The sequence below is a fragment of the Pimephales promelas genome, chromosome 4 (genome assembly GCF_988280905.1).
Source record: "Pimephales promelas chromosome 4, fPimPro1.hap1.1, whole genome shotgun sequence".
Classification (NCBI taxonomy): domain Eukaryota; kingdom Metazoa; phylum Chordata; class Actinopteri; order Cypriniformes; family Leuciscidae; genus Pimephales; species Pimephales promelas.
The window spans coordinates 21,888,870-22,033,048 of NC_142772.1; the positions used below are offsets into that span (position 1 = coordinate 21,888,870).

Consider the following 144,179-nt stretch of genomic DNA (forward strand, 5'->3'; position numbering starts at 1 on the left):
CAAAATGAAAAATGATAAATAAATAAAAGCTTGCAATGACTTTTATTACTCATGTCTATCAAAGAAAACTAGAAAAAAAGTGCTTCTATAATTTTTTATACTTTTTTACTAACCATATGAATATTAAACTTAGATTACTGAAAATAAAATAGTTAAAAAAAACATAAAGCTGTGAGAGAACAAATTTGACTTGTTTGATACTGTAAATACAAGGCCATAAAGACAGTGAAGTTTATTTTAGTTTATTTTAATAAAACAGATTGAGGCAAACCCCTCCTCATCCGCATTCCTTCTGCCTTTCAATGGCAGCGTGTTAGGGGTGCATGCTCTCCGTTAAGTACTTTAGTCTGATGGGAGCCGCAGGGGGCCGATAAGCAGATTAGGCCTGATTAAACTTGTATCAGTGGAATAGGAGCCGGAGACCTGCCAGGACAGAGGCACTCCTCCGCTCCTTCTATTCCTCTTCTTTCCCCTCATTCTCTCCATCAGGCATCTTCGGTTTATCTGCCATTTTGGCAATGAGCCAGATGCCATCAGCGACAAGTGAGTGTCATCAGATACTTCAGCGATATAGACGAGCTGTCCTACACATGTACGCAGACACTCACTCTGAGATACGCGCATCCAAGATTTGGCTGTCACCCCAGGGGCGCTGTAGTTTTTTGGGTCAAAAGTGAGGGGCGGAGAGCGAGAAAGAAAAGTGAGAGTGAATAAGGGAAAGGGAGAGAGACAGAGAGAGAGAGAGAGAGGGAGATTTGGGTTATCTTTTTAGGAAAAGGTGGTGCCCTGGGGTCAAGAGAGGTTTACTAAAATTAGACTGGCATGCTATAGGCTCAGTGTTTACTGCCTAATATCAACGATTTGTGAGGAGAACTGACTGAAAGGTATCATTCACAGCCCATCGAACTTAAGCTATTAAGTCAACATACACCGTATAAACTAACTCTTCCCAAAATTTCCGCAAGTGAGTCTCATCCTTGTCTAGTACCTAGACAAAGAAAGCACATTACAATTAACTTTTTAGAAATCCACAATCTATTGGTACCAGGTCGGTTACTATAGACAAGATTTTGTTTAACATATCGGTACATACATTTGCCCTATTTTTACATTTAGTTTACTGTCTAGGTCATACCATGACAAAGAGAGGGCAATATATTGATAGCATAGTAGTTACCAGACAATATTAGAGATAGTACATCATGGTTTTAGATTTTAACATGTATAGTATCTGTTTCTAGTATAGTATTGATTTGCTCTATTTTACATCTACAATAGGCTACTTGTCATCATCTAATATATATATATATATATATATATATATATATACACACACACACACACACACACAATTATCATTTTTATAATTGTATATATTTTTTAATAAATGATAATTATATCAATGTATTTTTATATGTTATTATTATATATTGCATCATATATATATATATATATATATATATATATATATATATAAATACATTGATATAATTATATATACATTTATTTAAAAATATATACAATTATAAAAATGATAAAACTAAAATTTATATTATTAATAATATTTAAATTAAAATATTTAAATAAATCTACATTGAATTTTTTTTTACTTTTAACAGAAATAATCAGCATTTTAATATCCCTGCATCCCTAAAACGTATCCATGCTACCAAAATATTACATATAACTACTCCTGAGAGAAAGTAATTAACCCAAAAATTGAACTTGATAATTAATTATCAAACCATAGTGCCTCATACTAAAACAACATAATCTTTTCCCTTCCGCCTCAGTGACCATCTCTTATCAATGTGAAAGTGTGGGGTCATCCAGAGTGGCACTGCAGGCTGAAGCTCTTAACAGAACACTGTTCCCATATCTAAGACATATGCCCTCTGGGGCCTGACATCTTGCTAAACAAACGAACTGTAAAAGGCTAAAGAGTTAGACAGAGGAGGGGGAAGAGGCAAGGAGGGGAATTCCAGAGCACTGGGGCCATCTGTGGAGGTGAGCCAAGCTCTGAGGCCGCTACAACCCTGTGACAGATCCTCTGCACTTCAAGCTAGCGTAAATAAAGCTAGCACTGTTGTTCTAACTCCCACCCTGGAGCTCTGACAGCTGTGTGATGATGTCGGTAGCCCTGTGACCCACAGATGTGGGCCTGAGGGAAGGAAGGCTACCTGTGATGGGTTAAAAGAAGAGGTGAGACAAGTGGAGAGGGCAATGGACTCATTTAAAGGTGAAGTGTGTAATTCTTCCGATGTTAGGGTATTTTCTCCTCTCTTAAACGTGAAGAGACGTAGCCCATGAGGAAGTCGGTTGTACTGTAAGCTCTTCCCCAAAGAGTGTAAAGACTTTGGCTCGTTTAATAAAATCCCAACTGCTGGCTGAACCAACTGTGTTCATTTGGGGGATAATCAGCTGTGATAAGCTGTTTAGCAAGTGATGGAATAGCTTAACCTAGCCATTTGGAGCCACTGGTGACTCAACGGTACCATGTTTAAGGTTCTATATTGTTATACGTATAACTTTAGTTTCTTTATCCAATAGCTAATATGAACTAGCAATTAACATTAACAACTAGGTGAAATAATATTGTTCAAAATGTTGGGGTTGGACTACAGGGGCTCAATCTTAAGTTTATCAAACGACGAGAACACTTTTGTGCGCAAAACAACAACAAAAATAACGACTTTATTTCAACTATTCACTTCCTTCTCCATGAGCCTGTAAGTCAGTTAACGTAGTGTGATTCCGTACAGCTACGTCACACGTAGGCTCACTATTGGCCGACGCTGTTCATGTGTGTGTGATGCGTGTGACGTACAATAACAGAAGCTTACGCTATTAAACTAGTAACCTGACTCGCGCAGAGGGAGAAATAAACGAATAGTTGAAATAAAGTCGTTATTTTTGTTGTTTTTTTGCGCACAAAAGTGTTCTCGTCGTTTGATAAACTTAAGATTGAGCCCCTGTAGTCACTTGAACTATTTTAACGATGTCTTTAATGACTTTTCGAGGACAGCAAGAGCCAGTCCCTCAAGAAGCCTATGGACTGTATGCAGGAGCGATCTTAATATCTTAAATATCTTAATTTGTGTTCCGAAGATGAACGAAGGTCTTACGGGGTTGGAACAACATGAGGGTGAGTAAATACTGACAGAATTTTCATTTTTGGGTGAACTAACCCTTTAATGCTTTTGAACAACAAGTATCAAAAAATACATTAAAAATAAAATGTAAAAATTCCAAATTTTCTATGGTAATATATTTTAAAATGTAATCTCGTCTTGTGATGGAACCACTAAATGTTCAATCTCAGTCTTCAGTCACATGATCCTTCAGAAATCATTGTTATTGTTAATGGCTGTACTGTTTATTATGTTCTGTTTTAGTTCTGTGCCTGTTTGCTTGTGTGACCCATGCTTGAGAATTTTTTTTTTTAGAATTTTTTTAATGTATTTACATAGCTTTTGATTATTTAATGCATCATTGCTGAATTAAAAAAAAAAAATTATAATAATGAAAAAAAAAAAAACATTTTACTGACCCCAAACCCCAAAATGGTGGTTTACATATTGTAATGCATTTGTAACATTTTTAAGTAAATATGTTTAAATTACTTAGTTATGAGTGAACATTAATAATAAAAACTAGTGAATAATATACACTCAAGTATATAGTTATTATATTTAAAACATAATACAGCATACTAACCTGCATGTTTCTCCTGATTGTCAGTATTCTTTTCTTTCTCTCTACTCAGGATGCAGTACAATGTCAGGAAAGGTAGAAAGTGTGAGGCATAAAAGTGATGGGTGAGTGCAGAAGGCCTGACAACTGTTTTACTCTCTCTGTAAAGCCATTACACAGATAGATGGTGGACCTGTTGGAGGAGAGCACAGTGAGAGAGATGGGAAGAAGGGAACAGAAGACAAGAATAAAGCTTGAAAAGGATGGCAGAAAGGAGACATCTCTCTTATTCTGATGTCATAACAAAACATCACTGCAGGAAGTCACGCATGTTACATTAGCAGCAGAAAGAGAGTAAGTGTCTGTGACAGTGCGGCTGTAGGTCATCCGTTCATAATGCTATTTTAGATAATATTCAGCTAGACTGTTTTGATACATCCCTATCAGTACGTCTCTCTCTCACACATACACTCATGGATTGTGACCTGCAGTTGACTGTTTGAACCCAGGAGTGTGGGTCAAAGAGGTCCTGTGCAGAAAGGTCACATTGTGGTCATGTTGTCCTGCCTGAATGCAAAGGCCACTTTATTGCAGTGATTTACACAATTAACAGAGACAGTTGGGAGAGAACGAAAGGAAGAAAAAAAAAAAACAAGCAAGCAAGATATGGTGGGCAGCCTCTTGTTCTCCACTCCCCTCAGCCTTGCCACACATTCACAATCCGTTCTCGGATATAAATTTTAGATGTCCGACAAACCCCCCTTCCTACTCCAGTTAGGGAGTCATATAAAAAAAGAGAGAGAGTGTGTTCGAGAGAAAAACGAAAAGAGAGAAACGATTCATTTCCCACACTCGACCCCAGCCGGGCCAAGGTTAGGCTTACCCCCCCTCTCCTCCGTTTATTCAAACAATACAGACAGGCCAAATGTTCCCCTGTTTTAGAATCAAAAAGAAAAGCCAGCTGATGAATTGTCAAGGCAGAACGCTTTCATGAGTAATGAATTATATTAATGACGGGCGACTCTTACAAAAACAAAGCTCTTAAATCACGCAGTGACTTGGGGCTTTTGTGGAGGTCATTTTCTTTTTTCCAATCCCTTCGGCATTCGGACCATGAACCATGATGAAAGAGAAAATTAGTCTTTCAGTTGAAAAAAAAAGGCCAACATTATTCCATAACTCTCCATTCTTCTTTCTCTGTGTGCATGTATACATGGACACGTCTTAAAGGGACAGTTCTCCCAATAATAATAAAAAAAATGATGTCATCATTTAATTACCCTCATGTTGTTCCAAACCTTTATGGCTTGTTTTCCTCTTCTGCAGAACACAAAAGAAGATATTTTGAAGAATGTTGGTGACCAAACAGTTTAGCTTACTTCTATTATATGGAAACACATATTTTGTACAAAATACAAGATCGTTTACAATATTCAAGAGACAGCAATATAGTTTTAGGCACTCAATTTTGTGTCATGCATAAGAACACTGAAAATCACAATAACCCAAGTGGCTTATTGCTTTTATAAAATCCCAAAAACTACAATTACTCCAGATAAAAAGTTTTATTCTTATAGTTTATATATTTATTGTATTTTACTATGTATTTTATTATAATATTGTTTCATTATGTTTTATCACTTAGTATAATTGTATTATTATTATTAAAATTAACAATTCTTCCACCAAGTATTATAGTTCATTATCATAGGGATGATTTTAAGCAACAAAGCAAGCAGACTTCATCCGTTTTGTCAATGATAATTGGAATGTACTGGGGAAACAACTAAAAATACAGTAGGGTTGAAGAGCTCAACCTTCTTTAAATGAGCATTGGCAGAGAAGTAACTACTTTAAGAAACCAATTATTTAAACTGACTGTTAATAAACGGGGCACTCGTGTGCTTTTGCCAGCATGTTACAATGATTTCAAACACAGCTCATCCAATTAGAATGTAGAGCCTGAACAAACATTTATATATATATATGTATATGTGAAGAGTTCAGATGCAAAAGCCTCTAAATGCCATTTGAAATTTTCTTCTTTAATGATGATTTTTGTCAAGCTTGTATATTTAAGTTCAGTGATTTCACTTAAATGGCAATGATAATTACATATTAATTGTTATTTAAGTGAAATTACTGAACTTAAATATACAAGTTCGACAAAAATCATCATTAAAGAAGAAAATTTCAAATGGCATTTAGAGGCTTTTGCATCTGAACTCTTCATATATATATATATATATATATATATATATATATATATATATATATATATATATAATTAGGGATATTTATATTATGTCTCCAGGTTGGACATAATTCTGATTGGGCCAAGGTCCCCTGACATGAAATTTTCACTTTCTGAGTTTTTTTTTTTTTTTTCATTAATATTAGTTCCCCTAGCCTGTATTTTGTCCCCTCGTGTCTAGAATTTTCAATCGGTGTAAACCGAGCTTTGGCTATTTTTCTCTTCTCTGCAGCTCAGACGCGCTGACCTTGAATCTCCCCCATATGACGTCATACGGGGGAAAGGTTACCTCCCCTTTCTCTGCTTTGCCCGCCCAGAGAATTTGGCTCGCCCATGAGAAAATGAGCTTGGAAGTACGAATGCGATTTGAGTTTTTCCTCGAGAGATATCATGGCTTGCAAACGAGCGAAGCATGGCAGTTGCTCAGTGTTCAGATGTACAAATAGAACAGAAAAGTATTTTTCAGTTCCTTCATCCGAGCCTCTGAAGAAACAATGGGTTAATTTTATTTACTCTGGAAATGTGCCGACACAAGTTTTGTATGGTCCAAACATTTCACCAATGACTGTTTCCTCAACTCGATGAACGTCTGAAAATAAATCGATCATGCTACCAAGCAGCATTTTCTGATGTGTAGCCTAATTGTTCAAGCTCATACAGGTAAGTTAATCCTTCTCTCAAAATTGTCAAAAGCCAGTAACTAAAATATCAACTTCACATGGTTTCTTTTAGTAGGATGAAAATAATCTTATTTAAATTCTGAACAAATTATACAGAAAGTGATCTGAGAACAATCGTTCCACAATTTTATTAAAAAGCGCAAGTTTATCTGGACAACTTGTTATGAAATCAATGATGCAAGTTAAACTGCACAACGAAGCTCTTACTGTATGTACATCATCGTGTTTGCATTAGCGAAAGCATTAGAGAGAGCAGAAACTGCGTTGCAATGATAAGATCTCCATTCTCATGATCAACAGACTGTCATCTGCTTGTTCAGTGCTCATCACGGCAACATTTTATGTGATGGGAATAGATCTAAATTCTTTAAAAACTTCTCACGATTCGTTAATCTCGATAGCTGTAATAGGAAAAAACCTATAATAGCTGTAGTAAAAGTATTCAAGAAAGTTTCGCTTGTAATACATGGCTATTTCATATGCAAGCATGTCAGCCAATCACAGCAGTGGCTGGCTACACTGAATCCCACAGCAGACACGCCCCTTCAAACAGAGTGTTTAAAACAGAGGATAAAATCAGGCTGGGAAAATGCCTTTTATTTCTAAATTATGACTATTTTTGATCTAAAAAAACATACTAACATTATAAGGGAAACCCAGGAGACATTATAAAATAATAAAATAGCCGCATGTCAGGGGACCTTTAACCATATGCCAAAAGCAAAACTAACTTAACCTCATTCATTCTGATAGCATCTCACCGCCTTCCTCTGTACGCATCTGAGTATTACATGTAAAATAATCCAATCAAAATCCTTCCAAGTCTCTTTGCAACCAATAACAGCAGCCATCAATCTTCTGTGGCTAACACAATCCACGTGGGTTGGCCAATGAAAATGTTCATGGAATTCCAAATATATACAATTCTGAGTGTTTACACTTAAATTACGCATTTACATTCCAATCAAGCAAGGAAGAGAAATAATAATAAAAAAAAAAATACAAATAAAAAAAAAAAACAGGAACAAACGAGGGAAATGTACCCTTGTTAAAATGTTATTAAAGAGTTATCCTCCACCCTTGATCCAACCTAAGGAGGGTAAACCCTCACCAGCAGGGTGAAATGAACCACATAATTGAAAAATCCAGTGTGCAATCCAAAACTAAGTGGGTCTCCATGAAACAATATCACCATGCAACAAATTTAATAAATAACTTCTGGGAGGGCTGTGAAAGGACTCCAATGTTTCCAGGGGCCCCAGAACAGGGTGTGTTTATGTGTGCACGTGTGTGTTGTGAGTGCATCGGGCGGAGATGACACTGACTGTGTTGTCAAGCGTAAATCCCAACGCTGAGGGGCCAGTGAGATGGGTGTCCATATATCAAAGGATCCAGTGAAGAGGACTGTCATTTGATCGGCCTGCAGGAAATTCGGGATTCCAAGCAGATGAGGGTCTGAAACTGAGAGGGCCGCAAAGCCCTGAGCCCTGGAGCTCTGTGCCCTGAAGAGCACCAGCTGTTTTCACTCACCCAGCCGGAGGACTTGAACTCAACCTGCGGCGTGACATGGGTGGCTCGGGCGGCGAGAGGGAGTAATGAGTATCAGTGATGGGTGAAGCTAACTGCAGTGTTGATTGCATGTGATGTGTACGTGTGAGTGGCACAAGTCCATATGCGCTAAAGGGATAGGTCATGTAAAAATGAAAATTCTGACATAATTTACTCACACTAATGTAATTCCAAAAAAATATTTGTCTATACAATTAAAGTCAGCGGGGTTCAAAACCACATAGGACAAATATTTGTTTTGTAGATTGGAAATCAAACCATTGACCATCGACTTTTCCAGAATATCTTCGTTTGTGGCCCACAGAAGAAAACCATACAGGTTTTGAGTGTATCGACATGAGGGAGAGGTTTTTTTTATTTTTTATTTTTTTTTTATTAATAATATTTATGGGATTTTAAGGGATAGTTCACTCAAAAATGATTATTCCTTCATCATGTTGTTCCAACTACTGTGTGATTTTCTTTCTTCCATGGAACCCCCCAAAATATATTACTGTTTTGTACAGTACATATTACAAAAGTCGATGGGGTTCAAAACCATTTTGGATGCAGATATTTTCAAGAATCAACAAAAGTGTGATGACCATTTATTTCTGTTGTATAAGCAAACATAAACACGGAGATATTTTTTTTTAAAAAAATGAAAGGGTTAGTTTCCCCCCAAATGACAGAAAATTCTGTCATCCTTTACATACACACACATTCTAAAACTGACTTGCTGTCTTCTATGGAAGATTATTTTGAGAAATGTATTTGTGGTCAATGGTTACCAAAACCATTAACATCTTCAAAATATCCGCTTTTATGCAACACAGAGGACAGAAAGTCATACTTAAAATCATTTAAATGAACTTAAAATCATCATTCATCATTTTTGTATGTACTATCCAAATGTGTAATCAAACAACTCTAATGTAAGGAAAGCAACACTTTTTGGGGGGCCCCAAATCCTGCTGTGATGCATGTTGTTAGACATGACAATGAAGAAGAGCAAAAAAGGATCGAGTGAGACAGATGAGGATGGAGGAAGAGATGTGCGACAGATGCGGGGAAAATGAAGTGAGAAGGTAAACGAGCATAAGTGAAAGAGAGGGAGAAGGAGGTTGGCATATAAACGATTAGTCCCAAACGTGAGCTGACAGCTGGACCATGACCTTCCTGCTGTTGGAGCAAAGCTCTGGCTTAATTTACATTACTGCCATGCCAAGTCATTTAAACTCCATTCTTATTCTGACCCGATATTGTGCTTAGTCCCCCCGAAGGCTTAACAGGCCTAGTTTAGAGTAATAGCTTACACGGTGGTGCTATCTGCATTACAGGCCATGGCTCTGATAGCCCTCCTCCCAGCTAGTTGACAGAATGAGCTTAAGTGTCATGTTCCACAGAGTTAAATATATTGTCTTTGGATGAGTGAAGTAAAGTTAAAACTCTCTCTGTGTGTGTGCAATAAACAATCAATGGTCTGTGTCCAGTAAAACCGAGGTGAGGCCAGTGGGGCTCAAGGGTCGACACCTGTCTTGTCAGTCAAAATTTTGGCAATATGTGTGTGTATATACAGGATATTTGTGAGCTTATAAACTCATGTGAACACAAAATGTTTCGAAACCAACGGACAAGACATTTCAGGAAAAACATTTACTTATGAGACCTTAATAAGTGACACATTCATAACACATCTGACCCGGTGCAGAACTCTGTCTTGTGGACCGTGCAGTCTCACAGAACTAGATAACTAAAGAGTGATAACTCATTAACAGGAACGATTTTTTTCTTTCAAAAATTCAGTCACTTAGGCTCACGCAGTGTGACTGACATGTGGAAAACACTGCAATGTCATGTGTTTGACATAATAAAAAAAAAAATACAATATTATTTAACTTTAACTTTATTTTTAAATGATTGATTTTTTATTCACAACACTTAAGTCTCATGACCTCCATCAGGCGTATATGCCTGATGAAGGTCATGGGACCGAAACATTGTGAATAAACCTATTTTGATACATGCTTAAGTACTGATTTTTTTTTTAACTTGTTTTTTTCCTATATTTCACCATTTTTTTACCTGCAGGCATGTGAGGGTAATTGTTAAATATTTGATTTTTAAATGCATTTGTGTAAAACTTTTTTTTTTTTTCAATATCTAAAAAAAAAAAAACAACATTTTAAAACAATATATAAACTTCTAGAGGAACTTTTGTCTATTGAATGTATTGTTCACCACAATAATGCAATGTCTTTGGATCATATTATATACATGATGAATTCAAATGAAAAATTCAAACGATTGACAGCCCTGTAATTTATATTACCCCATTACAAAATGTACTATCTGACAGTGAAGGGTGGCACCAGGTCAGTTGTTGCAATGCTGTGAGGATGATTCAGTCTCAGTGTTGTCCTCACATTTCTCTGTGAGATGGATTTATGGCGCATTTCACACTTTGCTTCCACTCTGAGAGCCATAGCTCCATTCAGAGCACCGCCATGTTAATTAGGAGTGTTTGGCTCCATTTCATTGAGTAGAAGGAAATAAATATGCCTTCCACCTCCACTGCTGCCTGGCATCAGGACTGGAGGATGACTGTAAGGCGAAGTGTGACTGTGTGTGTGTGCGTGTTTCTTTTGCAAGTAAATTAACCTGGTGAAGTGTGTGTGACAGTAGGTAATTTGTGTGAGTATGAGATCATGAATGACTGTGTGAGCATGTCATCCTTACACAGGATGCAGAAAGTGGTAATAAAATACAAAGTTCAATTAAAAGTTATATAGTTCACATCTACACACTGATGCATATAGTGACCAAAAATAGAAGAAATATATTTTCATGTTTTAGTCGTTTTTTTTTTTTTTTGATGCAACCATGATTTACATTAAAATACGACTGCATTATATATATATAGGTAGTCCACTTGTGCCTTTTCCATTTATTCAGTCGATCATTTTCATTATGATGTTCTGGACCAACAAGTGATGATCTGACAGACTGAATTTGCCATGATAGATAGTTTGTTGATCCCGGAGCAACACTTCTGTCCAAATGTTTAATCCTAACTATATCCATATCCATAACCCTAAACCTAACCCCATCCATAACTTATCCCTAAAATCAGAGGGAAATGTTAAATGAATAGCACTGATGCAGAAGTACCTAACCCAGATTGTAAGCCAGGGTTACTTGACAATAAACTGTAAACTTGTCCCTCAAATCAAATTGCTTGACTGGAATGTTTTTTCTAGGAAACAAAGATGAATAATAATTCCTAAGAATGAGTTGAAACTAACATGGCTGTGCACAAAGCGATAATTGGTAACACTTTACGGTTTCACTTTATTTGGACGGTCCCTTTAACACATTTATTTGACTATAAGTAACATTGCACCAACATTTCTACTAACTTTCACTAAAGTGTTAGTAGAGTATTTTGGCTCGTTTCCACTGAGTGGTACGGTATGGTACAGTTCAGTGCGGTACACAATTATTTGCGTTTCCACTGTCAAAAGTTGTGAATGGTACCAAAAAGCCGAACCTTACCGTACCACTTTTTGGGTACCCTTCCGTTGGGGTACCTAGCACAGTGAAAGGGTACTAAAAGGTGGAGCTAGACTCTCTGCAGAACGGTGATTGGTGGACAGAGTATCTTCACTCGCGCGTGCTACAAGGGCATTAGAAGCATACAGTTGAAATATAATACTACTGTTATTGTGTCACGAAATGTAGTTTTAACAGTTTTTCAGGCGAGAAAGTAGTTTTTAAAGCTCAAATCTGTGGCTTATTGATAGATTAATGATAACTTGACTGAGATCCATTCCAAGCGATCACCGGACGCTCGCGCTCTTGTCCCCGCCTGGAACAGCCTTTCCTCGGCTAGTCATTCTGATGTTTGCCGCTGACTCGGATGTCTCTGTAGTGGTTAAACATGAGATATAGTTCGTCTTGTATAAACCTAACAGGTGATCTTTGGTCTCGTGAATTTAATTCGTTCCCTGGCCAATAGTTTTGGCAGAAGGCTACGTGAAGTTTCATATCTTTTAGCGCTGAATTATATTTGACTGACTGAATTGTTTCTTGATGTTATTTAAGCTTTGCTGTATATCTTTTTGTACATTTTACTTATACTTTTATAATGGCTATTATTGATAAAACTGAAATTCAACAAAAAGAGATAGTTTTGTCATTTTTTTAAATTTTATTACAAGATCATCTGTAATGTTGTTTATTGCAACATTTGTAGGCTACCAATGCGATGTGCAATACATTACATTACATATTGCCTGGAATATATTCAATATAATCAATAGGCTATGCATTGCCTGAACCATATTTGTGTGCGAATGTTTACAAAGTATTGAAATGAAATCGAAAAGAAGCAGAGTGGTGTTTTATAACATATTTCGTTTTATTGTTGCCTAAAATGAACATTCAGAGATAACCGGAGTCGCATAGCCAGAGCGAGCTGAGTGCCGCGTTCAAGAACGCGCTGTTCCATTAAAAGAATTACTGGACTCGCGTCCTCGGGATCATTCTCCTGAGTCGGACTTTGCGTTGGCTTCTTGGAAACGCCTAATGCCAGCGATTGTTTCTAGTGACAAACATGCCAAGAAGCAAGAACAAGATCTGCTGTCTGTCATCCATTATTGTATAATGTTTACTATCTCGCTTTCTTCGCACGAAAATGACGTTGATCGCTTCTTTCCAGCATACCACGCCTATCAAGTAAAAGGGTACTGTTGGCGGTGGAAACGCAAGCCTGATCATGGTGTACCCGACCCGACCCGTACTGTACTGTACCGTACCTTACCGTACCCCTCAGTGGAAACGAGCCATTAGTAGACTGGTAGGGTTAGGGATAAAAGTTGCAAGTTGTTGCAAAGTTACTTATAGTCTGATTGTCTGTTGAAAGAGCATCACAATATAGAGTTGGTAGATATTAAGCAGACAATCTACTCTAATACTCTAATGAGAGTTAGATGACATGTAGTTGCAAAATTACTTATAGTCAACAGAATGTTCAAAATAAGTTAACTACATTAGTTTACATTAACAAAGATTAACAAATGCTGAAGAAGTATTGTTCATTTTTAGTTAATGTTAATTTCAACATCTACTAATAATTCATTAAAATCTTGTTAACATTAGTTAATGTACGGTGAACTAAGATGAACTAACAATGAACAGCTGTAATTGTATTAACTAACGTTAACAAAGATGAACAAAAACAGTATGTATCATGGTTAGTTCATGTTAGTTAATACATTAACTAATGTTTAATTAATGAACCTTATTGTAAATTGCGACACGTTAATTACTTACCCGTCTTATCTATGATAATATAATTGTGATGCAATATATTTATAAAATGTATAAATTTCCATGGTGACACACCTAGATTTAGTTGAATGCTGCCTCCAGTGTCATGTGACAAGCTCTTTGCAGCACAATGGAATTCGTAAGGTGAAACATTCTATGATGCCGCATTAAAAACGCATGGCGGGGGGAATCAGTCCGAACATTTTGAACTTACGTGTGAAAAGGTTCACATACTTATGACTATGCTTTGCTGCCAGTAAAGCCTATCTTCCTGCAGAATATGCAGACATGGGTTATTCTGCATTACGTTACCGCATTTTGGTCAGTGAGCAATCAGAGGTTTGATGATACACAAATCAATGTAAGCCCACTGGCAGTTGTACAAGCATAATGCATCAAGATCTGTTTCTCATCAAAATATGCGGTTAACTATCCCTTTTAACAGACATGTAAATAATGTCATGCAGCACATATGTTGTCCATAGCCCAAATCTACATCTGGTCTAAGGTCAATTTTTTTTCAAATGTCATGCCATTGATTTGGAAGATCCCGATATTATTGACTGCTTGCCTTTGTGGCTGCTGTAGCCACCTCTTGACCTGCTGGGCCAAGATCACTATTACACTGTCAGACCACATAATGGAAGCACAGAACAAGGGCTCAATCGTCTAAGAGTGATTCATTATAGAAAACAATGTCATAAGCAGAGGTGATCGTTATTTTACTACAGAAAATAAAAAAGACTTCCCGGAATATCTGAATATCTGTCATGGTGGCTTTGTTCCTTTCAAACCCAAAGCTAACTGACTTTCATAACAGTAGGCTGGGAAAGGGGTGTTTATGTTCCCTCACCTCTTGAAGTGGTTTATTTTGAAATTCTCTCATAGCTAGTCGATGATGCTACAGAGAGCGTTTTCCTAAGAAGAGCCCTCCTCTGGGTGTCTGAGGCAACAGTCCTTTGGCCTCCTCCGGTTTGGCCCAATTATTTGTAATGTGCCGTAGAGTAAACTATTATTCTTAGCCAACCTCAGTAGTAATGTTTCATTACGCTCTATACACAGTACATTCTAGTAAATTAGTTGATGACCACACTGAAGTGCCTCATTCATGTGGGGCAGCTCATCAGAGACATCATTTGGATATAACGTAGTATGGGTAATAAATCAGTACTCTCTACTCTCACAGAAAAGCTCAGAGTTCTGTTTTCATTTAAAATCTGAGAATGTCAGACAACACATTCTTCTGCCTTTAAAAAATATATGAAAAAGATGAACACTTTTATTAGTAAGTTATGATGTCACAATGCATCACAACAGCTTGGATGCAAAAATCTGTTGTGTATATAAAAGTTATCATCACATTTCTGGCAAAATATGTTCTTGCGCAATTTTACTGGGTAATTTTGACATCTGTGGGTTGAAAATTAAACATATATGTATATATATATATATGGCTGTATGTAAGCACAGTATGATAAAAAATGAATTTATTGGCTTTTCTTACTATATTACTTATTGTTAAGTACGACTTACGAAGTTGTTTGCAGTTCTTAAAATAAAGTGTTACCGACGTTTCACTTTGAACATGTTACAAAATGTTAAAGAAACAAAATAAAGTAATTTAGCAGAAATTTCGACACAGGCATGTTTTTTCCGATGAGCCAACTGACTTATAAATCAACTTCAACGAGAAAAAAAAAATAAAAATCTATCCAACGACTGACTCGTCCAGCAAAACAGCAGTGCATTTTAGGGTGTGCTATGGCAGCTACATTGAAGTCCTAGTTTCTCTTTAAAAGTGATGCCCCCCTCCCCTACCCTACACACCCCACCCCACGCCCTCTCCCTCCCCCCAACAAGCTAAACGCTATAATAGGAAGCATTATTTTTCCATCACGGCCACCAAGAGCTTCTCAATGCTCACTGTATTAAGTATTTTCCCTAAACAGGCATTAAGGTCTAATTCTGCCCGCCCATGGAAGAGCAGGAGCAGGCGTTAAAGCCCATGTCAATTGGCAGACTCCCTGTGGGATGAGAGAGAGAGAGAGAGAGAGAGAGAGAGAGAGAGAGAGAGAGAGAGAGAGAGAGAGAGAGAGAGAGAGAGGCTTCCCTACCAGGCAGCGTACCCCACCCTCTGCACTGGGCCTGTAATCACAGATTAGAGGGCGGATCAAAGGCTGGATTAAATTTGGGCCACTGGGCAAAGGCGGAGATTATGGCATGGTGGCACATATATATATATATATATATATATATATATATTTTTAGAGCTTGCATGTGTCTGAGACACATTTGGGTATGCGAGTTATCCGGTTAGCCATCCAGAAGTCCAACTAAACTTGTTCAGTTTTCTCAACACTTGTTTCCTCAAGCCTCTAGGGTGAGATTATGGAGAAAAAAGGAGCATAACCTCTGATTTCCACCCCCAGAGCTTCACAGTACAGCACAGCCCTGCCATCCCAGCTGAAGGTAGGAGGCGAGGTGCACTGAATAGCGATAGCCAACCAATTTTTCCACTATTGTTGCAGAGCTGTGACTTTTAGCTGCGTTTAATCTTAGCCCCCTCACCCCCTTTCCTCTTAAAGGGGCTCATCACAAACAAATAAATCAACCATGAATTTCATATCGTTCACTAGCCTTTCAACATTCTCCCTTTTCCTCCTCCTTTTCTCTTTTAATTCAAACTTGTTAATCAGCCTTTAGAAGCCAATTAAGTAGATTGTAACGGTCTCAATTGGATAATTTGCCTTTGTTGGGCTCTGGGTGATCCTTCTGATACAGTCTGCAAGCAGTAATTGGCCTAGCATCACAAACAAACACCAATGAAGAGAGGCACTAAACATGTCTGTTTGATAAATTTAGTACTAATGCACATGTTCCTATTAAATATCTGTATTTCTTAACACTTTACTTTGCAAGGACAGTGGCCAGATAACAGAAAAAAATGAGAAGACAAGGGGATAAGATAGGGAAAGGACTTAAACCGGATTCGAGCTAAAAGTAAGTGTGATCTCGCATGTGGCATGTAAAGTGTGCATTTATGATTAAATTAAGATTATGTAAAGGAATCATAAAGAAAATAGTGACTTTTTATTGACTTTGCAATCGTTCTAATATTTATTTATTTTTTTTCAAAGTTGCCATGATAAACCCTGCCGTTTAAATGAATACAGTTGTTTGATTCGCTGCCCGGGACTGTGCATTAGTGGGTGGATAAGGAATAAAAATCGAATTCACCCCGTCTACGACATCTTGCCCTCGGCTCCTGTTCTCAAAGCTCGTAGAGCCGCTAAGAGAATATATATCGCAAGGTGCCTGTCGTTCTTCGTCTGTCTGTCTTTCTTTCTCTCTCAAAGACCCTCTTGTCACCCAGGGCTCCAACCGAACAGTGGGAGTGCACAGCCCAGCAAAAGGGCAACCATTTATCACAGTCACCCCAAATGAAAGGACCCAAACGTCTCTCTTTCGGCTTTCCCCCCTTCCCTCTTTCTTCTGCTCTCTCTTTTCCTCTTTCAACATCCCGTCTTTCCCCCTTTTGTCTGATCGTAACAGTCTGGCTGGCGAAGAGGATGGAAAAAAAAAAAAAAAAAAGGCCGTTAGCTCGCTCAGCCCGGCTGCAGTTGGGCCAGCTCTCTCACGCTGTGGATCAAGCAGCCCTTTGTGTGTGTGGGGGTGATTTGTCAGGCGACGGTGGCAGAAGTCAAGACCTAGAGGTTGAAAGGCCCTGACCCCAGGAGTGCCTGGCCCCCAGTCTTCTGCTATAATAGAAAGGGGCCGGGAGAATGGCCGCCTGTCCAGTGCCCGAACGCCACAAAGCGGCTCATCTGCATACTTCAGGTAGGGCACTTTTATTGGAACTGACAGGGGTGTGACAGCCTCAATGGTGGACCGAATGTGTGTGTGGGAGGGTGCTGGCTAAAAGCAGCTTTTCCTCCACCAGTCTTGGAGGAAACCAATAACAGCTAATCTCTCCCAGCATAATAAACAAAACAGTAAACAATGCCATTGTTTACACATCCAACAGGCAGTGCAGTTACTAGCCTTTTGTGAGTGCTCAACGGCAGAATGGAGTGTCAGGGCAGAGGCCATCAGAGAGAGAGAGAGAGGCAGTGTGAGACAAATAGAGAGAACTGTGACAACTGACATGCTGGTCCGCCTGTTAGTTCTCACCCCGTTTAGTTCCCTTTTCATCCGCTCGTAAAAGACGACAGAAACGCATTCCTCCAGCGAATTGTTTGTTTGCTTGTTCCCACCTTTCTCGGGGCAGAGGGAGACAGTAACGTAAGCCTCTCTCTCTCTGGGATGGTTAGTCGAAGGGGGCAATTCTGCACCGCTCATTTGCACGTAGTATCTGCATAGTTTTAGTGCCTGATTCACTGAAAGAATTATGCAAATCAGATGACGGCAAAACACTCACAAAATTCTAATGTTACAACATTTTATGAGGTGGTTCTGAGTGCTCATTTTGGAGGACGCAGCAAACTAGCACAATGTGATCTCAACTGCACCATGCTGGATACTTGCCCAGTTATAAGGCTCTTCTCCATAATTTGCATTCTCCCACCTGCATTCAATGGACAATAATAGTGCAACGCCAATTGTGCATAACAAACAAATTCTTACATGGGCAAATTCTCATAGTAAGGAGGAGTGGTTGTGCTGTGGGAAAAAAAAATATTGCAGTGAAACTTTACTTAAACACATTCAGTGACTGATTAAACTGGATTGGATGCAGTTTTTTTTTTTTAGATCCACTGCACAATTTTGTTTAAAGTCTAACATAATTCACTTGCCCTCTGGCCCAGGATTATTCAAACCCACACTGTAGATTTTGTAATAATAATAGCATTGTAAAAATGTTCAACACACATTAATGTGTGACATAAATAAAAATACTTACTTTTTTTGAAACCTGACTTTTCAATGATCTCTCTTAAGTTCTTTATTACCATTGGCACTCTGTTCTATGGGAATTATTATCTTGTTTATTAATATTTTTTGTATGTTTGTATTTTACATGAAATACTGCACTTTATCCTGATAGGTTTCGGAGAAACATTCAAGAATTGAATTGTACTTGTAAATATAACAATAAAAGTTGACTTCATTTTTGAAAATGTATTTAGTTTTTCCATTAATTACAGTAATTAGCCTGACGTCGTCAAACTCAGATTAGTCAGAATGTAAAGCCGCGTTTTCACCACTATTACCAGGAACTATTTGTCCCAGGAACTTTTTTCATAGGAACCTTTTTTGGCCCAGACCGCTTGCTTACTGCGTTTACACCGCGGACTAAAGTACCATAGTATTATCTAGTGACGTTGAACTGAGTTTGACTGCTCCTCCAAGTCTGCGCATTTGTTTTGAGTTTTGAGTGCGTTTTGAGTTTTGTATGGAGGAGATTCAAGCTGTTCTGCTTTTGTGTGTGATTGGTTTGCTAATGAGGTAAAACGGCAGAAAATAGACGAGCACCAAAGCGAATTCAGAAAGCTTGTAATGCTAGATATAAAAGTAGACGCTTGTTATCAGCGGACATTGACCATGAGGTGGATGGGACGGTCGCGTGCCATCGGGCAGAGATAAAAAGTGGTAAGAACCAATCAGCATGTTCAGCGCACAAGTCCCACCCTGAAAATTCCCGAACTCTGAAAAAGCACTACCTTGCGAGCAGGGACTTTTACCCAGAACTTCATTTAGACCCTAGTTCCTGTGGTGTAAACACACAAGTACTACCCCAAAGTTCCTAGTTCCTGGGGAAAGTTCCTGCGGTGGAAACGTGGCTTAAGTCTGATACTGCTTCATTGGGCTATGATTATGGGGCGTGTTTCAACCAAATCAGGAAAAAAAAATGCCTCTGCGCTCAATTTGATAGACTGAATCCCTTAGGATAGACGGCAAAAACATCTTTCCGATTGACACGTCTAGATCGCGGTTCTCTGTTCCTCTTTTAAAAATGAATGCGCTGTATAGACCTTCTATAACAGACCCAATGGTTGAATCTACACATCTAAATTCTCCACCGGCAGCCATTCTTTGTTTTATTATTGTATATGAATTCAACCTAAGCACTCTTTGACGGTGTGGATTATTATGTTACTGTTCAAGCATGCTTGCTTTACTATGGATTAAGTCCAGACCGAACTTCCCATCCTCAAATGTTGTGGGCCGGGCTAAGTTTAGCAGTCATTCAGGCTAAATAAAAACAATAATAACCAAAAACCATGATAGAGCATACAGAAGTAGTCGATTTGGGATAACTCCCAAAACCACACCAATACTTATTTGAGGAAAATTTCACCTGTTCAAGAAAACTGAAGCAAATGCTTATGAGAGGATTTACAGAAGGGTAAAATACATCTGAGAGAAACTATTGTGCAAAGGATCTGGACTCTTTCAAGTCACATAGAGTGAAACTAGAATACACCAAGTTTTTAGACAAATGTGTCTAGGGGTTTATTTCAAGGGGTTTTCTTACATTCTGTCTGGACAAAGAGAAAAAAAGAGACCAGTTGTAGTTTAATTTAGACAGCATGATATTGTTAATAACCTTGATGTGTAACAAATCAGTTCCTGCCATCCTTGAGCCATCACCTTGCCTAATCGGCACAATCAAAAGCAATCAAATAATCACATAATCAGTGAACAGGCCTGTTGGCGCAGATTCAGCAGCTTTAGATTCATTCTGGGCCTGAGTGACATGATTATAAAGACTATGGGAGTAAAGCAGTTGTCATTGGAAGCAGATGGAGCATTTTAAAAAAGACAGAGAGAAGATCTTTCAGCATAGCGTCCTTGTGCGATGTCTGGAAGCATTTATGATCCACAGAGGCTTCTTATTGTCAAAAGAAAAAAAAAAGGAAGGAAGGAAGGAAAGAGAGAAACAAGGAGGGGGAAATCTCTGAATCATCTCCAGGCTGAAGACACTATCATATTTAAAGGGCATTATAGACCTTAATAATTCTCAATAATGATCTAAATCCATAATGTCAATGATTAAAACTGTTTCTTTAGAACTCATTGTGACTTTATTTATTCAATGGAACATAAAAGGAGAACTTCGAAGAATTGTGCTGGTTGCTCTTTTCCACACAATGGCATGGAACTAATGCTTTAAAAAATGCAACAACACCACAGTAGTGTCATAAATCTAGTTAATATGACTCATGCACTATATTGCGAGTCTTCAAAACAATCATGATAGTTTTATTTGTTACAGATATTTAATTATAATGCATCATTCACTGAAATTATTCTAAATGTCTAATTGAATCATTCTTTTGACTTCATTTGAATGAATCGGTTGATCCAGATCCTCAAAGTGATTCATTTACTTATCAGACTGATGGTTCTCAGTTTTTGGATGGTAGTCACTGACTCACAATGAGATACATATTATCAGTGAATACTTAAAATTGACATAGGCACACCAGGGTAAATGGCGCATTTGACTATGTTCTCTTTTAAACCACTAGATGGCACAAAAATTTAGCTCAGCACTTGTCTTCACAACAACTTTTGATTATGTAAATGGACTGATTATGTACAAATTTGGCTGATCATTGAAACAAGTCGCAGAAAGCAACAAAATCTGTTGCTCCATCAATGTTCAATAATTATTTCGCACACCACTATTGTATAGAGTCATGCAGTGATGCCATAGTTTTGTAGGCCAATCCAGAAGCTAGCACCAATATGGTTCCCTCAAGAAAAAAACACAATTACTATTACTATTATACACAATAACACTATTACAATAACTATATAATACAGAAAATAAGCTCTGTGACAGAACAAAAGTTTATTATTCTTACACGTTTTGTTCACCATGATAATCTTCACAAATGAATACAACTTTTTATGCATTTTTGAAGCCTAAATACAATCGCCAGAAGTAAACTGTTGGTTATAAGCAACACCATGATCACATGACTTCAGTGTCACCACCATTAAGCTTCTAAGCTTAAAACTATTTTAGTCTTTATTATAATATTTTTTCCAGGAAAGTTTGAGTTATAATTATTGGCAAAAGTTTTTGAGTAATCATGAAATTAATGAGGCTGTAAAAGCAACCTAGTAAGTTGTGATGTTTTCCTGTTTGACAATTTCTGTAGACCCAGTTAGCCACTTTTAGCAGCACTCTATAGCTTCAGATAACTCATGTGGACTACTTTCATGATGCTTTAATAGTGCTTTGTGCATCATTTTGAGGCTTCAATCCATGTACTTAAATACACTCTAAAAAAATGTTGGGTTGTTTTAACCCAAATTTGGGTCAAATATGGACAAACCCAAATGTTGGGTTAAAAAAATTGGAAATTAAGTAATTTCAAATTTTAACCCAACTTTCACATTCAACTGTACATTAACCCAACATTTGAGTTTGTCCATATTTGACCCAGATTTGGGTTAAAACAACAATAATTGTTTAGAGTGTACTTTTTATTACCTTTTTACTAGCCACTGATTGAATTTTCCATCTTTTCATGTTTTCATTGTAATTCCATAGGGGACACTATTACTGTGTGCATCTTCTGAAAGAGTACCGAATCTCATGATCAAAACACTGGCAGAAAAGAAAATATATAATAAAAAAGAAGAAAAAAAAGTGAGCAGAACAATCAATAAAAGCATTGCTTATACAGTACACATTGTAGTACTGTATTTTTTTTTTTTTTAGGTCCTACCTTTTTAAAAATGTTGGACCTAAAGGTTTGAATTGCTATTAGACTGAGTAAATAATTACAGACACAAGTTTGACACAAATTATAGAAACCAGACACCAGAGAGAACAGCCATAGTGTCGTATACAGAAAGTGTCAGACACTTGACTGTGTGTCTTCTGCTCTCATTTGGGGTATGGAGAGGATGCATCCAGGCAAAGAAAGAGGCAGGGCGGCGCTTTTATCCTCTACTTTTGGAGGCAAGAGTCCCTGTGTGCATGCATGTGTATGAACAGGAAGATGAATGGTCTCGAAGATAAATGCATGTGGGTTACTCTGCATTGGCCTCCCGCTCCATGTAGCCCACTACCATGACATCAGAACAGAAGGGGCAAACATCCCCTCTTTGTGGAGGGGCTAATTTAATTTGTACCTTCCAATGAGGGGTAAATATGTTTGAACTGTCTGAGTGAGCAGTGTGTACCCGACTCCCGTTCTCACGGGAAACTGGCGCGCGGCAGGATATTGTGCGGCGTTGCATTGCTAGTTCAGTTCAAAAAAGCTAATTTGATTATTTCCTTTTGCCTTTTTTTTTCATTCTATCTCCCTCACCATCCCACACTCACTCTCTCTCTTTCTCTCTCTCTCCCCATCTGTTCCTCTCTTAGGAACTGTGTGCCTCTTTCCTGGCGTACACACAAACACTAACATACACACACCAACTCTTGACATTCCCCTGGGATGACCCCGGTGACCTTTTTCATGTCTGTTCGGAATCTGACGTCAAAAAGGTCTCGTTGCTAGGAATGGGGGCTTGTTTAGTAACAAATATGACCTCTCTCGCCTTTCCTGGTCTCTGTGGCTATCGAATATATAATTTCTTCCTGTTTTTGCTGCTGCATACATAAATGAACTCAATGAGTCAATGAAAGGTTATGAGGATGCATGGTCCACTATCAATATCCATAAGTCCAGAGGGTTTGATAAGCACTCTTCCAGTGATCCCGGGTGTCAGGGTCACACCTAGCCTTTCACACCATAGAGGCACCCTGGAGCTGCCTGGTGACCCCTGGGCTTGGCCTGACCTCTATGGACTCAGCTGATTCTGATTACTCCACTGGGATCCCAGACTAGCAGCACCAAGCTTTAAGTTTGACATACGGTGAAGAGGGATACTATAAATATACAGAGCAACAACGACAATACAGCATTCTCCTAACAAATATACTGGACAAAATGAAGGGTTCAGCACTTTGTCCATCTACCATCTGTTCTGGACAGTGACCTTTTTAATGCACATCTGATCCATATTTAATTAAAACTCCAGATTTCAGCATCTCCTTATAGTGCACCTAATAAATATTTGGGCAATTAAAAATGCATGAATTTAACAAATCATCAAACCAATGTTTTTTTTTTCTTAAGGAAAGTATGCACAAACACACTGTTCATGCAAAACATTTCATAATTTGGTAACACTTTATTTTAAGGTGCTCGTAATAAGCAGTAATTAACAGTTAATAAGACACACATAAGCATTACCTACTTCATAAGGGTTAATGAAAAGCACAAGACGAACCCAGAGAGGCAACTGAGCGGCCCTGGAGTGGTCATGACACAGCTGGACCCCAGGGGATGGAGTCTACACTCACCCTTGCTGTAACTGTCGTGAGGCTCGTTGGCGGCACAATTGAGTAGAGCGGGAAAAGTGAAACAAAGCGTCCTCAGAAGTTATATGAAGTAGTTAATGCTGATATGCATCTTAGCAATTGATATATTGTATATATATTGATTAACCCTCTGATAGTCTTCCTTTATGAGTCACATCCTGGGCCTTCCCGGTCAGAAGTGACCGGAGGCCTAAAAATGAAACTGCTTCCATCAGTAAAACCGATGCAATTTATTTTTGTTCTATAATATATATTTTTTTTAATTTAGTATTTTGAGACAATTTGATTGAATTATTAATATTTATGCAATATTTATGGTCTATTTTTTCAATGGAAACTGAATAATAATATATATATATATATATATATATATATATATATATATATATATATATATTATTTATTTAATTTTTTTTTAAAGTCTAGGCCTTCACAAAAAAATATTTTTTGAAGAAAATTAGCAATCATGGTGTAACCAATAGATGGCATCTACAGCTCTCTATGGAGAAGCATGTGAATTCCCCAGCTGTTTATGAACACATTTTTTTTTTTTTTTTTTTTGGTGGATTTGAATATATAATTGAAACAATCTCAAAAACTACTTCTGATTAATAAATAAATAAATAAATAAATAAATAAATTGTAAATTTTTGTGTTTTTGTCAATTTCCCATTCATTTCCTTTGGGGGTCATTTTTGAACAAAGACCAAAATCGTGACTAATTTTTTTACGACCACTTACCATGCTCGGATCATAAACTAATTTTTTTTGTGTGTGTTCACATCCCTAATGCCAGAAATGTCACCAAGTTTCGTAACATTCCGATGAAGCTGTGATTTACAAAAATTCAAAACAGATTTTTTCGTAGTCTGAATTTATTGGTGTGTGTGTGTATAAAAGTGTGTTTGTGTAAATTTTTTGCACTCTTGATGTTGTAGAGTGTCACCCGTTTACTGCAGTATAATTCTTTTAAGAATCGTGGCTGATTTGTAAATTGCAAATTTTTTTGTAAATTTCTCATTCATTTCCTATGGGTCGGTCATTTCTGACCGAAGACCACGAGTGTGACTATTTTTTTACTACCACTTAGCATGCTCGGATCATGACCTCATTTTTTTTTTTTTTTTTTTTTTTGTATTCACATACCAAATGCCAAAAAAAAGCCACCAAGTATCATAACCTTCCGATGAAGCTGTGATTTTTAATAATTCGAAACAGAAAATTATTCGGTCAGAAGTGACCGAGGACCATCAGAGGGTTAAATGTCAAATGCTAGTGTTTTCATAGTTAATATGATGAACCACATATTTGGTTACTCTGTGTGAACATGAGGTAATTGACTTCCAGGAAAAATCATCTTGAGACCAAATGAAAAGAATTCATAGGATAAAGTGTTAGTTTTGAGCATAATTAAATTGCAGAAGCCAATTTGGTTGATGTATTGTTTTACATGGTTTGACTGTCAAATATAAGTTTTCAAAATTGCCCATGTATTTTTCTTTTCAAACATTTAAATAAGATAATGTACTGACCAACCAGCCCGTTCTCATCCTTTAACGTCAAATAGAACGCTATATGCAAAAACGGCGCTATACTACGCACATGGCACCCTTTATCGTATATATAACACGCAAACCCAAGACGTTATAAATCCTTTAGCGTGAATATGACACGCACACCCTACCCCACACCTAAACTTAGCCCTCACAGCGTGTGTTATATTAACGATAACGTGTGCCATGCGCGTAGTATAGCGCCGTTTTGTCATATAGCGTTCTATATGACGTTAAAGGATGAGAACGCGTTGGACCAACACAAACTGTGATGTTTTAGTGTAGCTCAAACTGAAGATAGTTAGCATGCGAGTTTAGTTCTGAGTTTAAACTGAGGCTACAATATCTCTCTCTCTCTCTCTCTCTCTCTCTCTCTCTCTCTCTCTCTCTCTCTCCACACGGACCCAGTGTCTGACCAGTGTGGTACTCTGACCTGCAGCTGTGTTTATAGTCAACACAGCACCATGTTAGGACAGCTGGGAGAACAAGAGAGGCAGCCACCATGCAGCCCAGCACTCACAAGATTAGACACACAAATGACAACAAAGTAAGGAACGTACAAACAGGATGTATGCGAGAATAACTTCAGAGATGAACAGTTCAGTACTGACGCATGATTCCCAACACATTTGCACTTAATAATTTTTAAATCAACTTTACAATTCTCAACAAGTTTCCTGCGACACCTCGTTTGATTGAGTAAATGAAGAAGCATTTCCAGATCCGCTGGCATGTTTTTTTGTAACATTGCATCATTCATTACAGTCCCCTCTGTGCGTGAGACTGTGTGACTTTGTGTGTGCAAGGCCAAAACAACATCCGTTTTTTAGCATTATCAATGACACCAAGGATAATAGCAGCCCAAGAGACCTCTCTTTCCCCTCGATGCATCAAGTTTCACACACAACCACAAATAGTCTCTCTCTGTCAGTCTTGTTCTCTCGGTCACCCCGGGGGTATCCGTCATGGGAGCCGGCAAACCCCGGCATATTTGTGGGCAGCCTCCTAGTGTGAAGCCTTTATTAAGGTGCAAGTAAACTTTACTTTACTCATCCCACACTAAAACTAGCTTAATTTCCCGTTGCCTGACATCTTAATAATCAATTAACTTGACTAAAAAATATGTACTTGTCTGTTTGTTCAATTGTTCACATTAAACTTATACTGAAGTATATCATAATGCTCAGAATAACCAATCAAAGGAAGTTCAGAACTCTTTTTGGAAAGAACGTTGGAATCAATCAGTGCAAAGCCAGCAATACTGATAGAGGCATTGACAGTTCCTCATTGTTATTGACACGGCCAGCATACGTCAAGGGCGTTAACGTAAAGTGGCTATTGACATCCCACTTTGGCCATTGATGTCCCAGTCTCACTCGCTAAGTGCTTTACTATCATGTCCATTTCTGTGCTAATGTGAAGTTTCTCTCAATATCTTGACATAGAGAGCCAAATCAATGTCGTCCAGTGGAGAGAGTGGAGGGTCATGTAAGAACAACACTTAACTACAACTAAATATGGAGTTGTGGTGGAAATTCACGGAAAACAATGATTGACTCGAAATTAGGAGCCAAGAGAGAACATAGAAGTAACAATCCATTTACCTCAAAATCCCTCAAGACTAAGATGATTGAAGCAGAGAAAGAGAAGGGCAGAAATAGTAATATTTGTGGGTTTTTGAGATATTCTATGTGACTGAGCTAATTTGTGGATATGGCAAATGCATTTATGTTGTATATTCAAAAAGTTATGGGTCAATATGGGACATTTATGTTTGCCTTTAGGCTGCAGATAATATATATATATATATATATATATATATATACCCCTTACTTTATTGTACTTTATTGGTATTTTCAATTTTTTGGTGTATATATATACCCCTTACTTTATTGTACTTTATTGGTATTTTCGATTTTTTGGATTGCATCATACAGTATGACATTTCAATTCAAATACTACATTTATAAAATTGAAACATTTGTTGTAAATGGTATATATTTACAACCATATGAAACCAAATTGAAAACTTTTTTTTTTCAAAAGATTGTTTCATAATAGTGGACAATCTTATCTATATACTATATGATGGAATTAATAATTACAAACAAAGGAATTAGATCTGGGAAAGAGATAAATAACAAAAACAGCGAGGAAGCAAATTTATCACAGTCAATAATGTCATAATGTGTCATCTCAAAGCTTGGAAAAGCACACTAACAGTCCTACAACAGAGATTCATCAGCCGGGGCATTCCGTGCATTTCTTCCAACAAGCGCCATGAATGAGAGCACTTATAATGGAAAATCAGCAGGCAAGTTCACGGAACTTAACGATCAGCAGTGTTTGATGATAAATAACCCAGTCAAGTAGAAAAAAAAAAATCTAAATGCTAAAATGGACCCTGTTGTGCCTAGCCTTGTTTGGAGATCAGAGAGAGCTTGACATGTAGTCAAATCAGAAGTGTCAAAGGTAAAAGGGAGCTAAACCATATGTTAGATTGGTAACACGTTACAATAAGGTTCCTTTAGTTAACATTAATGCATTAGTTGACAAGCAGTTGTCCTACCCACCATGGTTAGTTGAACTTACCATGAACAACATCTCTGTTCAACATTAGTTAATATTTGTTAACATTAACTCACACATATACTAATGCATCAATTCACGTTAACAGCACAATTTGTTAACATTAGTTAATGCATTAGTTAACATGAACTAACCATGAACAACACCTCTTTTCAGCATTAGTTATTAATATTTGTGAACGTTAACACCCCTGCACTGGTCAGGGTTGTTCACTGATATGCTCACACAAAAATCGCTGCAAAATATGGAGTTTGGAGGGGAAGGGTGATATTGGGTCATGATGGCAGCTGAAGACCGAGCAGATGCTCTGGTGACATTGAGGAAGCACCGTCGACATACGTGATGTTCTGTTGGTGGAGACAGGAAAACTGATGAGGGATCATGAAAAAGCAGTGGGAGCCAATACACATCCAGGCCACAGAGGAAGGGAGAAACAAATATGTTGGCGATTTCATACCCCCAACTGGCATTACATAGTTTACAAAAGCCAAAACCCAATGATGGACGCTTTAGTTCTTACAGGCACTGGAGGGAAAATCAGTTTTTGTTCCTTTCAGCATCATTTTAATAGGAGCTTGACATGTTTAACATGATCCATTCCAGGTAGAAGCACTGCGCTGACAATGAGTTCACACCACCTGCTCTTGACCTTTACTGAAGCCTTGTTCCATACAGGCAAATCCAACTCTGGGTGACAGCTCCAGCATAGAATCCACTCTACTCAAGAACAGTATCCATAATCACCAGAGACTGAGGGAGAGGGAGAGAGAGAGAGAGAGAAGGGGGGGGGGGGGGGATTGAAAGAAAGATGGAAAAATAGGAGCCCAAGAGAGCACTCTAGGAATGATGGAATATCAATATGGCAGAATGAGACTTTCACACACTAACTTGAACACAGGGCTCCTTCCTTTCACTAAATCGGATGCATTGCACACAAAGAAGCACTCTAGTGAGCTGCATCACTGCCTACTCCCTGCATATAGGTATCCTTAAATGCAGTTTCCACCTGGAGCTACCCATTAGACTAATCATATTGAAATCAGAAAGGCAAAGTTTTGTATTATTTCAGATGATCCATAATAGCACCTCCTACCATATAAAAGTGAAAACATGGATTTCCTGAAAATTCTGTCAATGGTTAGGAAAGAGAAAAGTAGATTTGAGGTAAATTCCTATGCATACTACCAGTGGACTAGCCAAAAAAAAAGATACTCAGAATTAGGAAAATATCTGTTTTATCAATCAATTTTTTCAAACAATGTACGTTTATAAGACAGAATGTAAAACTATGTGGAAACGATATTTGATAAGCTTCTTAAAATCAAAAGAGCAAACACAACAAGCCAACAATTATATATATATATATATATATATATAGAATCCTTAATTATACTTTTAAGTATATGTCTCGATCAAAGATTGAGTACAAGTATAGACCAAATATACTCATACTTTTCTGTCAGTATAAGTCAAGTATGCATGCAATTTTAAGTACTGTACATTTCTGAGAAGTACATAAAAATAGACTTAAAGTATACTTTATTATTATTAGTTTAAATTAAGTAATACTAAAAATATATTTTATTCAGAAACAAGTCTCTATGAAAATGCATTAAACTAATGAATACAATAACGAATTTTACTATGAATTATACAATCTCAACAATTGCACTTCATAGGACATATTTATTTAATAATAACGGCTATGTGTACCAGATCAGGCCACTTTTTCAAGCTGACTTGGTTGCGTTTAGGAAAACAGCTGTCACACCAAACAATTGAACTAAACTGAAACGAACACGAGTCCACACCAACAGCACCCTTGCATTAACACATCACTTCCTCTCAGATTTTGTTTTTGTTGCTTCCCATCTGAGAGCTGAAGCAGGTATTAAAAGTCTCCTGTTCCTCCCGTCTCTGTGCACTGCAGAGAGAGTCCTCCTCCCCGAGAGCCAGGCAGATTATTTAAAGACTGATTGAGACGCCAACGTCAGCCGGATTGCCAGCGCGGAGGCAATCAGGAGGCAGATAAGGACCTGTTACCTGAAGTGGGATTCTCAACCTGCATCGTCAGAGAATCCATCCTGTGCAGACTGATAACAGCTGGCTTTTAATGACCACTGAAAAGCTGGCAGGAGACGGACGTGAAACGTATAAAGGGTGTTATCCGCATCACTGTTAGAGGCTAAGGGAAGTGGGAGGTTAGGCTAACCATCCCGATCCAGCATTTCTATGTAGAAGTAAGGACATACACGTTTTAGCCCACAATCCATACACACAAAAACAAATACACACAAAAACCCTACACACATGAACTCATTGTGACTTGTACAAAACCTGCAAACACCCATGAACAACACAATTAAAACATCAACACATACACACACAATTAACTGGATGAACTTCAGTGTGAAATCCACATGTACCAGATGTGGGCAGGATCTGGGCCGACACTATGTTGCGGTCTGGGCACATCACAACTTTAAAATGATGATTGAAATACATCATTCAAAATCAAAAGATCGTGCTAAATTATTCATTATAATTCAATACAGACATGTTTTCCACTCACTGATCTTAATATATGTTATAGACACTTTGTATGACATCCATCCATCCATCCATCCATCCATCCATCAGTGTTTACACAATGTTTCAAATTGACACACCCCTTTCATCATCACAACCTGGCAACTTGAGTATCATCCAGAATTCTGAGTTTCCAACTCGTTCTATGACTTTGCAACAATACACATAAATACAATTCGCAATGATATTTTCAACTACACTTGAACAGGAAAAATACTTATAGACGGAGAGTGTCAATTGTTCTGTCAATTCTTCACTGTGATTGGAATTTCTGTGTAAATTCACTTATGATGCACCTGCTCTTGACATAGCTTATATATTATGGCACGTGAACTCAGGGGACTCGGGGGAAAAAGTCAGGGAAGAAGATCTAGTCTAAAAAAAGACTGCAAGCTTTGCAGAACTCGACTCTGAATGAGAGTTAGACTGGCAAGCCATAACTACATACATCAAGATGTTAGGTCTGGGAATTCACAATTGGCATACCTCAATCTGAGGGGCGGGATAAATGGTTGTCTTTCAATATCCCTCTGCACGCAATAGGATAGCGCCACAGCCATGCAGAGCAACGAATGGTTGTGGATGAGTGAGTCTCATGCTTTTTCCCACCAGTTTAGCTAGTTGTAATATTAAACTTTTGTCGTATCCGGTTGTCAAAACTCCGAATACATCTTCCCGTTTTAAGAAGTGACATTCTCTTAACTGCAAGTCCTTCAGAATCGTGGCCAAAGCCGATTCGAAAGACTGCTGTTTGCCAGCAGCATATTGTTTGTTTTCAAGTAGCAGGAAAATCACCTATGGAAATCACGGCACATAACCGTCACAACTCTGCTGTCATTGTGTTAAGCCCACCCACCAACTCTACACACAATGTGATTGGCCTGACCAGAGTTTGGTTTTTCCACTTTGAAAACCAATGGAGAGTTGCTATACCACACTGGCTGCAACATGATTTTTGCTGCCGCTAGGATGCGTCTAGATTTCTAGGCTAAATGAGAGTCAGTTAATGGTGAGAAAAAAGAACAGAAAATCAACACAATGCATTAATTTACATAAAACGTACCAGTGTAACATAATCAGTTACTTTTTCAATCACAAAACGCAATATTGTAACACGTTACTTTTAAAATGAACATTCCCCATCACTGATCCTTAAACAAAAACACACACTCTCCCACATAACCCTTTAAAGCTCTTCATGGCAAAGGTAGGCCCTTCTCGTGCCTGCTCGACTCCTCTCCTGGCAGATCTCAATTAGCCAGGGATTCTCCTCGAGGGCAAAAATGTGTTTCTGTCAGATACGTAGGATTCATTTGACTCTAATGTAATTACTGCAGAGGGGCAAAGCTCTCCATGCCCTCATCTGGAGAAGATTATGGGCGCTCTCTCTCGCCCACAAAATACTCTCACCTTTGGCACCTTTCTCTAAAACCAGCCTAAGCACCCTCACCCAGCAATATCTCACTCCATTTGTTTGTTTTTCCTCCACCCCCTTTCTACTGAACCAGTCAGGCTGGAGGGTTTGTGGGTGGGGGGCTGATTGTTCTAATGTTCGGGACCATCAACACAGGCGGAGAGAGCCAATAGAGCAAACCTGCATAGGCCACCACCCCCTCATTGACCACCCACTTATGGTAGCCAAGGTGATACACTTGTACAAACACGGCCCCTGGTATGGCGTGTCACACGCCTTGCCAAGGGGGCTTGAATGGTTTGGGGGGGCATCTGCTTCTTTGGCAAGCAGCTACCAGATTATACATCTGGTCCCTACTTGCCAAGAGGGAATCTATCACATTCCTATAACACTTCTTCTATCTCGCTCTATCCTTCTTTCGTCGTTCTTTCCTTTCGTTCTCAACTGTCTTTCTTTAGCCTGCTCACCCCCCTTCCTCACCTTACCCCCATCCTTTTAATTTTTGCGATATGTGGTTTTGACATCAAAGTGGCAGAGAATATTAATCCTGGCTGAACTATCTGCTCAGAGCGCACGGATCAAGCCAGGGCTAAGATCATGCTTTGTTCCCCTCAGGAAGAGAGGGGAAAAATGAGAGAAAGGAAAGAGAATGGCAAAAAAGAAAAGAAAAGACAGACGGTGGGTGGGAGAGTTGACTGAAGACGATGCTTCATTGAGGAAAAAAAAGTCTCAAAACAATGTCTTTATTCTTTGTCAAAAGTAAAAATGTATCATCAGCAACCAATTAGCATATTTAAATCATTTTAATCAAAACAATAATTATTTAATGAGATTATTATTGATGCCAGGCCAGTAGTTGGCGATATCTTCAAGTTTAGCCATAACCGAATGTCCAGTTTAACTGCCACAAGTTGATCTTCTTGTAATAAAGACCTCATTGTGGAAAATCATGCTGTATTTTTGTGTTTTCAATGCTTTTTTAATTGATAAAAAAAATAATAAATTAAATTTTAATATAAATGTAATATAATCAATAGCCGAATGAATGAATGAATGTCACGTCTTGCTTGTTTGCTTCGAACCGGAAGACGTGCCCACTTTTTACGCAATGATGTAGGAAACTTGTGGATAATATACATGCGAATTTCACGTTTTTTGGTTTTAATATGGAAACGTTAAGGTCTCGGTTTCAAAAACGTGCAATTTCTGGCCCCCAAAACAATTAATTAATATATTAATTAATAAATTAACAACCACAACGCATAAAAAAAGTTTAGTTAAAACAAGGTGTCGTGTGAAAAGCCCCTGAGTATTAGCAAGGAACTTAAAGAGTCCAAACAAGAAGTTAACCAACTGCAGGTGAGTGTGGTCAATATACTGTTGAGAGAGTGAGAGAGTGCAGGCAGAGACAAGAGTGCGTGTGACACTGACACTGAAGACTGGAATAATAATGCGGAAAATGTAGCTCTGTCAATATAAGAGCTAATAAGCTGTCCGTATAAGGTACTGACTCAGGATATCAAGTATTTGAGTGATTGTTAATTTCATTACATTATTTGAAGAAAGTACTCAAATATTTTTAAAGTGTAATTCGTAACTGAAAAACAACAACAACAAATAAACTTATGCTTTCTTGTTATATATATATATATATATATATATATATATTTGATATTCAAAGTATTTTTTTCTTCATAATGACCTACATTCGATTATATATATTATACAAGTTGCTTTAATGAGAACATCTTTTATCAATTTACTTTTCAGATGATCTTATTTTGTGTTCCATAGAAGAAAGAAAGTCATGCATGTTTTAAAACTACTTCAGGGTGAGTACATTTTTGAGTGAACTATTCCTTTAGTTTTGCATTACTTTGTATACCTCTGGCACAGCACACTGTTGATACATGTGGTATTTGGGAAAACATTTCAGCCAACATTTGTCATGATAGTGGCAGCAAATCTTTAAAAGTACATGAAAAACAACTTGGCCTGCATGTGGTTGGTTGCTTTTATTGTCAGTCATATGGTCTTTTCTGGTCTAAGTGGATGATTCTTGTCCAGAATAAGACAATGATAGGTGCTGAACTATCAAGAATGTGATAATGAGAGGTGACCTTGCAATCCTCACTGTGAGGCCCAGGTCTCTCTGTTTCTTTGAATTGTCCTTCGGGGCAAGTATAGCCTCCAGGAACTATGGTTGTAATTATCAAAACAAATAGAGCTAAGTGACTGGGTGTAAAACTAAACAGCATTAGCCAAGTACTCAAAGAGTGACAAGTAAACTGAGACTGCCGTTTACATGTTCTGGTGCCAGAAACAGTGCAGGGGATTAAACAATCCAGATAGCGCCAAGCAAATCCTCTGACAAAATATTACACAGAGTCAACAAGAAAATACTGACAGAGAGGTGAAACGTGACATTTTAGTGCTTGGAGAGTTAGTGTTTGCTGATGAGTTGATGCAGAGGTGAGTTGATGCAGTGGCAATAGTGAGGGTGTTTATTCACTTCATCACAACTTGCCAATCATCTGTTTGTATCTGCATCACTTCCTTTATGAGGTCTTCAGTGAGAGAGTTATCTGTTTTGCAACATTTATTACTGTACAACTTGAACACACAATCCCACTTAGAAAAAATGTAATATTACAAAAGTTCAAAAATGCTTTTCATTATAGATGTAGTGTCTCATTAGGCCAGAGGTAGGTGTCATATTCTTTATGCAGACCCGGGACCATCTGCCATCCTGTAAATAATAATAATAATAAATCAAGTAAAGATGGCTTGCAACTCTTTGTCAGGTTACAGTATGTTACAATACTTGGATTGGATCTCTTTTGGTAGTTAGAGATTTATCTGGCTTGAATTACCTGACCACAATGAGGAACTTGAAATCTTTAGAGGCATCTTTAGTGGTAATGTTGCCAAAAATAATACATGCTACAGTGTTATAATATATGAAACTGATATAAAACTGTTCTGTAAAAACAAAAACAAAAAAACAAACAAACAAAAAAAAAAACAGATACATTTAGTAATTTTAGTATATGAACAAAAAATATTCAAATGAGGATAACCTGTGTTTTGTAAATGGCTTACATTTATCTGGTTTAAAGCAGTTACAAAAATGTACAAACTACAGTACAAGGTAGATCCCAAACATCGCTAAACAATGCTGAATGACAGCTTAACTTGAACATTTTAATAAAAAAATTATTTTATTTACAAATATTAATTTAATGTTAAATTAATATATATAAGGGTTTTATTACAGCACATAGACATGTTATAAATGTAGGTAACATTGTGGCAAACTTTGCTAACCCTTCTGAAATTGAATACAACAAAACATAATAGCTCACTAATCGCTTTACTCTTTAAACCTGTTGTTGATTATCAGCATTTTTTTTTGATAACCCCCTGATCATTTGTTGCAATTCTATAAAATAGTGCATACAGTAATAGCATTCTGCCTGCTGAAATTGTCCAGATTGCCAGTGACCAGCTAGAGAGAAGGGGAAAAAAAGAAGAAAGAGATAAGCAAAGAGACGTCTTGTCCGAGGAGTTTCCAACGAATTGGGATCACGCTGAATGGAAACGTCTCGTCCGAGGAGTTTCCAGCGAATTGGGATCACTCTAGGGAGACCAAATGCCTTCGAGGGAATTAAAACGATCCAATGAAAATTGGCAAGCAGGACTTAAGCGGAATCGAGTGCACACACATGCTTTACGCTAGGGAGTCAATTGTCTTTATGGCGTGAGCTAGCTAAGAAGAATCACACTGCTGTTCCGCAAGAGGCACTGGAATACACGTATGTACTAGCCAGTAGGGTGGTGAAAAATACGGCAGTCCTTGAGGTAGTCAAGGATTGTAGTTGAGCGTACTCCGCAAGGACAACAGAACAGGTCTGTCGAGGGGAAGACATGGTGCTACGAGAGGTAATATACCTGGTGCTGGGAGATCCACCTCGCCTGGTGCCGAATGGGTGATGGAGGAAATCACAAGGTTAGCCATTTGTCGGGGAACCAATGGAGCAAAATGCGCACGTATCAGGCCCATAGGGCGGGAATGGTGACCTAATAACTGACCTAATTCCTTCCACTGCTGACCGTAACGAGTACACGAGAGGAAATAGGGTTCAACACGTAAGCTATAAAATCTATTGATCGTGTTAGGTGTCACCCAGCCTGCAGCTCTGCAGATGTCTGCCAGTGAGCCTTGCGCCAGCGCCCAGGAGGAGGCGACATTCCCAGTGGAGTGTTTCCCGCCAACCCAGGTGGGCAAGGCACGTCCTGGGACTCCTAAGCCTGGATGATTGCATCTACTAGCCAGTGGTTTAACCTCTGCTTGGAGACCAACTTTCCCTATTGATGACCTCCGTAACAGACAAAGAGGTCCTAAAGCTTTGCTCTCTGTCTACGTAACAACGCAGAGCACAGCAGGACAGAGGAATACAAACGGAGTGGTAGGAACCTTGGGCGCATGTCCATTCACATCTCACGTCACATATAACGTGAGAAAGACCCGGTCTGAACACCAGGCACGATTCATCGACTGAAAATGCCTGCAGATCCCCCTAACTTCTTGAAAGAGGCCAGAGCAAAACAAGACAAGATATTTAACTCCGTCATATTTAAGGCCTCAAAATGGGACCTCTGGAGCGCTCCGAGCACTAGAATTAAGTCCCAAGTGGGTACAGGGTGCAGATTACGAGGCGGATTTAGCCTCTTAACTGCTGTGTGTCCGCCAAAACGTTTTTCCAAACGCCTGGCGTATGTTTTTTTACATTTTTTTTTCAATGGGAGCGCTGCGTTGAGCCATGAGCGTGAACGCCATGAGCGTGATGAGGTGCTGAGCATTTTTTTCACGCTTAAGCGCCGAGCGCCCAGCGTTTTTTACTGGTCACCGAGAGTTGAAAAATTTTCAACTTTGCATAAAACGCAGCGCTCATCACTGGCACTTTTTACCCCGTCCATTCACAGAGGAGGAGGGGTGGGACTAAACCACACTGACCAACTGTCACAATATTTCTTTCTGTACAACGACATCAACCAACAGAGCTAACCGAACAAAATGGATGAAAAATAATTTTTTAGTATGAAACAAATTACCTGCGAAATCAGTTACAAGTAAACTGTGCTGCGCATATTCTGTATCATAGTAACGAAACGTCTCAACGGAAAAAAAGCTGCACTGCCAAAACGCACTCAAGCACCCAAAGCACAGCGTCTGCAGCAGAGCGTCTGGCGTTTTCAGCTGGCTAAAAACGCTTTGGTAGACACACGGCCTTATGGAATCTGATGACCAGGTTGTGCTTTATTTATGACTCACCATCTACTGTATTGTGATGAGCGGCTATTGCAGCAACATACAGTTTGAGGTTGGAGGCTGATGTGCAAGAGTTTCTCCCATCCCCAAACAATGTCACCTCTCTGTCTTTCACTGTCCTGACAAAGATCGTCGGTCCCATCGGCTGTGAACGCTCCTGGCGCGGGCCTGGTAAACCCGCCGTTATAATAACAATCCGTCATGCAACATGCGCACCTGTTCTTAAAGGGTATGTTGGATGGCGTTCTGATTGGTTTATTTCACGTTACACTCAAACCACACCTATGAATAATGAAGCTACTTCAGACCAACCCCTTTTAGATTTGCACCAGGCGCAAGAGGCATTTATCCCGCCGAGGAAATAGCAACAGCGCCAGGACCCACCCACAAAGTTACTTGCACCATCAGGTCGTCTTTTATACTCCTGTTGTTTCTAACCAAAGTTAGGGGTAACACTTAATTTTGATAGTCCACTTTAGACATTCTACTATTTCAACGCATTCTCATCCTTTAACGGCATATAGAACGCTATATGACAAAACGGCGCTATACTACGCACATGGCACCCGTTATCGTTAATATAACACGCGCTGTGAGGGCTAAGTTTAGGTGTGGGTTAGGGTGTGCGTGTCATATTCACGCTAAAGGATTTATAACGTCTTGGGTTCGCGTGTTATATTAACGATAAAGGGTGCCATGTGCGTAGTATAGCGCCGTTTTGTCATATAGCGTTCTATATGACGTTAAAGGATGAGAACGGGCTGACTATTTGTAAGTAACTTTTCAACTACATGTAAACTAGCTGTCATTAGAGTATTAGTAGACTGTCAGCTTAATATCTGCTAACACTTTATTTTGTTGGTCCCCCAACAGACATTCAACTGACTATAAGTAACTTGACGACTACAAGTAAACTTATTCTCCTAACCCAAAGCCTAACACCTAACCATAACCTAAGAGTCTACTGACAGTCTACTATAATATACTAATACTCTAATGAGAGTTAGTTGATATGTTGTTGAAAAGCTACTTATAATTAGTAGAATGTCTAATGTGACAAATAAAGTGTAACCAAGTTGGGTTCTAATCTTCTTGATTGACGCAAGTAACTATCCCAACCCCACCCCCACCCCCACACACACAGACACACACACAAAAAAAAACTTCATCTATACCCTGTATTACCCATCATCACCTTTTCTATTATAACCAAGAGCACTGTTCAAGCCAGAATGCCTGACAGGCAGTACACACACATTTCATGTGGCACACTTTATGAAGAAATGTATTATGGGAATTTGGTCAATAGGGAAAAAAACAAAAACACATGCAGAGAACGTTATAATGTAGTGAAGAGCTGTAAATTTCAACCTGAGTCATAAGTTATGGACTGAGCTCACAAGTGCATGGTTAATGTGGCCATATCAAATGCATGGGAATACACTCCTACTGTGAAATGGGACACAACAGGAAATAGATTAATGTTTTTTTTTTTTTCCTGGGCGAGAGGGGCCAATAACTGTCACTTTAGTTTAGATGGCTCGAGCCCAGTGGTCCAATGTCTGTTTAACAGTTTGGGGTTGGAAACTTCTGCAATTAAAGAGTCCATGTGCACATGGAGATGCACTTCCCAGACCCTTGCTCTGACTGGAAGCACATTGGGACACCTGTGCATTTAAGAGTGTGTGGTTTTGAGTCTGCACCTCATCTGTCCTCGCTGTCTGAAGAAACATGACATTTATAGGCAAGCCCTCTCAGCATTGCTGAATTGTCCAATGTAAGTGACCCAACACACATATACACATACACATAAACTGTCTTTCAGCAACACACTACTCCTTGTATCCTCTCTTCATCCATAAAACTTTAACATTTTCAGACTAAATGTACAGTAGAGAAAAAGAGGAGACAGAGGAAAACAAACAAGAGGATGAGAGGAGAAAGCTCATAAAGCACTGCTCAGAGGTCAGAAGCACATATAGCTCACCGGTACAATAAAAACTGACCCTGATCAGCCCAGGAAGACTAAAAACCATGAGAATCTTATAAGAAAACTGAAGGTGGCCAAACATTAGAACAGTAAGATTTAAAATAAATAAATAATTTAAATAAATAATAGTAATAATCTCACTTACACAACAGTATTTAAAGTTGCCCTTAAAACACAGAATATAGATCGCTGAATAACATTTTGTTGACTACTTTAACTGTTTATGCTAACTTATACTGGTATGTCCTGTAGCTCAAGAGCGTTGTTGCTTGCAATGCCAAGGTCATGAGTTAGATTCCCAGGGAAAGCAAGAACTAATAAGACTGTAAATGTGTACCTTGAAATGCAATGTAAGTCACTTTGGATAAAAGCCGAATGCATAAATGTAAATGTAATAATTGCACACATATATTGAATACTTTTTTATGTAGCAAATGGTCACACTTTCCATGTAAATATAGGTGTAAAATAATAATAAAAATAAATAAATAAATAAATAAAAATTAAAGCTCTAATTACACGCAGGGTTTTTCTTTTCACATGAAAAAAAACAAAAACAAACAATAAGTGCATTGGATCAAAATATTATTTTCAATAGTAACTTAATATAAAGTGTGACCCAACAAATGAATAACTTTTTTTGTGATTTTTTTTTAATCTTTTAAGCTCTCATTCAATGCTAAAAACAACAGGTAAATGAAAGCTTTAGCATAAGTTCTGCCAGGATGACTCAATTGTTACATCACTTATTACCTTCACATCTAACCAATCATATTCTAATTCTTGCAGTATAAAGATCAGTACTTACATTTCTAAGTTTGCAGATGCTGACACAAACAATTACCTCCATCCTCCCCACCAGGATGGCCCCCTATAAAAAAAATAAAATAAAAATAAATAAATACATGTTCTTAATTTGTCCTCAATTAATTTTAACCACCACAGTCCAATACAACATGGTTCTTGGACAGTAGACTTGAGATGAAAATGCAATAAAATGCAATTAAGTCATTAATTACTCACCCCCATGCTGTACCAACCCCGTAAGACCTTTGTTCGTCTTCGGAACACAAATTAAGATATTTTTTTATTAAATTTGAGAGGTGGATCACTGCTACATAGGCTGCCTAAGGGATCGAAACTTGATGGCCCAGAAAGTCAATGAATAAAATGTTTAAATATTTCATGTGACAACAGTGGCTGAAGTATAAGTTTATTAAGTGATGAGAATACTTTTTTGTGTGAAAAAACAAACAAAAATAACGACTTTATTCGACTATTCTTTTTTTTCCTCGTATGATGAGAGTTCAAGAGAGTCTTTTTTTCGCACAAAAAGTATTCTCGACGCTTAATAAACTTATACTTGAGCCACTGTAGTCAAATGGAATATATAAACATTTTATTCATTGACTTTCTTGGCTGTCAAATTTCAATCCCTTGGGCATTTGCGTTTCGAAGACGAACAAAGGTCTTACGGGGTTGGTACAGCATGAGGGTGAGTAATTAATGACTTAATTTTCATTTTTGGGTGAACTAACCCTTTAAAATGCACTTTCAGTATTTGCCTAATTTAAAAAAAAAAAAAGAATATGTAGACAGGCAAATAGACATGTAATTACAACAATTGACATAATTACAACAACTGCCATGACATAAACAAAGTGGACACAAGATTACACCCACACACTAAATGTGTTAAACAGAGAGGATGTAAAAGAACCATGTTCCTTCATGACAAGCCCATTTATGGCCTCAAGTGCATCCCTCCCTGTCCAGCACAGGCTTATGAGGAACATGAACTGTGTGTGCATGTATGTGTGTGTGGGGGTTCTGTTGTAAGATTGTGTGGGATGCACCATGGGCCACAGGCTTCTCCCTAGCTGGGACGCATCCCTCAGCCAACTGCAAGGGAGGTTAAGCAGAACCTTTAGATCAGGGGAGGATGAGACCAGGCAAGTGAAGGGAAAAAAAAGAGACCACCTACTGACTTGGAGAACGACTATGGAAACTCCACCCCACAGCAGGCCAGTGCTAGGCCCCCTTCAATGCATAAATAACTCTGACGGGAGCCGTTTATCATCACTTATTGGTGTATGTACATGCGGTGGGTTTGCAGGAACATGATTGGTTGGTGCATTCATCAATCTGATAGAGATCAGTCCCATGTTAGGGAGTATAAATCATTAGTCTGGAGCCTAACACTACTGATAGTGTTTATTGATGGTTTAATCCGCCCCACGCAAGTTTGCATTCAGGAATCTGTCCCAAATGCTATTATTGCCTAAACTGTCACTGAATATCACCCAAGAACTAAAAAAGAACACAAAAGCTTTCATTACAACTAGCATTCAGTATTCATCAATTTTAGGCTATTGGTGGTTATAATCATTATATTAAATTGCCATTTTCATTGCATTATAAAGCAATTACTGCAATGTGCCTGTGTGTCTACCATAATGGACAGGTCGTGATCTGGCAGTAAATACATGAAAATGAACTAGAAGGAAAAGTGCCTTTCAAGTAATTTGATTTGTAATCAACATAAGACAATTATGCATTTTGCAGGTGATAAAAAAATTAAGAACTAAACGGAGTGGCTAATTTGTTCTCGTTAATTATTCTGACAATCACGGCGCACGGCCTGCTTGCTTTAAACTATGCAGATCTAATGCCTCCTCTTATAATGAGCTCTGACATCCTGGAGCCTAACTTCATAATGCTGTCCGTGATCTGAGATCTGAGACTGTATTTTCTTTCCTTCTGCTTTTCTTGGCTGAACTTTCACAGGATGCTTTCAAAAAGCCCAGAGGGTAAATATTCTTTTGAAAAGTAAGCAGAATCACTGTGACCTTGCCAAAAGAGCCGTGCTGTTGACAAACCATTCTGCTTCAACTCAGGATGACAACTCAAACCTTTATTGATATCAGAACACAAAAACAGGAGTTTAACAACAGTAAACAATAAATCCTTTCAATCCGAATCTTTGCATTTTACCAGAGTGTGACTTTGAGAAATCGAGGTTCAGATTCTAAAATTAATCTTTTTTTTTAGGTTGAACTGTCATAAAGGCATCACAAGACAATAAAATTATAAAACATAAGCAGCACTGAAAACTTATCAAATTAACTTGCTTGAAACACTTGGATACAATCAGAGAAGGATCAAGGACATATAAAGACAAATAACTTCAAAATGAAAGCTGGATTGACATGAGGCACTTACAAATAAAATTACAACTAAGACAGTTTTACATAAGCTACGCATATTAAGTTATACAAGTAACAGTCCGAAGGTGGTAAAAAATTCCTCACCAGCTTATTTAAGGGCCGGATATGAGTCAGTTCAGAGGCATCTGTTTTTGGTTTAACACTTAGGTCAGAGGTCAGCAGTCCTTGGCTTAAAGCAAGGTTGGTCAGTTCTTCTGACATGCAACATGATAAGCCTCCAAATACTTCAGAGTGACTCCCCTGACTCCACATGCTCCCACACACACACATACACTTGTATACATGGGAAGTCAAATAGCAAATGTCGACCACTTAGGACAGCGACAAGTCAGGCTTGAACTCTGCGACTGTACCTCTGACCTTGTCCGACACTATCCATGAGTTGGCCCTCATGTGGGACGTTTCACCCCAGTGCTACAGTAAACCTGAGTTCTTATGAACATATATGTTTTTTGTTTGTTTGTTTGCAAATGGGACAAGAAAGACAAGAAAAAGCAAACATTCACAAAACATTGTGGGAACAATCATAGGGCATTGTAATTCCCTTCTCAGTAGCACTATCAATCATTATGAATAATTTAGCTCCATTATCATGCAGTTTCAGAACAGCAATTTATTTCTTCACGGAAATGCATGGTTTAAAAAAATAAATAAACCCAAAAGCAAAGCATTTACTTGTTTCTAAAAATGAAAAAGCTTCTTGTTATTCAAAATAAAAATGTCACTAACTTTTTCCTTTGGTGGGAGGGAGGCTAGATCATCTAAGATCATATGTCACAAACAGTTTGGATGGATGGATAGACAGACCGAGTGGGTGGCACATGGGTGGTAAATACCTATTAAGATGACTATACCTTATCACCTCTTAGAAAAGTCCATATTTAGCTTTAAGGGCATGTGTGTGTATATGCTGAAACCAAAGGTATCGGGGCACATCTGTTGCCCTGTCTGTGAGAGGTCGGGTACAGTGTGTCCTGGGGGTGGCGTTTGTCACGTTGGGGAATCTTGTTATATACTTGCTGTTACTCACCCGGGCGATAATTCATCGTTATGGTGCACCTACCTGGCAACCTGGTGATAAGGGAGCCATGTTCAATCACAACGGCAGCTAATATTTCAAATTCCATATTGTTCGCCTCCAGCTGGAGATACCCCATACCTCACACACATACATGTGCAAAGCACACACACACACACACACACACACACACACACACACACACACACACACACTCAAACCAGAGGAAGAGGGAAGGGAGGGTTTCTATGGGTCTGATAGAGCTCTCGAGGGATAGGGTGAACATTAAGAACCTCACAGTGACACTGTCACCCATCGAGACTGATGTCTGAACTCAATGTTAGCCAAACGATGTCTGAGGTCTCTAACAGGAAAGATGTTTGGACTTCAAAATAATTGTTTTGTTTAAACTCATGTCCAACAAGCTCAATGGCACATTAGCAAATTCTGGTCAAAAGTTTGGAGTAATTAAGATTGTGTTAATGTTTTAAAGTGTCTTTTGCTCGCCGAGGCTGCATTTGTCAAACAGACAAACACAAGACAGTGATACTGTATTAGTACAATTTAAAATAACTTTTGGTAACACTTATGAAGATCATGCTTACAATGAATTATGGCTCCATTTAAACTTAATTATGATTATTATTATATTTTTATAAATGCTCTTTTTATAAGAACAATTATAGTTACATTTATATATATATTTTTTTTCCGTATAAGCCATGCATTTGCTTTTTCAATGCACATGCTCATAAACCATTAGTCATGATTCATGTCTTGAGTTCCCCTGGTCATGTGTGGGCCTTTATTATTTCCTGTTTTGTGCCATGTGTTTGTAGTCCTTTGTAGTTTTTCCTGTTGATTAGCTCATGATTGTTCCGAGGTGTATCTTGTTTCCTCATTACTTAGTTAAGCTGGTTTGTCCCTGTGTATTTTTAGTATAAATACAAATATTTATTTTAATTTATTTGTTTCACTTGTTACTGGGTCAGTTGTTGACCCAGTACTTTCCTGACCCGGGCTTTCCTTAGCTTCGTTACACCATTATACACTGATTTATAAGTAATAATTAGTCAGTCATATGGTATGAATGTATTTATAAAGATGAAACATGTATCGCTTATTATATTAGTTGCAATGACGTTTTAGTAACTCGGATTTATTTTTGAGAAAATAAGTGAAAATATTGTCATTATTAATTGTGTTGTTTTCTTAAAAATACAGATTGTGAGTGATTACACAGTTACTAACCTCTATAAATAAGTAAAGTAAACTTCACTTATTTATGTATTTTTCCAAAAGCAAATGTAGAGAAATCATGAAGATGTGCTCATTTTACATTTTAAGTTTTTTACTTGTAAATGTAACTAATGAACAATAATTTCCTGTAGTAGAAATGAGGAAATTAATAAAAACAGATGAAAAAAAATAAATAAAATGTTACAAAGCAAAAAACTGCAACAATATATTTTTAAAGTATCCAAACTTATATAAGCTAATACCATGAATGAGGCTAAGGATATATTGATTTAACAAAAATGATACCCTTCATGACCTCTAATGCAAACATTAGCCATTAAAAACATAATTCATAACTAATTGGTACACTAAACAAGTGTCTCTGGAACTATTTTATATTCAATCATTTATAATTCTACCAGAAAGACGTGGGAGGCAAAATGACATAAAAAAGCATTAATTTACAGTATTAATAGCCCAGCAAGCAAATAGTGTGTTATAAAGTTCTTTGGCGTAGGCCCCGTCCATCGCTCGCAATCTGAGGGTACAGAATCTATGATGATAGGGTCGCAGCCGACCCCCTGGGTATGGACAAGGACCATCCTGGTGGTTTTTTTTTTTTTTTTTTTTTTGTGATTTGTGATTGTAAGTTGGATTTTTCAATATCTTTAATCTTTAGTGTCACAAAATCATTCCAATATTCTCAATTATTAACAGTTATTATTGGTGCTCAGTTATAATTAAATAATAGTTCTTATTATTATCAATAGGCCTACTCATCCATATTGTTGTGGAAACTAATACCTTTTTTTTTTTTAGGATTCTCGAAAGTTCAAAAGAACAGCATTTATTTGAAATGGAAATTGTTTGTAACATTTTAAATGTCTGAAACTTACTTAGACTTGGAAGTTTTAAAACATGTAAGTGATTGGGACATTTATGCAAATGCTAAAAGCCCAAATATTTTTGCATCCACCAAACAGATACTTGCTCAGGGAAATGTTAAATCCACACGGGAGTTGATACCTAATGCCAAAGCACTGCATACAGTTAAAAGAGCTTTTGATGTTAGCTACCTCCAGACTACAAAGTTTCAAAAGTTGAATTGTGTATCAGATTTATGCAGAAACTCGCCTGTCCAATCCTGAGCTATACTACCATCAAGACCTCAGAAGGAATTGGACATTCCAAGTCCCTGCTAAATAAGTATCTTAGAAAGCCAAGCCTCTCTCCTCTCTCTCTGCATGCTCAATTGTAGAGAGTCGGTATAGCCTATGAAGCACCTTTATGTGTGTTTATGCAGCTTTAGCAGGCAGCAGTTTAGCAGGTGCAGGACGCTGTAAGTACAACTGAAATCCAATGCTAAGAGGATTAAAGAGAGGATGATATCTCGCTAGTAAATAACACTTCGTGAGGAGTGAGAGAGGGAGGGAGAGAGACAAACTAAATAGCGGCACTCACACTTTGAGGATTCATCCTGTCCTTGTTGAAAGGCAAAAATAAATATATGAATAAAACACAGGTGTTAAGTTGCCTGCAAATGAAAGCATTTAATGGGGGTTCGTTTCTGTAGCTTGCTAGAGAAGATAAATGCATTTCAGATAGATGTTCATGTATTTTTTTTTTCACATCATTAATCCAGTGCACGCTAAACTGCTGTCTTTTTTTCTCGGCTTTTCACACATATTTTTGTTTATCCATAAACATTCACTCTCCACAGCAGTACTGTCAACAGAAACATCATTTCTACACACACTTACACATTAACATGATAGGCTGTCCTGGAGCGCTGGGCTTCCCTTCGAAAGGTTCTCATTTCAAACTTCCAGCATTACACACTCATTTTCTTGCCATATGATGTCAGGTCAACTTCTCAACTCATAGAACTGATTGGTCAGTTTAGGATTTTAATAGTGAGAAGAAATTATCCCATATTATTATCTGAAATACTATTTTCAGTACATTCATTTGCAGCAATTACTTTTTTCAAAACTGTCAAGTTTCCCATCCCAGGACTAATGGAGGTCAAGAAGTAACAATGTCACAAAACCAGGCCTAGTGCACATGCATGTGCCAGCAATGAAACATGAGCTCCCTGCTTTTATTACAATGACTCCCTGACCACGAAAAAGGCCTCGGTAAGTTTATGTGGGGTCCACTGAATGCGAAAGGTTATCTCGCTCACAACATATTGGGTCATATAATAAGCCTGAACACCTGGGCCTGCTCTCCATATCCTCATCCTCCTCCCCCGACCTTCGGCCACCACAAATCCCTCCATTCATCTGCTTTTTTCTCTCCTCTCTCTAATTTCTTAATTCCTCTGAGGCACTCTCCATGACTACCTGAGGTTCTTAAATGCCCACTCATGGGGAGAGAAGTGGTGGATATTTACACCTGCTAGGCCAAGCTCAATGCCCAGGGGTGGGGTTAGGGCGGCCTCACTCACTCCACCCCTCTCCTCCCCTCTCCAAAAGGACACAATCAACCCAAAGCAGGGTATCAATGGGCCTCCCAGCTGGGAGCTGGACTCATTGAGTAGAGTGGCGCTTGAGAGGAGTGGAGTGCTAGGGAGATGGGCGACTCTGAGCCGTCCTCTCCAGGGCCAGCGAGTGCTTGGGTGGGACATTAAAGTGATTCCAGCTCACTGGAGAAGGAGTGGGTGAAGTGATGGAGACGAAAGGATCAACAGGGAGAGAAATCTCTTGCTTTCGCAGGAATATAGTGTTGTATGTATGTGTATAACTCTAGCTTTAATAGAGGAATGTTTAACTTCCATAACCTGAGACATTCATGTTCTGAGGACAGAAAAAAGGGTGGTAAAACTGTATTTTGATGGGCCATTTTGAACATTCTGTTGACTATACTGTAAGTAACTTTGCAAAAACATATCAACTAACTCTCATTTGAGTATTAGTTTGACTGTCTCACTATCTGCTTACTCTTTATTGTGATGGTTCACCAACAGACATTCTACTAAGTAAAAAAAAAACAAAAACAATATTGTGTCAGATTTAAAACATCAAAATGTGTCATCTGCAAACAAATAATATATTTTCCCCCTCCTAAGTTCACATTGGTGTCTCAATGGAGTGTCCATTACAAAGTTTTAGAAAGTATATATATATATATATATATATTAATTCAAAATTATATAGAGAGGATTAATTTTTATTACATTTTCACCAAAAAATAAGCAATGTGAAAATTATGGAGTACTAAAGACATAATTTAATGTCTGTTTCATTCATACTGAATGCAGGAGGGCGCCCTCATGTACTGTAGAAAGTCCATACGTGAGACTTATAAAGTCATACATTTTAAGACTTCCTAGGAAATCTCTTATGGACAAAGACACCCAGATAACGCTGCAGCTGAACAAGATGTAGATAGAGGGGGCTTTCACACTGGGCACATTTGCTGCAATCTGAGGATGATTGTTCCAGGTGTTCCAGGTTTAATTTCCACTCATATGGGAAGGCTTTCCACAAGATGTTGGAGTGTTTCTGTGAGATTTTTGTATTCATTCATTCATCCAGTAGAGCATTTATTAAGTCAGGCACTGATGTTGGATGAGAAGGCCTGGCTCACAATCTCTGTTCTATTTCGACCCAAATGTGTTCAATGAGGTTAAGGTCAGGGCAATGTATGGGCCAGTCAAGTTCTTCCAGACAAAACTCATCCAACCATATTTTTTTATGGACATTAGTTTGTTCACTGGGACAATAGAATGGAATTCACTGGAACAGAAAAGGGACTTGCCCAAACTCTTCCCACAAAGCCCAAACATAGCATTTTCCAAATTCTCTTGGTATGCTAAAGCATAAAGATTTCCCTTTACTGAAAGTACAGTAAGGGGCCAGGCCCAATCACTAAGAAAAAGCCCATGCCATTATGCCCATACCCATGCCAAATTCAGACTCACCCATCCGTCTGCCAAACAGATAAGCATGAATCGTCACTCCACAGAACACATTTCCACTGCTCCAGAGTCCAAAGGCGGACTGATGGAGTAGTGCTTTACACTACTCCATCCGATGCTTGCTTGCTTGGTCATTGCTTATATGCTGCTGATCAGCCATATAAACCCATTCCATGAAGCTCCCACCGCATTATTTTTTATGCTGTTTACAGTGGCCGTAAAGCCATTTGGGCAGAATTATAAATGTTATAATTTTCTTCCATTATTTGTCGATTTACAAACACACTTTGCATATATTTATATCTGTACATACATTTTCTTATAAAAATGTTGTGTACGCTGTTGTCCAGGTCCCACAAGAGGGATGACACAATTACAATGCTAATTCTATATTTTACAGCATGATAATTATCAGTTATAGTTTGTGTTCATTCCCTGTGTCTTAATGGCTGGAAAGCTGTCAGTAACCACTTGAGGGTTGTCAAAAAAACATTTAGTGTGGGACAAGTGAAGCAGAGGTGGGCAACCGTCCAAGCTGGAGACCGCTGGGACACATGTTTAGCTCAATCACACTCTAATTCAACTGGATGATGCCATAGAAAATAGCACCACCCGTAAAAGTATGGCTTTTCTATCCAGCAGCCCTTAAAATAAGATTAGGTGTTGCTACCAAGGAAGTGGAAGACTTACGACCCAGACTAATTTGGTCTTAACCTCTTCAGTGTCTACTTTCTAACACCTTCTTTATATTTTCCCAGTCTGGACTACAAGGTGGATAAATGCATACTGCTACATAAATGCATGCATACTCACTCACTCACTTGCTCTCTCTCTCTCTCTCTCTCTCTCTCACCTCTCTGAACTGTGAGCTGTCCTTCCTCATCTCTCCTTTAACGTGAGCTGACAACACTCTCTAATCCAAAGGGTTTCAAAGGTTCTCTCCTTCGTGAATACAAAACATACAGAGTTCTGAACTTTTGATCATGGTTGAAGAGAGAGTAAGGGAGGGAAAAATCGAAGCACCTCTTGACGTAGTCACAGGCTTTGGGTTCAAGTACAGTTCATGCCAGGCTTTTTCTGTTTCTCAAACACTCCGACAAATGATTCCCTGAGTTCTTCAGAAAAAGTCAAGGGCCGAACTGCAAATACCTGCAGTTCAAAACTGAATGGATGGCACATCCAAATCGCACAATCCACACTTAAATGCATCCTGAAGGCCTGCAGGGACACTACACCCACAATTAACTTTCTTCTGCAAATACAAAATATTTGGATATTTGTGGGAAAAAAGAGTCAGTTAATGCAGCCCACTGTTTGTTTTGATCTATTTGACTTTAATTGTATGTACAAAAGCAGATTTGAAAATATCAAAATAGGTTTAGAATGATTTGAAGGCTAATTTTTGGTAAACGATTCCTTTAAGGCTTTAATAAACTGTCCATTTCCATGAAGACACAATCTTGTGCTTAGTTGAAATAATATCAAACAGCTAATCAGTTCAAAGTCAGAGGTCTTTGCTTGCTCAGCACCTCTACGTGTCTTGTTTTCTGAGTAATCAGAGACCATTACAGGCATGAATTGCCAAGGGTAACGAGAACCTTCCAATTGTCTCACAGATGTAAAGCAAACAGGTTTCTGTTCCATATGCTAATCTCATTGTTTAATGACTACTCATAAAATGGCCCAGATAATGAGGATCATTAATACAACCTCTGTAAGCACAGGATTTGTCAATTACAAGTCACTTGCATAAGGCTGCATCAAGTCCAGCTCCTCCCTGGGAAAACAGCTGGAGTTGTGATGGAAACACTTTTCTATTCTCCCCCTCATCTTCAGCTATTTGTTTATTTTCCCTAATGTACAAGAAAATCTCTTAGCTGAATGTGATGTGATTTTTTTAACCCACCCTCACTTATTTTCTCATATTTGGTTCTGTGAGAATTTTCATGACAAGCAGCATATATCAACAGGAACGCAGTGAAAAAAAAAAAAAAAAGACATAACAAGCAGACACTGGAGTTCCCCGAGAGGAGAGACTGAGAGAGAGACAGGAAGAGTGAGAGCGACATCCAGACAGAGTGACTAAGGCAAATGATATAGTATATAGATTGTAGATCCATCCTTGTATCTTTCCAGAGCTGAATCTGAATCAGAGATGTTTCAAAGAGATGTTTCATATCTTGCAAATCTCTCTTTTGTTCGCACATAAAAGCAGAATGTGGTAATTGGGGGTGACCTCAATTAAAAACTTTTTGCAAATCCCCTTCGACCCCCATTCATATCAGAAAATAGTACACAGACCATTCAGGTTTTAACTACACAATTTTAATGTTTTATTATTATTATTATTTGTATTGTTTGATTACACAGTCCCTTATTTTGAAACTTCTGCCCCTCTCTTATAAGCTTATTTTGATAACTCAGTGAATTTAGACGTTATAGACAAATATTTATTAAGCCTCTGAGTTATAATTCTGCAATTTTGAAAATGACAAATAAGTAAAATGATGGTATTTGAAAGTATAAACAAGTTGCCATCCAACACCCCTCAATTTAACGTAGATGCTTCTGTACTCACATCTTTTGCAAATAGTGTAAAAACTGTACATGACATATATACTGTACATAGCTTGACATAGGTGAGCCAACTAATTGACATAAGTATTGTTATTCATTGTCTTTAGCTAGTGAACTTCTTTTAAAGGGCACCTATTATGCACCTTTTTACAAGATGTAATATTGGTCTCGGGTGTCCCCAGAAAGTATGTGTGAAGTTTCAGCTCAAAATACCCCACAGTTAATTTATTATAACCATTTGAAAATGTCATTTTGGGCCCTGTTTAAAAATTAGTTGTTTCGTGTGTATACCACCTTAAATGCAAATGAGCTGCATATACCCGCCCTGCCTTTGGATTGATACCTATGGCAGTCGGTACTGAGAGAGTGAGAGAAACTGCTGTTTTGGATGTCATTCAGCGTACATTTGAATCGGAATATATAAATAGTACGAAGAGACTCCGGCAGAATAAACACAAATGAGAATGGACCAGTACGTCTCGGTATGGTTGTTTGATACATTTATGTACATAGAGTTGTAATCGCGTCCCATTTGCAATTATGGATGTGGAACACACACACACACACAGAAAAAAACAAACACGAACGCTGCCGCAATTTTTTTAAACTACACAACGTTACACATTCTGTGATAAAGTTCGCTACGTACAAGCGAAATTACATTTATGCGAGGGACCTGTTGCGTCAAGTTTACTTGTCATACAGGTGCTTCTGTGGCAAATGTGAGAAGATGGCTAACTTACAGAACAACAACATATATGCAGTTTTAATACAATATCTTTAAAAAAAATATATATTTATAAATGTGTGCTTACACACTGTACAAACAAGGTTTAAATTAAAATTATATACGCAGACATCCTACGACGACGACAACAACTTTAGATGCATTTGACATCGACTGAAAAGACTATTTGCTCAAAAATCATAAAATACACTTACTGTTACTGGAGGTGAAGGTGGATCGCAAAAAGTAGACGACGATCCACACTTGAGGATTAACTTTTAAGCCACAACAACAGGATTAACCCACGACAGAACATTTATATTTCCAAGAGACATTACCGGCTGTCGTTAAAACAATGGAGGATGGTGTACAGATCACCGAGGGCGGGGTCTATGCCACAACCACACAGTCAATCAAACCCCTTGCTCAATTCTACGTCACAAAGCGCTGAACCTTAGAACAGCTCGTTCTGACACAGTGAAGATGATTTATTGAGATTGTAAAAAAAAAAAAAAAACACTTGGTGGATTTTTTACCATTCTAGGGTGGTTTTGCTCACACACTGCCAACACACATTTATGTTCAAACACCATGTAAGAGTGAATTTTCCATAATAGGTGCCCTTTAAAATGACAATTGAGTATCCTTTATTTCAAAATCAACAAAATCACCAGTTGTCCACTTCTTTGAGCGGAGGAGCTGTATCCTACGGCATCTCATAAATCTGGCTCTATTAAATGTGTTTTTCAAGTTTTTATAGAGGAAGGCAAAATGAAAGTGGAGAGTTCACCACACCTCCACCACACATGTAGTATTAAAACTCTCCTTTGGATTTCTTTGATGCCTCTAGCTGAGGCAGATGTCTTCCCTTCGCCTTGTCCAGAGCTGCAACTGGAAATAAAAATGTATTTTTCACCCTTTTGCAAGAAGAAGATTACACGTCCAAAAGCTTCAATATTATGAGAGTGAATGCAGACGGCATGCTACAGTATTTAATAAAACACAGAAAGAGAGTGTGTGATTTTTACAGCAGAACTTTGAAAGAATGTTTATTAAGGGGGTGTTGAGGAGGTGTTGAAAGCATTGAGAGGACAGCGGGGCGACACAGAGGCCTGTCGGCTCTGGAGCATGTGGGCAGAGCCATCATTTATTTGCAGATGTTATCAGGTCACAACTCCAGCGAGACCTTGGTGTCTCAAAGGAGCCATAAAAACCCAGATGTTAAAGACATCAGGTGGGAAATCTTAACTTTGATTAAGAAGAGAATAACAGCTTTGGGCAAGATGTATCTTGCCTGATGTTTCACCAATTTTGGGCCTGCTATTATTTTTATGTTCTACAATGAAAGACATTTACCGTATCAGGACAGTGGTTATTTTAGTTTTTAGATGCTTGTGGAAATAATATTGCAGAAATAATTGCTGATTTGGACTGTCCTGTCATCTTTAAGGTCATTGTGGTCATCTTTAACTAAATCACTTGAGAAAGTGTTTCTCTCTAACAATCCCCGGAAAGAACATTATGAAAGTAGGTTCATTTCTGCCAAACAGTGATCCTTTGAAGAAACTTTTGGAGCAGACTGGGAGGAGGGGCTCTGTCTTTTAGGAGACATCTCCAAACTTGGGGGAAGTCAAAGTGCACTGACAAAAGATCTTGGAAGGGTGTTTTTCATGAAGATGAATGTTATGTCTGGAGTTTCTCTGCTAACTTCCTCTATGGCCAATTAAGCCACAGTGTTCCGAAAGAATGTATTTAGAGACAACACAGGAATCAGACTTTGAAGACAAAAATGTTTTGTTTTTCAAGTAGCAGATAAGTATTTAAGCATACTTAATGTGTGGCAATATGGTACATGACTAGATTATTTTCCATAGGTTTAAACGTGCTCCAGACGGATGTCTAATAATGTTGCACAATGTGATTTTGGTCATATATACAGTATATTTTGTTATGCTAATTGTCATTTTGATGACTGATATTTTTTTTTTCTTTTCGAGCCAATATAGATCCAACAGAGTAGCATAAACATGACTTCTTATTCTTGTGTTTATTGACGAAATGTTGATGTTGACAAATGAGAGCTCGCCCCATTGGCCCCATTTCTTTAATAATGCTCTTTTGCAAAACTGAGGGATATCATCCATTATGGATCAAGAGACTTTTCTGTTTGTTTGTTATGTGCAGATGTCAGTATGCACAAGTCAAAGGGAAAAAGCCCTTTGTCTATCATGCCGCTAATAAACAGAGGGAGTTAAATATTTCATCTTACGATGAGGCGCGGCAGGGGCCACCGAGATTGTGACGCCAGTGAGCTTGAGCGAACAGAGTTTGTGTAATCCTCTTTCTTTGGTGTTTGCTGGTAAATGTGCATGTACTGCGCTGGAGACCTCCTCATTTAACTTATTTAACAAGGGCTTGTTCTTCTGAAAGCAGATCCACCCTGAGGATAGACGTTTTGACTCGACTTTGTGTCTGTCTATTAATAAATTAGCCATTCTGTCATAATCGACCAAGGAAATATTAAATTATTCACAAAAAGTCATGCATAATTTCATCGACTTTGTCTTAAGTGGCTTGTGAATAATTTTTAGATTTTACTTAGGTAATTGAAGCTGTAAATCTAATTATGAGAAGGGACGGAGCTAAATGCGAGACGGAGCTGACAAACTTGCACTTACTGTACAGTACGGCAGGAATTAGCCATGTGAGCCTGAAGAGCACTTTATATGAACATATAAACTAAATGTTTGGGATTGGCATTGGGCTCAAATTCCACATGAACAGATAATAGAAGTCAAGCCCCTTTCTATTTTGTGTGATAGCAATGAATCTCAATATATACTGTATTGTGGCATCGTGAGATGTAGGGTATCATCAAAGTGAGAGTTGGTTCACAAATCGAGTCCAGGCAGAGATCAAGTCACTGCTTTTTAATAGATCAACTCAAAACTCCAAAGTGTTCTTTCCATAACCAAAAACTCTTCCAGCTTCACTCTATGCTTCTCAAACATAACAGACAGTCTCTCCCTGTTCTCAGCTCATTAACAGCTTTTATCCTTCACTCACAGCAGCTGTGTCCCCACCACTGAGGAACCTGGTAACTGTAGTTCAGGATGAGGTGGCCATCTTGGTTTGTAGTCCCCATTTGCCGTAACCACCTAAATGGCACATACCTTGCCTCTATGAAATACCCTCTCACGATGCCACAATATATATATATATATATATAATATCCACAAATATTAAAAAGATTGAAAATTCTTATAAAGATTTGCACAACATTATTAATATTAGCACACATGTATACTACTCTAAACCTACAAATCACATACATCTTCTCAGGTTACATACATAACCCAGTTCCCTGAAGGGGGGAGGAGATGTTGTGTGAAAGTTTGCATGAACCGGTGTCTGAAGCTATCTACATACGTCAATTCCTGATTGGCTAAACATAAAGACATAGTGATGTAGCGCAGTACAGAAACAATTTCATAAATAGACAGCAAATCAGCGCATTGTCAGATACTAAATTAAGTTTTATTTTGCAAAGTTCAGGAGGAGCACTTTAGGTATTCATCCAATCTGTACAAGAAGCCGTATATATATAGCTGCCCCTCACCTCTGTCCTGCAACAGTTTCACAGCATCCCTCCACCACCCCATCCCCTCACTCTTGGCTGGTTTCTATCCCAGTCAGGAGGGGGAGTTCTTTATGGTTCGGGCCAAATTCCGAGCTCCGAGTCCTCTCCTGGAAAGAACACAGACAAGGCGGTGTATCTGTACAGACAGTTGTTGAGCGCAGGCTGAGTCCGGATTAACCCTGAAGGACTTGAGACCCTGGAGTTGAATCTGTGTCCAGAATATAAAACCTGATGAATCTGTCTGGAGTACGATCTTGCTGCAGCAAAAAAAAAATATTTGCTGCACCCCAAGTAAGAGCTTTGGAAGACACAATACTCCTATTCCAACTATCCTGTGCTTTTGAGGAAAAACTGGATTGGTCTCATGCACAGTAGGTCTAATATATGTCATTGGCTGCTGCGTCCACGAGGCCTAACAGACTTTGAACCTGAAAGACTGAAAGCTCCTTATCTTGCCTGCTATATTTTGTAGTGGTTAGGATTGATTCTACTCATGCAGGAGAAAAACCTGCTTGTATGGTCCAACGCACACCAGCCCCAGAACAGAGATTGTCTGAACTGAGGTAAGTACTTTCATTTTAGAGTTCAATCTCATTCCTAACTTGGTGAATGGGCATGGGAATAAAACTAGGCAAAAAGGAAGAACACAATATTGGTATGCTTCGCCCATAAAAGCAGACCTGAGAAATTTCTTGTGTTCTGGCAGAATCTCAGTCTGAATCTATGCATTGTTTAGATCTATAGCCCATCAAATCCCCATATGGTTTCACAAATGGGACCAGGTTCTATGATTGTCAGGACTTCTTCTTAGCATCCCTGGAGGAGATAACAGATCTCAGATCTTGTCTCCCCATGGACGACTGTGCCTCAGCCTGCTTGGTCCCTTTGTCTTTACAAGGAGGAACACGGGCCAGCATTCTGGACTTTTGCTCCTCTCTCTTTTACTATATCCTGGACCTGGAACATCTGTTGAACAGTGATGGCTCCGGGATCCAGCAAGCGATCAGTTCTCTGAATGCCTCAGATTGTTTCTTGGCCTCCTGGTACCTATCGACAACAGTGTTGACTGCATTGCTGAACAGGCCAGAAGGTGAAATTGGATTGTCTCGAAGGAAAGCCTGGTCTCCTTCCTTTATCTTTATGAGGTTGAGCCTTTGTTATGACCATAGCAGCAATTGGACGGCCAATGGCACAGGCCCTCTGATGCACACACAGTGGGCAAGATCTGAGGCCCTACAAAGTTATTTTACTGCCTAAGGGGCTAAACCCTCACCATAATCCAAATATACAAGCAGGTCAGTATTTTAGGCCTGCAAGACTGCCATGGTGTGCAGGGAGGCACCAGCCTGGTAGATGTTGCCCTAGCCTTGGTGTGTTTTCTCCACGATGATGCAGTTGAGGGGGAGAGATAGCCTGCCAGCGTCTTCTCTATTCCACCTGAGCTATCGTGATATCGACCACCGTGGAGTATGTGAGCGTGGTCTGCGTATCCACCCTGTGAGAGTAGGAATTCCTTCAAGACCTCGACAACTCAGTGTTGGAGGTCATGAAAGAATGGGAGATGGTTGCTGGGAGGTAGCTCTCGGCCAGATGCTAGGTAGCAGTCATCGAGCTTAGATGTTGTGGCATGCTTTTCCTCATGAGGCCATTCTAAACTCAATACTTCAAACCTACAACCTCAAGCAGTTCCTTGAGTGCAACAGGACTGCTCGGCCAAAGCACCCGTCTGTTTATCTGCATCCAGCTCCTCAGTGTCTGACACAGACATCATAAGTTCCTCCTTCTGGCAGTGCAAACTTCAAAGTGAAAAATCCAGAACGGGGTGCACAGAGTCTGTGGAGAGGTCATAAGAAATGGCTCAATCGCACGTCTGAATCCAACTCGAAATTTGAGCCCCATGACCGAAGTCACGAGCCGCCTTGGCAGCCACGGGACCTGATCCACTGGGTGCAGAGGCTTGGCTCTCATCTCATTTCACCCCACCCATGCAAAAAACACACATCTTGTGTGAGTCACCACCCATAATATAACGCAGGCATGACATCACAAATTTCCTGAACTTTGAGCTTGATATGTTCTAACTCCTGACTAAATACAGGCAGTTCACGCATTCAGATTAGCAAACAAGTGGCTTAAAAACATGTAAATAAGCTGACGACACACTGGTCTGGCATCTATTTATAGTACGTATTGTGCTTTGTCGCTACATCATCATGTTTAGCCAATCAGGATTTGGCATGTGTAGACATGCTTTGGACACCAGCTTTACCATAGCATCCACTTGAAAGGGAACTTTCTGCATTTTTAGTATGCATAACTTAGTATGATTTATAACCTGTTTTCCTCATGGAGACCAAAGGAAAAGGATTTCGGTAAACCTGAGCCATACACAAGAACACAAGTGTGTTCAATGCAGAGTGACTCACTGTGACGTGACAGATAACTAGCTAACCATTTGAAATAAAAAAATAAAATAAAAAAAGAGAAAAGTGTGAGAATGAACAAATAGAGCATATAACTAAAAATGCAAGAAGCTTGAGAAACTATGAGAATTTAATTAAGAACTTAAAATGAAAGAAAAACAATATGTGTCTGGAAGAGAAATGGAAAAGGGAGACAGAGAGAGAGACAGAGAAAAAGAGACAAGAGGATCATTTCCTCTGGCCTTTTCCCATGCTTAGTGATTTGGCGGTATCACTCATACTGTATCGGTGGGAAACCTCTCTACACTGCATACTTACAACAGATGAAAGACACCAGTGTGAGGTTTCGATTGCAGCTAAAGAGTTGAAACTTTTCTCTTGTTTTGTTTTCCTTTCAACGTGTTTGTTCTCCCCTGTTGGACGCCGTTTCCTATGGTCTGAGCTGAGATGATATTTGGACTTTCCTCCAGCCCATGGATCACTTCAGCAAAGTTTTTCAGACCATACCATGTTTTAACTATGAAAGTATATTAACAATGTCTGGGAATACGAACAGGACTTCTATGCACTATCAATGATTCATGGAACTAATGCAATATCACAATTTTGCACATTGACAATGTATGTAATACATGTTGGGCTCTATCTTGCACCCCGCGCAAATGACTTTATACACGTGACTTTATGACTTTATAACGCGTGTCTCATTCCTATTTTGCACGTGCGCAAAGCGGGCTTTTTTCCTCCAAAGACGCACATCGGTAAACTGGGAAATGAACTTGTGCTCCCTGGGCGGATCGGCGCAAAAAGGAGGCGTGTTTCGGCGCAAACATTCCCTGGTGCTATTTTACACTTCCAGAAAACAATTGCGCCACTGACCAGAAAAAAACCTGGTCTAAAGTCAGTGGCGGTTGCAGTTGCTGTTGTTCATAATGCTATTTTAAGCGTGCATGCTTGGCCATAATGTAGCGGGTACACAACGCGCATACACATTGATTCTCTCATCAACACAGATGCATCAGTTTTTATTTTTGCAAATCTTATTATAACAAGGAAAAATATCAACACATGAGGGAAATCATTGTGGTTTCCATGAAGATGAAAAAACCAAATTACCCATTTTTTTAAGGCTAATTTTAGGCGTACTGAAGGATAAGACCTGTTTGCCCAACAGTGGCAAGAAACATAATGTATATAATGTTTTACCGACGCTGATGTGGGAGGGTTTCTCCCATCCCCATACAATGTCACTTCTGTCTTACACTGCCCTGACAAGAACGTCGGTCTCCTCGGCTGTGAACGCTCCTGGTGCGCGCCTGGTAAACCCACCGTTATAATAACAATCCGTCATGCAACATGCACACCTGCTCAAGAGCCGCTGGAGAAGCCACCGCCCCTCGCGCCCTGAATCGAAGAGGGGAGCGCGTGTGGCTACCTGGAACCCGCCCCCTTTACCTGAAACAACCCAACTGAGCACTACCTTCTATGCTTTTTTTAACCCTTATGGACATTTTATGTTAATTTTCTTTTTTTTGTTAATAAACGACTCTCCAGGCCTCTTCACCCACTGTGTCTGTTGTTGTTGCTCCTACTACCACAATATCTAAAACACTACTGGGGAGAGTTGGAAAAGTTTTATTAATTCTCAAATCCATTTGTATTTTAATTGTAGATTAAGCTGCTCTTAATAATGAAAATAATTAAAAATATTTCTTGATCACCAAATCAGCGTATTATAAATTATTTCATGTGACACTGAATATTGGAGTAATGGGTGCTAAAAATTCAGCTTTGCCACTAATGGATCACAGCACACATTTGAAAATATTAAATTAGAATACAGTTCCTGTAAATTGTAATAATATTTCACAGTATTGCTGTTTTTACTGTATTTTTGATCAAGTAAATGCAGCCTTGCGAGCATAAGAGTCTTCTTTTAAAAACATAAAAACTGACCACAATCTTTTGAATGAAAGGGTATGTCTATATAAATGTTATTCATATTAATTAACATACACTTTTACTTTCTTACCTTAAAAGTTTTTGTCCTGTAAATCGATTTTTACATCATTTTAAAAGTTAAAATTCACCCCAGAACCATAATGAGCATATATGATAGCAGTTCGATCTTGGTTAATTTATAACTTGTATTTACAACCCTGTAATACATCACACACCCACATCTAACAAGTTAGTACTCTTTAATTGTTTAACACACATGCACACAGACAGAGGCACTGTGCTATAGCTACCCTGGTTCAATTAACCCATGCTTAATCTCGGACCTCCCATTGCAACATCTAAAAAGAAGCTGGGGACGAACGCAAGATGCTATCTGCCAGAAAGATTACCCTGCCGGTGGTAGATCAAAGAGGGCTGGACTCTGGGCCCCTGCGATTAGCCATAATTAAACAAAGTATGTCTGTTTAAACTACATTAGCAGCTGGGCGTTTGCTTCAACAGAGTGGGCACAACTCAAGCGTCCTTAATTAAAAGATAATCCAAAGGATTGCCCCCAATCTGCTCCCAAAATATACATTTTGGCCCCCTCTGTTGTCTCCTGGGTGTCACTAGTGTGCTTGTGGGGTGTTTTCGAGGAAGTCAGCCAGGAGCTGACCTGGGTTTTCTTAATAACTTCTGTCCAACAAGGAGATTGGGTGTGGAGGAGATGGAGAAATAGAGAGAAAGGACAGGACCGAGTAACGAACGATAAAGGTAGGAACACTGAAAGAGAGAGAGAAAGAAAGACTCTTCCTGATAACATCAATTTAGCATGCTATTATCTAAAATGGTGGAGAAGCACACGCCTGCACAGTCTGACATAAATCTTAGAGAGCTGGGGGGACATTGAATATGCATGAGCTGAAACAGATACGACACTGCCGCCACATTAATATTCCTGTCACTGGAGGTTTTCAAACTTTCAAGTGGATGACTTGAGCGAAGCCGGTCTGGAGTCGCTCTAAAACAGGGGCAAAAGAATCTGATCCATAATTAAAGACGTACAAGCCTGTGAACCCTAGCAGGAGGCAAAGCAGAGCAGAGAGAGACTCTTCAATGGTGTTTAAATGAACCAACGTGTGAACAGAGTCAGGAAAGACTATGAACACAAATCAAATCTTGTATTATATCAAATCTGCAGTGCTGTTGGTAGTGCACAGCATGGCAAATGCTGACATTTAATTTAGGACAGAGTAAGATAACACCAATGAAAAGCATCATGGAAATATTTATTTACAGTAAATGCCACTTGGGTTTATGCATAATACAAAGACAAAGGTTTAAAAGCTCAAATTGTCGGGACCACTGTATCAAAGTACCATGCTGTAACCATCTAATCCATTAATACACCATGGTAAGTGTCTTGTCTCAGAAGCAGACATAGGGGAGAGCGGGGCACAACCTAACCCATTTTGGTTTTGGCTCAATTAATTAAAAAATAATTAGGTTCGATTTTTTTTTTTTTTTTTTTTTTTTTTTTACACAAGCAACATACACATCTCTGCTACAAATGAACACTTAAAGTTTTTTTTCTAGGACCTACCATTTTCGTACAGTTGGACTGAAAGTGACAGAAGTGCAAATGTTACAACTTACCCCATATGTGGGGTTAATGGTAACAGACAGAGGGGTTAGTTGTAACACTTGTGTGTAACACACATAATTCAGTACTATTTTATTTGTATAGTTTGATATTGTTTGTGCATCTGCATAGACAGATATCCATATATACATACCTCATCCAATCATCCTTCTATTATGGATCAATATCATGGATAGAGACGTATAAGGGCTGCACAGTTTTGCAATAAATAATAATAAATACAATTATAAATATTGTAATTGCAATTAAATTAGATTTGTGTGTGGCAGCTGCATGTACAATTATTATTATTATTATTATTATTATTATTATTATTAACAGTAATAATAATACAAATGAGCTCAAAATAAAAATTTAAAGGGTTTATTACATTAAAAACAGGCCATATTTTTAATAAATAAACAAGTTATCATTCATAGATCATTCATAGTAAATTTTAAACATTTTAAATTCCAACCTTATTTGTGAAAGTCCAACAAAGTTAAATGTATACTCAAACCTGAAAAGTTGTGTGGCTCCGTTTTCTTTTGATTATCATTGTACACTTGGCGGCTTAGTTGTAACACTGTGTTACAACCAACCCTGTTGTGTATTACATATTTTAAACCTAGCTAACAGTCGCTAGGAATTGCTGACATGTTTCAAAACGGTGCTATGTTTGAGCCAACAAGACAGTGATTAAGGCAAGATTTGTGAGCATATACATCCAAACCAGAAACCGAAAAGAAAAAATCTATGATGAAAAAATTTATTTTCATGGTGTCAAAACACTTTTTGACCAGTATCTTTACGAAATATTATCAAAACTTTCCGCAAATTTGCGGGAGACCGTCTTCTGGCAGCAAGAGAAAAAGAGCAGAAAGACGGCCGGTTTGATCCTGATGAACTATGTAAAAAGTCCTTGTTACATTTAACCCTGCATTAGGTTGTGCCCCGCGCTCCCCTACTATTATACAAATTATCATGGAATATGAGTAAAACATATTTAAAAGTATTATAATCTGATCAAAATTGTTAAAAATCATAAATCTTATATTTTAAAAAAATCCTAAAACTCTCAATATTTATATAGCAAAAATGATTTACTAATATATATAGCTTTACCTGTGTCATTTCCAGCACAGCAAACAATTCAGCCACTATAAATTAGTTTGAGATTAAATATGGCAAATGTGTGAAGAAAAGGGTTAAAACAACTTTTTTTGTATTTTTGGAATCATGCTAAAAGTGTAAAATATTACTTTTGGTAATTTTATTTTATTTCAAGAGTTCACACTAACAATTGATAATAATAAAACAAACAACTAATAATAATAAAACTAATAATAATTAGAGTGGATAAGATTAAATGCGTATTTGGCGTGCTGTCCCGGGGGAGGGCTCCGAGCTCGGAGTTTGGCCCGAACCCAGAGTACTCCCCCTATGTAAGTGTTTAAGACTGGAAGTGTGGAGGTATGCTGCTAAACTATCAGTGGAGTGAGGTGAGATTGCTAAATCTATACACCTCTAATCATTGATTGCTCCACTTGTGTTAATTAACTGAATGTGCTCCTCCCGAACTTTGTTAATAAAACATCACTTTTTGAAATATTAATGTAACCGGGGGGTAGATGCCTTTAAAGTTTTTTTTTTCTCCTTGCCTGTTACAAATCTATCATTTCATGGTTACTCACTGTTTAATTATAAAAACAGAAAGAACAGAGATTACCTTTACTTCCCTGAGTCATCAACAGGTGTGACTATGGATTGCCTATAATCTGGTGTGTGCGCGCTCTTGCCTCAGGGGGCAGATCTTGTCCGTGCAATACTTCTGTCAAGCCATGCTCTGATTTTTTTTTCCCTGACGTCACGCAACTTTAACAAGCCCGCAAAGAATCCCGGGAAGGCTGCGCTTCATTTCGAAAAAATGCTTAAAAAAAGCTGGCCGATGCTAATCTTTACATTTGCATTTACAGTTTGTCGCTGCCCAATGAAACTCACGTATGTCCAAAACGGTTTTCAGGAAGTGAAAAAAAAAAACACGTAATTTCAAAAGCAGCTGAACGTAGCATTTTCATGCTTGGTACAACATATTTAAATGTAACCATATTCTTGCCAGTGTCATGATATAATCCACATTTGACCCAAAATCGAGTTTAAATGGACATACGTACATATTGTACAGTAACGATGGTCGATACACGTTCTTCCGATCATTAATTAGAATGACCAAATCGCGTTTCATATTGACAGATGAATAGGCTACGCTCAGTTTATTAAATAGCCTACGCCTCAGTTATCAAATACGCTCAGTTTATTAAATGTCTCTTTCAAACTCTGAAGAGACAATGAATCAATACACTGACATGGCGATGCTAGACTGATACTTTGTTTACACAATCCTACCGTAATTTTGTCACTCCTCTCCACTGTCTGGCATCAGGGGGGAAACGTTTACCTCGATAAAGTTAGGCCTACGTAAAGGAAAGTCTTGAGAACAGTTGTCAAAAACAAAAGTTTGATGATACTTTACCACACAGTGTTATTCGGCAATCTAATGCTGAGCTTTCAGACCCCATTTACACCTGGTATTAGAATGAGATCTGTATCCAGATAAGTTATCCGGATAATAAGTGTTCTGATCTTACCGATTCCATTTACACCTGGCCACATAAATGTGTTTTTGCAAAACGAATATAAATCCGATCTTCAACTCCCGCGTTATATGCAGATTTAATGGATTGTTGAAGATGATTGTGTGTTAAGCGTCTGTGACTTACTTTCACTTTTATTTGGAATGTTTGCACGTTGGCTTGATGAATAGACGCTCAGCTGCTCATCTGTGGTTTACATTTGCGTTTACACCTAGTAAGGATCCGAACACAATGCGAGCCAGACTACCTCCAGATGTGGTCAGGCAGATCCGATCACAATTCGATCACAACGTATTTACACCTTGCATTAACATGCGTTTTTTTATTATTATTATTATTATTATTATTATCCGGATAACTTATCTAGATACAGATCGCATTTTAATACTAGGTGTAAATGGGGTCTCAGAGACGCTTAAGATGAAACTTCACGAGACCAGCGAGATGCCTCCACAGGGCGGGGAGATACGCTACGAGATTGACAGCTTTGACAGCAAATGGATATACTGTACGTGGAAATCAGATGACATGATTTCACTACTTTTCATTGGTCATTTAGGCTACGTTCACACTGCAGGGCTTAATGCTCAATTCCGATTTTTTGAAAAAAGTCGATTTTTTTGCAAGGCCGTTCACATTTCCAATTAAATGCGACCTTTTGTGATCTCCTGTGTGAACGTGAAATGACCCAGAAGTGACCCGCATGCGCAGAAGAGTAATCAACGGTCAACGACGTCACTTGTTGTTTGCAGAATAGTTTTTTTTTTCCATATTGTTGCGAGCTTGTGTTTTATTATTATTATTATTATTATTATTGCCACAGCCCATAACACAGACAACAATTATTTTATCGACGGGCAAAGTTTGCACATAAATGTAAGATTTTTCTGATCCTCACCGACCTCGTCATAAAACCCGTTTAATTGATAGTGCGCGTCCTCGGCGCTCCTTGCTTTGTCACCGGCGGCCGCGGTGCAACACTGGTGGCTGGTGTTGCCAGATTGGGTGTTTTTTCGCTACATTTTAAGGCATGTATATATGTGTTTTAGCCAGGTTTTAATCAGATACAGGTCGCATAGGGGAAAAAAAAATCGCAATTAGGTCGTTTCAGCCTGCAGTGTGAACGTAGCCTTAGATAATGTAAAGCATGCTGTATATGGAAATGAACCTCGACATTCTATCCGTCGAAAAATCGACATACACGGTTTTCATTGGACAGCGACGATTTATTCATTTAGCTTACAATTACTATACGTCAGAGGAACTAGGGGTTAAGTGTCTTGCTCAGGGACACATTGGTGTCTCACAGTGGATTCGAACCCGAGTCTCTCACACCAAAGGCAAGTGTCTTATACACTGCTCCATCACCACCCCCTTTATGCAAATGAATTCTGTTGAACGCGACGCGACTATCCCATAGAAGTAGAGCATATGAAGACAGGAGGGAAGTCGGGAAGTCTCTTGCAGGTCCTCTGTTCTAGACTGGCCGCTAGCTCAAAACCACACCCATAGCTGTAAACTTAAGGAACACCCATCAAAATACAAATGTGGGGAGGCAGTCGTGTTGCAAAAATGGATCTCTACTTTTGTTTAATAGAGTCCCGAAGTTATGATGTCACTTTGTAGGCCAAAACGCAGAAGTGAGTTAGCATTTTAGCACTTCCGGTTCCCTCGCCCTAAAGTCTATGAATTTTTTGAATGGGTTTTTGCTAAATCGCCTGACATAAGGCCTGTCGTTAACAAAGCCTCATAAAACATAAATTCAAAAATAAATAAATAAATGAATAAAAATAAAAACATAAAACACACCAGGTATAACCTGCTTGTGTGTTTTTTTTTAACTTTAGTGTGTCTGCTTGTGTTTTTTTTTAAACTTAGGCTTCAAAATTTATTAATGTTGGAGTAACTTGAAAAGATTATCGTGATAGACAAAACATGTAAGGGTCACAACTCTTTGTTGAACACAGATCTTATTTTTTTGCGATTTTCCAAAAGTCTATGGGGAAAATGCATAGCTTTTCAGTCGGGGGAAACCATGCGCCGCTAACCTCCGAGTTGTCCTACAAAGTGACGTCATAACTTCGGCACTCTATTCATACTTTGCAGTCACGTGATTACCATGGACTACCATGGAAACAGTGGCCAGCCAGGGGAATTGCAGCCTTGCAAATTTCCAATACTACAATCAATTATCTATTTAGAGCATATGTCACCGAATGTTAGATATCAAGAAAAGATTAACATACTCGGAACGTGTGATCGATTTACAGCACCCGCTGATGTTTTCATTGCTTTGAAGCTGGCAAAGACTCTATCAAACCGAGAGTTTGGAGATATTTACATAAGTTATAGAGAATCCGTTACTTTACACAGCACAAAAAAAAATGAAAGCCTACAAAAGTACAGATCGCTATTTTTTTTTTCAAGAGTGGATGGGACAACGAGAGGTGAAAAACAGGAATATCTCCATAATCAAATCAAAGGTCCATTGCTTATGTTTGCAGCTATGACGTTACACAAAGTGACATCTGTTCCATCGTGTGATGAAGTTTTCATCTGAATATGTACACACTTCCGCCGAATGACAGCGTGATAAGAAGTACAAAATAAAAATAAATAATAATAAAAAAAACTTATATGGCTAGCAGGATGTCAAACATTGTAGCCTACCTGCTTATCCCCTCCATATAGAGTCAGACAACAGAGAAGAGCAGCGGAAATGCGTATTATCATGTTAGCAATCTGTTAGGCTGTAATGTAGTATACAAATAAGTGTACAGGAATATGCATTGAGACGCAGTAACAGTAACATATCATTCATGCTCCATGTATTCATCTTCTCATATCATATCAAATACAGATGAATGCGTTCTCGCCACCTACTGGTGAACGTGTAAGCACATTTATGTTAAAATTACACGATTGACATAGTGCATTCAATCGCACAACAACTACCTGACATGTCGTTTACACCTTAAAACACCAACTTTTGTTAAAAATGTAAAACTGGCGACGTCCTGGCACGATTTTTGATCAGTGTACTGGGTTTCATTGCTAGAACGACGTTATTGCCCGCCAGCCAATACTTGTGACTTCACGTGCAATGTATGAATTACATCATCTTCTCCTTGAACCTAATTTATTGAGCTTTGTTTCTCCGCTCTTTTACACTGTAAAAATGAATATGCTTTATCTAATCAATAAAATTGTGGCAACAGATTACAAGCAATATTATTTATTGAATTGAACAAATTAGAATTGAGAAATAGTTAATCAAATTAACATTCTAATTAATTCTAATTTGTACAATTTAATTCTTAATATTGCTTGTAATATGTTGCCACAATTTTATTGATTAGATAAAGCATTTTTTTTTTCAGCATCTTTTGTGAGCATTTTAAAAATGTTAATTATTTCTTGTTAATTAAATTGATAAATTGCATTTGGAAATAAGTTGTTGGAACTCCTAAAGTAAATGGAACTCCTAATGTGTTCCGGGTGTAAACCTAAATCCCTGGTCACATTAATTTTGTTTATTTCAGATACATAAAATGTTAACTGTAAAATTAGCCACATAAATGCCATTCAAATGTTATTTCCAACACAGAATGCTTTTAAACACAACTTTCTTGAGACTGGAGAAAATTAATGTGTGAAGAATTATTAGCTGATAAGTCCACAAGGCTAAATCTGCCCATAGTTAAAACAACACCATCATATTTACTGTGTAGCCCCTCACTGCTCATTTTGCAAATCTCATCTCAGACAAACTTCAGAGAAAAGTTAATGTGAGGGAAACACTGAGTGACCCATCTAGGACAATAGATTGATCAGTCTCAGATGTGAGTTTGTTCTTTGGGTACAGAGTGTTTTTTTTTTTTTTTTAGATAGACTAAGAGAAAAAGGATTCCAGTCCCTGGTTTTCATTTAATAGTGGCTGCATGAACGATTAAAGTCACTATGGGAGGAAGAGGTTATGAAGTCATGTGATACATAAATCACCACTCAAGCCCCCTGCACATCAAACTTAATCAGTCTTAGTCTTAGAATCAGGGATGGTGTCAATTCCATTTTGGTTACACTACTGCATAGGATTTCAGTAACAATAAAACAGATTGAAAGGGATTTCTTTCTTTTTTTTTTCTTTTTTTGTTTGTTTGTTTTTTAGAACCAACTGTAAGAAAACTAAATGATAACAGGTTAATCAGAGAAGTAGCGTCGTGGTTGGCAGATGTGCTCAGACACATTGAGTTGTGGTGCGAGGGTGACACATGTTCAAATCTGGTTTGTGACATTTCCTCTCCCCATAATTTCCTGTTTTCTCTCTACTTTAAAGAAGAGAGGGGAAAAAAAGAGAAAAGGCAAGGCATAATTCTGGTATTTTCCACAACATTTGTGGTCAGAGGAGTCATACTGTACCTCAAACAAATATTTAGGCCTAAATTTAAGATTGATGTATTTGAATTACATATCAAATTTTTAATCATTTGCATTACACATAAACTAAAAAAACAGTGTGGTGCATCATATTTATCACATATTATCATATATCAATAATAAACCATTCGGTATTTATGGAATGGACCATCCGAGGAAAATAGGGGAGGGTCATATATTTTTATTCTTTGTTGAGGGGAGGGTCATCCAATTTTTTTTAGTCTAGGGGGAGGGTCACCCAACGTTTTTATTCATGAAAACAGCAACATTTCAAAGTGGATTGTTTGGTGCATATTTTTCCATAGCTCTCAATTATCGGTACACAGGTGACACTTCACCAAAACCACTCTACAAAAGAATCCTGTAAACCAGTAAACCTTGAGATTATTACTTGTTACTTTAGAACAAAATAAATTAACTTGAGAACATACATCTAAATTAACGTTAACTTACATTTTTTCTAATTTCACTAAACATTTTCATAAAGCATAAAAGGGTTTGTGTCTGCTACTGCCATTTTGTAAATTAAGCAACTACTAGACGCACAAACTGTAGGTGTAGGGGCCTGTGTAATGAGACGTAGGCTATGCTCAAAATCTACAAAATCTACCTTCCACGTCGCCAAGTGAAATGGGCCCTTGTGCACCTCGTGCTTGTGTGGATGAGGCGAGTAAACCAAACTTGATGCGCCAGAATTGCAGCTGATAATGTGCTTTGTAGCATTATACTACCATATTTCTTCAAAAGTAGTGGGTGTAGACATTAAATCATCCACGATCAAAAAGTGTGATATTGCATAAGCACAAGTACAAAATGACCGTTATCATGTCTGAAAACAAACACACGTAACGGAGTTTACAAAACTGTATCGCACACATGCTACAGTGGTACATTTATTCATCACACATACATTTAATGACGAATCATTCAAAATTCAAAAACCTAAATGAATTCAAATGTGGATTCGCAAGCCGGTTGTTCCTGAAGGAGGGCTCAGTATCCAGTGTATATGGATCAGGTTCATCCTCCTCCGAATCACAGTCTGTAAGTAATATTAATAATGTTTGCTGTTATGTTTTCTGTAGCATGCACAATATAGTTATATTGTGTTGTGTGTGTTGTGTACACTCCGCGCAGCTTCTAAGCGGGGTAAAGTTAGTTTTGTTTTTGATATTCACCAGACATTCATTGAAAAATGGCAATTACCTCCTAAACGACTTAGCCAAATATGACTTCGCTCTATATAATAAGCACTGTTCCTCAAAAGCCGCCGCAATGTGAGTTTCGCCGGGAAAGCTCGCTCTTGACGGAGACGCGAGTTAGAGACCGTGTGGAAAGTGCACTTTTTCTGACACGTTTGTTCAAACACTATATACAATTTTCAACACTTGAAAAAGCTATAATCCTGGTTATGGGCGTTCCGTTGCCGACAGTCTCTTCCTACGGTTTACCAATAACAACTGACTGGGTCATTTGACCAATCGCCGCAGATTCACGTCACTCAAAGGAGGTGTTTGGGAAAATGAATCGTCGAACGAATCATTCGGGAGTCGTTAAGCAAATCAGTTAAAAATAAATGCATATTATAAGACAAATAAAGTGTTTTTTATCCTTGCATGCACGTTAAACTCTTTTTGGGAACTCCTAAAACAAAAATAGGAACATTTCAAATGCTATGATAGGGGCTCTTTAATGAACGTTTGGTGTAGTTCCACTATGCATAGAGATATCTGAACACATTTGCCAAACGCAAACATGTACAGAAGTAATCAATAAATTACTGGGTAGGGTAATGTTTTCGAGTCATCGAAAAATGTTTTGCTGGTGAAGGGAAGGTCAAGTCTATTTTGACTATAGATCTCAAAACTCCTCCGGTACCCCCTTGAATAAAAAGTGAACAGTCCCGAAATCAAATGTGTTTCGATCTCACACATTTTAACTAAATAAATATGTATTGTTCCACAGCTAGTCATATTTTAACTATGCTTATATTTTTTAACTGAATAAACTGAACGACATTGGCAATCTTATTTTTTGTAACCAAACTAACTTTATAAAACAGTTTCACATCCAAAATTTGAGAGTTGGTTCAGTAAACCAAACTATTAATTAAGTTATAGATATAAAAGTCTCCATTTTTTATATTTACATTCTGGCCATTGGTGGGTTTGACTTTTGTTATTGGTTATACAGACATTATTCAATCCATTCCTGTAATATGAACTAGGCAATCTGAGTCACACCTGTTATACAGTTCCAGCCCGTTCTCATCCTTTAGCGTCACATAAAACGCTATATGACAAAACGGCGCTATACTATGCACATGGCACCCTTTATCATTAATATTCACTCGAACCCAAGACGTTATAAATCCTTTCGCGTAACCCTACCCTACCCCACACCTAAACCTAACCATCACAACGCGTGTTATATTAACGATAATGGGTGCCATGTGCGTAGTATATAGCTCCGCTTTGTCATATAGCGTTCTATATGACGCTAAAAGGATGAGAATGTGTTGACAGTTCTCAATCTCAGATACTGAGTGAGTAGCCTTATATTAAACGCAAGCGGCCTTAAGAACCAAATAGTGCTGTGAGTTCAGAGAGGAGACTGAGGATTTGCTGAAGCGAGAAGGGACACTCTTGACATGATGTTTACAATGAGTTTCCCAAAGCCATATAACTGCATCTCCAGCCTGCTCTATTCAGATCGATGGAGTTCAATCTTCCATGGGATTACATCTACAATCCACATGGGGGAAGGATATACTTTAACAAGAACCGTACAAGGAAACGTGGAGGAACCTTTCAGGTGCAGCAAATAAGCAACGATTTCTTAACTGATGTGTAAATATCTGAACTTGTCGAAAATACCTCTCTATCCCAGTGCCAAAGCAACAGCAGTGGAAATGGGTTTCTATGGTGGAACACTGTCGGGTTAGAGAGACGAGTGTCAGTAGAATTGTTAACAGACATATTTCGTAAATTGATCCAGCTCACAAAACAAAACCAGGAGAGCAGACACATAACCTGACCTTGACCATCCCTTAAGCACAGCAACCATAAATAAATAAAATGGCCTCTTTTGACAGGAGCTGTCCATAGCTTGTGAACACACACACACACACACACACACACACGCTCACAAACTCTCTTTGTTTGGAGTGTTTGTGAGTGTTCAGGTCATTCATCACAGCCTGCCATATCCCGCCCTAGTCTCCCCCTCAAATGTATCCATTTTGTCCCTCCTTGCTTTCGCCCTCTGTACAGCTTCACTGTATTCTCCACCATTGACCCTTGTGGTGATGAGAGTTAGAGAGATTACTGTGTGTGTGTGTGTGTGTGTGGGGGGGGGGGGTGTATATATATACACACAGAGATATAGATATATAGGTATAGATTGGAAGATGATGTTAATGAATGATTTTATTGCATATTTTATTTATTTTGCTTTCACAAATCACACAAATATCATTAAAAAATAAATTAAAAAATCAACACAGTTTAATGATACTTAAAGGAGCTAAACGCAAGTCTCTGAGTTTTTGCAGAACTACGCCCCCTCTGGCGACAAGCGAAACTGCAACCAGAGCTGTGCGCGTTCATGGAGGAACACACACACACATACGCACGTTTGCACGAGCTGTTCATAACTAAGGAGCATCAGCCGCACACTGTGCGGCACACATCTTTTGTTACAGTCATAATGAGGTAATACAGTAATAAATCTGCAAGTCATTTAAAATATATGAAAGGAAAGGCATTCGAGTAAATTACACACTTGTGTGAGAGGGGGAAACGGGGGTAGTAGAAAACTTCGGTTTTTGTTTCCATCTATCTCCCTGTGCTTACTGTATCCACTTATGATTGAATTATTATGGAAACACGTTCAGTTATCACTTTGTATAGGCTATGACCCGTTTGAGCCCTAGAGCCGACCGGAGATCTCTCCGTTTGTTGAAAGCTTCCCGATGCTGACTCTTGTCTTATTCCGACGCATGGCACTGGACAGACAGAAGTTTTATTTTCTGTCTCACGTGGAGTTTGCGTTGGGGTTTGTAATGAGCCGGTCTCTTTCCGCGCCATATACAGATTTAATGAAGTGCACGTCACCGAAAGCAACAGATATGAGCTGGATTTTATTAATCATCGGCTAATTTCAAAATCAGCAAAGACAGCAATAAGAGAGATCGGCAACAGAACTGGTAAGATCATTTCATTTCTTTACTTTTAATGAAGATGGTAGTGTTAAGCGTCTGCGACTTACTTTCACTAATTCACTTTGATTTGCGATAGATTGCGGCGCTTGATGAAGGGGCTCAGCTCAGCTGCTCAGGTGATGCGCGTCGTCATATATGACTAAAATATCATGACATATAGCTTGGTTTCAACAACCAGATGCATTTACACTTGTCCAGTTTCGTCTGGAATACGGCACAGACCACGTCCTCAAGTGGTTTGAGCGATCAAATTCAAATCCGTCTCGAATGCGTTTCGGAGGGCATTTACACCCTGGTCTTTTCACGATCGAAAAGCTATCCGATCACAGAAGACACATGAAGTGACCAGGTGTAAACAGCCCCTTTGAATCCATCGTCTACTTTTGTGGAAAGTTGACTAAAGTTGTGTCGCTCGAGTTGTCTTCTCTGATACGGAGAACGGCGGCGAATAGCTACACGAACCTGCCAGACATAGCCAGGCGAGCGTGAACGCGCATGACGTCATGCCCAGTCTCAGATTCGAGCCCGAATCCCTCTTATATATTTCACTGTACAGGGTTATAGAGGCGATCGCAGTGATCAAAGAAGGGCTCATTCAGCCCAACAGGCGATTGTTTAAGCATGTATGGGTTAGAAAACGGCTATTTTTAACATGAAAAGTTGCGCAATGCACCTTTAAGAATAGAACTGTGAAAGTCTTTTGCCTCAGACCTCAGTGTCCAGCCTTTATGATTCACCATGTTTGATTTGCAATTCAATTATATAGATTGTTTTTTATTGATATAGAATTTAATAATATAGATTGTTAATTGTAGAATTTAATAATATAGATCGCTTTTAATTATATAGATTGTTTCAAAGCAGCTTTACAGTGATAGTAGGAAATTAAAGTAACAGATATTGCTTTGGCTTTACACCAGCTCTAGAATAAAGCTGGCCATTATAATTCAGCTAAAGTTAGTTTTAAATGATTCACTTCCGTCGCAACGATCATTAGTTATTAACTTAGGGGTGCTATGCTATCCGGCCGCTCATTTGCACAAAACAGCGCCTGGTAGCTCGAGAATGCAAAATATGAAATAGTTTCAAAGGTACAAGCTTTGAAAAATGTATAATGCTGAAAATGTTTTTAGCGCTTCTGCATAGTCATGTGAACCGGAATTATCCCGACAACGTTTTATCTGTACAGAGATAAAGGACAGGAGGCCTTCAGGGGGGAGACTAGAAGACACTTCAGGACTGCATTGTCACAGGTCCTTCATCAGATCCGGATACGGCCTGGGTAAACCTCGGGATAAACAAGAGAGACTAATATTAGGGTAGACGCCATCCTTCTTATGATGTAACAAGTACATCAGGATTTATGGGATCAAATGTATGCCTACTAGGTAGCTTTTTACTTAAATAATATAAAAGGGGAGATACCTGACTATTAAAATTAGTTATTTTTTAATACATAAAATTATAATTTCGTCGTGACAAGGTTTTTAATCAATGTTGTAATAAGTTGACAGCTATGATACATTTGCTATTAGCTTTACACAATAGCATTGACACATGCTATTAAACATGTATAAGTACAATTTTGAAATGTATTGAAATGTATTTTTTTTGCAGAAGGAATGGTCACATGTGGCTGGGAAGAGGGGTTACCTGAGCATGTGTAATATGAATATCATTTTTCTACCTCATTCCTTATTGAAGAAATAAGCCATGTTGCAACCGCCCCGTACTGCCAACTCTCCCCTATACACACACACACACACAAGCTGCAAAAGCTGCAAGCTATAATTAAAAGTACAATTATTGTAATTAAAGTTAAATTACGGCAAAATCTGCCTTTTTAAAAAAATGTATTTAGCTACAAGCTACGAAAGAAAAGTAACTACACTAAAGCTATTTAAGAGGGAATATATGTTTAAAATGCATAACCGATCAAATTATATATTACAATTAAAACCGTATTTATCTGAAAATAAAAATAAAAAATAAAGGTCAACTCAAATACATCCTCAAATTTACAATAAATACAAAGAGTAAAACTAAAATAAATAAATAAATTGATGATCAGTGCGATGAGTCAAAAGTATTTATGATTTTGCAATATTTGTATGCAGGCATAGCTGCGTTAGCATTGACAATACAAATGTACAATTACTTGTCATGTCAATAAATCACTATTAAAACTGAAAATGACCAGCCCGTTCTCATCCTTTAGCGTCACATAGAACGCTATATGACAAAACGGCGCTATCCTACGCACATGGCACCCGTTATCGTTAATATAACACGCGAACCCAAGTCGTCATAAATCCTTTAGCTTAATATAAGAATACCCTACTCTACCCCACACCAAAACCTAACCATCACAGTGCATGTGACATTAACCATAACGGGTGCCATATAGCGTCGTTTTGTCATATAGCATTCTATATGACGTTAAAGGTTGAGAATGTGTTGAAATGACAGGATATTTTAGAAGAGCACATTTGATTATTCAACTTTGCTTGCAAACATTGGCAATTCCTTAATGCTAATAAAAAAATAAGTTATCTTCACTACCCCCCGGCACTGTCAGAAGCACTTTTATGTTCACCAAATGGAGGTTTATTTAAGGTAATAAACCAGACTTTGGGCAGACAAGAACATCAGTATCAAAAGCCACAGTCTGGACCAACTAAAGGTGTTTTTAACCTTCTTCTGTAATATAGCCAGCTCTTGCAGCAAGGTGCTGAGGTCAGGCCTTTAAATAGCAAGCAGAAATGTATCCTACTGTCCCGCTTGGCCTCCGAATGCTCTTTTGCTCTCATCTCTCCATTCGTTGCGTTAATTTAGCGACTCGAGGTTCTTGCCCATGTCAGCACGCTGAACTGAATGGCCAAATGTCACGGCAGTACAATGGCAGGAGAGGACTTGTCAGCCACCTTGTATCAGTACATGGCAGCTGCACAGGAAGATAATAGATTAATTTCATGAGTGTCAGAGCCCTACAGGACAATATTGCTTTTCTGAGCTCCCCCCCCCCCACACTATTCCTCTCAGAGGGGTGGAGCGGTGAGAGTGGAAAGGGGGCGAAGTGGTTTCATTCACAGCCGCTGGACAGATACGACAAGGACAGGCCATTTTGACCTAATTACTGCCGGAGTGGTACGGAATACCTCAATACATTGACCCATACACACAAATGAAGTGGAGAACAGCTTTTTTTCAGCTTTTTCAGTCTTAAATAGAATTCTGAATCTGTTTTAAATGCTTGAATGCTTCATGGGATAAAGCCCAGATGAGAATTGCAAGAGCTGATATCTCTCTAGGAATGTGCATGCAGGGGACATGGCCAATAGATGAATAAAAGGCATTTTACAGAATCTACTTGTTAAGAAATACCAGCGCAAAACAAGGCAGATTTCATCACAGATTTCTTCACCAATAATGGTGGAATTCAAACGCGTGTGCAATGCTTTCTCTATTCACTCGGCTCGAGAGCATTATGGCAGTGACGTCTCACTGGCATAGCTACTATTCTGATGATGCAGCAGAAGTCCTTGGAATTCTTGCCCAGGCATTTCTCGGAGTGTGGAATGCGTCTATGCCACATGTGTGATCTACACTTCAATAGAATCTCTTCCCGTAATGGGGACCAGGAATGTGACAGACCCTGATGATTTTAAAGACTGTCAAAGGGAAAAAGAGAGAGAAAAGAACAAAGAGACCATTGACCATTGAGTGGATTGAGACGTATGAGAAAACACAGCATTATTATGTGACGGCGGAGTCTATCTGCTGTTTCTCAAGATCATGCACATAGCCAGAATTACAGAGCACACCAACACATAGCTGTCATTCTTCAACTCCCACTGCAGGATGCCACCCTGGTCAGAGCCATTTGCATGTGTGATGTCACTGCACCGCGTAAGGGATTGGAACTGCCGGACGGTTCATTATACGTTCCAGAGATGTTCTCTGAGAGCTGCTGCCCAGAGGCCATGTATTTATCATGGCAGGACAAAGTAATACGTGGTCTGGATGCTAAAACCAATGCTAATGTTTCGGGAGAGTTTTTCCACATTTCCACATTCTCTCGGTGTTTAGTATACCGGGGTGAGGATAACGATGATTCTGCAAAGTGTCAAACAACGCTCATCTGGTTAGCGTGATTCGTATGACCTTCCTTGACATGCCTTAGATGGCGGCTCTCTAAGGCGTTGGCGTTTGCTTCATAGCGCCGCTTTCCCATGTTTGCCTGTGAATGTTAACTAGCTGGTCAGGGTCCTGTCTTAGAAGAGCCAGAGCCTTCACGAAGGGGCACCCTGTAATTGACACAGTCAGGAGGCAAGAGAAAGGGCAAAACAAAAGTCTATTCAAGGCCAAATCCTCTTATAGACTCACCCATCCCCCCTCTTAAAATGAAAAAAAGAGAGAAAAAAGAATATGAAGGAGGAGAGGAGAGGAGAAAGAGAAGTGTAAAAGGTATTTATAAATGGCCTACAGCCATTAAGTAATGAAGAGTGCCTGATCACTGACTGTCGGTCCTTTTCATTATTGACGTCCTGCAATTTCCCCACTGTTTACTTGCCCTTTCCAACATAAACACAGAATATGTAATCTTTTGCATTCCATATTGCTTGCGTAAGACATTGCGAGTTCAGGTCTTAGGTCAGTTTGTTCCATCTAAAAAGAAACCAAACTGAACTCTTGCCCCTGTTCTAAACTTGTACCTTCACACTTTTGGTCGTTCGGCAAATCTTAAATCACAAATAACATGCCGAGCTATCGGCATATTTCAAAATAAACCCTAAAGTGCTATCTTAAGCGAGAGCAAATGTGAAATTATCTCCATAATTGACTAGCACGGTCATTTTCATTTTCCTTTCTCAACCCCCTCATGAATTCATGCTTGTCACATAATTCGCCCCCATCACCTGAAGATGTGAGGCTTGCTTGCCTGCAGCCCAGCGCAGCCGTTATTGTTCCTTAACAGCCCATAAATCCGCATGGAGATGTTTGCTAAAAGAGGAATCTGGGTCAAAGGTCACCCTTGCTATCCTTTGGCCCCCTCTCACCAGATGGCACCTCTAACTTTCCCAGGCTGTCATGCAGCAGCCAATGGCTGGCCCACCTCTACAGCTCCCGGGTGCTCTCCTTTGTGCTCGGCAGTCTAAACAAAGATTCTTCTCCTTTTCTGGCACTTGGGGATTCAACTACGTGTAAACAGGAAGAGAAACCTAACTACAGTGCATGGCATTTCAGAGTCAAAGTTATTTTAAGACCTTATCAGGGTTATATGACAACAACATGTCTCAAGTATGTGAATATTGTAGTGCACTATTTGCAATTAGAATAGTCTAGTTTATTTTTTACATTGCATCATATCAGGTTGTTTATGCAAATAACAGCATGCTATTAGTTGCTTGGTAAGACTAAGATGCAACATTAGCCCAATTCAAATAACATATTGCAAGCTAAATATATTTGGCTTAATTTTAATACTTTTAGTAGCAAAATTAGGCAATTTTATTGCAATAAAGCATTATTAATTGTACGCATAATTACTTAATCTATGCAAATCGCCATATAAATATTGATATGACTTACTCCTACTCTATGTAAATGTAAAACATTAGAGGTGTAATCTCTTTTTAAACCATGACAGTAACTGTAGATATTTACCAAATTAATAAATATGTGCTTATTTCAGCAGCACATCATGCAAATAGGTTGACTTAAAATATGCAGTGCTCTTGAATACAATAAGAACAACCCAGTTCTCTTCCTTATTCTCTTTTTAAAGTTTTCTTTGTTAGTTTTACTGATTTCTCTTCTAAAATGTTCCACATGTTAAATTCCACTACATATACATTCTTTTAACAGACATAACCAAACGCAAACAGATGAATGACATGCAAAGCTCTCCAAGTGTACTCACAGTTATTGAATGCACAAAAAGGCAGTACTTATCAGTAAGCTCTATTACTAACTGCAACTTGCTCTCACAACGCAATGCATCCTGGGCTAAAGAACTCGCCATAAAAGCCTACTTGCTGTAATGTGGTATTTTCTCCGTATGCTTAACTCACTTGCAAAGCAGCTTTTCCAGCGCTAATGCCGAGACAGACTGTTTTACATTTCTAATTTGTCATTTCAATAGGAGGGGTAATAGCTTGAATTGCCTACTCTAGGCTAAGCTTCTTATGCTCACTTATGCATTTTAAATATTTTGTAAGACTGAACTTAACAGCCCAGGTAAGGCGGTCCACTCCTCATGCAACGTAAACAAAGGATGTGAAGTCCACAGGTTTCCAAAAGCTCAGCTCAGCGTGGCTAGTGTTTTCATTCAAAATTCCAAATGCACTTGTGGAAGATGGCTAAAGAGAAAGTGGAAGGATAGCAGTCTGGTTTCCTACAGGTTTGTAATTCCAGGGGTGTAGTCTTGAGGTGAAATACTGATTTGTGAACTTGTCAGAGAAAGCAGGAATGACTGAAATGCGGCGGAGGCTAAGTGTGTCAACGTGACTGTGGTGGGGCCATGCTGCTCGGCAGGATGGCCCACTCTCCTGTTTGCGCCAGAATCTCACTCCTGAAACCAGGGCAAGCCTCTAGTGAACAACAAAAAAAGCAACCATGAGAAGGAGAGAGGAAAGTGAAACAGAGTGGATTGGAAATATACAAATGGGAGGGAACAGAAAGTCTAAGCAAAGCACTGATGTTGTACACAAGTTCCTTATATATTTTATTTTTTTATCAAAGTTGTCATTGTTCTGTTCTTTTCTTTTCTTTTTAAGAAAAATAATGATTTAATATGAACAAAAGAAAGCTATTTTAAAGTGTGAATTCCCCCAAAAAACTGCAAAAATAGCTTCAGACTGTGACTATGATGACAAAAGCAGCATTTCATAGACCATAACCAAGAGCTTCCAGATGGCTTTGTTTCATAACTCGGTGACCTACTGACATCCAATTGATGTGCTTGAAGAACCTGATGGCTCATAACACATTCCACATAGCCATTCAATTGCTAACTTAGCATTAGCTACTCCTTTATTTTTCCACTTCATAGTGCGTTCTTGAATAGAGCCCTACTTTTCCAACAATACAAAATGAAAAATAAAATAAAAATATGACATGGTGAATATGACAATAAAGTAATCTCCATGTGAATTGAGGGGGCACAGGGTCTTCAAGGAAATTCCCATGTTAAAACCAACACACTAAGAATTCCGTTGCATTTAAACACTCTCCACCTCTGGGTAAAAGACATTGCCTAAAGCAGTCTGACACACTTTTGCATTGGGCAAATGTTTGGAAAAAATAAAAAAAGTACAAATTCAACTAAGACACAATGAAGACAGTGACATTGAGTTTCCCACAGATCTAGGCAGCATAAACAAGCATTGGTATTCTCTCAGTTCTGGCAAAAGCACTACTGAGACAAATAGATTTTTTTTTATTGTGAGCAGTGAAATAAAGACATCACTATTTGTGATTGATGACTTTTGTTGGCAGAGGGAAAAAATGTGAGGGCCAGACCCTGAGATGTAGCTTGAAGGTTTAAACAGAACTGGCCTTGCTGATCCGTAAAATTTATTCTGAAGTCTTAAGGCCAAGGTTGTAGAAACATACTCTAAACAGAGCTCTGATATCAACTCAACACCACATCAGCCTAGCATATTCCCTTGATTCAAAACAAATAAACCAACGAAGACATTTTAAGTAGTTTCCTGGTACTATATGTACCATTATTAAACACCCAAGTTGTGTTGAGGTCTGATGTTGAAAAATTAGAAGGCCACGGAATTTAATCAATATCTTGGCCATGGAAGTGAGACATCCTGCCAAGTGAATTGGCACACACAATGTGTCTTATTCAGGCACTAGAGAGAGAGAGAGAGAGAGAGAGAGAGGAGACAAATTGTCCTTTTTAGGAGCTGTGCTTTGACCCCTTGGGACTGCCCGCATTGGTTAGCTTACAATTCAATGATAAACCACAGAGGGGCGCACTGTATAAACTCAGTGACATTAAACCTTTGATTTTGTTTGTAATGTTTACTTTATAGATACTTATACAACAGTTCTATGTTATGCAACATTCCTGCAACAATTCATCTCTTTTGGACTGCTAAGGTTTAAATTCATGAATAAAATGGGATAACTTTTCTTAAGTGTGATGGTTTGTGTTTTTATATGTTATAAATATAATTCTAAATTATATATTAAACTATATTCTAAATATTAAACTATATCTTTGTAACATTGTTAGCTAACGCCTTCATCTTTCATCTGCTGAAATCTCTTGCAGATATTGATATTCATAATTGTGCATAACAATGGTTGAACGGTCAAGTGTTTTCGAGTGTTCGACCGTCTTTGACAGTCCCAGTATAGCCGACGGCTTACGCATAACAACCCATAGAAGCAGCCACTAATGAGGCTATATATATATATATATATATATATATATATGATTGTAAGATAGCAGGCTAATCTCCTAATAACATGTAAAGTTTTGTGAAAATGAAATACACTTTATTACCTTTAAAAATATTGTTTTAATAATAGGAACTTATTTCATAATATTTTTAAATAATATACTTAAGTGTTTACTAAATGTAATATTTCCAGGCACGTATTTGCTATTAAATTAAAATCTTTGGTAGTTTAAATTTGTATTTAATTTTTATATTAATCATTTAAAAGTTGTTTGACCCACTTAAGTTGAACTTAACTACATTTCATAATTATTCATATTGTTTTAGAAATATGTGTAAAGTTTACATCTAAATGAACTAAAATGTATAAGCTAAAATACTTTAAATATAATTTAGATTGCAAATTTTGTTGTATTTACGTAAACATCATTTTCATTCCACATTTATAATGGTGAAGTTGCAATTTAGTTAATTTAAAATGTCTTAACTTTAAATGCAACATAAAATACAGTTATGCAGTGTTGTAGTCGAGACCACCTCACTCGAGTCCGAGTCAAGACCGAGTCCATAGAGAGTCGAGTCCGAGACGAGTCCGAGACCAGAGGCGGTCGAGTCCGAGTCGAGACCGAGACCAGTGAGGGTTGATTACCTAATTTACTTTTATTTACTTAGAGAAATCTTTTTTTTTTTTTTTTACTGAATTTAAAAATATGATCAGTTTAGGTTAAAAAGGCCACATAGTAGGTGGTGTTGAAAGTAATTTTATTACAATTTGTCATGCGCAGTTGCGCACTAGAAAATCGCCAATCACTGGGCGTGTCAATCAATTTAAAGAAATATTTTATTAACATACATTAATAATCATGAAAAAGATTTTTAATTGAACTCGAGTGGGCTCGGGAATAATTCCGAGTCCTAAAAAAAAATGTTCGAGTACGAGTCAATTTCGAGTCCAAATGGACACGAGTCCATGACAAGACCAAGACCATTAAAATATGGTCTCGAGACCGAGTCCGAGACGAGTCCGAGTCTCGAGTACTACAACACTGCAGTCATGCTCAAATACATACGCTTTGGTATGTTTGTCAACACATTAATGCAAAACTTTTAATTAACAATGTGCACATTATAAAGTACTTAAGTGTGTAGAATATACAGGAAATGTACTATCTTTAAGAACCCCTAAGATGCCTTGTATTTCATTAATATTATATAATCTGAATCTATATATGCTATATATATATATATATATATATATATATATATATATATATATATATATATACATATGTGTGTGTGTGTGTGTGTGTGTGTGTGTGTGCGCACTTAAAGGCATTGCAGAAGTTCTGAAATTTCTTATTGTTACTGACACCAGTGGCCGTTAGAGAAACTGGAGCCAGTCTCATGCTCGTTCTTGCTCGTACGATCGTTGGCCACACTAGGGCTTTTTTTTAAACTTACATGGAGTTCCTGAGACTGTGGGTATCTGGATTGTGCTGGAGGCTGGTCGCTTCTTTCCATCCACAGAGTAAGCCCAAGTAGACGAGAACGTGCATGATGTCACATTTTATGATTTTTCATGGCAATTCGGACCCGACTCCTTCACAGACAATTGAGCCTTCTGGCTGATTGAGGCAACCGTGGTGGACAGTCAATGTGCCATTCTTTCTATTACAGTATATTATGGTTGGCTCATAAATGTTCAAATAAAGATTCTGTCTTAAATATTTTTTTTTAAGTAAAAACCTACACATAGCCCCTTTAAGCCTTGTCAGTGAAACTGGTGAGTAGTGCACTAAACTTTCCAGTATATATATATATATATATATATATATATATATATACTCACCTAAAGTATTATTATTAGGAACATTATATTGGGTTGCTCTATTGGGTTGAGATCTGGTGACTGTGGGGGCCATTTTAGTACAGTGAACTCATTGTCATGTTCAAGAAACCTCAAATTTTAAGTAATTCGAGCTTTGTGACATGGTGCATTACCCTGCTGGAATTAGCCATCAGAGGAAGGATACATGGTGGCCATTAAGAGATGGACATGGTCAGAAACAATGCTCAGGTAGGCCGTGGTTCTAACTACACAAATTTTAGTTTTCTTTCATTATATAATGAAAATAAACAAAGGCAGCTAAGTGGCAGCTATAAATAAACAAAGGCAGCTAAGTTGAGATCTTCAGAATAACTAAAAAAAAACACCAGGTGTGTTTGGGGCAATTTGGAGCTAAACTCCACGGGGCGTTGGTTCTTCAGGAGAAAGATTGGACATCACTAATATAGAACAGCATGTTTAATTTGACCATTTATAGCTTTCTTATAAAGCATGATGTGCACATATAATTTAAAAGATATCAATGGTCTACAAAAAGGGATTCTGTGGGGCCGCACTTTTCCACCATCGGTCTGAAGTACTGTATTAGTGTTGCTGAATCATGACATTATATTGCTTTTAGTCGTTTCCTAATTATCACTTGGATACCAGTGTTACTGCTGTCATATTTTGAGGGTAAAGTGGCTTTTCAGAGAAAGCTCATTTATCTTTAGCACAAAAATTAGACACGTATAAGGGTGGAGAAAGACGTAAATAGAAAGAGAAAGGAAGCCTAAGTCACTTTTAGGCCGTGGGTAGAGTGTTGTGTGAAAAGGGCTTCAGCCTTTGGCTCTCTGTGCATTTTAACACACCATAAATCATTCTCCTAGCCGTCCCATGTTTTCCGTGAATGATATATTTTATTTACACTACAGAGGAAAACACACATGGTCGTTATTAATCATCTCCCACCTTTAATAATGACTCAACTTCCACTCATTCATCACACAACTTCTAAGCTGGGCTTAACACAAGAATAAAAAAGAGAGAGAAAGAGACAGATGAAAGAAAACAAACAGTGCTGGCTAACAAGCTTTTTCAGAGGTTAAGGAACAAAGGGACTAATAGCGCTATTTTCCTATTGTGAATACAATGACAATAAAATAGTCTGTTGATCACGTGCCTTCGGGTTCTGAAATAAACACCTGAGAGTGATCTTGCTAACCTCACTTATCTATTTATTGCTAGGTAAACATTAGCAAAGCGCCAGTAAAGTCCCTTTGTTTTTCTCTCGAACGTCACTTGTAATGATACATATATAGAAATATATGGCTTTTTTGTGCCATAGATATTTCAAATCATTGTGTTCCACTCTGTGGCTGTATCAGTGTCTAAAATCATTTAAAGTGCAGTAGACGGTTATCCCTCAAATCTCTGAGGCACAGCCAGACTTCAGTGAACATTAGCCATATTGAGGCTCTCTGTGGTATCTTGGTGTGAAAAAAAAAAAATACTTCCTGCAAGCACTTTTGTCAGATACAGCCCTACATGTCTTTCAGTCGGTATTGATTTCTCACAGTTATTTGAGATTTAGCCACATATTTGTCTCGCCGCAGACATTGTAAATGATATCCAACAGTACAGTCATTTTGGATGGTCTCCAGATCACAGTCCATGCATGAAGTGTATGCTTTAGGGAAGCAAGGGAGGCACAATTGTGAAGAATTAAAATAATTTCTACCATTGTCCGATTCACAGTAAAATATCATGCTTTGGCTGACTTGGCCAAACAGCTAATGGCAGACTGATTCTCCAGTAATTGCTTAAAGGGACAGTTTACCCCAAAAAATATGTATTTCCAACCCTGGCGATGAAAGTATGACTAAAAATCACTAAATTAGATGTTTTCGATGTCTTTTTGTTTGTATAAGTCTATGGGGTCCAATGTTGTTTTAGATTTCACTGACTTTAATTCTAAACTAGGGGACCTTAAACATCACAGGGGACCTCAAGATGACTTGAAATGATCTAAAAATATTTTAAAGATATTTCTTAGTTTATGTTTTGAGTGATGAACTGAATGCATGAATGAATGAATGAATGAATGAATGAATGAAGTATTATATTTTTAAATTTTGGTTGAAATATTCTTTTAACGACCCCATGAAATTATTTTGGCCAGTGAGTGGTTTTGGTTCATTCCTGTGTTGGGCCTTAGTTACATCACATCCATCACCTTACTTTTACAGAGAGTATCACTACACATTTGAAATGCTAAAGGTTTATTCAATCAACATATGTACTAGCTTATGGATTAGCTTCAAAGCTAATAGATACAGCTGAAGCTAACAAATAAGTCAAATGTTGATTCGATTAGGTCTTTAATGGTAACAATCATCAGAATAGTTTTGAATCCTGTTTGAAGCCACCAGGAGGCCAGTGAAATAAAGACAATCAAGCAGATCAGCACCAACAGCTTGCGCTCCTCCCTTCTTCCTTAAAGAGGCATTCTCCCACGAAATAAACCAGTGTTACAACAGATTGATTTAAATGTCTGTGTGTTTTCCAGCACCTCTGTGGCAGACTCAACAAAAGGGATGAGTTTACAATACCACCCCTTACATCCAAGTAATTTATGGCACGCCATGCGCTCAGCAAAGTGCAGCAAAAGGCACCTGGCCTAAAGCATAAAAGAGCACATAGCACCAGAAAGAGAAGGATTTACCTTGCAAAATAAAGTGGGAAGTAATTGAAACAGTGCAGAAGTGCGCTTTTGATTATGTTGTGGATGCACTCCGTCATGTCATAATGGCTCTTGTCCCCTGAACCGCAAAACCATGTATGCTTAATGAAGCAAAAACAGCTCCACATGAAACAGCTATCTCCATCTTTTGAAGGCAATATTGCTATCATAAAGCATGCTCGGAGTAATAGAAATAAGATTTACACAGGTCCGGCTAATGCATGCTAAGGAGGTTAACTGCTGTGTTTCTTGACAACCCAAAAGGCGGCTCCATCTAATAAGGGTGGCAGCGCCTTTATGGTCTTTCTCTCAGGATGACTGCTTCTCACTGGCAGCACCAAAAAGCATTGTTTATAAGGCACTGTGTTGAATATGCAATAAAACAGCTAAAAAACAAAACGATTCCCCTTATGCTGACAATAAATGGGGTGAATATGAGCATCACTTGCGCTGTTTAAAGAGACTGCATAATTCAGTGTTTACAAGTGCCGTTGCTAAGGGTGATACTGGGATTATTAGCAATATCAGTTGTGCCCTATTAGCACAAGCACTGCATAATATCTTTGCAGTAAAAGCTGCCATTATCATGCTGGCATTGACATGACTGACGTTCAAACTGCTCTGCATACAATAGTAAAGCAATAGGCCACAAAAAGCCATGCGTCACAGTGGTTTTACCAGATAGGCAAACAAGTAATGATGGAAATAGCAATATCATAAAAGACATACGTGTTCATTTAACTCAATTTTCCAGGTTCAATAAAAATTAAGCCCAATCCACTGCACTTTTATCGTACAGTATGTTATGTGTTGATTACAACAAAAATGCATTTCCACTTAAACCTCCTTTTCTTTCTGTCCCATATATCCCATATATTTTAATTGTATTTCATATTTACCATTTGTCACGGTGCGGGTTCAGGTAGAAGGACAGGCTGAGTCCAAAACTCGATCAACAGACATTTAATTCCAATTCAGGCAGGAAGACAGGGTACAGAGCGTAACATTCAACATTGACCGACAAAACTGAAACAAACTGGACTGAACTAAATACACAGAGGAATCAGGGTAAATGAGGTGAACACAGGTGAAAAAGATAATGACAGGACGAGGAACAGGTGGCTGATTGGGGAGTGAGTCCGGGAGAGGAACAAAAGGATCCGGGGAAGTGTGGTGCAGATGACGGGACAAAACAGGTGAGGACGACAGACTGTGACATTACTCCCCCCTCCCGGAAGGCGTGGCCTCACGCCATAACATCAATGGGGAGGGGGGGTGGGCACCCTGGAGGCTGTGGAGGGCGTGGTCATGAGGAGACAGCCCCCCAGGGTGGAGCAGGATGAGGGCGAGGCCAGGGCGGAGCAGGCTGAGGGCGTGGCCAGGGCAGAGCAGTCTGAGGGCGTGGCCAGGGCGGAGCAGAGGGCTGAGCGGACCCTTCGGGCGGCCACGGCGGTGAAGACCCTTCAGGCGGCCACGGCGGTGAAGACCCTTCAGGCGGCCACGGCGGTGAAGACCCTTCCGGCGGCCACGGCGGTGAAGACCCTTCCGGCGGCCACGGCGGTGAAGACCCTTCCGGCGGCCACGGCGGAGAGATGACGGAGGGAGGAGCCATGGAGGGGGCAGGACTGACGACTCCAGGGAGCCGACTGATGGAGGCGGAGCAGGTGATCGTGGAGACCCGGGTGAGGCCATCGAGCCAGCGAGACCGGGCGATGTAGACGGGCTGGCGGGACATGGCGACACCAACGGCTCCGGCGACTGAGGCCGAGACGAGGACCCTGAAGACCGCGGCGCAGCCAGAGTGACCGAGGACCAAGGTGGACCCGGAGGGAGAGAAGAGCCCAACCGAACCAGAAGGACGCAGTCCCAGGGTGAGGGCGGGTCGATGAAGGACCAAGGGGAAGCCGGGGGGACGAGGAAGCCTGGAGGAGCTGGTGGGCTGAAGGGCCACGGCGGAGGTGAGGGAGGTAAGAGCCATGGTGGAGGTAATGGACCAGAGGGCTGCGGCAGAGACCAGGTCGAGGAGGTTCGAGGAGGAGACCGGGGATCCCCTGACCCAGATGGAGTTGGTGGCCGGCAGACCCACGACGATTCTACCTCCTCAAAGCACTCCGGGGAAGCAGTGGGGCTGCCAAGCAGTGGTGGAGAGACGGTGAAAACATCATGGATAGGAGGAGGTGGGAGAGGGAGGCTGGGTGGGATCACGGTCTCTGGCTCTGGCTGGACGGTCTCGGGCTCTGGCTGGACGGTCTCGGGCTCTGGCTGGACGGTCTCGGGCTCTGGCTGGACGGTCTCGGGCTCTGGCTGGACGGTCTCGGGCTCTGGCTGGACGGTCTCTGGCGCAGGCTGGACGGTCTCTGGCGCAGGCTGGACGGTCTCTGGCGCAGGCTGGACGGTCTCCGGCGCAGGCTGGACGGTCTCCGGCGCAGGCTGGACGGTCTCCGGCGCAGGCTGGATGGTCTCCGGCGCTGGCTGGACGGTCTCCGGCGCTGGCTGGACGGTCTCCGGCGCTGGCTGGACGGTCTCCGGCGCTGGCTGGACGGTCTCCGGCGCTGGCTGGACGGTCTCCGGCGCTGGCTGGACGGTCTCCGGCGCTGGCTGGACGGTCTCCGGCGCTGGCTGGACGGTCTCCGGCGCTGGCTGGACGGTCACTGGGGCTGGCTGGACGGTCACTGGGGCTGGCTGGACGGGGCTGGACGGAACCAGCGAAGAAATCTCGGGCTCGGCGAGGCTGGGCGGAACCAGCGGAGAGGAGAGCTCGAGCTTTGGAGGGGTGCTGGTGACTTCCTCCACCGTGAATGGAGACTCACAGCACACCAGCACCCACTCCACACAGGCGGCGAAATCATCTGGACCGTTCCCTGGGAGGCGTGCCCGGGACCGCTCGCTGAGGCTGGCGATGTAGAACTCACTCAGCGAGTGGTCAGAATAGTGAGTGAGGCACGCCAACTCCAGAAAATCCCTAGTATGGGATTCCAGGGAACGGTCTTCCTGATCAAGGCAGAGAAGAGCCACGGCGGGAATGTCCATTATTTCTTCTCCTATTTTCTTTTGGGTCGGTCAATCTGTCACGGTGCGGGTTCAGGTAGAAGGACAGGCTGAGTCCAAAACTCGATCAACAGACATTTAATTCCAATTCAGGCAGGAAGACAGGGTACAGAGCGTAACATTCAACATTGACCGACAAAACTGAAACAAACTGGACTGAACTAAATACACAGAGGAATCAGGGTAAATGAGGTGAACACAGGTGAAAAAGATAATGACAGGACGAGGAACAGGTGGCTGATTGGGGAGTGAGTCCGGGAGAGGAACAAAAGGATCCGGGGAAGTGTGGTGCAGATGACGGGACAAAACAGGTGAGGACGACAGACTGTGACACCATTAATATGTCAAAATGTTTTAAATAATTACTCTACTCAAATAAACTTCTTTAAGTAATGTAATTTGTTATGTAAAATTTTTATCTTAGGTGTTTATCAGTTGCCTGCAGATCTCATACTATTATTCTATAAATGAAAGCAAACTAAATTTGTCTAGTTAGTTTTTCAGTTTTTTATTTTTTTTAATAGTTCTAAAGGGATCCAAAACAACCAGCTTTTCCATTTCCTGCTCTACTTATTTAAACTCAGCAAACACAGACAGGCAGAGTGCTACAATGAACAATGACAAGTTTGGACTGTATATCAGCATACTGGAATACATCAAATCCATTCAAATAGAAAGACCAGAAATAACTGTAAATAAACAGCCTCTTTCTGTTTAACTAATTATGGTATAATTTACCTCTTTTCATGTTTGACCACAGAATAACAAGTTAGCATCATATGTTACAGTTGAGCGATACATTTACCCCATCTACTTTTTGGTGACTATTTTAACACCCCTCGCATCCTATCGCTGCACATTAAGCCTTGTTATTCCAACGCATTCTCATCCTTTAACGTCATATAGAGCGCTATATGACAAAACGGCGCTATACTACGCTAAAGGCACCCGTTATCGTTAATATAACACGTGCTGTGAGGGCTAAGTTTAGGTGTGGGGTAGGGTGTACGTGTCATATTCACGCTAAAGGATTTATAACGTCTTGGGTTCGCGTGTTATATTAACGATAACGGGTGCCATGTGCGTAGTATAGCGCCGTTTTGTCATATAGCGCTCTATATGACGTTAAAGGATGAGAACGGGCTGGTTATTCACAGCAATCACATTCCACCAAAATGTCCGACAGTCCTGACAAATTGCCATTAACATGATTTTTCCCCCTTTCCCACTTTTGCCTTCTCAAATTTGGCCTCTCCTCTATTTGTACAGATGATGTATTGAAATCCATGAGCCTATAATCCTATTAATACAGCTCTTGTCCATGTTACATTTATTTTCCTCGTAATCTCCTGCTCCGGCCTCTCCCCCCCTCCCCCCTCCTCTCTCTCTCTCTCTCTCTCTCTCTCTCTCTCTCTCCTCTTGTCCCTTGGCTGACCCCGGCCCACGTACTCTTCTCTCTGAGCTGAGAGAAATTCAGATTGATACCAAATATAATGGTCATTGCGGGTTTCATAACAAGCTTCCTGATGGTGTGATCAAGGGCTGTTTAGCTTGAATGACCGCGTCAGCCATCTTCTTGAACTGAGGGCAGGCTCATGCCAAACCGGAGAGAACCGGATGGGAATGTTTACAGTGTCATTCCGTGAAATGCTATCAATACTTGACCTTTCTGCTATTATACGACTACGAGAGGTACAGGCCAAATAGTTACAGAAAATGTTTTTTTTTTATTTTTTTTTATTTTTTTTGAGGCTCTAAGAGTCATACTTTTTAAAGTTAAATAAACATTGCATTAAAATTGATTTGTGTACACATCATACTCACATAGAAGCAGTGCATGGGCTTACTGTAACTCATTTCTAAAAGGGGGGGAAAAGATGTATTTCACCCTTAACTTGATCGTCCGGATGTCTGCTTTGATGTCTGCATAGGCAAAGAAGGCCCCACAAACACTTAATCCAAATGGAAATCCTTGTCATAGTCCCAGAAATCCTTGTCCATGTCCCAGTATTGGTTTATGGTTTGGACCATAAGCGCCAATCCAAACCCAGTCCTCCAAACCCATAAACCAATCAGTTCCACAGCCAAATCCAAATGAATCAATTCCAAACTTCTGATGGTGACCACAGACGTGCTCACTTACCTATCATCCCACTGAGAACGGCTGAAAATAGAGTATTTTTACAAGCTCAGAGCACTTCATGGAGTCTAATGAATGTGAATGGTTGCACCTTGAACGAAGTGAAGACATGTATTTACACAAGATCTAGAATCTTCTTTACATGCTGAGAGGAAGAGGGCGGTTTACTAAGCTCCTCACAGGATGAGGAAGAGATTGCTAGAGCACACTGTGGACAAGAAACGATCCACATTAGCCATCATAAACTCTTGTAGGGAGGGAAGATGTAATTTTTTTCGAAGCACTTGAATGTGACAGTTTAGTTTTACAGTACAGTATGTGCTCATAGTAAACACTTATAATGTGTCTTTTCTCTGACTTAAATGAGAACTCCGGCGCAAAATGAACTTTCGGTCTAATAAAACTTTGGTACCTAGTTAACCGTTCTCTGAGATTTGTTTTCATGATAATCAAATGTAAAGAGTTTTATCTCTAAAACTGTTTAGGTTCATTTTGTGCCGGAGTTCTCATTTAAGCAAAAATGCAGCCATGTCTACAACACTCTTCTGTGATATTAATCGTCACATCAACATCTCATTATATAAATGTAAATGTATAATACATATTATATACATTTCTTTAATGGGCTATATGTTGAAGCAAATGGTGGAGATTTAAAGTCAGCTAGATTCTTTATCAGTGTATGTTCTTTATTCTATTACTGTAACATAAATTAATATTCAGAGGCATAAAGTATGTGTTGTTGTCACAGTCAGAACCAGGCAAATGGAAAGTAACTTTTGCACAGATAGGCACTGTGGTGGATATGTCAGTGAATGAGGGCTACACAATAAAAGTGAGGCATTGGGAGTAACTGAAAAGTTTAATGTGGCTTTCAGTTCTCTCCATAATGCCTTGTCACTGATGAAACATTTCCCAAGATTCACATAGTCCTCTGTAAGCAGTGATGTAAAAAGCCCTTGAGGTAGTGACCAGTAGTTTCAATTTTAATTTGTTCCTCAACAGAGAGAAAAACTGTATGTTATATATATATATATATATATATATATATATATATATATATATATATATATACTTTACAACTATGTTAAAGCAGTGTGGTATCAAATGTTCACATATATTCTTATCTGTTACAATGTTCACTTGTACAATTAATTTATTTTGTACATTTAAATCTAATTTATGTTATAATATATGAGTATTTGATGTCTTTATAATTCTATGTATTCCAAGCTTTGGCAATATTGTAATATACAGTCATAATATTGTAATATACAGTCATGCATGCCAATAAAGCAATTTGAATTGAAATTGAATTGTAAATAAAATAAAATAAATTAAAATAAATAAAAAGTTTTAAATGGGAATGGAATTTTACCTACCAAGAAACCTAAAGGAATTCAGAATGGAAGAAGAATTTATGGAATTTGTTAATAGCTACACAAACAGTAATGCTCGGATTGGAAGAGTGTGCCAAAACATCATATATATATATATATATATATATATATATATATATATATATATATATATATATATCCAGGGCTGAAATATGAGGTAATTTTCAATGTCTTGATGTTACACCAATAAAATATTTCTAAAACATGAGGGATTTTTATCATAATATCACAAATACAGATACTTGCACATGTAAAATTACAAATAAATATCTTATCTGTGTCATTAAAAAAAGAACTGACAAAAAGAAACCCCCCATGAGTCCCACATAACCTCATGTTTGTAACTGGAAAATGAACAAGTTATAATGGTGCAGTTGGAAGAGTGGAGAACAAATGGAAGCCCTCATTAAAACATCTCCAGCTGTATTGTGGAGGGAAAAAAAAACCTCGGCTGAAGTGCTCAGTGATGTTAATAGAGATCAAATGGAAAGGTAGTGCAAAAAAAAAAAAAAAAAAAAAAAGAGGCAGCTTCATTACTCTGGTAGAGAGTAAAACACACAGAGACACCTCTCATACAGAGACAACTATAATGGGTCAAGCATCTAATGAACACAAGACAGACAAACAGACAGACAGACTATATGGCGGTTATGATGGGAAGAAGAACGAGACAGAAAGAGCCTCTGGGTCCAGCCTTTGAAGATGTCCGGGTCACATCGACGAGCACAGAACCTTTGTTCTCATTCTCTTTTATAAATTGATCACTTCATATACGTGGATATTTTTTTGAAAGGGAAATAACATTCTAAGCAGTGTTAGGGAAAGTTTTTTTTTACGTCTGAAAGTAATGTTAGAATATCGCGTTACTCCCTAAAAAGTAACAAACTGCTTTACTTAAGTTTCATTTTTTATGGAAAAAAATGTTACGTTACATTTGTGTTAATTTATACGACCTGGGCTGGGTTTCCTTCTTTGTTTTCAATACAACTTTTTAAAAATGGAAAGTAAATGTATATATATATATATATATATATATATATATATATATATATTTATATATATATACAGTAAATATACAGTAAATATTTGAAATAGAAATCTTTTGTAACATTACAAATGTCTTAATGTCACTTGCATCCTTGCTTAATAAAAGTATTCGTTTCTTTAAGATAAATCATACTGACCCAAAACTTTTGAACAGTAGTGTACATATGAAGAGTTCAGATGCAAAAGCCTCTAAATGCCATTTGAAATTTTCTTGTTTAATGATGATTTTTATCAAACTTGTATATTTAAGTTCAGTAATTTGACTTAAATAACAATTAATAGGTAATTATCATTGCCATTTAAGTGAAATCACTGAACTTAAATATACAAGCTTGATAAAAATGATCATTCTAGAAGAAAATTTCAAATGGCACTTAGAGGCTTTTGCATCTGAACTCTTCATATACAGTATTTCCAGGAGTCAAACATACATACAGTATACAGATCTTGACAACATAGCCTAATAACATGATAACATAATGTTCTCTTTCATTGATGCTGTGCTGCATAGCGCATTGGGAACGTCTTTAATCGTGACCTGCTGTGAATATAGTGTGTAAACGTGTAGATGGAATCGACCCGGAGGTAACATAGGCTAGGTTGGTGACTTGTCGGCATGCACTCGCGACACAAGGCTTTAATTAGATGAGCCACAGGTGAAATGTCAGGCCTTTTGTCTTCAGAGACCTCTCTGTGTTTGGTGTGCAAGCATTTATTTACTCTCTGTCTACTACAGAACTTGGTTAGGAGTTATTTACAACTGGCAGTGTGCAGATTTTTTTTTCTCTTTCTCATCTCTGAATGATCTCAAAAGAGTTTAAAAATCAAAAAGAGAAATGAGTCAGCAACAAAGTAAGCGCTGTGTCCCTCCATGTTCTCGTTCTATGTCAGAACTGGATACACACGCTTACTGCTTTGTGTGCTTGGTGGAGGAGCATGCGATCACTGCATTGTAGTCAAGATAGTGCAAGCATTGTGAACTGTTCACAGTTAAAAAGTTTCATACTCATTTTGGCTACTTTCAGTCCGCACCCACATTAACATCGTGGGGCTCCCCAATGGATTTGGCTGACGGGCAAGAGACATGTTTGTCCCTTTCACTTTCTTGCTCACCAGATCCACGAGTTTCCTCGGGGGATCCCGAAGCGCACCCCGGTGCTTCTTTGGCTCACGCGCGGGATGATGATGAATATATTGGGTCTACGGACTTTGAGCAGCCAACATCTGAATGTTCTTCACATGACGATAAATCCGTTGAGGAATTACTTGAGGTGGTTACTTGCATGGTGGCCAGATTACAGCTTGACTGGCTTTGCAAACAAGAGACCCCCAAATGCAGTAAGCTTGGGGATAGGTTTCTGTTCGGTGGCAGGGGGGAGGGACCACAACATCATTCTCTCCCCGTCTTCGAGGTACTCTATTATTAACTATCTAAGTCACCGAGAAAACCATTTACCTCTCGGTTTTTTTTTTTTGTTTTGTTTTTTTGTTCCCTTAACGTCAACGTATACAAATATTGCCACAACACAAGAAAGTTCCTGAGGTTTTGCTTTTGGGGGCGAACCATGCCAATTGCTGGTTCTTCCATTTGGCCCAGCCTTGTCACCGTGCACGTACAAAAAAATGCATGTATGCAGCACTGGCTCCATTAAGACTCCAGGGCATTCGCATTTTGTATTATGTAGACGACTGGATAATACTAACACAATCACAAGCGCTTGAACACAGAGAGACATTGTATTAGCTCAGCTAGTTTCTCTGGGGTTGAGACTGAACACCAAGAAAAGTGTTCTTTCTCCTGCCCAGAGAACGAATTATCTCGGGATCGTTTGGGATTCAATCATGATGTGAGCAAAATTGTTTCATGCTCTAATCGAGACAATTCAGCTAACCATGAGCAAAGTCAGGCCTCAGCATCCACGGTAATTCCTTTGGGGCTGTTGCACATGAGACCGTTTCAGTTGTGCCTAAAAGCCAGGGGATTTCATCCAAGGGGCAATCCTCAAAGGCAAATGAATGTGACGCGCCAAGGGCTTTGTACACTATCACCGCTCAGACCCCGTTTCCTTGCCTTGGGTCCCACTCGGCGCTTTGTCGTCACAGATTGCTAATGACAGACGCCTCCCTGATGGGCTGGGGAGCGGTCTTAAGTGGTCATCCAGCTCAAGGGGAATTGGAGGGTCATCAGCTCGATTGGCACATCAACTGCCTCGAGTTGATGGCTGTATTTCTTGCCCTGAAATACTTTCTCTCCCAGTTGAGAGGCAGTCATGTCCTAGTGCGGGTGGACAACACAGCGGCAGTCTCTTACATAATTCACTAGAGAGGTCTGCGCTCACACAATCTGAACAGAATAGCGAGACAGATTTTTCTTTGGGCCCAGGAAAAATTCCTGTCACTCAGGGCAGTTTACATTCCGGGGTATCTGAATGTGGGAGCGCATTAACTGTCCAGACAGAAACTACAGATGGGGTAATGGAAACTCCACCCAGAAGTAGTAAAACAGATCTGGACCAGATTTTGCAAAGCAGAGGTGGACCTCTTCACCTCCCAACAGACAGCGCAATTTCCCCTCTACTTCTCTCTGAGTCACCCAGCTCCCCTGGGTCTGGACGCTATGACACAGACATGGTCCAAAATGTGCCTGTATGCATTTCCTCAAGTATCTCTGGTGCTATGAGTTCTAGCCAGAGTTCGCCAACAAGGGTCTTGTCTATAAATGATAGCCCCGCGTTGGCCTAACAGAGTTTGGTTCTCAGAGATAATATCTCTCCTTGCCGGCTTTCCAAGGGCAATTCCGGAGAGGAGTGACCTTCTGTCCCAGGCGGAGGGCACGATATTCCATCCCAGGCTGAACCTGTGCAACCTTCATGTTTGGCCCCTAATGGGTACCAACTGAGGGACAATGGGCTTTTGTCTGCTATCATTGAAACCAAGGGCCTCCTCCACCAGAAAGAGTTACAGTATGCCAAGAAATGGGGTGTCTTTGAAAGGTGGTTTGTCGTACGTAATGCAGATGCGTTCAACTGCCAAATTGCTTCAGTTCAGGACGTCCAGCAGGAAAGATTATCAACAGGCACATGCCCCGCTACTCTCAAGGTTTATGTGGCCGCTCTTGTGGATTTCCATGCCTTGGTTGACGGGGTGTATGATGGGGCTAGGCAACTGAGGTCTCACGTTCGAACAAAGATCCCTTCATTGGACTTAGCTATAGTCCTCGAAGGTCTGGTTGAGAACCCATTTGAACCACTAGAGTCAGCATATGACAAACTTCTGACCCTAAAGTTTTTTTTTCTTTTCTTTTGGCTATAACCTCATAAAAAATGCAGTTAGACTTTGCTCCAGGAATGGTAAAAGTGATTTTGCATCCTCATCCTGGTTACCTGCCTAAGGTACCTTCCTCGGCTGTACATCCGGTCACTCTTGAGGCCTTCTGCCCTCCGCCGTTCACAATGCTGGAGAAGGAGACTGAGCTGTGCTCCGTGCTTTTCAGACCTACGTCCACCACACCATCCAGTGGCATAAGTCAGAGCAACTGTTTGTTTGTTATGGGGGCAGCGACAGGGGTGCTGCCACCACCATACAGACCATGTCACATTGTGTGAGAGATGCTATTACTCTTGCCCTTGAGGCATGCATCCAAGCTTTGCCAATGGGTCTAAGGGCTCACTCCACCAGAGGGGGCACCTTTTCTGCTGCCTTGGTAAGGGGTGCCCCCTTGCATTTGTTTGTGATGCGGCAGGCTGGTCCTCTCCACACATCCCACTCCCAGCTCGACATCACAAGCTAATGTCTAGGGCTTTCTTGCTTATTACTAAGCACACCTACACAACTGTAAGGAGTCCAGACACCTTCAAGCACGGCAGCGTGGGCATTCTCTTTGCCAATGCGCTAAGCAGCATCGATTGTATCTTTTGAAAGAGAAAGTTCTGGGTTATTTGACTGTAACCTTGTTCCCTGAAAAAGCGGAACGAGATACTGCACTGCATTGCCGTGCTGATGATGTCCCAGGACTGCTCATCAGAAAAAAATATCCTGACGATGCACCTGTGGCTCATCTGATTATAGCCTTGTGTCGTGGGTGCGCACTGCTGACGTTACCGACCGAGGCTATATTACCTCTGGGTCGATTCCATCAACGTGTTTACACACTATATTCACAGCAGGTCACGATTAAAGACGTTCCCAATGCGCTAAACACCGCAGCATCTCCTAACACATTTTTGGGGAACAGAGTTACAGTAACCTGGAACCAAGAACATTTGAAGAGTTCAGATGCAAAAGCCTCTAAATGCCATTTGAAATTTTCTTCTAAAATGACCATTTTTATCAAGCTTGTATATTTAAGTTCAGTAATTTCACTTAAATGGCCATGAAGATCATTTCTTATGTTGAAAGCAGGTGTGCTACTTAATGTTTGTGTAAACCATATATATATATATATATATATATATATATATATATATATATATGAAGAGTTCAGAAGCAAAAGCCTCTAAATGCCATTTGAAATTTTCTTTTTTAATGAGGATTTTTATCAAACTTGTATATTTAAGTTCAGTAATTTCACTTAAATAACAATTAATAGGTAATTATCATTGCCATTTAAGTGAAATCACTGAACTAAAATATACAAGCTTGATAAAAATTATCATTCTAAAAGAAAATTTCAAATGGCACTTAGAGGCTTTTGCATCTGAACTCTTCATATATATATATATATATATATATATATATATATATATCCATTCTTTAATTAATGCCTTTTTTTTCTTAAATCTATTTTTTTTATAACATTATTATATTAGATATTCTATCACTATTAGTCTTTACTATCACTTTTGATCAATTTAATGCATCCCTGCTGAAAAAAGTATTATTTAAAAAAAAGAACCGAACTAAATCCTTTGGGACTGAGCTATCAATGTTATTTTAATGTTATTGGCATTGGTAAATAATTATTTCCATTTTTATTTTTAGGGGACCCTTTGTTGGTTGAGAGTCTGAATGGGGGGTCCTTGGTTCAGGAAGGTTGACAACCCCTGCTGTAGACAATGAAAGGTAAAAGAATAATGATGTTTTTCTCTGCTCATATGGCAATAAATTGTATCATAAACTGTATTCTCTCACAAGTCTGTCTCTCTCTCTCAGGTGAGAGCTCCTCTACACAGAGGAAATGAGGGGGGAAATGATGATCCCCCTTCCAGGCCTAATGTTTTTCTCTTTTTCCTTCTCTCACTCTAGCTGCCCCTCCCCTGTTTTTCTCTCTTGTCTGCCAAGATGCAAGACTCTCTGGCCAGGATGACAGAAAATCGAGGCTGCGGTTGCTGAAATCCCTCCTGTGCCTTCAACTCTAAACACAGGGTCAGATGTCAGCCTACAGCTATGCACAAAACTACAGTATTTTTTTATTTATTTTTTTTAATGAAAATAAAAATGCCAGAGATACTGGCATTTTTGCTGTCCCATTGTCATTCCAATTATGTCTCAAGCAGAGTACAACCAAGAGAATGTGGGTATTATTAATTCAAGAGAGGTTTAACTTTATTCTTTTTATCTCTCATTTTTGTTTATTAAGTGTATATATATATATATATATATATATATATATATATATATATATCCTTACCAGATGTGGAAATATTATGAGCAGAAAATATCCTTTGATGCAAGGATACACATTTCATCAATGCACATTGATGCTACTTGTAAAGGTCTATTTTGAATGACTAAGAGTCTGGTAGTAGGGAAATTTCGCATGAAAACACATCCTTATTTCAGACAGAGCGGATCTACGCCTGCAAGTGAAAAAAAAAAAAAAAAAACCCTCCATAAAACCTTGCCTTTACTGCTTATAGCATTATCTAGCTTATGTGTATCATAAAGGGAGAGTAATTCATCTATAAAGTAATAAACTCCAGAATAAGGAGAGCATATATCCTGTCTAACAATACACCTCGCTGGGATGGATTAAACATGACAATATGATTTACAAAGTTCGCCTATAAATTACCAGAATATCTAATAGCTTGAATATTCGAGTCGGGGGCAATGCCGATGTCTTCATCCGGCAGTGGCGGGTCACAAAGTATGTCTGACATCAAGCGTACGGGTCCTGCCACGGTGTCACACAACGCACTGTATCATTTCTCCACTAATAAAGGCATGGCCGGCAGTAGGGCTTCAGAGCAGAGGCAAAGTTATGGAAAATATTTCTCTCCCAAGGACATGGCACCAGATGTGCAAAGACTTATGGGAGCAATCATAGGTGGCCAAGGCTCGGGCTGTGAGGCCTTATTAAGTTAGGCTGCAATCCAGCACCTTCAACTTATTAAGCTGTCAAGAGTTGCAATGATTAAAACCAAGGAAAGGTCACGAGCAGACCTTCGGCATTGTGCAAGGGCTGGTATTTTCTTTAGTAGTGCCGGCCCTAATGAAGACATTTTACACTTGCAGGTGGGATTTGATGAAATGCCTCTTTAGCAACGAGCTCTTGTTCATTCTCTTTCTCTCCTTTTTTTGTATGTCTGAGAGGCTTGTGCAAATCTTCAAAAGTTTCATTTTTTTTTTCCTCACTCACCTCATCGAAGATGGAATTCAGACAAATTAACTTATTCTGAAAGACAGGATGAATGGAGAAAGAGAGAGAGGCCTGAAAAACAGAATCACAATCGTTTCTTTCGCCTCGCACACGGGCGACTCACTCTCAGATGGTTTTGCATACAATCATCCGTGGAGATCAAAGCCGAGAAGGCCGCGGTAATAATTACCGGCTGGGTGCGCAAACGCAGAAACGTTAAGCACAGGCAGGGCTGTCGCCTAAATATCAGCAAGCACGTTCTGCTGATGAAGGGATTTTAATGTCTGTCGGCTTCGTGCCATCATCTCCCTACAGAGATTAAAGAAACACAGCAATCCACCAAGAGTTTTATTGAGAGCTGTCACTAGTGTATGCCTCAATGCCTGGGGTCCGGGAGTGTTCCTGATATATTCACCTGCCAGGTCGGATGGTGTGGTTTGTGGAGTGGACTGCAGATAAGTTGTGTTGAAAGAACAACTCATTGCCTGAGGGTCAGAAAACTGGCCCTAGACGACTATCTATCGCAACAAGACTTATTTTAGTCCAGACAAGATGTCAGTAATGACACATTCACTTTGTGACACTTTGCCTTGTTTGACCTCTTTAAAACAAGAACCTACACTATGAAGCCACAAAGATTGAACTCAACTATTTTGTTACTGAAGCTTTGATTTGGTGGCATTGTGTAGTTGATTCTGTAATATAGTCCTGGATATTGCTGAAATTTAAGGTGGAAAAAGAAGGGTATGGAATGTGCCTGTCTCATTTCAAAGCGTGCCCTTGACATCTTTGTAGATTGGCTTTTTTCTCTTTTTCCTGCATTGCCCAGGACACTGCTACAGCTGCAAATTGCCAATGACAGATATGCAAAATGAGGGTCATACAAAGTTCTCAGCCATTTTATAAAGGAGACACATATACTGTGTGTCTGTCGGCTTGCTAGAGGTGCTGTGTGACCTCCAAAAACTATTTTCATATACTGAAATATATATTGAATGGCACATATTGCTGTATCTCCAAATGAGAAATCCCATGTAGCGAGAACTCATTTAGCTGTTCTTGAGGCTAGTGTCGCTGTCAAAGTTGAAATGAGAACAAGCGAATGTGGTTTAGGGGCACACGGTTTCCAACATTGTCTTACAAAAGTTGCTTGTGCTCTGTGAAATGCCAAACTTTTATTTAAGTACACAGGGAATGACTCCTTGACTCTTTCACTTCACAACATTTGCAAACAGTTAAAAAAATGTAAAAAACCTGCCATCCATGTATCGGTTAACATTCTCCTATTTAAGGTTATGGTGACCTATCTACATGCTGCAGGATCTACGCATATAGTCAAAGCCGCTGAGATGCCCCCTTCCTTAGGCTTCAAATGTCCTAATTACTCCTGTGTGCCTCACAGGTCAAGCCAAGCTTTCCGTACTAGCCTGGCACCATAAGAGTATTCTCCACTCCATTAGCATGACATTTCAATGCACAGGGCTAAATGTTCCCACTCCTTAAACTCTCAGCCTCGGAGGATTTTGTGGCCTACATAAAAGACTCAGCTTAGACCTAAGCTGCTCCTTTTTGCTGTTGGGGGAAAATGCTATCAGAGAACTGAATAAGAAAAGTTTGTTCCAATTGAGGCAAAGCAGAGAAATAGAGCTATGGCCGTGTTGCATTTATATAAAATGTGAGGCACTGTGAAGCTTGAGTAATATAAGTATATATGTTGCACACAAAGAAGAGAAAGTGTTTTCTGGTGCCACATGGTCTTATATTCTCATCACTGTGTGAAATCAAGAAACACAACAAGAAATTTGATTTTTTTTTTTCACAGTGTGTTACTTCTTCATATAAAAGTGGATCTGATATACATTATGACAAAGCAAATGAGAACAATAAATCCCAGGATTAAATCTCGAGAGACGTGAGAGGTCGGTGCGACGCCGGTTGCATGAGTGACAATGAAAGACACCTGTGAGACACACTGGTCTCGCATCTCTCACGGAGGAGCAGAAGCATAAAAGGAGGAGCGACAACAGGGCAGATCGAGAGAGGAACAGGCCTGATTGTATGTTGTGTTTTGTTTCAGTGATGTGTAGACAGCAGTCGTCAATGAGGGGGTGCTGGCTTATATTTTTGTTTTGTATTTGTTTATTTTACGAACAAGGAGAAATTGCCATTGTTGAAATTTTCTGCAGCAGACAGACTCTATCTGTGTCCATAACACACAGCAAGAGCACAGGCACCAGCAGTCCGCCCAGCTCGAGCCAGTCCGGGCTGCTCGACCGCGACAGGCAGCTGACTCCTGTTCCTCCATCAGCCTCAGCTGCTCTTCTGAGCACACTCATAAAGATAGCCACGAACATCGGATTCGAGCAGCAGAATTTCAAAATCCTCTTCTTCCATATCATGTTTAGTTTCTTCCGTCATTGTCATAACTTCCTGTCTCCACAGTTCTTGTTAGCTTAGCTTCAAAACAAGATGTCTGATATTGATTTCAGTATCTGCAAGTGAAGTTCCACCCACTGATCTGTAATAGGTCTATAGCGTGAGTGGGTCCCACTCCCTTGAATAATAATGAGCTAATGTTTGTAGTCTCTACACTTTTCAATGAAATGTGACTTCCTGCTTATTATGATGCAAAATGGCAATTTTTACATCATAATCAGCAGGAAGTAAAACACGTAAATCCTTATTTCTCCCATCTCAGGGGAAAATAAGGGAATAAACCATGACCATTCAAAAATCTGACTGGGTTTCTAAAGATACAAAGCTTAATGCAAATGAGTGACATGTCGCTTTAAATTCTATTCAGTATTCTGATTCAATCTTCCTTCTTTGGAGCTCCGATGACCGCTCATTGAGCATACACAAACTGTGTAAGCATTTTAAGTATGTCCTATAACTTTATACAAATGTAAAGACTTTTCACCAGTGTAGGGTTGCACCAGACATTTGTTCTTACTCAACCCTTTTGCATGTGTGCATGAATGTGATTTATCATTTAAAAACCTATATAATAATCATGTTAGCTGATTTATAATACACAATGGGTGACACCATGTTGATTTGCGTCTCACTTTTGAGACTCGGATCTTTCAGATTTACATCACAAATCTCCCGAACTACATGAAAGTAAGTGACTGGCAAACTTGAAGAACAACAGAGTAAACACTGAATAGTTTTGACAGCTCAGCACCAGAAAGCAAGTTTTAATTTACCAGTTGATCATGTGATGGATTAAACATTCTAACTAGACCGGTGAGTTCATACGCTCCAGGGACCAGCGAAGACCGATCACACCGCTGTGATCACACACGTCAAAGTGTTAAATTGGAACGTAAAGTCCACACTAGGATTTGTAAGTACTAGCTAGCTTGTATCTACTTTATTCCATTGCACCATTTGTTCTTAAAGCTATGCTATACGATGTTAAAAATCGGTCGAGAAAGCCTGAGACGGTAGGGAAGTTTTAAAAAACTCATCCCGCCCCTCCACACACACTTTTGTGTTCACGTCAACGCAAGATTAGCAAAACACATGAAATGTTCTAAACTCCCCACCACCATTAGTATAATACTACTAGTATTGCTAAGGTTTTCAGTAATTGTTATAGCAGCACACAGCACATCTTGTTCAAATTCCGATCGGCTCGAACAGAAACCCGTTAGTCATACTGAAATATATTCAAGCACTTCAAGAAAAATAATTACTTTGACCCGTGATAGGCGATGCTAAACGGCTAACAATGCCGACCGGCAGCATGAGCAAGTTGTCAAACTGATAAAAAGCTATTTATGTAACACGTCACACCATAAAAGTATAAATAAATGTTTACCTGCTCAACAAAAAGTCATCCATGCCCGTGTCAGCGTCCGTTTTCAGTCCCAGATCTCTCTGAAGCTTCCTCCAACGGTCAAAGTGGACCCTATATTTATCCTACTTAGAGTCCGGCGTTACATTTACAGAGTCCAGCGTTACATCTCTGCTCTTTCCTCTACATACTTTCTCTTTCGTCCAAACTTTACAGTAGGGGCAAGCAGGGGCTTGCTGTTGTTTATATTTTTATCCATTGCTTTAGCCATTGCTGATCTGACGCTACTTAGCTGGCTACCATACACTGTCTGTCAGCTGTTTGCTTGCGCAAGGAGGGGGGCGGGGTCGGGTGCGGTTGTGTTGGAGACCTGAGTGCCAGGCGGAGTTTCAAGTGGAGCTGGTGATTGGATGAGAGCAGTTGATCAATGTAAGCTGTCCGGCCGTAACTTCTCTGCGGCTGTACAGCCAATAGAGTGAATGGATTTTTTTTCATTCTTTTTTCTATTTTGTTAGGATTGTACTATATAACCATAACCAATATATAAACGAGGATATCAATAATGAACAATCTTTGAAATCGTATACCCTAGCTTTGAGGCAGAATGTAGCAAGGTTGTTAGCTCTCCGTAAAGTAATGCGTAGTGGCATAATATATGACGTTCAAATATGCGAGCAGAAGTTGTTTAAATGTTGGGAATTTCAGTTAACTTTTTTGCCTAACCAACCGCAAAAGTTTCCATTACATAAAATACATAATAACAAATAACTTTTTATTTGTCATGTACAATACAGTGATACACAAATAAGTATTATGTTGATTATCTAAAAATGTATTTACATAATGTTGTCTCTCTGAAAATGTAAGCGAATTCATAGGCACCGATCTTAAAATACTGTACATAGGTGCCAGTCCTGTGGGTGCTCGATCTTAGGCGGAGGATGGAGGCCAGGTCGGAGCAGGCTATGCAGGTGACCAGGGCTGAGCAGACTGAGCAAGTTGGAACCATCACTGGACTCTGCTCAGGGGCCGGAGCCATCACTGGATTCTGGTCAGAGGCTGGAGCCATCACTAGACTCTAGTCAGGGGCCAAAGCCGTTATGGCTGGAGACATTGGCGTAGAGGCCGTCTTTGCTGAAGATTCAGGCGTGGCATCTGTAATGGCTGGAGATTTGCGGCCACGACGGAATGAGAATCCACAAAATCAGGTAGGTATTTGGATAAGACCTCATCTGTCATTGCTGCTTCAAATGGTTCTGCTTCAGGATTCAGTGTGATGAGTTTTCCACTTTGTTCAGAAGCGGTTGGAAATTTACAGCACTGTTTTATATCCTTCGTCATCATCTGGGTTGGGTTGTTCTGGCTCTTTCATTCTCTTAGCTCTGTTCTTTCTTTTCAGTGTTTAGCATTCTCTTCAGCTTAGGTAAACGTCGCATGGCAGCAGAATGTTTCTGTGTACCAGCTGACTCTGTCCTTCTTTCTCTGATCTCGTACACTGGACCATCAGAACTTTTCCTACTTATCACCGTATTCACCTAGTGTGAGAACAGTTTTCCTGGTCCTCCTCTTTCGCTTAGGTTCTTTGATGCAATTTCAGAGGATTTGTGTATCTGTGTTGACCAGTTTGTTACATAATCTGCACAACTCTACTGTTTCTTATTCACCTGCAGGGTGAATGTGATATTGATGAGGCAGGATGAATGGTAACAGGTAATATGGGAAGAACCCAGTCACTTTACAGAGGGTGCAGTTCTATACATGGACCACTTTTGACAGCGAGTTCTTCCAGCCAGTCTTCTCAGCATCACTCAGTATCCTGAGCATGGGCAAGAGTGTCCTGTCCATTGGATGATATGGTGTTGTGTGAGACCCATGCATACCACCAACCTGCAACTGATCCATCACATGTCATGGTGAACTTTATTAGGGAAGCCAAACTTGAAGGCAAAACCACCAAAGATGTGTTACACACTTTCCTTAGGAACAAATCACACTTGTTTGAATTTTGGAGAGCAATTCACACTTGGCTGAGTTTGACTCCATATTTTTGGTATCTCTGGAGGACACTGGTTCACATGATCGATCATTTAAAGAGGCACTATAAACAATGTTATCATACAGGTTGGGCGGGCAGATAACATCTTGCATACTCAAGGCAAGCTCACGTGTTCCTCTGGAATTCTGCTTGAGCTGAGCTAGGGGCGAATGGGATCCTGTTTAATTGAAACAGTCCCCAGGGTGTTATAAAGGATGTTAGGTGTTGGCTCTTGGCATCAAGGAATCCTTGGCGATATGCCTTATATTGGTCCAATACCAAAAACTAAGAACTACCACTCAGGGAGTCCAGCATATCCTGGATTTTGGGAATAAAGTGCCTGTCAGGTACAGACTTAAGACTTAAGAGTCCTGGGCTCCTGTCCTTTTTCCTTACACATACTACAGGTCTTACTCTTTCACCTCCAGTAAAAAGTCTTGGGCACAGAGATAGAAGTCTTGTGTACAGGTTTTTTTTTTTTTTTCATCTGATATGCATATACAGTGAGTGGACAAACACTGTTATCATCAAAAGCAAAATCATTGCACTCTTCCCTTAACAGTTGCCGTACAATGCTTCTTTATCTCTGTTAACTGTTCAAGTGTTTTTTGGGGTTACCACTGACTTGGTCTCTTTGATTGATCTGATGTAATACCCTGCATATCTGCACTGTGGATGTCAGCTGTTCCGTCACCTGTTCTAGTTTCTGAATTTCCAGTTACTGAGATTATTTTCTCTGGAAAGAGCCTGTGGTTACTGGGTAAGTTGCCTTTTATCACTTCCAGCTGGCCTAGTATGAACTAGGACTCATAGGCTGTTCGGCGTCATTTCCTAGTTCAAATAGGAGTTGTGGCATAAGTATGACCAGGAGCTTGGCTGTATTGGTGATGGCAATTGACACTGTCACTGTATTTCTGGTACCGACTTTGACTATGTCATCCTGCATTACTAAACATTCAGGTAGTGGTCCTTGATCTTGTCTTATTTATTGATACAGAGTACATTTTGTTATCTTGTGGACAGTACTGGATTGTGGTCTCTCTTTATCCCACCTACCAAATATGTCCCACTGCCCACTTTGATTCTCCCTCGCACATCAAGCCACACTGAGGTTGGATGCCATGGGACAGGCCTGGCCGAGGCTTCACCTGTACGTTTTTCCCCCGATCACTCTGCTCACTGGAGTCCTGGAGAGGGTCCATCAGGAGGACATCAGTCTGGCCCCTGAGGGGGTTCATTACTTGAATGCAGGTCTGTTAGCCGGGGTGGTTGAAACCATACCTAGCTCCAGGGCTCTGTTTACTTGGAGATTGTATGGCCTCAAGTGGAATGTGTTTTCCACTTGGTGTAGACAGCATGAGTTAGATCCAGTTAACTGCCCAGTGGTTTCAGTTCTGGAGTTTCTTCAAGATCTCTTCGGGTCTCTCCCCTTGCACGCTCAAGGTGTACATGATTGCCATTGCGGCTTTTCACCCGCCAATGAGTGATGGGCCTCTGGAGGATGAGACCGACGATCAGGTCCAGGGTTACTGCCTGGGACCTGGCAATGGTTCTCGAAGGGTTATCCTTGGCCCCCTTCGAACCCCTTTAGTCGGCTTTGCCCAATGATCTGAGGTTCAAAATGTATTTTCTCTTAGCTATTACCTCTCTTAAGAGGGTGGGAGATCTCCAAGCCCTGGCAGTGACACCAGCCTGCTTGGAGTTTTCCCCTGGCAGAGTTAAGGCCTTTTTGCACCCGAGACCGGGCTATGTGTCTAAGGTGCCTTCTAACATGGCATGGTCTACGGTCCTGCAGGCATTTCATTGTCCACCTCATGTGTTGGCAGAAGAAGAGAAGCTCCATTTACTCTGCCCTGTCAGAGCTTTGAGTGTTTACCTCAAGAGTTCCTCTTCTTGGAGGAGGTCGGACCAACTGTTAGTGTGTTTTGGGTCACCTAAGAAGGGGCTCCCTGCATCCAAACAAACCATTAGTAATTGGATTATTCAGGCTATTATATCTGCTTACAAGGTTTGCATTTGGCCATAAGGTCGCATTCAACTAGAGGCATGGCGTCCTCTAGGACCCTCCTTTTGGGAGTGCCTCTCCAGGAGATCTGTGAGGCAGCAGGTTGGGCTACCCCCAAACACTTTTATCAAGTTCTATAATCTGCACCTCCCTAGTATACCTAGCGCGCATGTGCTCTCGTCCTAGCTTAGTACCCGAGTCAGTTTCACTCTAGGGCAGGCCTGTTTCGGTTCATGGCCTAGTGGGCATTCATTCCTCAGAGTCGTTTTCAATGATGGAATGCAAGTTCCCGCAAAAGGGAACGTCTCGGGTTATGACTATAACCCTTGTTCCCTGAGAAGGGAACGAGACACTGTGTCGTCTTGCCACGCCCCTCGTTGCCTGAGAGCGGCTTGCTTCATCGCGAGGCTGGTGTGTGTGTTTGTGTGCCGGCGTCAATTTTATGCATCCGTTTATGCCGTCACATGTTACATCACGACGCAACACCAATCGGGATTGGGTTAGTTTCATTTATACTTCAGAGGCGCACACTAAGGGAGCATCCCCAAAGAGTCGTTTTCAACAACGCAGTGTCTCGTTCCCTTCTCAGGGAACAAGAGTTAAAGTCATAACCCGAGACATTTTCTCCAGAGTGCAAACAAATGTGGTGAAGTGAGTGACTCGTTGCCACATCATTATTAAGTATATGACCAATGGGGTGCAGCCCCTGGCGTATATAGACTCGTCGTTTATGCTCCCTGGGATGCATCATTGCCGAAAGCCCGTCCCTTCTCGTCATTCCAAGAGACCGCAGAGGCATGTGTTTTCCGCCGTACAGCTGGCTGTTTTGATTGTAGTATTGAAGTGACGTTGCATCATCTCTTTTGTTTAGAGTGACACTAGGCCATCAAGGCTGTGCATGTTTTTGGAATGACATCCACCTTTAGGTGAGTTTTAGTGTGGTGCCGTTGTAATATTTTAGGAAGTTTGCTTGAGTGATCTGCAATATATTCTAGTGTGACGGAGTTTCCATTGGTGGGGCATCATCTAATAGCCGCGTTACAGCAGCAGCTGTTGTGATTCGATTCACTAAAGGATGCCTCGTATGACTTGTGTGCCTGTGATTTACGTGTGTGTGCCGATACTAAATCAGGGTGAGTGCATCGTCTATCGTTTTCACTGTAGTTTTAATTGTTTTTAATTAGATAGTTAATGAATATTTGTATTTAGGAGTTCCCTTTGCTCGCGTTAATCCGAGGTTGAGTCGCCACCTTAACTGGCTGTCAGCAATCTTTAAGCTTTGAACCACGTCTGCTGCTTTGTGGGAGCTGCTTTGTGGGGAACTCAAACTAATTACAGCTGTCACCCCACCACGTCTTCTTTAGGCAGTTGTTCCTTTTTGTATGTAATTTGGTTTGGTTTGTCTAGTCTTTAGCGGCATTATTCACTGTTTAATCCGGTGATTTAGGGATTGAGAGCAGCTAAATTCTCTCGGTCACCTGTGTTTTTGCTACGACCGATTGTGTGACTTATTGTGATTGTGATTCATGTTGTCTTGACTATGTAACTTTATTTAGTACGAATTGTTTTCTTTTCTTGGTTTCAAATGATTGTGCTATAAATTGATTATGTCCTTATTGTTTGCCTTACTTGTTTTCTTTTCTCTATTTATTTATTTTTTTTTGTATTTCGCAGGTGCCGGGTGTCCCAGGAAGCACGCTGGTGGTTGTGGCTGCACGGGCTTTACGCTAATTCGGGTTGTTTCACTGTGGGTTATCTTTTGATCACTATTTGTAGTGGAGTGTGATTGGTTACAAATTGGGTTTATTTTGGTCATGTGCAGCTACAGCAAGCCTGTCTTTTGGGAGACTTAGCACCAGCAGTGAATTATTTTCTTTCTTTCTTTTTTTTTTTTTCTGGATAAAGACCAGTGACTTATATATTCTTTATTTTGTTTCAGTGACTTATATATTCTTTATTTTGTTTCTGGATCAAGACCAGTGGTTATATATTATTTTCTTTATTTTTGTTTTTGGATCAAAACCAGTGTGATTTATTTTCCTGTTTAAATTGTTTTCTTTAATAAACTAATTGTTTAACTGTTAACTCGCGCCTCCTGCCTCTTCTGAGCAAACCAATTCGTGTCCCTTCTGTATTAGATTAGTTATCGGTACTCTGGGGTGGCATAGCCGCTACAAGACCAGCCGCGCTTTGCTACACTAATATAAATGTACTTTTTTACAACAAAAATTAATCATCACTGAAATTACTTAAGATAGACTACATTTTCTATATTCTAGACTTCTATCTTTCTATATTTTATGATGATATTTTCTTCAAAAAACTAACTTTGTTGCATTTTGATTTGCTTCATGTTATCTCTGTGAAGCTGCTTTGAAAGTGCTATATAAATAAAGGTGACTTGACTTGACTACAACTGTATGTACAATAACATCAAAACTGCTTTGATGATGCACAACATGAGAGCACTTCTAGAGTTTGTCTGAATATTCATTCAAAAACAACCTTGTCTAGTAGGTTGAAACAAATGGCTATCTTTAAAGAGAGACAGCATATAAGTAAATGTTGTTAAAAGACTTGTCATCAATATCAAGTGCAGAGCACACCATATTCACCTTGTTCGCAAAGCAGAATCTATAAATGATCTAAACAGCTCTGCCCATCCCTTTTTCATTCTTTCTCCCTCTCTCTCTTCTAACAGTTCCCAGGATACCTTTTTCTGCACCTGAAAGCTCCCGTTACCTGAAACAAATTGCCTGAAGAAATGTGCACCGCTTCTGGTACTAAAAATGCAAAGGAGATGCAAAAGCTGGCATGTTAAATGAACAATACTCTCATGATTCTGCTCCTTTAAAAAAACAGCACTCTTAAGACATAAATAAATAAATAAAAGCTGAGAAAGTAACTTTGTAGTCTCTGTGCACTTGTGGTTTGTGCTCTGGGCGAAAACCAGCACTGTTGCGCAATAACTCCCCTGTAAGAAAGCCTATCGACACACTGATACAAGATGGAGTTTCACAGTGAGGTTTGAGTGAATATGTTATAAAAAGATGTTAGTGACACAATTTTCATCACAATCGTGGGGTGCAAGATGCTCATTTAAAGACATAAGATTCAACTGGCTGTTTTTCTAAGAGACCTGCTGTGCCGCATCCAGCTTCATGTCTCTTTAATTTGCTGCTGGAGAGCAAACATTACTCTTTTGCTATGTGAAATGCACAGCAATATCTTACATATACATGAGAAAACTGAATGCTTCTTAAAGAGAGATTAAACATATTTACACATTATGTTACATGACGGAATTAGTGAATATGTTAGGACAAAATGCTAAAACCACAATTTGGAGAAAAGAAAACCCTCCTGTAAACTCTTTTACAAGAGATCTGCATGCTAGATATACATATAAGATTGGACGCCGGCCAGGGAGGCCATCCCAATGCAGTTGGAATGACAGAGGAGAGAGCCTCTCTTGTTTCCTTTTTCCTACTTTCTTTTTCTCCATCCTTGCCATTAGAGAGCTCATTATAGAGTATGCAGAACTCAGGAGGAAGGAGTGAGTGAGAAATTTGGGATTTCTGTACAGATGTAAGCTACACTGCCATTCTCTAGTTACAGATAGTTTGTATTGATTGCCAGATTTCCAACTATTCCGAATCAGTTTTGGGAATTTTGCTTACTTGCGACTTGTATAGACTTCTAGTCATTAATACAAAGATCTGATTGCAGATCAGCTTTTATGGACGGATCCACTAATTACTTCATAAATATCTTATATGGATGGGGAACTTCTAAAAACTCCAGCTTAATCACTTTTAGCCCTGTTGCCCTAATAAAGATTTAAAATCCCCACCCACTCCTGTAAATGCTTTGAAAGTCAGGCTTATAATTCTAGACCGGTTCAAAAGGTAACCTTGTGCATATCACCTATTGAGGTAAGGCCTGCAGAACAATGCAGAGCTCCGCTGAATAACAAATTTCTCAAAAAAAAAAAGCATGGAAGAGATGAAATATATAAATAACATAGCCAAGTTCACTCCAAGTTCAGCTGCTGAAGGCCAGCAGTAAGACAGGAGAGCAGGAGGAGAGAAAGAAGGCAAATCATGGAAAACTTTTTCTCTTTCCTCGTTCGAGCAGTGCCCCCTGCTCATAGGTGTTGCTAAAATGATTAGCTGCCAGCAATCAGCCTGTCGCTGAACCAGCTTTGAACTGGTTCAGGGTCGACTTATCACATGACCGGCAGCCGTTTGCGGCGGTGGGCTGAGCCACGCTGTCAGGTGAGAGCCGCATTTTTTCTTGCATAATTCTCCAGATGGGAGCGATGAGTTCACAGCCCGCTTTGGCAGGCACCAAATTGGGGGGGATTGCTGACATATAATCGTTTTAGAAGGGAGAGCGGTTTGCTATGGATTCTGTAGCGTAGACAAGTGTACACACACACACACACACGGAGTGAGTGACGGAGGGTAGACAGAAGGAGGTCAATAACAGAGGCCAGGCTTAGCTTTCCGTTTACAATGCTCAACTCACCCAAGGTTCATCACTTGTAGCAGCAGGCTATATGTATGTTGTTGGTGTGGATGTGTGCACGTATGCTCCATACACCAATCCAATTACAGATACACATCTCCTGGGTCTGCTTTCCAAGTACAACATCAGTGGAATACAATATCACATTAACATTTCTTGTGGTTGAACTCATCCGCAGCCCACCAACAACTTCTCTCAGTGGTAGCGCTTAACTGAGAGATGACCCCAGTCATCAGATCCTGTCTGGGCTGATTTGTGGATATACACTCTCTCTCCTCCTGATAGAAAGTTTCAAGCCATCACCTCACTTCTTTTGTCTGTCTCTCCACCATCCACACAAAGCATTGACTAAATTCACTCCTGCAGATTAGCAAGGAGACAAAGAAACAGAAATGTGTGCATGCTGGGGCATTATGCACCAGTCACAAGCCTTGCTAAATTATTTCCCTAAGCCTAACCCAGACATGATCCAAAAAAAATTATAATCTATATACAAATACATAACAAATTAATTAATACCTTAAAACAACAACAACAACAATGTATATATATATATATATATATAATTTCTCATTAATGCAATTATCTAATCAACCAAACACATGGCAGTTGCTTCAGTGCATTAAGGGGCATGGTCCTGGTTAAGAAAATCTTCTGAACTCCAAAATGTCAGAATGGGAAAGGTGATTTAAGCAATTCTGATCGTGGCATGGTTGTTGGTGCCAGATAGGCCGGTCTGAGTATTTCACAATCTGCTCAGTTACTGGGATTTTCACGCACAACCATTTCTAGGGTTTTCAAAGAACGGTTTGAAAAGGGAAAAACATCCAGTGTGCAGCAGTCCTGTGGGCGAAAATGCCTAGTTGAAGCTAGAGGTCAGAGGAAAATGGGCCAACTGATTCAAGCCGATAGAAGAGCAACTTTGACTGAAATAACTACTCGTTACAATCAAGGTATGCAGCAAAGCATTTGTGAAGCCACAACACATACAACCTTAAAGCGGATTGGCTACAACAGCAGAAGACCCCACCGGGTACCACTCATCTCCACTACAAATAGGAAAAAGAGGCTGCAATTTGCAAGAGCTCACCAAAATTGGACAGTTGGAGAGAGGACTGGAAAAATGTTGCCTGGTCTGATGAGTCTCGATTTCTGTTGAGACATTTAGATGGTGGACTCAGAATTTGGCGTAAACAGAATGAGAACATGGATCCATCATGCCTTGTTACCACTGTGCAGGCTGCTGGTGGTGGTGTAATGGTGTGGGAGATGTTTTTTTGTTACACTGTAGGCCCCTTTAGTGCCAAATGGGCATCGTTTGTACGGCCTACCTGAGCATTGTTTCCACCCATCACCTGCGAAACCCCACTATTTAAACTCAGTGGAACATCCCCTTGGCTTCCCCACCCAAAACCAGGTAGTTGAACCGAGGTTTGGGATGGTGGTAGGTTAATTGTATACAGAGTTGAAAATTACAAAGTTTTAACTAAATAAATGTGAAGTTTGACAGCCAATGAGAATATTTTCATTGCTTGATACCAGAAGATGTTAATACAGATGGGCGATGAAAATGACAATGTATAGTTCGTGTAATATATTATGCTTGGGGGTCATGCACAAATATTTGCTACTTCAGAATGCCAGTACCCGGCCTTTCCCTGCACCAAAATACAACATTGCATGCTAACTGGCATTTATGGTACACTGTGGTAAATTACATTGTGAATAGTGAACCAGGAATAGAACAGAACTGTTGGGGTTATGTTAGGTTTCCTTGTGTTTTCATTCCTGTGTCTTTGTTCCTAGTGTTTCATTTTAGTTTGACCTTAATTACTGTAAATTAACTTAGTTACTGATTAGCCCTACTTGTGTCTTGTTTAGGTCTCTTTCTGTTTGATTCTGTTACTTGTCGGTTCTCTCGTCTTCGTTATATGTGTGACTACTCCTGTGAATCTTCTGAATGTTCTCTCTGCTTATCAAACTATTGTTTATTTGTATTTCCTGTGTCTGTCACATATGGTAGTTTAGCAGACGTAATTTTGAAGTTGAGATTCAAAAGTGTTTAAGGAATAATCCACTCAGAATAACTCAGGAGAAGGCAGGAAACGTATCAACCACTATACACAGACGAGACCATATAATAAACAAATTAAACAAGGGAACTTAAATAGATGGATTAAAAAAGGCAACAGCTGAACAGAATGACAAATCAAATGAGTAACCAAGGAGACAAAAGTGGCGGGAAACTGAGAACAAAGGAGACAGGAAACTGATGAGTACAAATTAAAAGTGAAAATTAAACTATCTGAACAGAACTGTGACAGTCAGTTGTGTTGGATTGTAACCACCATTGTGACACTCATTGCATTTGTATACATACATTATATTTATATCATCCAAATCAAAATAACCTTGACAAACTTATCAAGACAATGGCTGCACCTTCTTTATCTTTTTCAATTAATCTTGTTGTAGGCAACATCTGGAGTGGCTCAGCAGTCCTATCCGTGCATGGCATGTCTCTGCTGCATTTTGAGCAGACAAAGCTGGATGGCGGGTTGGAGTCATTGCTTTGTTTCCCCTCCTTCCTGCAACTTCTTTTGTCCTTCAACTGCCGGAGTCTCTTCACTTCTCCCTTTTGGATTCCATCACTTACTGTGGTCCTCCATGCGGTTTATACCAGTGGTTTTAAAATCACGCTTGAAAACATCCTTGTAATACAGTGCTGGTCTACCTAGAGGGCGGTGTCCTGTTTATCATATATCAGATTATCATACAGTATATCTTTGGAAATATGGCCGTCCTTCATACGGCGCACATGACCTATCTATTTGAGCCAGTGTTGAGTTAGTAAAAGGTGCATTCTGTAGGAGTTTGTCTGTTCCAGGACAGATGTGTTGGTGGTCTTGTCTTCCCAGGTTATACCAACGATTCGACGTAGGCAGCAGAGATAGAAAATTTCCATGCAGTTTTCCTGTCTGGCGTATGTCGTCCAGGTTTCGCTGCTATTACAACAAGGATGCATGTTTGGTATACTCTTGGTATATACAGGTGATCTAGATTACCGTCACTCCTGGTGTGTAGATGACACATAGACACACAGTATATAATATATATGAAGAGTTCAGATGCAAAAGCCTCTAAATGCCATTTGAAATTTTCTTCTTTAATGATGATTTTTATCAAACTTGTATATTTAAGTTCAGTAATTTCACTTAAATGGCAATGATAATTACCTATTAATTGTTATTTAAGTGAAATTACTGAACTTACATATACAAGTTTGATAAAAATCATCATTAAAGAAGAAAATTTCAAATGGCATTTAGAGGCTTTTGCATCTGAACTCTTCATATATATATATATATATATATATATATATATATATATATATATATATATATATATATATATATACATTTTCAGCATTATTACTCCAGTCTTCAGTGTTATGAGACATGAAGAGGATGGGCAACAAAACTGGCAACACTTAGCTCAAAATAATAATAATAATAATAATAATAATTTGAAGGGACAATGGCATCGCCTCTGTGCATGTAATTGAATCATGGCTGTTTTAGATGCTACAATCTGCTGAATGAATGAACATTGATTTGTGCCATAATTGTGTGATGTTTGTGCAAACAAGATGGTGACAATTTTGTCACATCACTTTCTCTGAGCTGTTGCGAACAAAATGAACAATGATGAGAAAATTTCTCATGAGGTGATAAAATGAACATTGATTAATTTGTTTAATATTTGTTCTCCAGTGAGCGTTACTCTAATGTGAAAATACATGACAAATCTCATATACAGTAATATACAATGGACTCTGTTCAGACGGCATACAGTAAGTGTTAATAGCTGTATGTCACATCCACCTGGGCTCATATGCTTGTTTGTTTGGCACTCTGTCACTTTGAATTGCTGGCAAGTGGCACCAATGCACACTGGCATCATGCCCTCAGGGGTGTAATAGTTTCTCTCACTCACTCTCTCACTCACACTCACCCATCACCATTATCATGCCACAACCACTCAGTGCTCACTGGAGGTCATCTCAGAATGACAGCTGTCACTGCTTTCTGATTACCCCCACATGGGAGAGAATTAAAGACAAATAAACCAGCGGTAAATGGCGTGTGTGTGTTTGTGTTTGATGTGGCTACCCCACAGCCACTCGTTTCCTCACAAATTTCCAACACATTAGAGGCGTCCCAGCTGACTGTACAGCACCAGAGGAAGGTAATGATGTCATTACCTGAATCTCAACATCAGCCTTAGCTAACAAACCAACCATTTTAAAGTCAGTGCCAATATATTAACAGATTATCTCGAAAGATACATTCAAACTTGCCATTTTATTAGACAAGAGTGCCAGACCATTTCATGTGACAAGATAGTATCTCCACCAGAATCCTTGAACAGCTTCAGAAGTGTATTTATTTATTTAAATAAATAAACAGATTATACTGGAATATACTGTAAAATGATATTGTGTATAGCACTTTTCATAAATATTCTTATAAAGAAGCTTCACAGAACAAAAAGCCAGACAACTAGCCAAAGTAAGCCAAATCCAGACAGTGACGAGTAATGAGTCCTTAACATTTCAAAAAATACAATACACAATAAAGTTATACAAATACATCACTGCTGATTGTAAAACGGTAAAATAGGTAAAATGAATAAAATACATGGAATAACATCAACGATCCATAAAGAGAAGCATACTTTGTTTTTAACTTAACTAGTGGGGTACATTTGGTAAGAACGGGTGTAATTCCAAAAAAAAAAAAAATGCTGCTGACAGAGATGTGGGTCAATCATATAATAATAATAATAATAATAATATGTTTATTTTATATAGTGCCTTTTATAAACCTAAGGTCACTTCACCTAGTGGACAGGCAATGAGACTTTGTGACATTGTAGACCATTGTTATTAGATACTTTTGTTGCTCATTATTTAATAATACAGTTCTGTTTTTGAACTGAATTAAATTGAATGAGGTATGGTTTCTCCATGATAAATAGGATATGTAAATAATAATAAATAATTAATAATAATAATAATGTGCCGCAAATGTAACTATGATATACATTTTGTTCAGATCTGCCATTGCATTGGGATAAACTTAGGATAAACATATAATTTCAAAAGCCTTTGGCCCACATGTTGACTGGTCATCTTGGAGTCCCATTTCTCCTTTGGCAAGTCCATCCCTAGCTAGGTCAAATATCAAACCATTCAGCATCAGCTCTCTTAGGCGAGTCTTAGGAGTAGCAATGACTGGGGATTTCACCGGGAATGGGGTCCACTTCGTGGTTAACATGTGTCTTGGTCATTTAGCATGCAAGGCCGGTATCATGCCATGATGACTTTTAATCCCAGAGGAGGGAACTTGACGGCAGACCTCAGGGGAGAGCCGCATGGTAATGGTAATTTCGGTGTGAAATGTAGTCCCTGGTAGAAAGGTCAAGGTATCAGCATAAGCCCCCTTGAGCCAGGCTTAAGGCTTTTTCAGGACTGCCGGTACAAGAGTGACCCCCATTCTCCTCTGCAGATCCTCCAGATATCGCCACACCTTTCAAGCCCTCGGAGAGAGAGAGTCTGAGAGCTGTGGAGCGCCGTGTCGGAGACAGGAGGGGGTCTGGTGAGATGAGGGAAACACTGAAGGATCGCTCCACATCCCAATGAGAGAATTTGGTGTGGAAGTGAGTTTGTGTATGCAAGTGATCGATACCAGCAACCCATCTCGCTCATCTCGAACGCACACACAAACGCACCCAGGGTGCAACAGTGCTGTCTCACTCCGCCTTGTAATGAGTGTGTAGGCTCAACACTGGCAGATGGGAGAAATGCCACCGTTGCAGAGCGTGTCACTCAGCTGTGATAAGATGTATTAGAGAGGAACCGCTCCTTAAATCATGAGAGTATAAGCATATGTTGTTTGTGCTACTTTGTTTGCTTCTGGCTGGATTTTTTTTTTTTTTTTCTGCTTGTTTTATTTGTGAGCTTGCAGTGATGTGGCGGGTCTTAAACAGCTGGCGCAGACAAATATGTTTAATCTGGGTGAATTTATGGGAAAAAGGGATCAGAATTGGAAAAGAAACGAAATTAAATGAAACGTTAAAAATTGCTAAAAGAGCTGTAAAGTGATGTTCTGCTGTACTAACATAACAAATATCAGTCGGAAAGCAAATCTAGCTCTTGATATAATTTTGGGAGAAACATGCTAATCATGCCAATAAAACCACAAGGACTTACATTATCGTTCAAAAGTTTTGGGCCAGTAAGGTTTTTTTTTTTTTCCAACAGTAATAATGTCAAATAATAATACAATTTAAAATATTTTTTTTTTCTATTTTAATGTATTTTAAAATGTGATTTGTTTGTGTGATGGCAAAGCTGAATTTTCACATGATCTCCATTCGTCAGTGTCACATGGTCCTTCAGAAATCATTATAATATGCTGGTTTGCAGCAAATTAATTGAAAGATCAAAACAACAGCCTTCACAGTATTTGAAACAGAAAACTTTTGTAACACGCCTTTACTGTCACTTCTAGACAATTTAATACATCCTAGATTAAATTCTTTCGTTCAAACTTTGAATGGGATTATTAACAACGGTTTAAAAATGAATAAATTCTGCATTTTTCCACCATTTATTTCTATTATCTTTATTAATTAAATAGTAAAAAGGAAGAATATGGCAAGCAATGTTTACCCCCATCTGATTAAAAAATTATACAGAAATGTGAAATTGTGAGTTATGATCTCTGATGCAGTTAAAGATCCAACGATCTCTTGAATCCAGATACAGTGGTCCCAAAAAAAGAGTATTTTGAGACACAAGCAATAGCTAAAAATGAATGAATTGTATTGCATTTACAAAATATCAAAATATTTCACACACAAAAAAAAGTTTGTTGCATTTTAAATGTAAACATGAATGATATTAATGTAAAATGCAGATTAAAAAGGTCATTATGTCTGGTTATCAAATGTTAGTTGCTTGTTTGTTGTTGTTTAATTTGTCAGGACACCTGCGTGCTGAACATATTTCAATTGTCCACTAATTATATTAGGACCAGTTTATATATATATATATATATATATATATATATATATGAAGAGTTCAGATGCAAAAGCCTCTAAATGCCATTTGAAATTTTCTTCTTTAATGATGATTTTTATCAAACTTGTATATTTAAGTTCAGTGATTTCACTTAAATGGCAATGAGGATTACCTATTAATTGTTATTTAAGTGAAATTACTGAACTTAAATATACAAGCTTGATAAAAATCATCATTAAAGAAGAAAATTTCAAATGGCATTTAGAGGCTTTTGCATCTGAACTCTTCATATATATATATAATGTATATGTTCTTAGCATGCTGATGCCACTAAGTCAAATGCAATGACATACATATATTCTTAATTGTCCAAATACATTTGTATGTGTACTGTACGTTTAATTGTCTACAGTCACACCTGTGCACAGTACTGCTTCACATACTGCTTATCGATTGCTCTGCACAAAAGTGCCAGTGTTTCAACAGAGGGAGAGTTAGTCAGAAAACAAGGGAGGGGGAATGACAGGAAGAGATAACTATTAATTTCCCCTCAATCGCTCCATTAGTTAATCATTTCTACTTGAAGGAAGCAGCACTGTATAACAAGAGCTTTAATTACAGGGAAACATATGTGCCCCTATTTGCAAGAGCCACTCACAGGGAAAGAGAGAGAGAGAAAGAGATAGTGTGAGAGAAAGAAAAGGGGGCACAGAGACACTAGGATATAGTTTTACAGGAGAATGCTATTTAAAAGCTGTAAACTTGGGAGGCTGGGCCCATCTAAACTGTGTTTTCATAATAAAAACAGTGTCAGGGCTAATTTCCCCCATAGACAGCATTTAACAATGAGCGATGCAGCAGGTTTTAGGAGGCTGCCACGAAACACGATCCCAGGAGCATTAAGCATATTTTCAAACATGTGGGAATGCTTTCGTTCTGACATAAAAGCTGACCTATTCCCAAGAGGGAAACCTAGCTACCATCAAATAATGTTCGTTTTGACAACTCTCTGCACAGTTTTGTCCAGAATTGACCTTGAGACAACCCTGCATCTTTGAAGCTTGGGCTCTGATGAGAGGAAAAAACCTGGTCGAGGCCAATAATGCTGACGATCACGGCACCAATATTGAAAAATGGCATGTGAGCTTGAATTTTTGACCCTGGTGAGGTGATTGCCACAAAGTGTGAAGAGATTTAAACTCTGCTTGAACTTCTGGCATTAAGAGGAGAAAGAATGGAGACATTACAGCAGTGTGTACTCTGTAATCCTTACAATCACAGATTCACGGTGGCTATAGTGTAAGACAAGGGGTTCCTGAAGAGTTCAATGCAGTGAAGGCACATGTGGTGTGCAAAAGAGCAGCCCATCTACAACATGCCTATCAAAACAAGCCAGGAAGCATTCGATAAAGCAGGCAAGATGGAACGAAACGCACCTCAGCAAAGAAAATGTCGATAGGCGGAGGATCAATGGGACACTTGTAATGGATGGCGATGGATTGTGCGGTTTAATATTACATCTAGCAGGTCGAGCATTACAATATCTCTTCCGAATAAATGTTAACCTATAATCCCTCCTCTAAGAACACCTGCTTTGTTTGTCCTCGCAGCCATCGATTCCACTTTATTGAATGCTCAAACACAGCGCACCTAGATTGATCACCACTAATTAAACGTTCTCTGAACGTTCTCTTTCATGTTTCCCAGCTCGCCCCTTCATATCCGAAAGTTAATTTGCAAACCATCTGATACGGTCAGCTCCGTTTGGGTAATGCATTTCGATGTAATGTGTTTATTTTCTTCTTTTGATTTTTTTTTTCCAGGGCAAATCAGCAGGCTTGACCTGTGCTCTCGACCTCTAACCCTTGACCCTGACACATCTGACCAGGCTCCACTCCAGGAGCACCAAATTAATACAGGGGCCACAGATTGTTAATTGTCGAAAAGATTGGCTAACTGATTCATCACCTCAGTCATGGCCAATGCTTTGGTTTGACCCCCCTGAGATCCCATAGGGCATCTGTAAGCAACCCCAGCTGCGCTCTCACCCATAGCCGATGTTTGCAGCGTAATTATTCAGTATCGGCCCACTTATTAATCAAGTCAATGCTCCCCATTTTAAATGGAAATTGCAGGATTAATACAAGCATTCATTTTGTCTGGGTGAAATCGTGATGGCTTTAGCTCTGCTAATCAAATTGGAATAAAAAAAAGCAAGCTGAGAGGAGGCGATGATTGAATTAACTGAGGCACTTGGGCCACCCACACACACTAACACGTTATGCTGCATGTTGCAAGCAGGGCCCAACCCCAAACCACCAACACCCCAAAATCAGCACTGCATGCAAATGAGGAGACCTTTTCACATTGAAATGAATATATGGTCACACATTTTTATGGTTAATGCACAACAAAGTCAAGATAAGAATGTATGCATAAAACACCAATAACACTATTCAGATTTTTATTAGGGTTATACATATTCATGATGAGTGTTAATTAATAAACAGTATATAATTTATTTAGCATCACGATTAATGCATATGATTAGAAATAAGATTTGAAGCAGGAAAAAAAAAATATTGTTAGAAAAAAATTGTGTAGAACTACTTTCCCTTCAGCTCACCTGAACACAAACAGAAAGTGACAGGAAGTCATACGCACAAATAGAGAGACTATCTCCTACCAGAAGTCATGAAAGTATTTTTAGTTTGTTTGTTTGTTTTTTTAATATGATTAAAAGTTGGCAAAAAAAAGGTCTGTAATGGTCTTAAACTGCTTAAAAACCCACTGCTCCTGGTGCAGTGTGTGTGTGTTCACTAACTTGGGTGGGTTAAATGAAGATGACAAATTCCAAGTATGGTTTGCTTAAATTGGCCTTCACGTCACTTCACTGAACTTAAATGATAAACCAAATCAGACTATCCTAATTGGCGATAGGTACAAATGTATCACTTGTAAACATATTCAATTTAATCCATCTGGTACCAATACAGTGAAAATGGCCTTGATAGTACGTAGTTTGGGTCTGAAAAAAAAAATAAAAATAAAATAGTGCTATAATCCTTACATTACAGACAGTATCATGAGTTTTGTGATTAATTAGTTTATGAAGAGGCGGGCACGTCTAGCATCTGTGCTTTTCTTATTATTCACCCTTGCCAGCTTCCTTCCCTTAATTCCCTTCTCACACACACTCACACACCACCGATTGATGGACAGATCAGATCAGACAGAGCTGACAATGGTGTCCTATCTGGTGTTTGGAGGTGTTGTTTGTTCAAAATGACAAGGATGTAAAGCGTTCTCTCCATATGAGTTGCCTCCAGTGCTGATAGGTGATATCAGGGCTGCCACATCCACAGTCTTGCTCCGATTAGCATCAGGTCGTGCTGAGGTGTTTCCTCAACGTCTGTCATTTCATGTCATTTGTTTGTCAGGCCCTGGCCAAGCCCCTTCACCACGAGTGTGTGTTCAAGGGAATGCACAGTGTGGCACACTTTTTTTTTTCTTTCCACCTGTCCTCCTCCGGGTTGGATTTTCTCTGCTTGATATGGTCTTGACACTCTTTGACAGTATGTAGATTTGCTGCTAAAATTTAAAGGGATTAGAAAATGCATGTACTGCTAGAAATATTGTTGCCGACAGCATTTTATCACTGAATAACTTCTTTACCCTATAATGTGCTTCTATAGGAGTAATAATAATACAATGCTTTTAAACTACAATACATTTAAAGCTGCAGTCTGTAGCTTTTTTTGAGGTAAAAAATTATACAAAAAGCATATTTGAGAAAATACATAACCAGCCAGTGTTCAAATCTATTTGCTTGCCTTAGCTCGATACTACAGAGCCCGGGAAGTCACCTGTGGGGAAAAAAACAAAAAAACAAAAAACAATCTGTGACGACGGTTTTGCAATCCGTCCCCTCAGTTTATAAACTGTACTCACAAATTCTTAAACTATTCCCTCGGTTTAAAAATTCGTGCCCACGGATTAATAACCCGTACCCATGAGTTCCTAGTTCGTGCTCTCAAATTTGTAAACTGTGCCTTCAGTTTTTGCATTCTGCACCCACAAATTCATAAACCATGCCCACTCTTTCGCAATCCGTACTCACGGATTTGTGGCCCCTCCCCCAGTCTGTGCCGCATGATTAAACCAGTCCTCATGTTTAGGTGCGGGACACATTCCATTGTGTTTAAACCTCACTTTTTAATATGGATCTTGGGGGACCCAAAACACACCAGCAACTGGTCCGCCTTCTGCCATGAAGAGGACCTCTGAATGTAGATCCTCAGTGCTCTGACAGGGCAGAGCAAGTGAAGTCTCTCTTCATCCGCCGTCACGAGGGGGGAGGATGAAACACCTGCAGAACCATAGGCCGTGCCACATTGGATGGCACCTTAGGCAGATAGCCGGGCCTAGGGTGAAGGATGGCTTTAATGTTGCCTGGAGCAAACTCCAGGCACTCGTTAGATATGGAGAGCGCCTGAAGATCCCCCAACCCTCTTCAGAGAAGTGATGGCCAACAGAAAAGCGAACTTCAGCGCCAGGTTCTTGGTCTCAGCCGACTCCAGTGGCTCGAAGGGGGCCTCAGCCAAACCTTCGAGAACTACTGCCAGGTCCCATCTGGGAACCCTGGTACGAGCCACAGGTCTCATCCTCCAGGCCCCACGGAGGAAACGTACGATCAATTGTTGTCTCCCCAGAGACCCATCACTCAGAGGAGTGTGGAAAGCTGCAATGGCAGCCACGTACACCTTGAGTGTAGACGGGGTAAGACAAGTGGAGAAGAGATCTTGGAGGACCTCCAGCACTGAAGCCACTGGGCAGTTAACTGTGTCAACCTCACACTCCCTACACCAAATAGTGAAAACATTCCACTTCAATCCGTACAGTTTCCTTGTGGAGGGAGCTATAGAGCTGAGTCTGGTCTCCACTACTCCAGCTGATAGGCTGGCCTCTAGGTGCTGTGCCGCCTCAGGGGCCAGACCCACAGTTTCCATAACTCTGGCCGAAGGTGAAATATTGAGCCCTCCCCCTGTGTCAGCAGGCCCCTCCTGAGGGAAATCTCCCACGGAGGGCTGTCTAGGAGCAATATAATGTCTGAGAACCATACTCGGGTCGGCCTCGGCCACGTCTGTACCATGGGGGGCTGGAGGGGGGCTGGAGGAGTGAGGTGAAAACCACTCGAACAGGTCCATTTCCACTGGGCCGAACCTCTGAGATATTGACTCCACCACCTCAGGGTGGAGTCTCCACTCCCCGGGCCTCAGCCCCTGTCTGATTTTGACTCCCCGGGATGAATGTCGCTCTTAGAGACAATTTCTCCTGGGACCTGTGATGAAATTAGAATGTTCTTTTTTTTTACAGCAAAATTGGCTAACACACTTTTCTTTATGTCATTAAAGGTTCAAATATCTTTATTTCAGAGTATTGGATTTACTCGGTTGTTTATGACACAAACACTGTATATGGCCTCAGAACACTTGGACGGTAGTGCATGGACTACAGTATATGTATGATACTTGGCACTTTTGGATGCTTGACAGTTTCAACCATCATCCTCTTATCCCTTATGCATCTCCTTTTGTGTTCTACCAAAGAAGTATTTTATTTATTTGTTTATTGTGAAAATTGTAATTCCTACACCACAATTATTTGTTTAGTGTTAGTAATTGTTGATAGAACGTTTCATTTTCAACGCATTCTCACCCCAAGGCGTCACCTTTGACCATGCTTCAATTTTTGACGTTTTAGGCGCCCTTTAGCATTACTTACATGACGCGATCCTACGGCGTAATCTAACTGATGCTAAAGAAAAGTGTCAGAGGACGTGGTTAGGTTTAGGTCTGGGGTGGGGGTAGGGTACATGCGATCCTAGGGCGTCATCTAACTGACGCTACACTAAAAAAAAAGCTCTTTGAATGAACATAAAAAAATCATGGAAAGGATTTCCACATGATTAACTTGCTTAATTTCAGTATTATGCAATTATGTTATTCCAACTTATTGTACTTGCGTTGGGTCAACTTAATTCATTAAGGTTGATTCAACTTATTTACTATGTTTGGGTACAGCCTTATTCAATAGTGTCAGTGATTTTAAAAAGGCTCCATGTCCCCAAAAAAATAATCTGTTGAAAGAACATAAATAAATTAAGGAAAGGTTTTCCACGAAATTGAATTACATTTTTCCAACAAATTCAAATTAGTTTGAACTAATTTGTTGTAATCTTGTTGTATGAATTTAAATTAATTTAGTCATTCCTACTAGTTAAAGTTTTGTCAGATTAACTACATTTGGTTTTGTCCTGCCTTAATTCACTAACATTATAATTTTAGTTATTTTGACTCTATGGTCACTTCTATAGATAAACAGTTTTCAATTGAATTAAACAATTTTTTACATAGTAATATTACATTACTTGTGCAGGACTGCAAGTGAGGTTTATGCATAGTGCATACTGAGCACCCACAGCCTGAGCAGGAGGTTTAAAGCACATATAGTGAATTATTGAGTCTGAATACAATACTGACCCAAACACAGTCACCACTCTTCTGCATAATGGTAACCACAAAATTCAAAAACATTACAGAAAGTACTCTAAGTTTCTAACATAACTTAACATAAAACACTAACATTAACTAACAACATCTTTCCATTTACTGAAAAACACATAAAATAACACTTTTTCCATATATTAACCCTCTTAATGCAGTCCCTTGCAAAGCATGCTGGGAACTACAGATCCACTGCCCAGTTAGATGTTAACAACAATGATTCATGTAGATTTCACACAAATGAATTCGGTTTATTGAACACAATTAAATTAAGTTGTGACAATATCAAACAATCATGTTACTTTTGCTTATTTTAATTAATTATTTTAACAAGAGGCCAAAATTCATTTTTTGAGTGACATCCGTGTAAGACGAACCAAAAATATTTATGTTGACTCAATTAAAAAAAATTTGGTAAACCAAATTTTTAAAAGATTACATTGATTACATTTAATGAAATTAAGTTGGGATCACTTCTATTAAGGATTGTGTCGTACATGCTCATTTGAATTAATGAAATTGAACAAAGAGCTAAAATCATTTTTTTGAGTGTAAAGGGTGCCTAAAGCATATATTGAAGCATGGTCAAATGCTTCCCAAGGCGTCAGTTAGGTGTATTACTGCAGTACCCAATATTACTGCAGCGATTCCCAATATCATATTCAGTGAAAGAAGACCGTCACTTACAGTATCTCCTTAAGTTATTTCCTGTGTTTCAACAATCGCACTCGTCAGCTCTCCTTCATTGTTTCTCCCTACTTCCTTGTTTTCCAGGAACCGACCCCGTGTCTCACTGGAAGTTCTCCCCGTCCACAACTTCCGCCAATAAGGTTCCGCTTTTAGTCACCCCATGACACTATCAGTGGACATGAGTGAAGAGATGCCACAACAGCTCACCAAACAAACAGAGAGAGAGAGAGAGTTTTGATTAATGTCAAGGACATCCTGCATGACTCTTCCGTCTAAAGAAATTCATCACTCGATGTTGATGTTGATCCTCCCTCGTCTGTCCTCTCCACTCTTCCGGGATGGAAACAGAAAAGAAGCTTGTGCTAACAGATATTAAATGCAAGTGTGTGTTTAAAAATGCGTACTGTGAAATCAAACACAGTTGCCCAAAGACAGCCATGCTTTCCCGGTTACTCTGGGGGCACAGTGTGACGAATAATTGCCTTGTCCCGCCCCCCCCCATGCCTTCCTGGATGTGTGTGAAAAACTTTGTCAGAATTTACAATATGACAAAATGCCAATATGACAAGCCAAACATTTCTTAATCTGCAGAAAAACGTTTTTTCTCTCTCACTACCCTCAATGATGGGGCGGCTGTGCTACTGCAGACCACCTCTTCCCTGCATGTGATGGCCACCCTGCAAGTACAGTGGAAGTCCAAAACACTCATAATGCACTAGGGTAGTTCTGAGTCAGGGTTGAGCTGTGTATGGTAACAAACCATGGTTAAAGTCACAGCACTGGCCCTCGGCCAGACGATGTCCACCCTGGTGGTCCGGGAGCCTTGGGTAAACCTTGCAGACGTGTAAGGCATCACCAAAGTTGTTTGTAGTGCTCCTAGTCCCCCTGGCTCAGTTTCTGGAAGCCTGGAAAGCACTTCCCAGTCTGTCCAGCTAAGCTCCTCCTTACCATCAGACTCGGCTATACGATCCAGTTCCTCGGGCACCTGCCTAGGTTCACTTAGTGCTGAGCAAACATGCCTCTGTCATGCTCATGGAGAACACAGCCCAACTGCTGAAGGGCATGATAGACCCGGTCCCTCCAGCCGATATGAAGACCGGCTTCTACAGCCCTGCACTGTACCCAAGAAAAGGGGTGGACCTGCGTGTCTTGAACCAGGCCCTTTACAAGCTTCCATTCAATATGCTAATGCAGAAACACATTTTCGAATGCATCAATCCCCGAGATTGGTTTTACAGCAATCGACCTGAAGGCCATTCGTACACTTCATTTTCGAGGGTTGAACATCTCAGTTCAAAGTCCTACCCTTTGACCTGTCCCTGTCGCCCAGCATCTTTGCGAAAGTCGCGGGGATGGTCATTGCTCCCTTAAGAGAGCGTGGTGTTTGCAGCCATATGGCACTCGCATCCAGACCACTGGAAACTCAATATCTGGTCCCTGGATGGAATGCAGAGGTTCTATGTGATCTACCACAAGCTGTCGTGGACACCATCACTACTGCGAGAGCACCCTGGGTTGAGGCAAGATGATTTGGAGCGAGGGCTGTCTCCACCCACCCTCAAAGTATACAGTATGTTGCCTATATTGTCACACATCATAATGCAGTTGATGGGAGATCCATGGGGAAGCACGACCTGATCGTCAGGTTCCTGAGGGGCGAGAGGAGACTGAATCCACCTCACAGGATTCACCTCTATACCTTATTGGTGCTGACGGCACTGCAGAGACCTTCCTTTGAGCCATTGCAGGCAGCAGAGTTAAAAATCCTATCTATAAAAACAGTTGTCCTGCTTGTTGTGGCTTCAATACAGAGAGTAAAGCAAGGCAAGACATGGTAAGTTTATAGCACATTTCATACAAAATGGTAATGGGGACCTCCACGGATTTTCAGTCAACGAATCATGCCTGGAATTCGGGCAGGCTGACTCTCGCGTAATCCTGAGACCCTGCGGCTTCCACAGCATCTCCCTCTCCACCAAAATGGCACATTTTCCCAGTGTTACACCGTGTCCTAACTTCACGCGACGCGATAAAATTCCAGCGACAGCAAGTGTGTCTGTCCACACTAGACACGATGCGACTGTGAGATGCCACACATTCAGAACAGCGTGTGAGCCTATGGTGTGAGCAGAGTCTCTCTGTGAAAGTGCACTGTTGGCCCGCACTCGCATTGCAAATGGGTAAGGACATATTTCAAATCAAGAAATAACATTATTAAAAATCAAAACATTAGCAAAATCCTACTCATTGACTAATTTTGTTATGAAGTACAGATGTATGTTTGCATAGAATTCATTTTGAACGCTATATTACATGCTTTCAAAATCTGAGGTAAATTAGCCGTTATCGCTTGTGGCACAGTAACCTATTTTTAACTAAAAATACATAATGTATACTCATAACCAGTGTAATTTCTTCATTCTGTCAGCCGCAACGTCGCAGAAATAGGAACCGTTTCTAAATTAGAAACTTCGCGTGTCGCGATCGCGTCTGGTTAGGACGAAAACTCTGATTAACATGGAAAAGATACCTTTTATCGCGTGTCGCGGCGTCGCGTGTAGTTAGGACACGGTGTTATACAAGAATGTCTGAGTGGGTCATGCGGAACAGCAGTGGACTTCCCTGGCCTAATCCCTGTCCCATCTCCTCCTCAATAAATGCATCGACTACGTCGAATGTGATCGAACTGAAAGGGAAGTCACTATTGTTGGACCAAAACTAACAACGGGCTCAGCTCGGCTCCTCACTGAAAAACAAAGATGCGACGCACCTTCTGCTCATTGTAAGCTTGAGCTGCAATTATCGCATGACAATGTGCAGTGGCTCATTTTTTTTTTTTTTTTTACACTCAAAGCAGATTGGTCTTTCAAAGCGACCCCAATCAGTATGGTATGTCCGACTATGTCTCCATTCCATTCGAGGGTGACATACGTAATCGAGATGTATTTTTTTTTTTTTTTTTTGCTGTCAGTACGTAACTAAACAACCATACGAATATGGGCGGGCCTGCACTTAATTAACAGCCTACTAATACTCTAATGAGACTTCATTGACATGTTGTTGGAAATGAATGAGAGTTAGTTGACATGTAGTTTCAAAGTTACTGTTTAAAGTGGAAATTACACTGTTAAAGTGGAAAAAAAAAACACTGTTAAAAGTTTGGAATGCTTCCAATGTTTAAAAGTTGCTTTAAAACATGCTTTAAAATTTTGGAAATGCCACTGTTATTCCAACCTTTTAAAGCATTCAACATGCTGCACTGAAGCAGTGCAGCATGTTGAATGCTTTATAAGTTTGGAAGAACATTATACATTTCAGTTTTCATGTCCTAAATATCATGTCACTTAATTAGCCTCAACATACCTTTTGTAAATTGGCCTATCAATGTTTTAGTTAACAAGAAGAGAGGGCACGCAAAACATGACTTTCCTTGTTTTACACTGAACAATCCAGCGACGGCTCTGTGTCATTAATTTCTCATATCTTCATTATACCTCTCTTCATGCAGAGAATAATAAATAGACTATAAGTACGTGGAGGTGAAATTATGAACACACTCACATAAACAGACGCAATTGCTCCCCTTGACTTCCTGAGAAATGTTACATGCTGGGAATCCTAAAAAGAAGTGCTGAGAATGCAATACTGTCAGTATTGCAGAATTACTGAGTTTACAGAGGTTTAATACAAGCATCTGTTCTAATGTGGGGGGACTGGGAGAAAACCAGAGTCTATGGGAAAAACGAGATACTTCAGTGTGCTTATAAAGTTTGATCTAAGGGCAAGAGACTTCCTGCTAATGTAAGCAATCCTCCACTGTTATTACTAAAGCCACTCTGGACGTCCACTCAGGCGCTAAGACATACAACATTATATATCAGCCAGAGGTCAAGAGTAAAACATATTGAACTAAAAGAAGAAGCGGGTGGGGGGGGGTGGGGGGGGAGTACATACAGAATATGAGAATCAACTTAAAAAGATTAAAGAAGAAACTCCATACAAAATGTATGTAAATAAATATATACAGTATATATATATATATATATATATATATATATATATATATATATATATACAGTATATTTATATATATATATATATATATATATATATATATATGAAGAGTTCAGATGCAAAAGCCTCTAAGTGCCATTTGAAATTTTCTTCTAGAATGATCATTTTTATCAAGCTTGTATATTTAAGTTCAGTGATTTCACTTAAATGGCAATGCATTCCCTATTAATTGTTATTTAAGTGAAATTACTGAACTTAAATATACAAGTTTGATAAAAATCATCATTAAAGAAGAAAATTTCAAATGGCATTTAGAGGCTTTTGCATCTGAACTCTTCATATATATATATATATATATATATATATATATATATATATAAAAACCCGGCGAGCTCAATTTTTTTGACAGTCATGGAGAGGCAGAATGGATCAGTCAGCGTGCAAAATGAAAGCACACAGAAAGAGGGAGAGAGGGAGAGAAAGACAAGGCAAATAAGCAACAAAAATATGTGCTTAACAAAAATATGTGAATAAAAGCAGACTAACACTTAAAAGAGGAAACTTAAAAACAAAACTGGAGCATTAATTCAAATCCCACTGTAAAGTGTTCAGAGTCAATCAGAACATATGACACTCAAACTCCAGACAGAACTTCTACAATTGTAAACAAAACACCTGATGCAAAGCTTCATATTTAATGTGCTCAGTGTCTTAAACATCTAACGTGTGTCTTAAGATGTCAGATATGAAAGGAGCATGACAAGGTGACCTCGTTACAAAAACAACTGTCAGAACTCAAAGTGTGTCACACTGGAGTTCACGACATTTGGTTTCATGTATAATTCAGAGCAGTGCAAGATACAAAATTATTTCATAGAAATCCCAAGGAAAAGAGCTTGATGAATAAATCCCTCAACTGCCTTCCAAAGCTCATAATTAAAAGAGAATATTATAATTAAGAGAATACAAACAGCTTCAGATCAAAAGGTCTTTTCCTTCTGGTTATGAAAACTACAGAAACAGGATTTATCAACATAGCTGCAAGTCAGTTGACTGGTACCATTGCATAAGTGTATAATTTTGAGGCATATTTAGGCTTATGCAATTTGTTACAAAAACTGTCACGGGTAGGAATTCTAATAACAGTATTTACTCACCCTCACCCTCATGTTGTTCCAACCCTGTAAGACATCTCTTCATCTTTTGAACACAAAATAAGATATTTTTGATTAAATCAGAGAGCTGGATCACTCCTCCATAGGCTTCTTAAAGGGATAAAAACTGGCTGCCCCAAAAGTTATGAAAGACATTGTTAAAATAGTCTTAGTGACTACAGTGGCTCAGTCTCAACGAGAATACTTTTTGTGCACAAAAAACAAACAAACAAAAATAACAACTTTTTATCTATATACTTTTTAACTATGCATTAGCTTCTGTGTGCGTTTTTGGGGAAAGAAAATTTTGGGGTAACTGTAACTGTACACTTTTGTAACTGTAACTTTTAACTGTTGGCAATACAATATGTACACAATCAGTACATTTTACTTATTTTTTTGATGTAGTTTTTAGTAGTTGAGGACACCTACAGTAAAGTGTGGCCAAAGGGTAGCTTCCTAGAATGCACTGAAACCTGGTGAGGAGGTAACACATGACAGGTTATTAATGCTATATGAGACCGTTCTAATCCCAAGGCATCATATACAATGCTTTTGCCAAAGCGTAGACATCCAACGCACATGGCACCCTTTAGCGTCAAATGAGACGCAGATATATATGGGGCAGAAGGCGCCTCCTAGTGGTCTAACCCTAACCCTACCCCATACCTAAACCTACCATAACCGAAGCGTCTCATTTGACGCTAAAGGGTGGCATAGAAGAAGCATTTTGGGTCCACCAAAGAACCTTAAATGTACCTATTTTTATTTCATAGTTTTATTCAACATTTTAAAAATTTCAAAGAATATTTTCAACTTTAAAACCGTTGTGTAATAAGAAAGGTTGAATGGATGTTAAATGTCTCTTCATTTTTAAGAGTGTATAGTGAAATTCTATACCTAAATTATGTCAGTGGGTGTTTCCTCAACCTGACCAATTAGCCAGCAAAAAAGCCAGGACTAGAAATATTTATAATAAAAGGTATCAAACATATAACGAGTTATAAAGAGTTAATAAAGAGTTAAATAAGCAATTATACAAAACATGTTTTCTATTGAATATGTTAAGTATACAGTATATACAATGTGAATTAGTCATTTGAATAAAAAAAAAAAAAAATATTTCCACCATGCATGTAATGGTATTAAATACAATATATTTTAGATGTAATTATAAATTACACTGTGGTAGAACAACCCAATCACACAAAATGCGTCTCTATAGCACACAGTATGTTTATCATGCAATTTACAAGCAAAAATGAGTTTTTACGTGCATATGATACGCATGGGTTGGTTAGGGTTAGTTTAGTAGTGATGTGTGTGGTGCTTGTGTATACATTTGGATAGAATTAGTGTGGGGTGCGTGTGTATTATATGCAAATGAACTCCGTATCAAATGCACGCGAAAACTGCGTATCATGCACGTAAAAACTAATTTTCACATATAAAATGGACGATAAAACACAATACATACTATAGAGACGCATTTATGTGAGAACAGGCTGGGTAGAAATATTAACACATGATAGGATAATTGTCCAGTCATGTAGTATGTCCACTGTTGGATGTTGTTGGTTAAATAAACTTGTGAGGATGTGAAAAAATAAGGTTTTAAGACAAGGCCAAATTGAAGCCTAATTCATACAACTTTATAGTTAAGGTAGAAGTTTAACTGTCCCTAATCAAACAATTCTAAATGCTTAACAACATTGGTAATTTGAGCCTTGAGGTCAGCAATCATGATTTTCAAGAATTGAGGGTTGCATTAGAGTGGAGCCTGGAAGAGAATAGGAAATCAGTACAACAGCCCTTTGGGCGAAGATGGCTAAATTAACTCAGATCTTACGGGTTCAGTTCAAAGTAGTGTTGACCAAGGATCTGGACAGTTACCAAGATCACATTCAAACTCTTTCACCACATACCCTTGAGGAAAGAGCTCAAGGTTGCTTCCCCTGAATCACTGCACTGTAAGTCACTCCAGATAAAAAAGATTGTGATTGTTTGAGTACCTGTTTGCGACAGCAATAGCCTCATCTAGGTCTATTGTCACACAACTGACATCACGTGCTGTTTACAGCAACATCTTGAAGTCAAAAGCGTGCCAATTCTTCCACTAACAACAGCAACTTGTGCTGAACTCACAGCGCATGCACCCTAAACTTCAGATCGACAATGTTTAGTTTACACTGTGTGAGTGTCTGTGGGGGGAACACTGACAGACTACGAAAGAGACAAAACCAAATCAAACAGAATACCAACCACGATGGGTGACAGTGTATAGGTCATATGTTCCTTTGACTTCTGACAGCTAGATGGATTGCTTTCATTTGAAGAAAAGGAAAATATTTAAAAAGTAAATGCATTAATATTCATGCACTTCAGGAGGAATAGATGTCTTGTGTCTTCTGAATAAGAGAGGGTAACTAATCCCAAGACCATGAAGTGTGCTTTTTGATGGGGGTAACATTGCATACCACACAAGCACAGTCATTATAAGCACCCTTAAGACTATCTTTAAGATGTTACAAATAGGAAGAAGTCTCTTGTGCTTTGATAAAAATACAGTAAAAACAGCAATATTGGTAAATACAGTTTATATATATATATATATATATATATATATATATATATATATATACACTGTATATATTTTATGTAAAAATGTGTGTGTGTGTGTGTGTGTGTGTGTGTGTGTGTGTGTGTGTGTGTATGGAAAACGTTTGAATGTTAGTGTACAAATATGCCAGGAAGTCAAGCACATATATATATATATATATATATATATATATATATATGAAGAGTTCAGATGCAAAAGCCTCTAAGTGCCATTTGAAATTTTCTTCTAAAATGATTATTTTTATCAAGCTTGTATATTTAAGTTCAGTAATTTCACTTAAATGACAATGAAGATTACCTATGAATTGCCATTTAAGTGAAATTACGGAACTAAAATATACCAGCTTGATAAAAATGATCATTCTAGAAGAAAATTTCAAATGGCACTTAGAGGCTTTTGCATCTGAACTCTTCATATATATATATATATATATATATATATATATATATATATATATATATATACTGTATATATATATACTGTATATATATATATATATATATATATATATATATTCTGATAAAAAAAAAGAATATTCAGAAGTTTAAATGTCTTTTTCTACACCATTCAGTGTCTTTGAAACTCACCAGAATGTTAAAAAAGATGAACCTTGACCCGATTTAACATGACGCCCTATCTGCTCAAAGGACAACATGTCATTACAGGAAGTAAAGTAATTGTAATATACAAAGGGAGCAGAGGAAGAAGACTAGTGACAATGGGAATTATCACTGTTATTCTCCCTCTCCCCTCTTGACAGGCAGAGCTTTAATTCTGTAATCCACACAGACAAGAGGTGATAAAAACAGCAGAGGAACCTGCTCCCTAATCGCTCACTAATGGTTATGACAAAGACCTGTTTCTTTCACACGTATATGTACGTGCTCACACACACACACACACACACACACACACACAAGACATGCACAGACTTGCTAAAGCAAATACATTCAGTAATTAGCTCCGTCATTAACAGAGCATTAGGAGACACTTTTTTGTGGTTAGCTGAATGCAAGGGCTGTGTCATTACATAATTTTAAAATTCCTTTGGTGACATTAAGGAAGACCGAAGGCTTTGGCATAAATGACTGTGATGCATATTAAATAACTAAAATATGCATTCATATCATTGTTATGAGTGATAAACTAAACACTCTGGCTCTTGAAAACAGATTACTACTTAGTATTGTGTCAAAATACAGTTTAAATATCTCTAATTAGTATTGGAGCATATGCATAAGTGTTTTTCTTTAATCCATGTGAATTTGACTTAACTACTTTAATCTTTAGCAGAGGCTATAAGTGACTTCTCTGAGAAAACCAAGACACTTCAATTTACACTTTAGTTTACATTAGTGATGAAAACTTGACTCAATTCATTGACTCTCATGCATTGGTTCTGGAACAGGTAATTTTAGTGAACCAGTTCAAAAAGGTTTTTGAATGTTTTAATCAATGTAACGTATGAAAGACAAACACAAAATCAGTTCATAAACATATTTCCTGCAGAAAAAAAGAAAAAAAATATGAATAAGAATGAGCTTTAATGCCATAAAGCTCATTCAAGGACACAAGGACTTTGTCTTGGTGACAGGTGCTTCCAGCGCAGAAAGAATGAAAATGTATGCATATGCTACCGTATTTACAGTTATGTGCAAATGAAAGTGGAATAGTTTTTAATATTTATGCTATTTGGCTATTAATGCCCCAACACTCAAATATTCAGTACACTCAAATGCACTTAGCATCAGCTCAAAAAGGATAATTCTCATTCAGTGAGTTGTAGAGTAGTTAACTCAAGTACCGCTTGGATAATTTCAGTTGAACTCATGGACAATTTGTTCAGAACGGTTTTGTGAAATAGTTCAATGGATTCATTGAAAACATCTGAAAAGCATGTCCATGAGTCGCTATATAGCCTCACATCACATTAACAACTAGTTGTTTGTTTCACATGGTTTTTGTTTTGCTAACAATATCTGCATTTCTTTTTTCGAGAGTGAATTTGGTTATACACTTAAAAAAAGTGGCTCAAAAGAGTTTTTTTTTCACAGTGATGTTGCTCAGTGAAGAGCAACATAATTTTGGCTTTCAACAAATGCCTTTTGAGTGAACAGTTCTTAAAAGAAACCATTTTTTCTTCTGAAGAAGCATTTTCCACTATAAATATCCTTTTGTGGAATGGAAAAGGTACGTGGATGCTAAAAGTTCTTCATGGAAGCATCAATGTCAATAAATAACCTTTATTTTTAAGAGTGTAAAAAGCTTTTTTCAGTCCCATAAATTGCCAATTACTTATAACAAGACAAAGGACTCTGAAAAGGACTGACAACCGTATTGAGCTGCAGTATGCATGTGGCCATGAAACTTAGAAATGAATCATATGTTTTTGAATTCAATCCAAATGCTTGATAAATCAAGACTTGTTTTCATCTCAGAACAAAAACGGAGAACACATTTTGAACATTTGAGCTATTATCAATCAATAAATCATCTGTAACAAACTGTCAGTCAACAAAATGTAATTCTCTAAAGTCTGAAGAAGGCCATTGCTTGGCCAAAGTGAGCAAGGTGCTGCTTTGACAACTTTCTCATGTCTTTCTCATTCAGTGAGCCAAAAATGGGGCGTTCAAAACGCTAAATCACTCTGTTTATGTGCCATTCTGTGTGTCTGCAAGGAGAGAGAGAGTCGCTGTGTATCTTGAATGATTTATTTGCTGGCCTTCACAGCTCTGATTCAAAGCTCCTCTGTAACACTGACAAATGACATATATTCCTGGCTGACATGAATACTGTACTGAATATGACCTGCTCAACTGGGACAACCGTCCCGGCCCTCTCTATTTTGAAGTTCCTCAGAGGGCATCGGGACACAGAAGTGAAGGGCTTGAGATAGAGATCTGTGGCATTCATCCTCAGGTGGTTTCTAGTACATATTTAGCACTGTAAAAGCTTTTGCAATCTTGCATAAACGTGTCATCCCTAGAGGTGCAGCAACTCACACATAATGTTAGTAGAGTAAATCTACTAGAAAATCCATTTGCATGTGTTCTCAACCAGTCCCACAATTCACAGCAGAATATACTGGATAACTTGCATGAGTGCATTGTTAATATCTAAAGATTTAATGACAAAAGTGTTTGTTGTTAGTGTTCTGTGCTTGTGTGTCAATAATAACTAATAAAAAAATAAATAAATAAAAAAGTGCAAGAATTAAATGATTCAGTAAAACTTGTAATGATTTAAAACACGACAAACAATCAATTTAAAATGTAGCAAGGAATCTGAGAATATTTGAATGCATTTTAACTTTGGTTACAATTATTGATGAATATACTGTATATAATGCATTATAATGTACATTATGCATTATAATGCATTATACATAAAGGCTTTAAGTAAAGTGTTTGAAAAACAACACCACAAGAAGCACTTATATCCAATTATACTAAGTCAAACTAATGTAATCATAAGGGCTTTTCACACTTGAAATAGTTAACCCAAGTTAATTCTAAACCCTGGGCAAACATAATACTGGGTTTTCTTGCTTCATGTTATACACTGCTCATAATTTACCCCGAGTTTACAATTAATTATGGGTATTCATTAGTACCATTTCACAATTTACAATCCGGGTACTACAACGACATTTAGGACTGTACAATTGTAAGAATGCAATTCTTATAAACTTTTAATCGACTGAAGGAAACAAACAAAAAAAAGTGTAATAATGTACACTGCTCAAGTAAAATGATATTACACAGTGCATCAGGCTACTGTCAAGTAATGGTCAGGCCTGACGTATTTTAAAAGTTTTTACATGAATTTGTCAGTACATTTAACAACTATTGAAACCTAATTAACCATGGTAAGTTTTTGCTCAACTTGCTCCTTAAAAAAAATAAAAAAAAAATAAAATAAAAATAGTTTTGGAAGTTGACAACCTTGTCTTGGCCCCAAGAGACTATGCAGAGAAATGGCTTCCTGTGAAGAAGTTTATCCAAGGGTACGCAAGATTAACGAGGATATTTTCATTGGACGCCTCCGTTCCATGCCACGCATACTCCGAGGTGATAAGATCAGATTATTTATTGTGCCTTCCTCTCCAGGTCATTTACTATGTTAATTTTTATGAGCCGTGTGTTGCCTTTGTCTGTGGGTTGTGTGCTGCTCTTCGCAAACCTCGGGCGAGGGGTGGAAAAAAGGGGATTTGTGTACTTAGCACACGCTCTGCCAAATTAGTCACCCATGCCGATTATTTCTGCCATTCAGGGCTGCTATGGAATGTCTAATTTAAGTTACACTCTGTGAAATTCAATTCTATTAGCAGAGCCGGAAAAATAGGCCTCTATTTGCGGGACCTTGTGGTTTGTATCTGAAGAGATAATGAAATGTTACTTGTAACAGATTGGTTTGACTTGGATCCTTCAGGCAGAAGAGTTCTTTGTTTCTTGTATCTAGGTCTTCTCAAGAGATCACACATATCCCAGACGAAGCAAGCAATTTAGAAGAGTCCAAAACGAATGATGCAAATATGAGGCTTTGAACCTGTAACGAAACAAAGTGACAAGAACACAATAAAGTCATACATTTATGAAATTATATTTTTGGAATTTCAGGCGCTACTTCATCAAATGCAACTGGTTCATTCAACTTGGGATTATTTACTTTGGTTTTGTGATATTGTGATATGACATAAAGTAGGGGCAGAGAAAAGTCTCGACCCCGGCACCACTGGAATAGAGTGGGACTTTGCTCCATTGGTCAGAGGAACTGCAGGCCACAAGATTACCAACAAACTTACTAGAATCGTGTACTATACATTAGACTAATTGCTCCGTGAACAATTTCCCAGTGACAGCAACTATGAAAAGAACTTGTGTCGAGACTTAAGTGCACCTTTAGTGGCATAAGCCCTCAAAATACCTGCGAGTGATTTGAGAGGCTTAACCGCAGTCTGTCTGTCACCTCTAACAGACACTCTCATGTCGACAGAGACAGCTTTAACATCAAGGCCTTCATGGATAATTCATGTATAATTACAGAAAGCTTTCAAACTGGTTTAAATCGTGGTCCCTCCCATCTCTCTACTCCATTCCCCACACACCACACACATACAGACATGCATAAAGTGGGGTCCAAAATCCAGAGACCACAAGTGCAAGTTGCTTCATAGCAATTGTGTAACTTAAAACATTATTTTTGAATTTCAAATTATATTATCGGTATAATAATTAGACCAATTTTCTCCCATAGAATATTTTAAAACAATTTTTAAAACAATTTATTCCTGTGATGGCAAAACAGAATTTTCAGGATCATTACTCTGGTCTTTAGTGTCAAATGATCCTTCAGAAATCATTCTAATATTCTGATTGGGTGCTCAAGAAACATTCTTATTCTTATCAATGTTGAAAACCAACACACATGCACTTTACTCTTGCTTTGTCATTTCTAACTGTCATAAAACTATGGTGTATATATATATATATATATATATATATATATATATATATATATGTATATATATATAATATCAATCACACATCACAGACACACGCAAAAAAAAAAAAAAATATATATATATATATATATATATATATATTTGTGTGTGTGTGTGTGTGTGTGTGTGATTGATATTTGTCATTTTTAAATGTAAAGAAAAAATACTCAATGTTATCTCTACCCTCCTTCATTCTCAGTCCCATTCACATCAGTGCTAATAATCAAGAGCTCACAAAGAGGTGAGAGGTTCTAACCCATGATTTTCCCTTTGTGCGTGTGGGTGTGAGTGTGTGTGTGTCTGTGTGTGAGAGAGAGTGAGAGAAAGCGAGTGTGTGCATCTGAGAGTGAGAGGGCTCCATTCAAGGTCAACTGCAGGTGAACACCGGGTCAAACAGAGGTCGTTCGAGCTTAGGCGGGTCAATAACGCCCCCGGATCAGCATCCGCACACAGGCGGTGCCTGAGCCACACATCAATTTGGCAGCTTGAGAAAAAATAATAAAAGAAAAAAGCAGGTGTACCCACAGATGAATTGGAACAGTTACAGAAGGGGAATAAAACAAACGTATGGGGTGACTGCAAAACAGCACTAGCTTTCAAGTCCTAACTCCTTTTCATGTAAACGTCTCTGTCTGACACCTCTCATACATCCCTTTTTTATGCCTCTCTCTCTCTCTCTCTCTCTCTCTCTCTCTCTGTCCTTTTAAAGAAGAGAACTCAAGCAGAGAGAAACGAGCCACTCGTTGGGGTTGGCGAAAGGTCAGTGCTGACAGGATGCAGGGTTAAACTGCCAGCTTAAAATACTGTTCATGACCCTCGCAGCCTTGTTCTAAATACCCCCCTTTTGTGTCACCGTCACTGGCAGCATCAATATTCGCCCCTCTCAGATTTATTAGACATTGTTGGGCAAGAGGGTTGAAACCATTTATGCACAAAAGTCACATCGATCTAATGTCTAATTCAACCACATAGCAAAAAGAATTGTGTCACTGCGCTGAGCAAGTAGCTTGGTGCTGTTGGGAAAATATGTTTCTATGTTTCATGCTTTTCAAACAGTTGTTTCTATGTTTTTGGCCTTTAATTATACAGGACAGTGAAGCAACAACAGGAAATAAAGAGGAAGAAGAGAGGAGGGGTGGGAAATGACCTGAGGGTGAATCAAACTTGCATTGCTTGCAATATGTCAAAGCACAGGCACTACACACCATGTTTTTTATATTTTTTTGGGAGCCAATCTAGAATGAAAATGTATTATAATATAACGCAGATGTCGTGATTTACATATAGCCTGCATATATCTATTTTATGAACATCAACATCTATTCTAGTCCATTTCAAGAAAAGCCATTTCACTTGATGACCATATCTGTAATGCCGGCAGCTATTTTACCCATTGCAAATACCAACTACTATCTACTACTTGGGGAACAGTGTTGTTTTAGTATAATTGTGATACTATTTTTTTTTTCATTAACATTTTGAATTAGTTTGTATTACTACAGTTCCCTTCCGTTCTCCCTCCGAATTCTGTTGGATGACGACAAATGGGGTTTCGCTTAGAAAGCCTATCAGCCTCACCTATCAACAAGCGAGCTCACACAGTTACTGCTGACTTGCCTGAGACAGTTGGAGGGCAAGAAGGCGGTTCCACTGAAACTTTTTCAGTTGCTGGCAGTACGTCTCACTCTGCACTGCTTCCATGCGCTGCTGAAGTGTCAACACGTACTAGTCCGAACAGACAATACTGTGACAGTAGCGTACATCAACTGTTAAGGTGGTCTATCCTCCCACCGTATATCGCAACTTGCCTGCCACCTCCTCTTATGGAGTCAGAAGCATTTGAGGTTGCTTCGAGCCATTTATGTTCCGGGAGTCCTAAAATTTGCAGCCGATGAGCTCTCACGGCTTCAGCCTCTCCCTGAGAATGGCGACTCAATCCCCAGTTGGTTCAGCTGTTTGTCTCCCACGACTCATCCCACTGTGACCTGTTTTACTCCCTGACCAAGGGCACGCTCAGCACGGATGCACTGGCGCACAGCAGAAAGTATGCGTTTCCAGTGAGAATTCTCGTACAGACCCTGTGCAAGATCAGGGAGGACGAGGAGCAGGTCATTCTGGTTGCGCCACAATGGCCCAACCGGACCTGGTTCTCCGAACGTGTACTCCTCACGACAGCACCTCCCTGGCCAATTACTCTGAGGAAGGACTTCCTTTCTCATGGACAGGGCACCCTGTGGCACCCTTGTCCCAATCTTTGTAACCTCCACGTATGGCTCCTGGACGGGACGAGGCAGGTTTTAGTGCCTTATCACCAGTGGTGGTGGCCACCATCACTTCCGCTAGTGTGTCGTCCGTGGAGATGTTCGATCAGTGTCGTGCTTTCCTTCCTTCAAGATGGGTTGGAGTGAAGGCTGTCTCCTTCCACCCTGAAGGTCTATTTTGTCGCTATTGCACACCATGAACCAATAGAAGCTAAGTCAGTGGGGAAGCACGACCTGATCGTCAGGTTCCTGAGGGGAGAGAGGAGACTAAATCCTCCTCGTCTTCCTCTCATTCCCTTTTGGGAACTCTCAGTGGTTCTAACTGCCCTGCAGAGTCCTCCCTTTGAGCCTTTGCAATCAGTGGAGCTTATATTTCTTTCAATGAAGACAGCGCTCCTGGTTGCATTGGCCTCCATAAAGAGTGTAGGGGACCTGCACGCATTCTCCGTTGACGAAGCATGCCTGGAATTTGGGCCGGCCTACTCTCACATGATCCTGAGACCCCAGCCTGGATATGTGCCCAAGGTTCCCACCACTCCCTTCTGGGACCAGGTGGTGAACCTGCAAGTGCTACCCCTGAGGAGGCAGACCCAGCCTTGGCACTGCTCTGTCCAGTACACGCTCTTCGTGCCTATGTAGACAGGGCACAGTGTTTCAGGACCTCAGACAAGCTCTTTGTCTGTGATGGTGGGAAGCTGAAGGGAAAGGCTCTCTCCAAGTAAAGGCTGTCCCACTGGATAGTGGACGTCATTGCTTTGGCATACCAGCAGCAATATCATCTGTGCCCCCTTGGTGTGACTGCCCACTCCACTCGCAGTGTGCCATCCTATTGGCAAAACCCCATTCGTCGTCATCTGATGGAATGTCTACGTTCCCTACTCAGGTTACATACGTAACCAAGAAGTTTCCATTTTATTTATTTTTTTTATATTATTTTTTTATGTATATTCAAACTATTTGATTAGTCCCAAGCCAACATTGCTGGACACTGACTCTTGCTACAAGGTACTTTTTTTTTACAAATAGTTGGAAATTTTGCCATATTGTGCATAGCGCTTCTCGTATACATAGTAAAATAAATGAAACGTCTTGTTATACTGTATATAGGCCTACAGTCTTTGCCCATGCTCAACACATAGTACTATTTTAAGGAAGTTAAAAGTGAGTTCGGTAATTTTGATTAGTGTCATTTTGACGGTACAATTTCTTGTAAAACATTGCATAGGCCTACTGGAGTTTCTATGAAATCAGAGGAGAAATAAGGTAACAAACAAGCGGTCAGGTACTGTGTGCACTAAAACTGTGAAATGAAGGCAACGGAGAGCTAATTTCCCTTCTATCATAATTTATCTCCACCCTTTAAATATGTAAGACACATTTAAACGGATCCATGCATGTTCTAGGCAAATTAAAGCAGCTCTAATTAATGCTATGCAAAACACGGCCGTACGTTTATTACTTGATTTATCTTTGTTCTACTTAAGAGGGGCAGAGTTGTCTTGCCAATTTGTCTTCCTCTCGCATACTTAAGATTCAGTATGTGTTTAAATTATTTATTTAATAAATAAGTGAATAAATCACCTCACAGCTAATTTCCCTAATGATATTAGAAAAGAGTAACTGTACAAATTGTGCAAAATAGAAACTGCTATTAACCTGCTGCACCTTTCGTTTGCCGGGTTCATAACGTCCATCCATTTTCATTTGTGCAAAAACAAAAACATGATTAAAAGA

General features: G+C 39.3%; 1 protein-coding gene across 1 annotated transcript; it reads right to left on the bottom strand.

The window, feature by feature from the left end:
* Positions 1–342: 342 nt before the first annotated feature.
* On the bottom strand, positions 343–88,993 carry LOC148981690 (uncharacterized). The gene is made up of 4 exons (XM_089130695.1): positions 88,706–88,993; positions 87,505–88,435; positions 2,103–2,180; positions 343–584 (listed from the first exon to the last, which is right to left on the bottom strand). The coding sequence occupies exons 1-4, from the start codon at positions 88,991–88,993 to the stop codon at positions 343–345; spliced, it is 1,539 nt and encodes a 512-aa protein (XP_088986821.1).
* Positions 88,994–144,179: the final 55,186 nt, after the last annotated feature.

Coding starts and splice junctions, on each gene's coding strand:
- LOC148981690 (XM_089130695.1), bottom strand. CDS start 88,993: ATGGACATTCCCGCCGTGGCTCTTCTCTGCCTTGATCAGGAAGACCGT. Junction 88,436..88,705: donor TCGAGCTCTCCTCTCCGCTG/GTTCCGCCCAGC, acceptor GAGACCGTCCAG/CCAGCGCCGGAGACCATCCA. Junction 585..2,102: donor ACAGCTGTCAGAGCTCCAGG/GTGGGAGTTAGA, acceptor GTACATGTGTAG/GACAGCTCGTCTATATCGCT.